The sequence below is a fragment of the Capra hircus genome, chromosome 14 (assembly GCF_001704415.2).
Source record: "Capra hircus breed San Clemente chromosome 14, ASM170441v1, whole genome shotgun sequence".
NCBI classification, from domain to species: Eukaryota; Metazoa; Chordata; class Mammalia; order Artiodactyla; family Bovidae; genus Capra; species Capra hircus.
The window spans coordinates 58,694,786-58,825,787 of record NC_030821.1 but is presented as its reverse complement, the minus strand read 5'-3'; the positions used below and the strand labels follow the sequence as shown (position 1 = coordinate 58,825,787).

General features: G+C 42.4%; 4 protein-coding genes across 12 annotated transcripts; 1 reads left to right on the top strand and 3 right to left on the bottom strand.

Annotated features, from left to right (window-relative positions):
- On the bottom strand, positions 22,021-23,587 carry RPS20 (ribosomal protein S20). The gene is made up of 4 exons (XM_013969227.2): positions 23,409-23,587; positions 23,125-23,224; positions 22,794-22,867; positions 22,021-22,241 (listed from the first exon to the last, which is right to left on the bottom strand). Exons 1-4 carry the CDS (start codon positions 23,409-23,411, stop codon positions 22,059-22,061), a joined length of 360 nt encoding a protein of 119 aa, XP_013824681.1. The 5' UTR covers positions 23,412-23,587; the 3' UTR covers positions 22,021-22,058.
- MOS (v-mos Moloney murine sarcoma viral oncogene homolog) lies at positions 43,549-44,596 on the bottom strand. Its single transcript, XM_005689083.2, has one exon. It carries the CDS (start codon positions 44,594-44,596, stop codon positions 43,574-43,576), a length of 1,023 nt encoding a protein of 340 aa, XP_005689140.2. The 3' UTR covers positions 43,549-43,573.
- Positions 68,535-120,115, bottom strand: PLAG1 (PLAG1 zinc finger). Of its 4 annotated transcripts, XM_013969222.2 has the most exons (4): positions 119,927-120,115; positions 80,385-80,483; positions 77,085-77,443; positions 68,535-76,577 (listed from the first exon to the last, which is right to left on the bottom strand). In XM_013969222.2, the coding sequence occupies exons 3-4, from the start codon at positions 77,324-77,326 to the stop codon at positions 75,320-75,322; spliced, it is 1,500 nt and encodes a 499-aa protein (XP_013824676.1). In that variant the 5' UTR covers positions 77,327-77,443; positions 80,385-80,483; positions 119,927-120,115; the 3' UTR covers positions 68,535-75,319. The 4 variants fall into 4 exon arrangements, with proteins under 4 accessions (XP_013824676.1, XP_005689048.1, XP_017913986.1 ...); XM_005688991.3 differs by lacking the exon at positions 77,085-77,443; XM_018058497.1 differs by lacking the exon at positions 119,927-120,115 and having other exon boundaries at positions 80,385-80,589.
- On the top strand, positions 120,555-130,129 carry CHCHD7 (coiled-coil-helix-coiled-coil-helix domain containing 7). Of its 6 annotated transcripts, none has more exons than XM_018058492.1 (6): positions 120,601-120,654; positions 121,637-121,762; positions 121,995-122,047; positions 123,742-123,811; positions 125,375-125,473; positions 126,429-130,129. In XM_018058492.1, the coding sequence occupies exons 4-6, from the start codon at positions 123,758-123,760 to the stop codon at positions 126,531-126,533; spliced, it is 258 nt and encodes an 85-aa protein (XP_017913981.1). In that variant the 5' UTR covers positions 120,601-120,654; positions 121,637-121,762; positions 121,995-122,047; positions 123,742-123,757; the 3' UTR covers positions 126,534-130,129. The 6 variants fall into 6 exon arrangements, with proteins under 6 accessions (XP_017913985.1, XP_017913982.1, XP_017913981.1 ...); XM_018058494.1 differs by having other exon boundaries at positions 123,729-123,811; XM_018058496.1 differs by lacking the exon at positions 121,637-121,762 and having other exon boundaries at positions 120,555-120,654.

The window sequence follows — 131,002 nt, the reverse complement described above, 5'->3', positions numbered from 1 at the left end:
ATAAATTTCATGCCAATCTTGAGTCCCTGGAATTAATAAAAACACATAAAGATATATTGGGCTGTGAGTTCTGGAACATTGTGGAGAATGGAAGGGACGTTCTCCAGGAAGCAGGGTTGGGAGGGAGGGCAGAGAGGGTCCTGAGGGCTGGTTTAAAACTTTCTGCCAGTTTGGGATCCCCAGTTTCTGCTCCAGGGACTTTTCTGGTTGTGATAGACCCTCCAGATTCAGTGTGGGGTTCGGGGGGAGGGTGCCCTGTGGCTGCAGTTCTAAGATGAGTACAGGGAAATCCTCTGATTCTCCGTTGGTCAGCTTTTCTTATCACAGGAGGGAATGACGACTTCTGAGCTCTTTACCTGTCAGAGCAGAAACCGCATCAGCGTGTTGGATCGCTGGAAATATGCTCTTAATAACCCCGCAGCTAGGAAATGAAAAAGAAAGAGAAGAACCCACTCTTCTGGCTGCAATTGATTTTCATAAAGCCCATCTGAAGCCACTTGAGAACCAGATGAAGAATATCTTTGAAGTGGGTTTGGAATTAAGCAAAGTAGAAAAGAATCTACTAACAGTAGGGTGCCCTTCCATCTCAGTATCCAAACTGGGATATTTTGAGGGGGTAAAAGGGAGAGGTTTCATTAACTACATGGGGAAAGTTTGTGCATCTCCTGGGATTTTCAGTACTGCATACATTTATTTAGGGCTTCCCACATGGCAACATGGTAAAGAATCTGCCCGCCAATGCAGGAGACAGGAGACATGGGCTCGGTCCCTGGGTTGGAAGATCCCCTGGAGTAAGAGATGAAACCCACTCTAGTATTCTTGCCTGAAGAATTCCATGGACAGAGGAGCCTGGTGGGCTACAGTCCATGGGATCTCACAGAACTGGGCACAATTGAAGCAACTTAGCACCCGATTATGTACATTTATTTAAAGATGAAAAATAAGTTAGCGTCTCTTATTTACTAAAACTCCGTTCTAACAACAACAACCACAACAAAAACTTGTTTTATTGAATGTTACTAGATTCTTTGCTGTAGCCACTTTAAAACAAAAATCCTGGCACTTCTCCAAGCACATCAATGCCAGTATTCTCAGATCTTTAGTCAGAATTACAGCAATAGAAAGTCCTCTTGTAATTAGCCATGGGAGGAAGTTCTCATCACATTTGTTTACGATCAGGAAAAAACTATTTCTCTTTAATATAATCATAGAATTGTAGAGTTCAAAGCTGAGATCTCACTTAGCCTCAACTTTTATATACTTGGCATCCGAGTCCCAGAGAGGTCAAACCACTTGCTCAAGGACAAGCAAGAAGGAAGAACAGGAGTGAGGCCCATCCCTCCCAGTACTAAGCCCTGTGCTCTTTCAGCTCTGCCGTTTGTGCAGGCTTGCACGTAGGCACGGTCACAGCTCACCTGCTGCTGTGAGAGGCTCATCATGCGCTCTGGCTTCCTTTCACGCTGACTGGACGTAACAATCAGAATCCTTTTCTGTTGCACATCCTCCCTTTCGTTTGTAGATTTCTTGGTCTATCACATGGTAATATTAATTATAGTAAAAAAAGACCCTACGTGAGATCTACCCTCTTAACAGGTTTTAAAGTGTCCACTGCAGTATTATTATCTATAGGTGAAAAAGAACGTATATAAATGAATCACTTTGCTGTAGAGCAGAAATTATGGATGTAAATCAACTATACTTCAATTAAAAAAAAAAAAAAACAGCCAGAGAGCTATTTTCCTTGCTCAGCAGAGAGGTTAGCTTTCCATTTTAAACTGTGGTATCTTTAGGTGTTATTTCCTTTGCCACCTCTATAAATATAAAAGCCCATTTATTCTTCTAACAGAATTTGTCAATAACTATTACTTCCTCACACAGATGTTTGTGGCTGGATATATATCTTTTTCTGTATAAAGACAAGGCATATGGTGTATGAAGGCAGGATTCTATTTTTATTTATTTATTTTTGTTCTCCATTGCTGAGCAAGCGATCTCTAGTTGGCAAGGCAAGCAGGGGGTACTCTCTAGTTGCACTGCACAGGTTTCTCACTGTGGTGGCTCCCGGGCTCTAGAGCACAGGCTCAGCAGTTGTGGGACTTAGCTGCCTCGAGGCACTTGGAATCTTCCTGGATTAGGGATTGAACCAGGATATGTTGGAGATGGGAATACCAGACCACCTAACCTGCCTCTTGAGAAATCTGTATGCAGGTCAGGAAGCAACAGTTAGAACTAGACATGGAACAACAGACTGGTTCCAAATAGGAAAAGGAGTACGTCAAGGCTGTTTATTGTCACCCTGCTTATTTAACTTCTATGCAGAGTACATCATGAGAAACGCTGGGCTGGAAGAAACACAAGCTAGAATCAAGATTGCCAGGAGAAATATCAATAACCTCAGATATGCAGATGACACCACCCTTATGGCAGAAAGTGAAGAGGAACTAAAAAGCCTCTTGATGAAAGTGAAAGGGGAGAGCGAAAAAGTTGGCTTAAAGCTCAACATTCAGAAAACGAAGATCATGGCATCCGGTCCCATCCCTTCATGGGTAATAGTTGGGGAAACAGTGGAAACAGTGTCAGACTTTAATTTTTTGCCTCCAAAATCACTGCAGATGGTGACTGCAGCCATGAAATTAAAAGACACTTACTCCTTGGAAGAAAAGTTATGACCAACCTAGATAGTATATTCAAAAGCAGAGACATTACTTTGCCGACTAAAGTCCGTCTAGTCAAGGCTATGGTTTTTCCTGTGGTCCTGTATGGATGTGAGAGTTGGACTGTGAAGAAGGTTGAGCACTGAAGAATTGATGCGTTTGAACTGTGGTGTTGGAGAAGACTCTTGAGAGTCCCTTGGACTGCAAGGAGATCCAAACAGTCCATTGACTGTTGAAGAAGGCTGAGCGCCAAAGAATTGATGTGTTTGAACTGTGGTGTTGGAGAAGGCTCTTGAGAGTCCCTTGGACTGTAAGGAGATCCAACCAGTCCATTCTGAAGGAGATCAACCCTGGGATTTCTTTGGAAGGAATGATGCTAAAGCTGAAACTCCAGTACTTTGGCCACCTCATGAGAAGAGTTGACTCATTGGAAGAGACTTTGATGCTAGGAGGGATTGGGGGCAGGAGGAGAAGGGGACATCCGAGGATGAGATGGCTGGATGGCATCACGGACTCGATGGATGTGAGTCTTAGTGAACTCCAGGAGATGGTGATGAACAGGGAGGCCTGGCGTGCTGCGATTCATGGGGTCGAAAAGAGTTGGACACGACTGAGCAACTGAACTGAACTGATGTTGGTAGATTCTTAATCATTGGACCACTAGGGAAGCCCTGAAGGCAGGATTTTAAAGTCTTTCTGTTGATGAAATGCAAAGCTTAATTGAAATTGCTGATCTTTTTCCAAAAGTATTTTTATTGAGATATACTTAACATAGAACTTTGTATTAGTTTCCACCATCTCCCCCGCCCCCGCCGTGATGATGTCACCATCATTGCCTCGTCCTGTGTGTTCAGCTCTCACCTCTCTACTGCTTCCTTCCCAGAAACCTTTAAACATCCTTTAAGTTCATCTGAGAAACACAAAGGTCCACTCTCGACTACACGCTGCTGCACTCTTGCTGTTTGTCTATTTTATCTCCTTTAGAGCCTAACTTTTCAGATTTGTCTGTGCTCGAGGGTCTCCATTCTCTCACTCTCCTCTGTAATCTACCTCACATTCCCATCACCTTTGTGAAACTGTCCTTTATCAATTTTTGCTAAATCTAATGGACTCACTTGACTTGTGTCTAATCAGAACCAATCAACACCTCCCTCATTCTTGAAATATTGTTTTCGCGTCCCCCTCAGTCTGGTCTGCTGGTTTTCTTGATCCCACTTATGGGTTCCCTTCCTCTCAGGATCTGTCTGCTCAGGGCTCCGTCCAGCTCAGCTCACCAGTCTCACACTCCCTGGGCCATCTCACCTATGACTATGGTTGTGATTATCATCTTTATGCTGAAGTTCCCAGGTCCACTTCCCCACCCAAGATTCCTCTCCTAATCTTTAGATCCACATTGTCCAGCTATTTATCAGTTTCTACACATGGAAGGCACACGGCCATTTCAAACATGTCAGATCCAGCCCTACAAACCCTTCTTCAGAATTCTCTGTAAACGCTCTGTCAGCCGTTCACCACTCAAGATCCTGCCTCGCTCTTTCTTTACCCTTCCTCCTATTCGGCCTACTCACAACTGCAGTAGCATTTTCCTCTGAAACCTCTCATAGTGATAGAGCTTCCTCTATCCTCAGTCCCTCTATTTTAGTTCAAGCTGCATTCGTGCCTCAACTGGACCCTTTCAATCACCAGTCAGTCTCCAGGCTTCCCCCTCCCTACAGTCCACTCTTAATAGCAGGTCCCCTCATCTTATGCATCTGACCAAACACTCCGATGTTCTCCCCTTTGCTGGAAAATAAATGCTACATTCCTTAGCACAGGGTAAAGTATGACCCAACCCTCCTTACATCACCAGTCCTGTGTCTCTCCTCACATGAACCCAGCCTAGGTATTTCATCCACACCTGACTTCTCTCAGCCCCTTTACCATGCCATGCTCTTTCTCAGCTGCGAGCTGGTCCTTGTTCCTGGAATGTCCCTTCACCTGTTCTCATCCTCTTTAGTACTTCCCTGACCCCCTCTACCTCTGGCACCCATCCACAATCTAGTTTATTCTGACCTTTATTCCCAAAATCTGAGTTAGGTGAAACATCTAGCTTTGCAGATAATAAAACAAATATGTATTGAGTTGAAACCGTGATTTTATCATAACCATGTTGAAATTTACAGACAAACATATGATTTACCAAGGCTTGCCTTCAACACAGAGCTCAGCCCTTCACCTCTTATGGAGCCAAATTCCTAATAAGCTCATAAAGGATCAAGCATACATTAAAAGAAATAGACTAACTTCCAAAAACCTGCAGGGAGATTATTCAAGGAATAAAACTCAAAGTTTGCATTTAAAAATCACAACCCGCTTGAAGTTTTATAATAGTTTTCACTATAGGACATTAAATTATTTTTCTATAGATAATAATGAGATCTATGGTTACAACAAAGCATTCTTTACTTAAAAAAAAAACTATGATGATTGCTATGAGCACTTCCTTAAGTAGGTTCATAGTCAACTTAAGTTGGGGTCATGTTATAGAAGTTTTGACCTCTTAATCTGCTCTGTTCCTATTATTTCCTGGAATATCACTTAGGGTATTAATAAATCTTTAGTCAGTGCATCAGGGCAATGTTAGTCTTCTGGCAGTTAACTTTTCTATCAGATTTCCAGCTGACCTTAACAGATCCAGCAAAAAATCATTGCAAAGAGAGAACAGAGACATGGACAATTTGTCCTGGAGCAGGGTCAAATCACACATCCATTGGTGAAATGGAAGCTGTGCCTCTAGCACTCTGGCTTCTCACTTGTAACACTTCATACTCTAGAAAGATTGTATTTATGGGGCAAATGTGAACATACCTTTCATGGAAGAAGAAACACAGATAATCCATAAGTAAATGAACACCTTCCAGAGAATAAATACCAAGTAAAAGACATAGGTTTCACCTTTCATTCAGGAAAATGTCCAAAAGATAATCACAATATCCTGTGCTGGAAGGGAATGAGCAAAAAGATACTGTTATATGTTGTGCAAAATCATATGTACAAAGATCTGCAGGGTAGCACTGTCTATGACCAAAAATAACTAGAATAAAAATCATAAATATCTATCCATGAGGTGCTAGATAAATAAATTGCAGTATAGCCATACAGTGGAATCCTACGTAATTATTTTTAAAATATTAGATCAGATCTATAAACAAAAATAAAATGATGTCTATGATATGTAAGTGAAGGAAACCAGGACCTTGTATAGACAGCTCTGTAATTTGAGTTCCATGTGCACACCTGGGTGCCTTGGGGCCTCAATCCACAAAGGTTACTCTGGCAATTTACTCATCAGTTTGCTTATACCTGCTCAGCTCAGACCAAACATGTTCAGAAGACTAATGACCTCGCTTCATCACTTCCTCTTCTTAGGAGTAAGATCCCAGCCCATCTTAGGAGTAATATCTCAGCCCATCTCATTCCTTCTGAGAATCTGATGACACTGTTGGATCTTCTTTCCAGAAGGGTCAGGCATAAGCCCAAGCAAAATTCTGTCTGTAATTTCAAAGTGGACTCACTGAAGTCCATCCACAGATGTCCAGCAATCTGAAGCTCCTAAGAAAAGAGCAGAGCTCTTTCTTAAAGAGCTCACCATAGGATAACACAGAATTTGAGAAAGGCATTATAGCCAGACCTGGATGGGGGCTAGGGGCACTCTCTCTGGAGTTCAGCGGGTGTGTATCACCTTATACTGGGCTTCCTAGGTGGCTCAGCAGTAAAGAATCAGCCTGCCAATGCAGGAGACTCAAGTTCGATTCCTGGGTCAGGAGGATCCCCTGTAATAGGAAATGGCAACCCACTCCAGTACTCTTGCCTGGTGAATACCATGGACAGAGGAGCCTGGCAAGCCATAGTCCACGGGGTCACAAAGAGTCAGACACGTCTTAGTGACTGAACGACAAACAACAAGCACCTCACACAGGCTCCTGGAGCCTCAGAAGGGCAAGTGATGCAATCACGTGGCTACAGGACCAAGCAGGGACCTAGCTGTGTTCCAGTCCATTTCCACTCAGCCTTCTGGCACCTTGCTCACTCTTTCCAAAAGATAACTTTTCTAGTAAGCATGATGCCACTGGGAAAGAGAGCCTTGAGAAGCTTTCCTGGAAGAGGAGAACAGCTAGAGCAGCAGCTCCTTAAGTGAACTCAAGAGCCCCTCATGGTGCCACGGCCCTTGAGGACAGACAGTTTTCTAGCACCTGAGGTTCAGATGGCCCTCTAGCAGATAAAGCCTAGATAATCGGTACACCCTATGTAATACCGCAGGGAACAGCATAGCGCATATTAGAAGAATTCCCCTGAGAGTGAATAATAAAAAAGCTTTGGAAATTAGAGGATTAAATTTCTGTTGTTGTTTATTCACTAAGTCATGTCTGACTCTTTGCAACCCCATGGACTGTAGCCCACCAGGCCCCTCTGTCCATGGGATTCTCCAGGTAAGAATAGTGGAGTGAGTAGCCATACACTTCCCCAGGGGATCTTCCCAACCCAGGGATTGAACCCAGGTCTCCTGCATTGCGGCCACATTCTTTACCATCTGAGCCGCCAGGAAAGCCCCTATGGATGTGGGCAGACCTACAGGACAAGGCAACAAGGCAACAAGGAGCACTGATGGTTTAGGTCTAGACTGAGTGCAAAGGCCTAGGAACCAGGGAAATTTATGGAATAACTTTAGTCTGAAGGCCAACAGGCTAGAGACCAGGAAGAGCCAGTGTTTCAGCTCAAGGCTGAAGGCAGAATAAAGCCATGTTCAGGCTCAGGCGTTCAGCTGATTGGCTGAAGCCTGCTCATGTTAGGGAGGGCAACTTGCTTTACTGTCTGCAGATTTAAATATTAATCTCATCCAAAAACACTTCACAGAAACCCCCAGAAAAATGTTTGGTCAAATACCTGGGTATCTCATGCCCTAGTCAAGCTGACATATAAAATTAATCATCACAGACGTCAAAGAGTTGTTTGGGGTTGCAAAAAGTCAGACATGATTGTGCGACTAACACTTCACTTTCATAATCATGTGAGATGACTTATAATAAATTTCATACATTTCAATAAATTTCATACAACATATATACATATATATTATTGATTCTATTTCTCTGGAGAATTCTAACATATCACTGCAGAACATAAACCCACATTTCATAATAACCTCTAACTACTTTAAATGTTTTAGATAATAATTTACTGATTTCATTTTTCAGTGTGGGCAAAATAGATTGAATATCATTCTGGGGTACATACATAAATGTTTAAGACCACGTGAATTCTCTGTATGCATTTTTTAAATAATCATAGTTAAGTATGACCACTTCCTAACCCCTCAAAATATTCCTCTGAGATTCATGACATAAATGGAAAGGCATTTTGTTTAAAATCTGTGATTCTGCTTAAGATGACTTCAGATCATCGACTGGATCAAAGTTTTACCTGCTACAGTTCACGGTTAGACCAACATGAAAACGTATTTCTCTAGACTGTTAGAGGCCTCTTCCTTTTCTTTTATTTCCCGTTTATCCTTTATCCCTCTCTCCCTGAGCATCTCAGCATGAGTGTGATCACCCCCAGAGGGAGTGGGAGGGCAGTGGCCTCATTGCAGGGTGTCAGCACCCAGCGGGGGGAGGTGGTGGGACCAGCCGCTCAGCCCAGCCCAGGACATTGCCCGAGAGGGAAGGGCTCAGCGGAGAAGGGCAAGATTGCAGGAGCGAGCCCTGAGTGGGGCTGCAGCCTGAGCAGTTAAGGCAGGTATCCAAATTGCAATGCCTGTAACCCTCCAAAGTGCCAAGGTCATGAAGATCAAAGGAAGACTGAGGAATGGGTGGGCTTAATCAGGCAAAACAGAACTTTAATGCAGTGCGATGCCTGACTCAGCCTGATACTGAGTTAGGACTGCTGACAGAACTTGAATGAGTCATGAGGATTAGACCAAGGTGAGCATCCTTGGTCTAATTTTGGTGGCCGCACTATGGTTGTCAGGGGGCAGGGCTGAAATACACATAGGGAAATATTTGAATGATGGTGTCATGTTATCATCTTTATCCAAATGGGTGACAAAATATTCTTTGTACTGTTCTTACAGCTTTTATGTAAGTTTGCGGTTACAAAGGAAAAATAAAAGAATCTTTAAGGAACATATGTTTGTCAACATTATTTTCTGACATGGCAGCAACAAGTTTTGGGATCAACAAGTTTTGGGATCCCAACAAGAATTGGGATCAATGAGGCTTCCTGTTCATAGTATAACTTGTTTATTTCTCCTTCCTATTTTAAAGAGACAATTTACTTTTTTTTTTTTTGAGACAATTTACTTCTTGTTCTTGTGGGTTTTCCATCATTTTCTTTAAACCAAAGTTTAATGGGATTCGTATTTGGAAAAGATTCCAGCTCAGTGTTGACGCTTTTAGAAATGAAAACATCTGAGACTTGATAATGTACAAATGTGCTCAATCATAAGTGAACAAATGATAAATGATTGAAAACACCTGTTGAATGCTCATAGGAAAACAATGTCCACAGTCTTTTTTTTTTTTTTTTAATTGCAGTTTTGTTAGAACTTGATCTTTTGCTGAATATTTCATTGTGGTCTTTTTGTTGGGCTTTCAATAGGTAGTGTTTTTGCTTTCCTCGAGCTTTGGCTGAAGTATTGTGAGGATGCAATGATTACCAAAAATAGAAGCAAACAGATGTTTGGAATCCTGTCTTTGAGCTTCCTTTGTCAGGCTGTGTCTCCTCCCTGTTAGTTGCTTGTATGGTGACTTCATTTCAGTTGCTACTCTGACGCCTGTGTGTCCTGTCAGGGATACACTTAGTCCTTCAGACTTACACATTCACTTCTTACGAACTGCCTACTGCTGCTGCTGCTGCTAAGTCACTTCAGTCGTGTCCGACTCTGTGTGACCCCATAGACAGCAGCCCACCAGGCTTCCCTGTCCCTACTTAACTGCAAAAGCAGTCACCACTGAACCTAAGTGATTTTTAAGCAGGAAGAAAAATTTTTCTTAAGCCTCCTTGTATTCAGGGAACTCTGTTATAGATGTGGAGACAAGAAATTAAAGGGGCCACATTTTCAGATTCATTTTTCATTTCTTGAAAGTCAAAGCTATTCATTTTCAAATACTTAAATAGTTCTTATTCTGTGCTAACCACTGTCCTAAGTACATTAAAAATATTAACTCACTTCATTTTCAAACAATTCCATGAGGCATTTTCTTATTTTATTGAGGAGAAAGTGAAAGTGTTAGTTGTTCAGTCATGTCTGTCTCTTTGTGACCCCATGGAATGGAGCCTGCCAGGCTTCTCTGTCCACAGGGATTCTCCAGGCAAGAATACTGGAGTGGGGTGCCATCCCCTTCTCCAGGGGATCTTCCTGATCCAAAGATTGAACCTGGGTCTCCTGCATTGCAGGCAGATTTATTTTTACCATCTGAGCCACCAGGGAAATCCTGGATGAGAAAAGCAAGATACAAGAGGATAAATAACTCAAACTTACAGCTAGAAAAGAGCAGAGTTGAATTGCGAGCACAGACAGCCTGGCTAGGAGTGCCTACTCTCCTTAGTACACTACTCCACTGTTCTTCCTAAGGAGATGTGTCCCGGACGGGTAAGAATCAGCTAGACATCAGCTCAGGAGTGCAGACTGAGCCAAGGAAGTTGCCTCACCTCTGTTTAGAGACCTCAATTAAACTATCGTAGAGGAAAACAAAGGATTAAATAGGTAACAAGAAAGAGAATGGGACAGACTTTTGAGTTCAACAGCTTTCTAGGATTCAGAATGTATGAGAAGAGACAGAATGGAGGAGGCACGCCCTAGAATATGTTCCTGGTACGGCTGGTGGTGGGAACTGCCCTTCCTAGGGCTCTGGCTAGGGAGCAGTTGGTGCACCCCTGGGTGCAGGATTTGAAGAAGGCTACCAACAGGGGGCTTAATTTTTAACTGAGAGTGTGTTGTTGAAACACCTATACCTGTAAGCCTGCCCCACAAGCTTCTGCCTCACTAAGGATAAGAGGGAGATTGTACCTGTCTATAACCTGAATAACCCCTGGGAAGAGATAAAAGCACCAAACGTGACCGAGTGTTGCTCTTCATTTAAGTGGTGTCTGTTGTGAGGGTCCCCAGTCTAGCAGCTGGCTGCCTATACGTGTACCTTACAGGGACTTCCAGGCCTTGAAAATCCTTCAAATGGTAAAGAAGAGCCTATTAGAGAAACAGGTCTCCCCCCGCAAGTACCAGAAAGAAAAGCTTAATTACGATTCTTAACTACAAATAAAAGAAACCAAAGATTCCCCATAGCTTCAAAGGAAAAAATCAAAATAAATAGACAATTGCCCCTGAGAAATCAGAGATAATTCCAAGACAAATGTGGGTGGTCTTTGCTTTGCCAGGTTCTGATAAGCACGAGCTTTATCACAGTTATCACAGTAGAGGCCTGCACCACTAGGCCCCCACTGATGTAGTTCCTGTATCAGTTACTACAGTACATCAATTGTGAGAGAAGCTGCAGAGAAGATAAACTCTGTGGCAAGCACTTCAGTCTACAAATCATCAACACACACATAACAACATCACGTCTCTCCAAGTCTGGTGATGGCTCATGTTATTCAGTCCTCACAGAGGCAGCAGAGACAACAAAGCATGGAGCCATAAACCCACGTGCTGTTTTACAAAAATGGAGACTTAAGAACAGGAAATTGGCGCATAAAGACAGAAGAACAGCGAAGAAGCAATATGAGAACGCTGGATGTGAAGTCTGAATCAAACGTAAACAGGGTTGTGGAGCGAACAGTGGACCCTGGGCCTGTTGACAGGGCAATGTTGAGAGACTCAGAGGCACAGCCAAAGGGATTCAGTGAAGACAGACTTACTGAGGTGAAGGACGAGTGTGGCTGTGATGAAAAGGGTGATGATGTCCTAGAGGGGGGATACCATTAAAAAGCTATACGTTAAAAAGAAACTAGAAATACTTCATGACCAAAGTCAGAAATATGACAGCTCACCAAGGCATAGGAAAAAAAAATGCCTTAAGTTATGGAATGAGAAAGCAAGCACTGTTCATACTACTATTGATGAGCTTGGGTTTTTGGTTTTTGTTCTTTTTTTTTTTTTTTAACAAAGGCATAGAATTTTTTCTTAATATTACTAATGTTTTAGGTGATAGTACACTAAATATCAGGCTTCCCAGGTGGCACTAGTAGTAGTAAAGCACTGGACTGCCAACGCAGGAGATATGAGACATGGGTTTGATCACTGGGTCAGGACGATCCCCTGGAGGAGGGCATGGCAACCCACTCCAGCATTCCTGCCTGGAAAATCCCATGGACAGGGGAGCCTGGTGGGCGTCAGTCCACAGGGTTGCAAACAGTCAGACACAACTGAAGCGACTTAGCACAGCGCACACAAACTGAATATCAGTTCCGCCATTTTACATTTTCCTTTACATTTGTAACTGAAAGCAAAGACTGAATTTTTGGTAAAACTTTATAGGTAACAGAACAACCATAATTTTTCCTGTTGATTATTAAGACCATTTTGCAAGTTTTCAGCTTGCATGTTTACTTTCTCTGGTCCCATGCTACTGCTCAAAACGAGGCTTGTCTGTACCTAAACAGTTTCTTAGATGGAAGAGGAACCACTAGATTAAAAGAAATTTGAGAGACATCAATCAGATCCTTATTCAAATAAATAAACAATAAAAATACTTAAAGAAACTTGAATACTACTGGATATTTATGGATATTAAGAGGTTATTTTTACTTATATTTGATTATATTTCAAAAAGATTCATTAGAGTGATGTCAGCGAGACAGAGGAATAGGAAGCCCCAGACCTTCTCCTAACACAGACACCAACCTAACAGTGATACACAGACCACAGCATCTTTGTGACACCTCCAGGAACCAGGCAACAGGCTGCAGCAGGAGGAGAGCACAAAGCCAAGAAGGGTCACAGTAGGTAAGGAAGCTCCTTGTGCTTTGCCTGCCCTGGTCCCACCCACACCCCCGTCCAGGACAGAGACCAGAAGAAAGCTCCCAGCTTCTCTCTTGGAAGGGAAAATAGAGTGGAACATGAGTCCAAAGTCCTGGCTTTTGAGGGGTCTGCCTAAGGGACTAATTTCAGTCTCTGGAACTCAGGGCACTGATGGGAAAGCAGTATATTGTGTGTGGTTGCCAGACTCGAGGCCATTGAGAACAAAGGCATGTTCAGTTGGAGTTATACTTTGGCCACCTGATGCGAAGAACTGACTCATTTGAAAAGACCCTGATGCTGGGAAAGACTGAAGGTGGGAGGAGAAAGGGACGACAGAGGATGAGACGGCTGGATGGCATCACCGACTCGATGGACATGAGTTTGAGTAAGCTGCCAGAGTTGGTGATGGACAGGGAAGCCTGGCGTGCGGCAGTTCATAGGGTCGCAAAGAGTCTGACACGAATGAGCGACTGAACTGAACTGAACTGAAACCACAGAGAACGCAGTACCACAGACAGACACCAGAGGGAGTAAGAGATTACAGGCTCCTGAGAAGGAAACAGGCAAGTCTCTGTCTCTAGTAATTCATACACACAAGCCCAGAGAGACGTACCCCCAGAAAAGGTATGAGAGGTTCCCAAATCTCCAGCCAAGATGACTTCCCCTACAGACTAGACTTCCCCTACAGACTGGGCTTCCCTAGTGGCTCATTGGTAAAGAATCTGCCTACCGACTTGGGAGACGCGAGTTCAACCCCTGAGTCAGGAAGATCCCCTGGAGACGGAAATGGCTACCCACTCTGGTATTCTTGCCTGAAGAATTCCATGGACAGAGGAGCCTGAAGCTACAGTCCAGCCCATGGGGTCGCAAGAGTCAGGCACAAATTGGTGAATAAACAACAACAGACTGGGAGGGATGGCCATTTTTCACATGCCCAAATTTTAACAAAGGATCACATGGCTTACAAGAAAAAAAAGCGGGGTCGGGGGCGGGGGGGCGTGGGGTCGGGAGAGGGGGGGAACAAACACAGCTCAATCAACTGATCAAAATAAATTTCCAGAAACTAACCCTAAAGAAACAAGAGGTCTATGAATTACCAGACACAGAATCCAAATAACTACTTTAAAGGTGCTCAATGTGCTAAAAGAGAGCACAGATAGACAACTAAAGAAAATCAGGAAAATAGTGGATGAACAAAATGAGAATATCAACAAAGAGAGAAATTATATTAAAAAAAAATCTGGAGGTGAAGAACACAATAACTGAATTAACAAATTCAATAGGAGGATTTAGTGGTAGACTTAATCAAGCAGAAGGAAGAATCAGCAAATGACCTGAAGACGATCATTTGAAATTATTAAGTCAGAGGAGCAGAAAGGATAAAGAATGGAAAAGTGAAACAGTTTGGGGGTTCTGGGACACCATCAGGCAGATCAATGTAATAATTATAGGCACTCCAGAAGGAGAAGCGGTGGGGTATGCAGAGAGCTTACTTGAAGAAATAATAGCAAAAAAAAAAATTTTTTTTTTTCTAAATTTGAGGAAAGAAATGAACATACCAAATGACTGCAATGGAATGAAACTAGGGCTCAATAGCAAAGGAAAAATTGGAATATTCACAAATATGTGGAAATTAAACAATACACTCTTGAAAAATAAATAATCTAATTTTACATCTCAAAGAACTAAAAAAAGAACAAACTAAACTCAAAGTTAGCAGAAGGAAGAAAATAATAAAGATTAGAGCAAAGATAAAACAGAGAATAGGGAAACAACAGAGAAATTCATAAAACTAAGAGCTGAATTTTTGAAAAGATAAAAATGACAAATTCTTAGCTAGATTAACTAGGAAAAAACTAAAATCAGAATTGAAATATAAGACATTACAACTAATGCCGAGAATACTATAAATGCTTATATGTTAACAAATGGGATAACTGAGAAGAAATAGATAAATTCCTAGCAATACAGAACCTCTTAACACTGAATCATGAACAAATAAAAAATTTTAACTAGTAAGGACACTGAAGTATCTTTAACAAAGAACAACAAAGAAAAGTCCATGATCAGACAGCTTCACTGGGGAATTCTACCAAACATTTGAAGAAAAGCTAACAACAATCTTCTTCAGACTCTTACAAAAAACTGAAGAGGTGGGAATAATTCAAAATTCATTCTGTGAGGGCAGCATTATTCCAATACTAAAACCAAACTCTACAAGAAAACTACTGATTATATACAAATATCAAATCATTACATGGTACACCTGAAACTAATATAATGCTATATGTCAATTATGGTGGTTTGGTTTAGTCACTAAGTCGTGTCCAACTCTGGGGACCCCGTGGACTGTAGCCCGCCAGGCTCCTGTGTCCATGGGATTTCCCAGACAAGAATACTGGAGTGGGTTCCCATGCTCTCCTCCAGGGAATCTTTCCCAGCCAGAACCTACGTCTCCTACATTTCAGGCAGCCTCCTGCATTGCAGGTGGATTCTTTCCTCCTGAGCCACCAAGGAAGCCCTCAGTTAAAAAAAACTCACACCGTTATCTCTGATGAATACACTGAGGCAATCCTCAACAAAATACTAGCAAGTCAAATTCAACAGCATGATAAAAGGATTATATACCATGACCAAGTGGGATTTATTCCTGCAACACAAGGATGCCAACTGATGCTTTTGAATTGTGGTACTGAAGAAGACTCCTGAGAGTCCCTTGAACTGCAAGGAGATCAAGCCAGTCAATCCTAAAGGAAATCAATCCTGAATATTCATTGGAAAGGCTGATGCTGAAACTGAAGCTCCAATAGTTTGGCCACCTGATGCAAAAAGCCAACTCATTGGAAAAAACCCTGAAGCTGGGAAATATTGAGGGCAGGAGAAGGGGATGAGACAATTGGATGGCATCACCAACTCAATAGAAAAGAGTTTAAAAACGCAAACTCTGGGAGATAGTGAAGGACAGGGAAACCCTATGGACAAGAAGTGCTGTAGTCCATAGGGTCAAAAAGATTTGGACAACTTAGACTGAACAACAAAGATGCAAGACCAAGCAACTGGGGAAAAGAAGTCTCTTCCAGCCAATGGTGTTGGGAGAAATACAGAGATATACTGCAAAAGAATGAGTTCAGTTCAGTCACTCAGTCGTGTCCAACTCTTTGCGACCTCATGAATCGCAGCATGCCAGGCCTCCCTGTCCTGAACTCCCGGAGTTCACCCAAACTCATGTCCATCGAGTCGGTGATGCCATCCAGCCATCTCATCCTCTGTCGTCCTCTTCTCCTGCCCCCAATCCCTACCAGCATCACAGTCTTTTCCAATGAGTCAACTCTCTGCATGAGGTGGCCAAAGTATTGGAGTTTCAGCTTTAGCATCATTCCTTCCAATGAACACTCAGGGCTGATCTCCTTTAGAATGGACTGGTTGGATCTCCTTGCAGTCCAGTGGACTCTCAGGAGTCTTCTCCAACACCACAGTTCAAAAGCATCAATTCTTCAGCGCTCAACTTTCTTCACAGTCCAACTCTCACATCCATAAATGACTACTGGAAAAATCATAGCCTTAACTAAATGAACCTTTGTTGGCAAAGTAACCTCTCTGCTTTTCAATATGCTATCTAGGTTGGTCATAACTTTTCTTCCAAGGAGTAAGCGTCTTTTAATTTCATGGCTGCAGTCACCATCTGCAGTGATTTTGGAGCCCCAAAAAATAAAGTCTGACACTGTTTCCACTGTTTCCCCATCTATTTCCCATGAAGTGATGGGACCAGATGCTATGATCTTAGTTTTCTGAATGTTGAGCTTTAAGCCAACTTTTTCACTCTCCTCTTTCACTTTCATCAAGAGGCTTTTGAGTTCCTCTTCACTTTCTGCCATAAGGGTGGTGTCATCTGCATATCTGAGGTTACTGATATTTCTTCTGGCAATCTTGATTCAAGGTTGTGCTTCTTCCAGCCCAGTGTTTCTCATGATGTTCTCTGGATATAAATTAAATAAGCAGGGTGACAATATGCAGCCTTGACGTACTCCTTTTCCTATTTGGAACCAGTCTGTTGTTCCATGTCCAGTTCTAACTGTTGCTTCCTGACCTGCATACAGATTTCTCAAGAGGCAGGTCAGGTGGTCTGGTATTTCCATCTCTTGAAGAATTTTCCGCAGTTTATTGTGATCCACACAGTCAAAGGCTTTGGCATAGTCAATAAAGCAGAAATAGATGTTTTTCTGGAACTCTCTTTGCTTTTTCCACGATCCAGAGGATGTTGGCAATTTGATCTCTGGTTCCTCTGCCTTTTCTAAAACCAGCTTGAACATCTGGAAGTTCACGGTTCACGTATTGCTGAAGCCTGGCTTGGAGAATTTTGAGCATTACTTTACTAGCATGTGAGATGAGTGCAGTTGTGCAGTAGTTTGAGCATTCTTTGGCATTGTCTTTCTTTGGGATTGAAATGAAAACTGACCTTTTTCAGTCCTGTGGCCACTGCTGAGTTTTCCAAATTTGCTGGCATATTGAGTGCAGCACTTTCACAGCACCATCTTTCAGGATTTGAAAGAGCTCAACTGGAATTCCGTCACCTCCACTAGCTTTGTTCGTAGTGATGATTTCTAAGGCCCACTTGACTTCACATTTCAGGATGTCTGGCTCTAGGTGAGTCATTATACCATCGTGATCATCTTGGTCATGAAGATCTTTTCTGTACAGTTCTTCTGTGTATTCTTGCCACCTCTTCTTAATATCTTCTGCTTCTGTTAGATCCATAACATTTCTGTCCTTTATCGAGCCCATCTTTGCATGAAATGTTCCCTTGGTATCTCTAAATTTTCTTGAAGACATCTCTAGTCTTCCCCATTCTGTTGTTTTCCTCTATTTCTTTGCATTGATCGCTGAGGAAGGCTTTCTTATCTCTTTTTGCTATTCTTTGGAACTCTGCATTCAGATGCTTATATATCTTTCCTTTTCTCCTTTGCTTTTCACAGCTATTTGTAAGGCCTCCCCAGCCAGCCATTTGGCTTTTTTGCATTTCTTTTCCATGGGGCAAAAGAATGAAGCCATCTACAAAAATCACCTTATACCATATACAAAAATTTACTCAAAATGAATTGACATGAAGAGGCAACCTACAGAATGGGAGAATTTGCCAATTACATGTCAGATAATCAGTTAATATCAGAATATACAGACAGCAATGTTTAGTATTCTCAAACACGTATTTTTTAAAGAGATAAATTTTATATGGCTAAAGAAAAAATACTGACTAGCTTAAAATCACATATACTTGTATTTATAAGAAAAGTTCTGAAGATTTCAATATTAACAATACCTTTTGGTGTGGGTGGATTTTAGGTAAAAAAAAAAAAAAAAAAAGCACTTTATAGGACAAAACATACAAAAAGATCAAGTTCCCTTGTTCTAGAAGTCTAGAACTTATGAAAGTGAAAGTAGTATACCTCGAATGAGAATTAGTTCTTCTTAGTTTCTAAAGGTTAAACTTCGGCTTTGCCACGTTCTGCTTGGACCTGTGTACTCACTAGTTTGGTGAAGGAGGAAGCAGTTAGGAAAGCCAGGTGCTGGGCTCAAATGCCCCTGTAAGTAATCTCACCTAACACCATTGGTCAGCAGTGCACCACACCCTGTGGGAATCGAGGTTGCTGTGGGAGAAATCTATGCACTTAGCAAACCCATCTTGATTTTGTTAGAAAATGTCTCCCAGAGAGACAAAGGAACCCCCAGTATGACCTTGAGACAGACACAAGTACCTTCATTTTGCACATGAAAATTGAGACTCCAAGAAGTATTTTATTAAGCCTGCATATCCAGGTAATTAAGTTTGAAACAGATTTGACAGCACAGCCGAGAATTTCTCCTCTCTTGCCCGTTTACCTTACATCCCAGATCCTGAACCTATTTAATACATACTTTAGGAGCATCAGGTAGAAAAATCTGACCTAGCAATGCATAGCTGTTGTCTCTGGTTTAGCTGCATGTTTAAAACAAAGTAGCTGTGAATCTAATGGGAATGTGGTAAGGACTGGAGAGCCTCCCATTTTCAACCTTCCTCTGACTTGGGCTTAATTTGTGGCTCAAATGGTAAATAATCTGCTTACAATGTGGGAGACTCAAGTTTGATCCTTGGGTGGGAAAGATCCCCTGGAGAAAGGGAATGGCTACCCTAGTATTCTTGCCTGGAGAATTCCATGAACAGAGGAGCCTAGCAGGCTGCAGTCCATATCCCAAAGAGCTGGACATGACCGAGGGACTAACACTCTGCCTCCCTAATCCATACAAGCTGGCCTACAACCCAGACTCATTGATATCAATACCACTATGTAAACTATTGTTATTTTGTTACTAATATTTGAAGGCCCAGTAGGGATTTTACTTTTAAGTAGCCATTTTTGAATGTTTAAGAGTGTATTAAAAAGTAGAGACATCACTTTGCCAACAAAGGTCCATATAGTCAAAGCTATGGTTTTTCCAGTAGTCCTGTACAGATATGCAAGTGAAGTGAAGTCGCTCAGTTGTGTCTGACTCTTTGCGACCCCATGGACTGTAGCCTACCAGGCTCCTCTGTCCATGGGATTTTCCAGGCAATAGTCCTGGAGTGGATTGCCATTTTCTTCTCCAGGGGATCTTCCCAACCCAGGGATCGAACTCGGGTCTCCCGCATTGTAGACAGACGCTTTACCGTTGAGTGCGCGAGGTGGACCATAAAGAAGGCTGAGCGTCAAAGAACTGATGCTTTTGAACTGTGGTGTTGAAGACTTGAGAGTCCCTTGGACAGCAAGGAGATCAAACCAGCCCATCCTAAAGGAAATCAGTCCTGAATATTCACCAGAAGGACTGATGCTGAAGCTCCAATAATTTGGCCACCTGATGTGAAGAACTGACTTATTGGAAAAGACCCTGATGCTGGGAAAGATTGAAGGCAGGAGAAGGGAAAGACAGGATGAGATGGTTGGATGGCATCACTGACTTAATAGACATGAATTTGAGCAAGCTCTGGGAGTTGGTGATGGACAGGGAAGCCTGGCATGCTATAGTCCATGGGGTCACAGAGATGGACATGACAGAGTAACTCAACAACAAATGCATTTTTATGTGTATTTTCTCATTTGTCCTTTTAAAGTCCTCTGAGGTAGTGGGCAGATGTTTATTACACTTTAGTTCATTTATGTTGTCAATTTCTGAAGGTCTCAGAATTTCTCTATTTTTAGGGGGAAAACGTCAATGTTTCCTTTGGGGAAGAGGGAAAAATATCTTACCTGGAAGTTTACATTTAAAGTCATTCAGTCGTGTCCAACTCTGTGACCCCGTGAACTATACTGTCCATGAAATTCTCCAGGCCAGAACACTGGAGTGGGTAGCCTTTCCTCTCTTGCAGATGAGAATTAATGACCAAAGAACTTAAGCAAGCATGTTTAAGGTCACCTAACCAACCAGCTGTGGAACTTAAGACTAAAACCCAGTTAGTTCACTGCTATCTCCCCTGTGCTACATTATCTACAGTTAGTCAGGATAGGGAAGCCTGGTGTGTTGCAGTCCATGGGGCAAGAGCCCCACAAAACTTAGTGACTTAACAAAGGAATTGAAGATAATAGCAGTTCCTGAATTTTAAGTGCCAGGTTTTAGCTGTATTTCAGGCCCTATGAATTGCTTATGGCTTAAATGCAATTATCCTTGTGTCATGACAATTGCTGAACCATCGGTCACCCTGGCATGTGTTGGTTAAATTTCAGAACTGTATGCAAGCATATTTTTTGATTTAGGAAGGCACATTTTGCTTAACAATCTACTCTAGCCATTAATGATCTTAACTGCCCCTGTAGTTTTAGAACTTCCTAGTGCAGAGAATGCTGGAAATTGGGCTAGAGGGCAAGTCAGTAGCTCACTGCTAGGCTGATTTCCTACCAACTTCTTCAGTTGAACTGAGAACACCAGCTCCTCTAGGAAAAGGTTAAATCACTGCTGGCCTCAGGAACAGAACTATAAGACTCTTCTTATGCAGTGAAATTTTGTTTTCCCAAGCTAATTAGTTGATCTGGCACAATGTTGTTATAAATGGGTTAACATAGGTTACCTTAGCATAGCATCTTTGCTAAACCTTAGCATTAACACCTTTCCAGGTTCTGCTCCACTGAAATCCCTTTTCAACATCTAGTGTTTTGGAGACCTACTAGGAGGAAAACAGAATCAAAAGGACTTGGATGTTGCAGAAATGTTTAGGGATGAGAATTCCAATATCAGAACAACTGTGTGGCATGTGCTGGACATGGGTTAAAACCAGGTGTGAGGGGCTTGTCAACTTACAGTGAGGTTTTGGCATCTGGCACGTAATTGGACATAGAGAAACCTTAATAGTTCATACCTGCTAACTGAAGCCACTGGACAAGGTAATCCAAAGTGGGCTGGGTTCCTGGGAGGAAAGGCAGGAATTTCATTACTGCAATCCTAAGAGTGGCAAATTTTATCATTTGTAAAATGCTTACACACCTGTCTTATACTTCTGTAGAATAGACATACATGTTTAGATAGCCACCCAATTAAAAACAGCTAAGACTACAACCCTTCAATGGGACATCAAGATGGATCCTCAACCCATGGACACACTAAAATTTCAGCTGTGCAATTACAGCTCAGGACACTGGGCAAATTAAAACACAAAAACCAATGTCTATGTCTACACAATGGGAATACATGTATAAGCAGGGTCTTGGAGCTAGGCAGTGTTATCCAATAGAGGTTTGGATAAATGGAATTTGACCTAAGATGTACTTTTCCGCTCTAAACATAAATGCTTAACTTAGCTTCATACTGAATGACCTATATACATTGTGAAAAGTGATTCCAAGGTATATAAAACATGTATCTATAGATATAACCTAAATCTAAGTACTACGATTGTTTTATATTTTACTGTATTATATTATCTCATCTAAAATATAATTAAGGCACCAGTATCTGTAAGTTTCCACAACTTACTGAAATTTGCCAAGTTTAAAAGGAGTTATGACAAATGGCAGGATCAGGGTCAGATATTAAGATCTAGCTTCTGAGTTCCTTGCCTTTCATCACTCTAGGTTTCTAACCACAACTGGTCACATTAAAATCATCCCAGAAACCACTGACAGTTCCAAAGTTAAACCCACACACATGTTCAAAAACCCCAATATTCATCAACAGCAAGATCTCATGTGGCAGTTAACACAATTCCATTTTCAAATGCTGTCACGTGTAAACTAGCTTACAATGGAAACAGGGTCAACCACCACAGGCTATCCACCTAATTCTAATTATTCTACCTAAAAAGTGGAATCAATTTTATAACACAACTCTATTCCCAAGACTTGTCAGTATTATGAATAAAAGTCAACAAGATTTAACAACTGATTATAGATTTATTAAAAAGGTTGATTTTAGGCATCGGCAATGGTGACTTCCACCTCGACTCCCGGCTCAATACTGATGGAAGTGATCTGCTTGACAATTTCAGAAGGGCTGTGCAGGTCAATGAGTCGCTTGTGGATCCTCATTTGGAATCGATCCCAAGTCTTAGAACCTTCACCACAAGGAGTTTTCCTCGTAGTTATTCTCAGAGTCTGCAACAAGAAAAAATGGAAACCAAGCGTTTATGATCTGTTGTGCTTCCCTAGGACACTTACAGAATCGTTACAGATTCCATTTGAAAACTTCCCAGGGCCTCAGCCTGCACATACCAAACACCAGCAGCAAAAGCCTTCAACCGGTTTACCTCCAGAAATTACATATTTAACAGGAACCAGATTTTACCAACATTTGACCCTGGGTGTGTACTGTTAGCATAAGTACATAAAAGTCTTTTAGCAGCCAAATCCCCCACCCTAAAAGGCAAAAATGCATTCTGATATCCAAATGCACATCAGAATTATCTTGGAGTTTTTTGAAAAATACAAATGCCCAGGTATTGCTTTTTTTCACCAAAGCTCCAGATGTTTCTAACGAGCAGCCATGTTTAAAAGCAACTGGACTGTAACACATCCTTTTACCTAGTTTGCTTCACTTTTTCTATTTCATATTCAGTGCTCCTATTTCACTTAGTTTATGTTTTCTAATTTCTCTATCTTCTCTCCAACTACCATCTTCCACCTCCTGCCCAGGACACTCTCTCTCACCTTGGTAGGCATCCGAACTGGTCCTTTCACTTTGAGATTCTTTTCCTTCGCGCCTCTGATCAGGTCAGCACACACTGCAGGGAAGTGAAAGCATCCTTCAGTTGGCTCCCTTAACGCACAAGAGCCGGCTCAAAGTCGAACCGCCGCGGGCTCAGAATAGCGTATAAGACGATCACCTTAAGTCAACACAGCAATTCTCTCCTCACCGCCAACACGGCATACCCCGAGTGTAGACCACTCTTAACTCTGTCTTTTGAAAGAGGACGCTGGCCCCCCGAGAGCCGACCTCGCTCGGAACAAGCCCCGAGACCCCCGAATTCGCCGCACTGACCCTTCTCCAGAGACTTCACGTTGCGGCTGGTGAGGGTGATCCTAATCCGGTGAATGGCCACCTCTGGCTCCACGGGAGTCTTGCCGGTGTCTTTAAAGGCCTGTTACCACACAAGTGAGAATAAAAAACTCTTTAAGAAGCTTGTCAAATCCTGGGACCAGCGCGCTCGGAGCTTCACAGTTCCTGGCGGCGTCTCGTAAGCCCATTCCCTGGAGAAACGAGTCCCGTTCCCTGCCTCCCGCCCAATCTACCTCCAAGACGCGACCCGGAAGCCCCCGACTCACCATGGCTGCGGTGTGGCTTCCTGACCGACTTGTTCCTCGGCGAGAGCGAACAGCGGTGAGTCAGGAGCAGGAGCGGGCGGCACACACAGCCGCTGCAACGGCGACCGCGTCTTCCTCAAAGAGGAAGGCGTGAGGCCTGTGGGGCGCTTATATAGCCGCGCTCGCGTTTGCATCCGGGTCCCGCGCGCCTCTCTGCGCTGCCCCGGAAGAGGAATCGTCCGGCGGGCTCTAAGGCGGCTGCGTGAGCCGGGGATGGGGGTTCCCGCGAAGGGGCAGGCTAGGCGTGGTTGCGCGCGCCCCCTGTCGGCCAGGCGGAGTCCGAGCGCCGGGAGGTGGAGTGTTGGCGGCGCCGTCCTCGGGGGCACCTGGCGGAGGTGATGGGGACACTACAGTTCAGTTCAGTCGCTCAGTCGTGTCCGACTCTGTGACCCCACGAATTGCAGCACGCCAGGCCTCCCTGTCCATCACCAACTTCCGTAGTTCACCCAAACTCATGTCCATCGGTGATGCCATCCAGCCATCTCATCCTCTGTCGTCCCCTTTTCCTCCTCTGTCGTCCCCTTCTACTCCTGCCCCCAATCCCTCCCAGCATCAGTCTTTTCCAATGAGTCAACTCTTCGCATGAGTTGGCCAAAGTACTGGAGATTCAGCTTTAGCATCAGTCCTTCCAATGAACACCCAGGACTGATCTTTAGAATGGACTAGTTGGATCTCCTTGCAGTCCAAGGAAATTCTCAAGAGTCTTCTCCAACACCACAGTTCAAAAGCATCAATTCTTCGGTGCTTTGCCTTCTTCACAGTCCAACTCTCACATCCATACATGACCGCAGGAAAAACCATAGCCTTGACAAGACGGACCTTAGTCGGCAAAGTAATGTCTCAGCTTTTCAATATGCTATCTAGGTTGGTCATAACTTTTCTTCCAAGGAGTAAGCGTCTTTTAATTTCATGGCTGCAATCACCATCTGCAGTGATTTTGGAGCCCCCCAAAATAAAGTCTGACACTGTTTCCCCATCTATTTCCCATGAAGTGATGGGACCAGATGCCATCATCTTCGTTTTCTGAATGTTGAGCTTTAAGCCAACGTTTTCACTCTCCTCTTTCACTTTCATCAAGAGGCTTTTGAGTTCCTCTTCACTTTCTGCCATAAGGGTGGTGTCATCTGCATATCTGAGGTTATTGATATTTCTTCTGGCAATCTTGATTCCAGCTTATGCTTCCAGCCCAGCATTTCTCATGATGTTCTCTGGATATAAATTAAATAAGCAGGGTGACAATATGCAGCCTTGACGTACTCCTTTTCCTATTTGGAACCAGTCTGTTGTTCCATGTCCAGTTCTAACTGTTGCTTCCTGACCTGCATATAGGTTTCTCAAGAGGCAGGTCAGGTGGTCTGGTATTCCCATCTCTTTCACAATTTTCCACACTTTATTGTGATCCACACAGTCAAAGGCTTTGGCATAGTCAATAAAGCAGAAATAGATGTTTTTCTGGAACTCTCTTGCTTTTTCCACGATCCAGAGGATGTTGGCAATTTGATCCCTGGTTCCTCTGCCTTTTCTAAAACCAGCTTGAACATCTGGAAGTTCACGGTTCATGTATTGCTGAAGCCTGGCTTGGAGAATTTTAAGCATCACTTTATTAGCGTGTGAGATGAGTGCAATTGTGCGGTAGTTTGAGCATTCTTTGGGATTGGAATGAAAACTGACCTTTTCCAGTCCTGTGGCCACTGCTGAGTTTTCCAAATTTGCTGGCATATTGAGTGCAGCACTTTCACAGCATCATCTTCCAAGACCTGACCTAAAACCCCAGAAACTCCCCCACTTGGTGGGCTAACCGCCGGCCTCCGTGCTTGTGGCTTCTACCCTGCAAAGTCTACTGCCCGTAGTAACCGAATCACTCGTGCTCTGTGAACCGGTATCTTTCCTGAGCACAACTCACGTGGATATTGGGGAAAATCACTGGTCATATTATTTTTTTTTAATTAGTGGTTATTTTTCATAGCCTGGAACATCCTTTTGTGGTATTTCATCCTCTGACTTCCCAGGCCAGCAGAAGCATCTGCAGTCTGTTTCTAGAAAGTACCTGAGCAAAGTTCTACTCTCTGGACCTAAGGGCAAATGCTCCCCTTGCTGCCTGCTTATCTGGGGGCGTGTCTTGCATCCGAGGCCCCCGCCTGGACACCCAGGCCCTCCACCTGATTCAGTTCAAAAGCGTGTTATCTCCTCTGTCGGGATAAAGTGAGGTTGGCCGAGATCCCTGAGGACTTCCCCAATACTGAGCGTCTGTCTGTTCATAGTCAGATATGGGACAGAGAACAGTGGACACCCCGAGAGTGGTCGGCTGACCTGGTGGCCAGGAGGACACACGTGCTTACAGATGATGGAGTGGTTATGCGGGACGAAATGGGTGAGCTGGGTTTAGATACAGGGCAGAAGTGAGGGTCAATAACCTCCTATTATTTTGCAGGTGAACCTGAGTGCATTAAGAGTGATTTGCTGTGACTCAAATCTGATCCTTCCAGTTTGGGGCCTTTCTTGAGCCTTTCTCTTCTGTTCCTTGGAGGGAAATTATACTTGAAACAGATTGAATTATCTCATTGAATTCTTTCCTGGATAATGGGGCACAGCTAATACCTGGCTATCTTTGGCTCACAAAGAATATGTTCTAGATTTTGCTTCCATTTAACAAGTAATTTGAGTGTTAAAATTTGGGACATTTTTCAGTTCAGTTATTTTAAAATGTCATCCATTGGCTGTAAATACTTTATTAATAGAATTTGCAGCAGAAAATCCAAAAAGCTGCTTTCTTGGTTTACTAGTTGTAACCTAAATGAGGCTTCATAACTTTGGGCTTTCATGTCTTGGTGTGGCTCATGCTCGGTCACTCAATCGTGTCTGACTCTTTGTGACCCTGTGAGCTGTAGCCCACCAAGGTCCTCTGTCCATGGGATTCTCCAGGCAAGAACACTGGAATTCTCCAGGCTTGCCATTTTCTCCTCCAGGGGATCTTCCTAATCCAGGGATTGAACCAAAGTCACCGGTGTCTCCTGCATTGGCAGGTGGGTTCTTTACCACTAGCACCACCTGGGCATGGCTAACAGCCATAAATAGACAAAAATACAATTGCCTAAACTCCCCTTGTAGTGATCAACCACAAATGCATTAGTACTGAGTATGCATCTGCAGAGAAAGCTTACAGCTGCATTCAGGTTTTCCTAGTGCTCAAAAGGGACATGAGTTTGAGAAAATGCCAGGAGATGGTGAAGGACAGGGAAGCCTGGCGTGCTGCAGTCCGTGGGGTCGTGAAGAGTTGGACACGACAGGAAGATTGAACGAACAACAAGTGCTTAAAAGACGGCCAGAAATTCAGTTGTGGAATGCTTAAGAAGTACATTTGTGATTGTGGTACATCTATTCTTAGACTTCCTGACTATAGGAAAAGAATTTCAGTATAAGAAAAGGCAAAATATGGCCCAGCATTTATGGGGAAAATTATTTGATGTGACTGGTACTAAGGAAATAGCTAGTTGAAATATTAGATGAATGCAATGAAAAAAATCAGTGTTTTGAAGTTTATAAGGTTTAGTTTCAAACATTTTGTTATATTTTTCTCTTGAAAGTTGTCAACTGCTGTGGTACCCAAATTTGTGTTAAAATTGTAATATTCTAATATTAGTAAGATGTTCATTGGAGAAAAAGTAAAGATTAATGATAAGCACAAAGAAGAATAAAATACAGAATGCTACTTTCAGAGATAAACCACCTATTTACACCCTCAGCTGTGTATGTAGCCCTTTAAAATGTGGGCTCGTACTGCATATACAGTTCAGTAAGCTTTATCCACAGAATATTTTGTCACAATAATTATACTTCTGCAAGATTCCTTTTAACAACTGTCTTGTATGAATGGGTCATTCGTCATTTTTTCAGCTAGTCCTCTGTTTTGGACATGTTTTCACTGCTTCACTCTTACAAAAACAGTACACGACGCACATGCTTCTTCTAGTCCAGAGTGTCTCAGTCTCAGCACAGTTGACATTTGGGGCCATAGGAGTCTCTGTTGAGGGGGGCTGTCGTGTATGTTGTAGGATGTCTAGGGTTACCCTGGCCTCTGCCCACTGGATGCCTGTCCCAGCCCCTCCCCTCCAGTTGTGACAAACATATCCCTAGATATCGTCAAATGTCCCCCCAAGGGACAAAACCACCCGAAAATGAGAACCACTGCTGTAGACAGATTCTTTAGCTCAGGCTTAATATCTTAGATCAATGACTAGGTATATTTATTTTTTGATGGCTTCATTAAAAAAAAAAACATTTTAAATACTTTGGCATTAAGTAAATTTCCCCTGGGAAGGTTATACCCCAATAGATACTTCTGGCAGTGTGACAAAGACTTTTGTGTGAAGAATAGAATTAAATTTTTGTCTCAAATGTAAAGATATTCTTTAAAAATTTTTTCCTAAGAGTCGGACACGACTGAGCGACTTCACTTTCACTTTTCACTGTCATGCATTGGAGAAGGAAATGGCAACCCACTCCAGTGTTCTTGCCTGGAGAATCCTATGGACGGCAGAGCCTCGTGGGCTGCCGTCTATGGAGTCGCACAGAGTCGGACACGGCTGAAGCGATGCAGCAGCAGCAGCAGCAGCACTGGAATATAGCTGATTTAGAATGTGGTGTTAATTTCTGTTGTATAGCAAAGTGATTCAGTTGTATACATATATATCCTTTTTCATATTCTTTTCCATTATGGTTTATCATAGGATATTGATTGTAATTCACTGTGCTATGTAATGGTACCTTGTTTATTCATCTACATATCATAGTTTGCTAATCCCAAACTCCCAGTCCATCCCTCCCCACCCCCTTCTCCCTTGGCAATCAAGTCTGTTAAAAAGTACTCTTAAGACCGTTACAAAGTCTGTGTTTTCAATATTGACATCCATAGCTTTCTTGCACTAATTTTTGCAGTTCTTTGGAAACTATCTTGTAAAGCCTTTTACTGCAGGTATTTGTGTGTTTTTGTGGACAGCCATCTGCTGGTCTTTCGCTGCAATGACAGTGTCATCAAACTACTTCCAAAAGGAAATTAACAACGGTTCAAAATGACTCAGTTCATGGTACCCGAGTGTACATGTGGAAAGAAAATAATAAAAATAGATTGTCGAATGTGGATGACTCTGCTTAGACACTATTTTATTTAATTTTTGATCTAAATAAAATTTCTGTGAAAACTCCTCACTCTGAAACTTCAGAATAGAAACCAGAAAGAGAAAGAATAAACACTTGGTCTCGTGTCCACCTATGTTGTGTGGAAAGGAGGCTTCTGCTTTACTGGAATTGCAGGTGAGGATCAGAGCACCTAATGTGTACCGTCACCTACATGATAGTAGCCAACACTGCTGGAAATGGACTACCTGTGTGAACATCCATTTGTTTGATCCTCACGTCAACCTTGGATTCATATTCTATATATATGAGAAAGCTGAGCTTAGGTGACCTGCCCAAGGTCACAGGGAAAGCCATTGTCTGAACCCACGCTGTCTAGCTTGAACTCAGAGGCTGCATCTTGGCCACTATCCTGCGCTATTTCTCTCTCTGCATGTGTGCCAGGTAGCTTCAGTTGTGTTCAACTCTGTGTGACCGCGTGGACTGTAGCCCACCAGGCTCCTCTGTCCATGGGATTTCCCAGGCAGGAATACTGGAGGGGGTTGCCTTGCTCTCCTCCAGGGGACCTTCCCGACCCAGGGATCAAACCGGTGTTGTTATGTGTAACCTGCCTTGGCGGGCACCTGGGAAGCCCTGTTTCCCAGTGTATGTTAGTCTAATCTTCATCGCTAGTAGCATTAGAGTGTCTGAGAGGTTAAAATCCTCTTGTGTTAAAGAAAGTGACATAGAAGGGCTTTATAGATTTCACTCTAGTTGAGGTCAGAAATTTCATTGAGCTACTAATATGCATCCATTTTAAGATCAGTTCAGTTCAGTCACTCAGTTGTGACCGACTCTGCGACCCCATGGACTGCAGCACGCCAGGCTTCCCTGTCCTTCACCAACTCCCAGAGCTTGCTCAAACTCACGTCCATTGAGCTGGTGATCCTTGGTGATGCCATCCAGCCATCTCATCCTTTGCCGTCTCCTTCTCCTCCTGCCTTCAATCTTTCCCAGCATGGGTCTTTTCCAGTGAGTCAGTTCTTCACATCAGGTGGCCTGGTATTGCAGCTTCAGTTTCAGCATCAATCCTTCCATTGAATATTCAGGACTGATTTCCTTTAGGAAAATTGACTGGTCTGATCTCCTTGTAGAGATCCATTTTAAGGTAGAATCTACATGAAAAAATTTTTTGTGTTGTCGTAGAGTTGATTTACAATGTTAGTTTCCACTGTATAGCAAAGTGAATAAAATATACATTTACATATATCTACTCTCTTAGACCCTTTTCCCGTGTAGGTCATTACAGATCATTGGGTGGAGTTCTCTGTCCTGAACAGTAGGTCCTTATTATTTCTGTAGTTTACATATAGTAGTGGGTCTATGTCAGAATCTCCTAATTCATCCCTCCCACCTACTTTGTTTTCTGCATCTGTGAGTCTATTTCTGTTTTATAAATAGATTCATTTGTACCTTTTTTAAGATTACACATGTAAGAAATAATATATGGTAAGTGTCTCTGTCTGACTTACTTCACTCAGTATGACAATCTCTAGGTCCATCCATGTTGCTGCAAATGGCATTATTTCATTCCTTTTCATGGCCAAGTGATACTCCATTGTATGATGTACCACATCTTCTTTATCCAAGAATCCTCATTTTTTAAAAAGCTTTCAATTTTTAGTTTGAAATTCCATTGACAGTAAGTTAACTCTATTTGCTCATTAACATTGGTTCGCAAAGTGAGCAGTGGAAAAGAACCAAGGACACAGGAAAGTCTTTTCACTGACAACTATTCATATGCAGCCTGCTTCAGGGTTGGTAATTTTCAATCACATTGAACTGCTGAACTCAGGGAATTCTCTGTAGGGGTGGGGCTGAATGCCAGGCCCCTGAGCCTCAGTACGCCCCTCCCTTTAATCCTCCTGTTCCTAGGCCTTCAGGCCTAGAGATGCTACTGTCCCTTGTTTCAACCTGAAGAATTACTCAGCGCCATTTTCTAGCTTTCACAGGTAACCTGCAGAGGATATCCACAGCCAGATCTTGTGATTCCGATGTCCTGCAGGGGAGCCAGGGATGTGTTTCTCTTATCAGTTACTTTTTCCCGGGCTTGTGCGTTTCATGTTATATAGAATTCGTACACTTTTTTCTTTGGCTTTGCCAGGTCTTGGTTGCAGCATGTGGAATCTAGTTCCTTGACCAGGGATCTAATCTTGGCTCCCCTCCATTGGGCCCCCAGAGTCTCTGCCACTGGACCACCAGGGAAGTCCCCACAAGTTTTAGAAAAGATTTCTACAGCTTGCCTTCCTTTGTGAGAAGATTGGAGCCCCTGGCTGTCACCATGGGTGAATTCTGCCCCATCGCTCCTGTATGGGGATGCCCTCTGATAAGACCCCCATGCTGGCCCTCCCACTTGCAATTCCTATCCTTGTGATCATGCCCTCCTCTTCAGGAAAAGTGCTGGGCTGTCACCCTCCACGAATAGGTTAACTAAGGTGCTGATCCCTGGCCTGCTGGCCCCCAGTCGCTAACTTTGGTAGAGCAGCTGTCCCCACAGGAAACACTGGATGGAGAGGCGCGTGTGCAGGGAATGAAGGCATCCTGTGGCCAGCAAGGAACTGAGGCTCCCAGTGCAACAGCCCCGAAGCACTGAGATGCTGCCAGTAACCCTGGGTACTGGGAGTCATATTCTCCCTGCAGGAGCCTACAGCTTGAGTGCAGCCTTCACAAGGGACCCTGAGCCTGAGCCTGCCTGGATTCCCGATCCACAGGAAGTGAGATCACAACGGTATGCTATTTTCATCTGCCCACTGTGTGGCAACTTTTCTGTTCAGCGACAGATAACATTGTGAATATACAGATTTGTTCACTGCTATATTTTAAAATCTGTTACCATTTTTAAATAAGTAAATGTTTTAAAATTTCTCAATTTTTAGTCTCTATTATAACAAATATTGGCTTCCCTGATAGCTCAGTTGATATAGAATCTGCCTGCAATGCAGGAGACCTGGGTTTGATCCCTAGGTTGGGAAGATTCCCTGCAGAAGGGAAAGGCTACCCACTCCAGTATTCTGGCTGGGAGAATTCCCTATAGTTCATGGGGTCGCAAAGAGATGGACACACCTGAGCGACTTTCACTTTCACTTTTCATAGCCAGTATCTGTAGATATAAACCACATAAACAAAAGCTCTTGGGATTTAAGCATATAAAGAGTTCCTAAGACCAAAAAGTTTGAGAATCACTGTTCTAGAACATTTAAATTGCCAAAACTGACCCAAGAAAAGAGAGACTGAGACAAATCAACTACCATAGAAAGAAAGTATATAGTTAAAAAGTTAAAGTTTATAGTTACCTCTCAAAACAGCATGCATTCTGCCAAATCTTTAAGGCACCCATTACCACAGTACTCCATCAACTTTTCTAGGGCATGCAGGAAAAACTTCCAGAGTTGCTTCTTTGGCATCACATATTTTTATGGAAAATAAGTATATTTTCCATAACAAAAAAGTTTAGTGAGAAGAGTGGCACTGTTTTTACATTTTTGCAAATCTCTTTAATGTCTGGTATAATAGAGGAAGAAATATCATATCTGCTTTCTGCATCCAGTCTGTCATAATACTCTGTTTTTGTAGAGGCACAGATATGTAGCTGGTAAAAGGAGGATAACTTTAATTATCTTTTCAGATATTCATGGACAGTCTTTGATATACCAAAGCTGGATGAGTGGTAGTTTCTTCCATTTTTTTAAGTTTTATTTTATTTCTGTCTTCTGATTCACTGATTTCTGCTTTTATCTCAATTTTTATTTCAGTCCCTCAGTTTTTTAATTTTGATCTTTTTGGTCACACCTCGCGCATGTGGGACCTTTGTTCCCTGACCAGGGATTGATCCCACACCCCCTGCATTGGAAGAGCAGAGTCCTAACCACTGGACTGCCAGGGAAGTCCCAGTGATATTTTCTTAAAGATTAGTTACAGTCGGAATCTGAAACCATATCCCTGACCTTTTTGTACTCTCTTACATTAAAAAAACATCAGTCTCTAGTACCTTGCTGGAGAAGGAAATGGCAACCCACTCCAGTATTCTTGCCTGGAGAATTCCACGGACCGAGGAACCTGGCAGACTACAGTCCATGGGGTGGCCAAGAGTCAGACACGACTGAGCAACTCACACACACACACACACTAGTTCCTTGAATGGATCTTTTACATTTACTCATGTATAATTTTGCAACATTGTGCATTGGTCCTTTGGAAAATATTGATTCACTGGCTTATGCAGCTCTTCTAAATGTTTTGATTATATAATATTAAAATGTCACATCTGTTAACATCACTACAGTAAAATTGTTCTGTATTAGGATGCTGTGAAGTTCATGGTGGCAGCTACAAGTTTTCCAAAGTTCGAATTTTTGCTTGAAGCCCAGATTTTTATTATTGATAATTGACTACTGATTGTCTTCCTTGTTGATGGGCTCACTTCATTCATTCCCCAGGAAATGTCTGCCAAATGCTCCAATCTGAATAACAAGTTTGTCTTTCAATTTTTTTAATATATATTAGAAGTGGGACTGCTGGATCACATGGTAGTTCCTTTTTACATTTTTTTTAGGAACCTCAATACTGTTTCAGTAATCAATAGAGGGGACTTCTCTGGTGGTCCAGTAATTAGGAATCTGCCTTGCAATGCAGGGGATGCAAGTTCAATCCCTTGTCGGGGAACTAAGATCCCACATGCTATGAGGCAGTTAAGTCCATGCATAACAGCTAAAGAATCTGCACCTCAGTGAAGATCCTGAGTGTCCTGAGTGCTGCAACTAAGACCCGAAGCAGTCAAATAAATAAATATTGAAAAGAATACTCAGTAGAGACCGCTGCACAGCTTTACAGTCCCACCCATAGTGCACAAGCATTTCAATTTCTCCACATCCTCAGCACTTCGTATTTTGGAATATTTTGCTAGTAGTCATCCAAATGGATGTTAGGTGATACTTTGTTTTGGTTTGATTTGCATTTCTATGACGATTAGTGATAATGAGCATCCTTTCATAAGCTTTGTATATCTCCTCGGGGGTGTCTGAACTCCTTTGCCCATTTGAAATTCAAGTTATTTTAGTTGTTGCATTGTAGGAGTTTGTCATATATCCTGAATATAACCCGTTATCAGATACACGGCTTGCAAATAATTCCTTGCATTCCCTAGGTTGCCTTTTTGCTTTGTTTCCTTTCACGTGCACGTGTTTTGCTTTTGTTGCCTATTCCTTTAGTGTCGTATCCAAGAAATTACTGCCAAGTCCAATATCGCGAAGGTTTCTTCCTATGTTTTCTTCTGGGAATTTTATAGTTTTAGGGTTTATGTTTAGATTTTAATCCATTTTGAGTTAATTTTTACATAAAGTATAAGGGTCCCCTGTCATTCTTTTGCATGAGGATATTCAGTTCCCAGAATCATTTGGTCAAGAGACAGTCCTTTCCCAACTAAGTGGTCTCAGCACCCTTATCAAAAATCATTTGATGATGTAAGTGAGGGTTATTTCTGGACTCTTTTATTGTATTCCATTGGTCTATTTCTCTGTCTTTATGCTAGCACCATGAAACTCCAGTACTTTGGCCACCTTATGCGAAGAGTTGACTCATTGGAAAAGACTGATGCTGGGAGGGATTGGGGGCAGGAGGAGAAGGGGACGACCGAGGATGAGATGGCTGGATGGCATCACTGACTCGATGGACATGAGTCTGAGTGGACTCCGGGAGTTGGTGATGGACAGGGAGGCCTGGCGTGCTGCGATTCATGGCGTCGCAAAGAGTCGGACACGACTGAACTGAACTGAACTGATGCTCTCTTGCTTACTGGGTCTTTGTAGTGTTTTGAAACAGGAAGTGTGAGGCTTTCACATCTGTTCTTCAAAATTGATTTGGTTATCAGAGGTCCCTTGAAATGCCCTATGAATTTAAGGATGAATTTTTCTATTTCTGAAAAATTCCCATCAAGGTTTTGATAGGGATTATGTTGAATATGTAGATCACTTTGAGTAGTATAGGCATTTTTAACAATAAAGTCTTCCAATCAATGAACATGAGATGTCTTCTATTTATCTATATCTTCTTTAATTTCTTTCAGCAATGTAGTTTTGTAGGTATCAGCGTATAAGTCTTCTATGTTGTTGGTTAGATTTATTCCTAAGTATTTTATTCTTTTTGATGTATTACAAATGGAGTTGTTCTCTTGATTTTCTTTTCAGATTGTTCATTGTTAATGTATAGAAATGCAAGTGATTTTTGTGACTTTTCATTTTTAAATGAATGTTTATGTTGTAAAGAATTTTTAGAAATTTGAAAATAGAGAAAAGTTTTAAAAAAAGAAGAAAAGAAACATTCATAGTTCCCCAGACAACCAGCCCCAAACAAACAAAACTTCTTTCAGTCTTTTTGCCTGTATATTTTATGAAAAATGTGTTGATTTTTAAAAGGTAATAATCAAACCAATACAAAGTTTTAGACTTTTCCTCATTCACTTAACGATGTAGTACAAGTATTTTCATATTATCACCACCATCATAACATTTTGAATCAACTGTGTATTGTAATTTATTTAATCATTTTGGATATTTACCTTGTTTTGAGTTTTTCTCCAGAATAAATGGCCCTGAGTAAACATTTTCATGAAGATGCTTATTTCATGTTTTAATTAATATTTGGTAAGATGGATTTCCAGAGACATAATTATTGAATCAGTGAATATAAATGCTTTGGAGAATCTTGATATACATTGCCAAACTGCAAGTACTTTCCAAATTATTGTATCCTATACTGTCACCAGCAATGCATGGAAGATCCTGTTTTACCACAGTTTCATTAGCAGTAAAGATTTTGTACATGTATGTATTTTTAAGACACTGTATTTTTAATTTGCAGTTCTTCAGTGCTTGTGAGATATTTTCCTTTTTTAATATTTGTGTCCTAAATGTATTTTCTTTATTATGAATTGACTTTTCAAGATTTTTTTCTGTTTCCCTATTAGGGCATGATAATTTTTCAGTTTTATTTTTGTGTGTTCTTTATAGAAAAAAAAATTAACCTTTTTTTCCCAGTCACATTTTGGCTAAATATTTTTCTCAGTCCCTTGTTAATATTTTATTTACTCACATTTTAATATCCAGAAGTTATAATTTTTAGATAATTAAACAATCTCCTTTATACATTTTTTTTCACTGCTTTTATAAAAACTTGGAAATCTCCTCCTGCAAATTTGTATTAACTATTAGATTCTATTTTCCTCCAGTTTTACAGATGCTCTCTAATCCATCTGGAAATGATTTTGGTATGTGGTATGTAAAGTATTTATTAAAAAAAATATATATATATGTATAATTTTAGTAAAACTGTTGGTGGAAGGCTAAAAGCTCCTTGAAAACAAGAAGCATGATTGATTCACTCTTTGGTTTCCTCGACTTTCCCAGACGGTACAATCACCAAACATGGCTGCAGTCAGGAGAGATGGGTACCCCCTTCCCTCTGCTGGGGACACTGCCTGCCTATCCTGTGAGTGTCCTGACATCTCCACAGGCTGCTGCCCTCTGTCCTTTGAGGACTTTCCACTTTGCAGGCAGGGAGAAGCGCACCCCAGCAGTGAGCCAGCAGCGCCCCCTGGCGCCTCCTTCCTTCCAGTATTCTCATCTTGACTCCACATAACGCCTCCACGGGCTTCAGGGGCAAATTCCTGGAAGGAGCCTCAAAACAGCTTTCTCCTTCCTTCTCTAGAGCAACGCTGATATCCTCTTCAGGGTAAATTTATTTTCCATTTGAACAGTTCCTCCCCAATTAAAGAGAAGTCATTTTTTTTCCTGGTTGCAGTTGTGTCCTTTTGACTGGGCGGGGGGGGGAGTCAGAGGGATTGTGGGGTGGGGGCCAACTATTAATAACAGCCCCAACTTCTTAGTGGTCTCTTCCATGAGGCCTTTGAGCCTCTGTATGGGCTTCCCTGGTGGCTCAGCTGGTAAAGAATCTGCCTGCAATGTGGGAGACTTGGATTCGATCCCTGGGTTGGAGAATTCCATGGACTGTATAGTCCACTGGGTCGCAGAGAGTCTGATATGACTGAGTGACTTTCACTTTCAGTTTCACAAATAAAACACCAGTCATGGGGGTCCCTCTACTCATCAGGTACCTGCTGGGTTGTGAGTTCCAAATAAAGATCTGACTCTGGGACCCTCTTCAGAGAATTAGGAGGAAAAAAAACTTCTTTAAAATTAGATTTTTGTTGCCTAAAGAGAAATCTGAAAAATATGGAGAGTGGGAAGAATGCTGATAAATGTAATCTAAAAGTTGTCCTCAAATCTAATTAAAACCAACACTGGATAGTAGACGTGTTGTTGTTGTTTGGATGCTGAGTCATGTCCGACTCTTTGTGACCCCCATGGACTGTAGCCTGCCAGGCTCTTCTGTCCATGGGATTACCCAGGTAAAAATGCAGGAGTGGGTTGCCATTGCCTTCTCCAGGGGATCTTCCCGACCCAGGGATGAAACCCACATCTCCTGCACTGACAAGCAGATTCTTTACCACTGAGCCACCAGAGAAATCCACGATAGCAGGAAATTCAGAAATAATTGTGGAAAGAAACATTCCAGGAGACAGTGAGTGATGGTCACATGATCTACCCAGAGTAGACGAGCGTGACCCTTGTCATGACATTCGCTTGAGAAATAGGGGAGAAAACAGGTTATTTTTTCTGTCTTTAAAAAAGATTCTTATTCTCCATCTTGTGGCAGAATTGAAATTTCTTAAGGACTTCACAATTACTCACTGTTTGACAAATATTCGGTCAGACGGACAGTACAGTGTGTTCTAATATGATTTACCGTTCCGAAAAGGGGCAAGGTCTACTTCCAGTTCTGAAGCCAGGGAGACTCTGTAACTCGACTCCTCTGTAAGAGGACTGGCTTCTGGCATTGGTTGCCATTATTCTGTCAAGATTTTTTTCTTTCTCCTTTCCCTTTAAATTTCTTCTGGCTGCACTCTATTATTCCATAGACCTTTAGGTTTTCCCTTTTTGTAATCTGATGCCCTATCCAGCAGTGTTCAGGAAGCTGTCTTGCTTTAGTTCAGTCCTTCTCGGCTGCTTCTGCTTTCCTTAGCTGAATGGGTGGCTTGTGTTTTTCTTTTAGTCTTTTGGGGATGACTGTCCTGTTTTATTACTCTATTATAAAGAAAGTATGTGAGTTGATACACATATATCAGCATAATCAAAAAATATTTAGTTCAATCACTTGGATATTGTTTGTTTCTTAAAATTCTTTTCATAGAAAAACCACATTAAAATATGTCCCTATCATACTTACCTGGCAGGAGAGAGAACCATGATCAGGAAGGTGGTTTTCCCAGGGTGAGGCTGACCCATTGCACTCCTGATGTGCTGACCTCTGTGACTTTCCCAAATGTGGGAATCTCAACCACATAATTTGTGGTAGTAGGGGACTGTGTTCACACTATCCCCTAAAAAAAAAATACGTCCCTATCGTCCATATTTTTTTTCATTTTTGAATTTCGTCTTGATTTTCATCAGTTATACATGCATATCAAAGAGTCAAATAGTTGCACTAGAGTTATCACCACCACCCACCCCACCCCCAAATCCCTCTAGGATGTCACACAAACTCTTAGCCTCTCCCAACCACTTTTAACTTTTTGCTATCAGTTTTGTTGTCTAAGTCAGCACCTCTAAATAGTGTGCTTATGTAGACTCTTCTTGATTTGTTTAGTTTCAGTTATTGTTTAGTGACTTCTCTCTTTGGAAACTTAGGATCACTCCTGTTCCTGTTCTCTATAGTCGTAATTCTTTCTCCATTCTTCATTTCATCATTTTTATGTTATAGCTCTGATTAGATCAACATACCGTATTACATCATTAGAACTCTACAAGGCTATTTTGAACTGAATCATTTCTTATGAAAACTGGCTTTTCTTGTGTTGCCCAATATTTCATGCCCCCTAAAGGCTAATAAACTTTCTGTTTTATTTGCTTTGTTTTCTCTGTACTCATCATTAAGTTAAATCCAGACTCTCTTCAAATTATGGAAGTATTCTTTCAGTCCATTCAAACACGGATATTCATTTACTTTATCGTCTTTGAGTCTTCAGACCTGCTCCAGGCTGCTTGTGATCTTTACTCACCATCAGCTTTGCCCTTTGTCTCTGTATTGTACTGATTTCCTGGATCCTATGTTTTCTTTTTCTTATTCTTTGGTTTATATACTCACTTTTGGTGGAGTAAACCCTCAAGTAGTTTCCTGAGAAAAGGTGCACAGAAGTCAAATTGTGAGATCTTGCGTGTGTGGAGAGGCCTTTGGTCAGCTTGTCCATTCAGTTGATTGCTTGGCTGGGTATAGAATGCTACGTTGGAAATGATTTTCCCTCAGAATTTTGTAAGTAGTAGCCTCCATTATCTTTCAGGATTCTTATCTTTGGTATGTGATCTGGATTTTAAATAAAATTCCTGGAGGTTTTCAGGACTTTCTCATTGCCCCTACTGTTCCAAAATTTTATGGTGATGTGCCTTCTTGTAGTGTGTTTTCATTCATTGTCTGGGAAATCATCTTTTCAATCTGGATGGTTTTATTTTCTAAATTGTTGATACTTTTATCCTATTTTCTATGTTTGTCTCTTCCTAGAACTTCTAAAATTTGGATATTAGTCTTCCCAGACTGAGCCTCCCATTGCCTTGTCTTGCTATTTTCAATGTATTTTGCTTTTCTCCTGGTTTCTGAGAAATTCATTTATCTTTATATATCAATTTTCCTAATTAATTTATTACCATAGCTTTAACTTCAAAGCTCTCTATACTAGGTTAAAAAATTTTTTTCTAGTTTAAAAAAAATAAACCTTGTTTTTTTCAAGTAACCAATAGTGCCTTTTATATAGGTCTCTAAAGATAAATTTTTTTCCTCTTTCATATTAAAGGGTTTTTTATAAAAGAAATAAACTGAGCTGTCTGCTCCCATTTAATGCATGCATGCTCAGTTGCTAAGTTGTGTTCAACTCTTTGCAACCCCATGAACTGTAGCCCACCAGGCTCCTCTAACTGTGGAATTTTCCAGGCAAGAATACTGGAGTGGGTTGCCATTTCCTTCTCCAGGGGATCTTCCCAACCCAGGGAGTGAACCTGCATCTGCTGCACTGACAGGTGGATTCTTCACCACTGAGCCACCAGGGAGGCCCCAAGTATACTCTATATCTGCCTCCTCTGTCAGCACTGGGCACCCTACTATTTTTCTCAGATACCTGTTTCCCTTTAAAAACCATCCCCAATGATGCTGTCCTAATGTTGTAGCAAGTAATGCCTCCAACAGCAATTTTCTTGGTTGACTTTTGTGAATTAGATAAAATACATTTAAACGTTTGAAATCATGAAGTTAAGAGCAGGGTATTCCCTGAGTGAAGTAGAATGGTTAAGGACATGGGTTCTGGCCCATCACTTAGCTGTGTGACCCTGGGAAAGTTTTTCATTTCTCTGTGTTTATCAGGGGGCTTAGTGCCTGTCTTGTGTTTCCTGACCCCATACCCAGTGACCCTCTCAGTTAACTGCTTTCTGAGCTCAGCAGTGGGTAGACCCTCCTCAACACTCTCTGTTCTCTTTTGCTCTCTCATAACTCTTGTAAGCTTAGCTCTGTATGATCTCACCCCTATTATCAGGAGTTTCATCCTCAACTTGTGCCCTCTACATGGCCACCTGCTCTTCAGAGCATGTATTTTTGCAAAGTCTTTCTGGTGTCTACCACGACAAGGTCCTCCCCTGAGCCACCCGCCATGGCTCCCTGCTTTCTTTCCTGGCAAGCTCTTCCAGTCATTAGGCATCACTGCTGACATTTGGAGTCTGTACATTTTCTCTGTCTTTTAGTGTTCCTGACCGTGCGGTTTACAAGGTCCCTCATGTATGGCTGTGAGAGTTGGACTGTGAAGAAGGCTGAGCGCCGAAGAATTGATGCTTTTGAACTGTGGTGTTGGAGAAGACTCTTGCGAGTTACTTGGACTACAAGGAGATCCAACCAGTCCATTCTGAAGGAGATCAGCCCTGGGATTTCTTTGGAAGGAATGATGCTAAAGCTGAAACTCCAGTACTTTGGCCACCTCATGCGAAGAGTTGACTCATTGGAAAAGACTCTGATGCTGCGACGGATTGGGGGCAGGAGGAGAAAGGGACGACAGAGGATGAGATGGCTGGATGGCATCACTGACTCGATGGACGTGAGTCTGAGTGAACTCCGGTAGTTAGTGATGGACAGGGAGGCCTGGTGTGCTGCGATTCATGGGGTTGCAAAGAGTCAGACATGACTGAGCGCCCCTTTTCTCTGTGTCACTCTATGTGGTTCCCAGGAGCAGGGAAGATGTTTGGATCTGAGCTGTGGCCATGTTCATTTGGGGAACTGAATTCCAGAATTTATTTAAAAATGCTTTTAACAGGTATCTTTCCATGGCTTGTCTGAAATAAGGTATTTCAGCATAGTTCAAATCTTGTTTTAACACATCTGGCATAACAAACTGATCCTCTGTAATTTCTTCAATCCACTGTATTTTAAACATGCCAAGCATGAACTCCTGTTGCTACCATGCACAGAGGGAAGTTTTTGTTGGTATGGGTCTGTGGCTGGTTTGTCCCCAGCTTTGTAGACAGAGCCCACAGCACTGGACCAATACCATGCAGTTGTAGACAGCTTCTTTTTGCTTCCCTGGAGAATAGTTCTAACCCATCACCTCACTCTGTGGACCCCCTACTCTCAATCTCTCTTAACAGAAGAAAGTGGAAGTCCACGGATGTGAACCTCCCCAGTCCCTCTTCCTCCTGCTTAAAGTCTCATCTGTGGTGGCAGTTGTCCTGCCCTCTGCCCACATCCAGAAAGAGACATTCTTCCTCTCCAAGGCCACAGTCTCTTTCCTCTGGCGTTCCTTTTCATTTCTTCCACAAGTTCTTAAAATCTCACTGGTCATCACTATCTCCTCTTGCTTCTTTCACAGATAAACTCACTTCTTTTATCCTAAAAGTAAACTCAACCAAACCAGCAATCACAAAACATTTCTGTGCATCTCACCCTCTCTAAAGGTTTCTGCTTCTCCTTTCTGCCTCAACAATCCAAGCATAGCTTCTATATCAAGCTGTTGCTCAAAGTGGTGTTGTTAAAGGCAAGTCAACTTTGTCCTAATGACCTGATCCAGTCACTTCATTCTTTAAAGACCAAGCGCAGCTCCTACATCATAGGGACATCACTTTGCTGACAAAGGTTCATATAGTCACAGCTATGGTTTTCCCATTAGTCATGTATGGATGTAAAAGTTGGACCATAAAGAAGACTGAGCACCAAAGAATTGATGCTTTTGAACTGTGGTGTTGGGGAAGACTCTTGAGAGTCCTTTGGACTGCAAGGAGATCAAACCAGGCAATCCTAAAGGAAATCAACTCTGAATATTCATTAGAAGGACTGATGCTGAAGCTCCAATATGTTGGCCATCTGATGCAAAGAGCCAACTCATTGGAAAAGACCCTGATGCTGGGAAAGACTGAGGGCAAGAGGAGAAGGAGGTGGCAGAGGATGAGATAGTTGGATAGCATCACTGACTCAATGGACATGAGTTTGAGTGAATTCTGGGAGATAGTGAAGGACAGGGAAGCCTGGCATGCTGCAGTCCATGGGATCGCAAAGTGCTGAACCCAACTTAACTACTGAACAGCAGTAGCTCCTACCTAAAGCCCTTGCTGAAAGTGTTATCGCTGAACAGAAGTCAACTTTGTCCTAAAAACTGGGTTCACTCACCTCATTGTTCTAAATCCATCTACCAGCAACCATGCCCTTGATTTCTAGGATGGGAATCTCGTTCTCCTTGTCTGCTTTCCTCCATCCCAATGTTAAATTTTACTATTCCTCAAGGTTATTATTTCTTCTCACATCGTGTAATCTTTCCTTGTTGTCTCATGCAGATAACTGGAAAAGGGACCCAGTTCAGAAATATTTTAGCAAAATTATACAAGTTCAAAATATCATAAGAAATCATTTAACATATTATTCCTACAAAACTGAATTTATCTCAGTTCGAGAGTTTTATGTGTGAAGGTCATTAGAAACAAGTAGGTTTTTGAGGAGGAAGGAAAAATTAATCTTTTTTTTAAATGTTTCACTTATTTAATATGGGAACAAAATTAACTGTTGGTAGTTTAAATTTAGGTGGTGGGTATGGAGCATGTTTTTTGAGTATCAAGAATTTTGGCATTTTCTAATTCAGTTCTGCTTTCCTGGTTTTACAAATAACAAATTTGAAAAAGTGCAGTACCATGGAACTGTTAAAGTAAGCATAGTAACACTGTAAGGAGATAAGGTAGGTCCTGAAACCACCAGGGGGCTTCTCTGGTGGCTCAGTGGTAAAGAATCTAGCTGCCAATGCAGGAGACCCTGATTCCATCCCTGGGTCCGGAAGATCAGGAAGATCCCCTGGAGGAGGAAATGACTACCCACTCCAGTATTCTTGCCTGGGAAATCCCATGGATAGGGGAGCCTGGTGGCCTACAGTCCATGGGGTCAGCAAAGAGTCAGACACTAGTTTGGGACTCAACAACAGCAACAAATACAAACAATAGCCATTTTAACGAAAACAACAAGAGTAATGAGCTGCTGTCCTCTTTGTTGGGGTTGCAGACAACTACTTTTTTTTTTTTTTTTTTTACAATTTATTCAGGAATACCTGTTACTGCCTGGAGGAGGGAATGGCAACCCACTCTCGTATTGCCTGGAGAAGCCCATGGACAGAGGAGCCTGGCTGGCTGTAGTTCGTGAGGTAGCAAGAGTCGGACAAGACTAGCGACTAAATAACGACAAAGAGCACCACGACCGCTCTGCGGTTTGTCTTAGAAAAAGCATTCGAGATAAAGGGAGTTTTAAGGGACTTTATTTTCTAAAAATCCATCCTACCTATATGATTTTTTCCCCCGCTAAATCTTCACTTTGTTAAAAACGATCAGAAACAAAGACGCTTATTTGGATCCAGTCTCGAGTCCTCCCAGCTCCTCTTTCAAAGCGTGGAGGTCCCCCAAGAGAAGTTCTGCGCTCGGCCTCTCGGGAGCAAGGGCCGCCCAGCAACGCTGGACGATGCCCGCCAGCGTCTTCCTGGGGACCGAGTCGGTGAAGACGGGTGCCCGGAGGGCGGGCCGGAGGTGGTAGGCCACCACGGCATAGAGCACGTGCTGCCGCTCCCCCGAGAAGGGCGCCTCCCGCGTGCTCATCTGCCAAAGGGTGATGGCGAAGGAATAGATGTCGGCCTTGGGTGTAACAGGCTCTCCTTTGAGGAGCTCCGGGGCTCGGTGAGTATAGGTGCCGCCCAGGTGGTGAGGCGTCCACGGGCTCCGCAGGTCTTCCAGCCTCACGGAGCAGCCGAAGTCCCCGATCTTGCAGACATCCTGCTCACTGATGAGGATGTTGGCCGGTTTGAGGTCCAAGTGCACAATGCTTTGCCCGTGGAGGAAAAGCAGGCCGCTGACCACGTCTAGGGAGTACTTTAGACACCTCTCCAAGCCCAGCTGCGCGCCAGCGTCCCCGGGGCAGCCGGTGGGGCCGTAGATGACCTGGTGCAAGGTGATGTTGCCCCCGAACTCCATGATGACGGTCCCCAGGCTGTCGAAACCCGGTGGCGGGCGCGTGCTGGCCGCCAGTACGCGCACGATGTTAGCATGGCGCAGCCGGGCCGCGTTGAGCTCGGCCCAGAAGCTGCGCCTTGACGCCCGCGTGTTCTTGGAGCACCGGCTCACCTGCTTGACGGCTACGCGCACACCGTGGTACGTGGCCTCGTACACTGAGCCGAAGCCCCCCGCGCCCAGCCTCCGTAGTAGACACACCTGCTCCCAGTCGATGGAGCACCAGGCCAGCCGGCGCCGGAGGCGCGGGGCCCGCGGCAAGATGCCCCCCAAGAGCTCGCAGGGGCTGCTGCAGGGCCGCGAGTCCCCCGACGACGGCGAGAGGTCGCCGGGCAGGTGAGGGCGCCGCGGGAGGGGCGAGGGCATCTCTTCTGCAGCGCAGGTGAGCCGGCCTGGAAGAGGGGACCCCGTCGGTCTGCAGGCATCACTGGCTGCTGCCCCTCCGCTCCGCCCCGTTGTTTGTCTCCTCTGCCTTCATCTTCCCCAAAGGAGCCACATCTGTGAGGTTCCGTAGCGAGGACTTTTATCAGCTGAGGAAACCATCTGAGCGCAGGCAACACCGAAACCCCATTCAGATGAAGGCATTTCCCTTGTGCACTTACAGTGAATTCTTATAAAACAAGCCCTGGAAGAGGATTCACCGGATAAACAGTTGAACTTGCCCCAGGAATCACCCTCTTCTACAAGTGCTTTAATTATTATAAAGCAGGCTTCCCCCCTACCCCTCCACCCCCACTCCAAGTCTCATCCGCTGGGCGTCATCGGTCCTCAGATCACAATAGTGCAATGAAATTTTTTTCACACTTTGCAGGCTATAATGATTGTCAGTTTATTCTCCAGCTGCATTAAATCACTTCCAGCAGTTATTGGCAGAAAGAGTTGAAACATGAACAGCTGACAGTTGTTGAACCGATTACAGGGAAAATTAGGTGCAACGTTCACGGAGGGATGAAAAATGGTAAGCTGAAAGTGATCGATCCAAGCAGAATTGCTGATACAGGTCACAGCACAAACACTCTGAGTTCATAAAGGAAAAGAAAATTCTCTGACACCCCATTCAGCTGATAGAGCAAATTAGCAAGACTTCTTAGCAACATATGGAGTCCTTAGCAGTCTTTGGGGTCCATGGCTGTCTGGTGCACCCAGTAAGCTCACTTGCAGAAGAGATTCTAGTCTTCACAGCAAATAAGCTACAGAAGTTTTGAAGCAGAGTTAGAGGAGGAAAAAGAATGAAAATGATTCAGAGCTACAACCAGAGCGTCAAATAATAACAAATACGAGAGATCTTAGGAGAGGAAAAATCTGAAGAAATAAAAAAGAGTCACAGTCATATACTGTTCCTCCATATACTGTGGAAAATCAGGTGTTGAGATTAAATCCAGGATCTTGCTGTTCAGCCATGAGTTCTTCTGTTCTAATTTTTATTTAAAAAAAAGACAGTTTTCATTTCATACCTTTGGGGAAAAAACCAACAATAACACCCTGTTCATGAAAAAACACAGGAAGATGTTAGGATCTGTTTTGAAAAGTCCAATGGTAAAGTTCTATCTTGACTTTATTTCTGCACTTAGAGCATATAGGTGATGTGTAAACACATTTTTCTGAAGATAGGTCTATGCTTCTGAAGTATATTTGTTCCAAGAAGATATGTTAATAAACAGTCCATTTACATAAGCTATTGGAAGTCTTCTGAACCCTAGAATAAGATTTCTATTCTATATTACCTCTGTGACTTACCATGTGATATCATGTATAATATTTAACCTGTTTGAGCCTCAGTCTTTTTATTTAAGAAATCAGGATAATCATTAAAATAAACTTCTAAAATTTGGAACAAAATTTGGGGAGCCCTATCTGAAGTAATGGAGCTTCCCTGGTGGCTCAGACAATAAAGAATCTAACTACAATGCCAGAGACCTGGATTTGATCCCTGGGTAGGGAAGATCCCCTGGAGAAGGGAATGGCAACCCACTCCAGTATTCTTGCCTGGAGAATATATGGTCAGAGGAGCCTGGTGGGCTACAGTCTATGGGGTCACAAAGAGAAACGACTGAGCAACTAACAGTATCTGGAGTAATAACAACAGAAATCTAAAAAATGTAAACTATTAAATATTATAGTAAACATGCAGATATGTCAAACCTGAAATATAAAAAAGATAACAGTGAATAGAGTAAACTAAGAAAGTACAATTATATTCTGTAATAAGTCTATATTGCAGAATCTATTTCATTGCTGTCACATCATTGGAATTACACTCTAGGGCTCTGAAACTGTTATATGATATCAGAAATGCTGTGAAGACTGGCCAAGTGAGAGCAGTACAGTGCCTTAACTTGAGCATTACACATAATGCAAAATGATGTGACTTTCTATGATGTAATCTTTATTATTTTAAAGATAATAAATAGCATAAACTACTTATTCTTCACAATTTGACTTTATTATTTACATAAAATATAAGGTAATAATGAAAATATGGTACTCTACCCATTCACAAACCCTAAGTTCATTAGATCCATCATCTGCTGATCTGCCTAAGAATATCTATCTGGGTATTCAGTCTCTCAGGCCAGATAGCCTGGGTTTCTTGCCCCTAAGTTTCCTCATCTGCAAAGTGAAGAACATATGCCCATCTCAGGATCATATACCTATCTCTCATGTGAAGATTAAGAGAGTTCCAATTACCTAGATCAGGGCCTGCTAATTATTATTTGTGAAACTCATAAAAATGTATTATGGGATTACACCAATAAGATCTATTGCACAGTATTGGTTTGGGGTTTTTTTGTGTTTGTTTTTTAAAAAAATAATACCATAGTGTGGCTTTGATTTTTTTTTTTAGTATTTATTTACTCAGGTGCTCATGATCTTTTGTTGCGGCACACAGACTCTCTACTTGCCCCACGTGGGCTTACTTGCCCCACGTGGGCTTAGTTGCCCCACAGCATGTGGGATCTTAGTTTCCAAAGTAGGGATTGAACCCCTGCCCTCCCAATCCTCCAATCTGGAGGAGGACCCCAGTTGTTAGAAGGTCTTTAGGGCTTGTTGAGATGGGGAAGCTGGGGTACAGTCTCAATGGGCCATGTTCAGGCAGGAAATGGAGAAAGAACCTTCTGGAGGGCTTCCTCTCAATATTTCCCTCCCTGTGTTTACTGAGGTTTGGGCCACTTTCTCAGTAGCTCATATCAGAGCTTTCTCTCCCTTTTCCTAGCATCAAGATCTTTTCCCATGAGTCGGCTCTTCGCATCAGGTGGCCCAAGTATTGGATCTTCAGCTTCAGTATCAGTCCTTGCAATGAATATTCAGGATTGATTTCCCTTAGGATTGACTGGTTTGATCTCCTTGCAGTCCAAAGAACTCTCAAGAGTCTTCTCCAGCACCACAATTCGAAAATATCAATGGATATGTGGACTTTTTTCAGTACATACGTTCTACAATACTACACAAGTCACAGTTGGTTGAATCTGAGGATGTGAAACCTCAGTTATGGAGGGACAACTGTAAAGTTGTATATGGAGTTCGAACTGCTTGGGGGTCAGTGTCCCTGACCTCATGTCGTCCAAGGGTTAAATGTCTATGCTGTCTTATTCACAGAAATGCTTGATTTCGGGCTTTTGTATGTCTCAGATCACTATTGTGTAAGTTTAAAAAATTATTTATGTGTCTGTTTTTTATTTTTGGCTGCACTGGGTCTTAGTTGCTATGAGCAGGCTTTCTCTAGTTGCTGTGCGTGGGCTCATTGTGGTGGCCTCTCGTTTCAGTGCACAGGCTCCGGGGCAGACAGGCTTCAATAGTTGCGGCACCAGGCTAGTGGAGTAGTTGCTCCACAGTGGAACCTTCCCAAACCAGGGATTGAACCCACGTTCCCTGCATTGGCAGGTGGGTTCTCACTACTGTACCACCAGGGGAGTACAGTATTATATAAACTGTGTCAGTGGACCAATCGACTGGAGGCTGATTTGGGATTTCTATGTCCCAATTAACATCGCCACATTTCAAAGACCATTAATTTACAGATTACCAGAAAAGAATAGCATGGTCTCTTGCACTATTGAGTGTAATCCCATATGACCTCGCTCTCGCCTGCAGACGATAATGTCCAATTATATGACCAGATGTTACTAATAACCGGCCTTGGTATTGGTCCCCACATTCAGCCCAACCCAAGGAAGGAGGTAGCCACATAGTAATTTGCCCCAGATGACCCCACAGGAGATAGCAGGCATTCTGTAACTTGTGTCAATTTCCACCAAAAGGAATGGTGTTGAGTTGACACATTAGGAAGCTTGTTCGTCCAGATGAAGTGGAATTGTGGCTCCAACTTTGAACAACACGGCTAACGTCAGAAGAAGCAGGGTCCAGGAAGCATGGTAGAAGATATGAAATTACTATAAATCTTCATTTTGAATGGCTTTAGGTTTGAGGTAGCCCTCTGTTCAGTTCTATGTTTCCAGGACTTTTAACTTATACTTTCCTATTATTTGGTTTGTTTCTTGCATAATTAACCTACACTCTGTTTTCCATGTATGTACAGCCCCATGGTGGCGCTCGTGGTTGAGAATCCGCCTGCCAATGCAGGCGATGAGGATTCACTATCCCCTGGAGAAGGAAATGGCAACCCACTCCAGTATTCTTGCCTGGGGAATTCCATGGACAGAGGAGCCTGGCGGGCTCCAGTCCATGGGGTCACAAAAGAGTCGGACACACCTGAGCACAGATGAGCACGTCAATACATTATCACTGTGATGGCTCGTTACAATACTTGCATCTACTGTAGGACATAAGCTTAAATTCCATGGCACCATGTTTGACATAAACTAGGAAATGAATACATCAGATTATCATTGCTTTCAGTGGTGTTCAGGGAGAGAAGTCTGCATTGGCTGGATTCATAAAAGCTTATAAAAATTAGGGGGATTTAGGATAATCTTTCAATACAGAAACAAAATGAGGCATAGCATTGACACAGCAGGAACAGCCTCATTCAATTTACTATAATCCACGGTTAACCACTGTATTAGTTAGGCTTCTTAGGTTCCCTCAAAGGAGTGGAAACCAACTTAGGCAAGGAGAAGTTTATTGGAGAGATTTTGCAGGATCACAGACTTGGGAACCTGAAGAAATACACTCAGAAGTGGGCAAGACCTGAGCATGCATGCATGCTAAGTCACTTCAGTCATGTCCAACTCTTTGCGACCCCATGGACTACAACCCACCAGGCTCTTCTGTCCAGGGAATTTCCCAGGCAAGAATTCTGGAGTGGGATACCATTTATTCCTCCAGGGGATCTCCCCGAGCCAGGGATCAAACCCATGTCACTTCTGTCTCTTGCATTGGCAGGTGGATTCTTTACCACTAGCGCCACCTGGGAAGAACTGAGACCAGAGAACAGGAACCACTGAACCAATCTGGACAGAAAAGTATGGCCAGGTTGACAGTTGTTGGACTGAGTGTCCCACGGTCATTATTTTCATCTCAGATGGAGTGACTTGCAGGTCTATTTCATCCACCGTTCTCCCTTCCTGGTGGCACAGCATGGGGTAAGACAGTACGTGAAGCTTTGGTTCCCCTTGCGGAAAGTGGGCACCTGGATATACTATCTTAACCAGACCACGAAACATTGTAGGGAGAAGTAATTTCTGAAAAGAAAACCAAGGCATTGTTAGGAAGTGCTGGATATTATGCAGCCAGAGAGAGACTGTTGTCCTCTACACTCACCAGGGGACTGGCCTCTGGCAAAGCCAGGGCAGTAAGGGGGACTTGGAGTGTAAACTTTCCTAGCGTGTCTACATCCTGAGTCCAGCTGTGATGATGTCCTGTCTCCCGCACCCTCATGCTGTTTCATGTTTTTTGTTAGGGCTGTGGGCTTGTGCATGTGTGTTCAGTTATGTCCAACTCTTTGTGGCCCCATGAACTGTAGCCCGCCAGGCTCCTCTGTCTATGGGATTTCCCAGGCAAGGATACTGGAGTGGGTTGCCATTTCCTCCTCCAGGGGATCTTCCTGACCCAGGGATCGAACCCATGTCTCCTGCATTGTCAGGTGGATTCTTTACCACTGAGCCACCGAGGAAGACTTTGGGTTGTGGGAGAGTATTCTGAAGACCCTGCTCTGCCTGTCCTGAAAACAGTCCCTCCCAACTGTGCTCTGCACTCATTCAGACGTTCCCAGGGTACTTTCCTTCTTCTTCAGAACTGTGATGACTCGATTCTTGTGGCCTTCTTGGGAAGGGGAAAACCATCACAGGGTAATCACCAGGCATGTCTGAGACACTTGGAGACACAGTTTAATTATTTTGGACACTAACTTCTCCGTAAGTTCCAGTGGTTAAGGGGATATTTTTATTGATTAGGGTCTCCAGATCTATCTAATCATCATGTTTTCCTTCTCTTGGTCATAATGATTGATTCAATAAGCCTCAGTTTAGGGAATTTTCTAAGTCAGTGAAGAACCAGCACTTTTAGGAGACTGCTTACCTGAGAAAGAAGTGAATACAGAATAAAGCACAGCAAAGATCTGGTAAAAGAGAGATGGGGAACTGTTAACAATGTGTGGGGACTTCCCTGCTGGTCCAGTGGCTAAGACTTCGAGCTCTCACTGTAGGGGGCCCGGTTCAATCCCTGGTCAGGGAACTAGATCCCACATGCTCCAACTAAAGATCCCATCCAAGTGTAGCCAAATAAATAAAATAAACTTTTTTTTTTTTTTAAAGACACCAGTGTTTGGACTCTTAGGACTAATTCTGCATGAAGTAAGAACTTCTCATGAACTTTGACTTCCCTGGTGGCTCAGACGACAAAGAATCTGCCCACAGTGCAGGAGAGCCAGGTTCAATCCCTGGGTCAGGAATATCCCCTGGAGAAGGAAATGGCAACCCACTCCAGTACTCTTGCCTGGGAAATCCCATGGACAGAGGAGCCTGGTGGGCTACAGTCCATGGGGTTGCAAAGGATTCAGACACAACTGAGCATGCATGCCTGCATTCACAGTGGCTGCTGGTGACTCGATTGGAGGTAGTGGGGAAAACAGGAAATGTGAAACTCGGCGGTTACAGAGGGTGTTCTTAGGAGCCCAGCATTCATTTTGTAAGAAGCATCCCAGCATCTCTCATGATGGAGATTGGAAGTATTGGGTCTCAGTGGCGCTGGATTATGTACTTACATTGGAATTTCCCAAAGGGATCATGCAGACCACTGAGGAGCTGATGCCACAATTGCTCACCCAGTGGAAGAGGCATCCCAACAGTACTGGCACCCAGTGCAACAATTCTCAACCCTTGAAGACTGGTGACCCGGTAGTGGGGCCAGTGGACAGTGCTAGGGGTCTGGCTGTCCAGCAAATCCAGACAGCCAGTTCTGGAAGCAAATGCCCATGGGGCCTTAGAGGCTGAGCAGGAGTCCAGACCCAGGACTCTGACTTCAGAAAATCTCTGGTTCTGAGGAATGGAAGTAGATTAAAGGAAACGTTTTTCTTTATTTGTTGGCTGCACTGGGTCTCCCTTGCTGCATGCGGGGTTTCTCTAGTTGTGGTGAGCAGGTGCTACATTCTAGTTGCGGTGTGTGAGCTTCTCATCGTGGTGGCTTCTCTTCTTGCTGAGCACAGGCTCTAGGGCTTGCAGTCTTCACTAGCTGCAGCCTGTGGGCTCAGTAGCTGTGGCTCCCAGCCTCTAGAGCACAGGCTCAGTAGTTGTAGAATGAGCTTAGTTGCTTCACAGCATGTGGGATCTTCCCAGAGCCTGACTCTGGCAATGAGGAATTCATGATCTGAGCCACAGTCAGCTCCCAGTCTTGTTTTCACTGACTGTATAGAGCTTCTCCATCTTTGGCTGCAAAGAATATAATCAATCTAATTTCGGTGTTGACCATCTGGTGATGTCCACGTGTAGAGTCGTCTCTTGTGTTGTTGGAAAAGTGTGTTTGCTATGACCAGTGTGTTCTCTTGGCAAAAGTCTGTTAGCCTTTGCCCTGCTTCATTCTGTACTCCAAGGCCAAATTTGCCTGTTATTCCAGGTATCTCTTGATTTCCTACTTTTGCATTCCAATCCCCTGTGATGAATAGGACATAATTTTTTGGCTTTAGTTCTAGAAGATCTTGTAGGCCTTCATAGAACCATTCAACTTCAGCTTCTTCAGTATTAGTAGTTGGGGCATAGACTTGGAATACTGTGATACTGAATGATTTGCTTTGGAAATGAACAGAGATCATTCTGTTTTTGAGACTGCACCCAAGTACGGCATTTCAGACTCTTGTCGACTATGAGGGCTACTCCATTTCTTCTAAGGGATTCTTACCCACAGTAGTAGATATGATGGTCATCTGAATTAAAATCACCCATTCAAGTCCATTTTATTTCACTGATTCCTAAAATGTTGATGTTCACTCTTGCCATCTCCTGTTTGACCACTTGCAATTTACCTTGATTCATGGACCTAACATCCCAGGTTCCTATGCAATATTGTTCTTTACAGCATTGGACTTCCATCACCAGTCATATCCACGTTCTTTCTGGAGTTATTTCTCCACTCTTCTCCAGTATCATATTGGGCACCTACCAAGGAATGACTTTGCCAACAAAAGTCTGTCTAGTCAAGGCTATGGTTTTTCCAGTGGTCATTTATGGATGTGAGAGTTGGACTGTGAAGAAAGTTGAGTGCCAAAGAATTGATGCTTTTGAACTATGGTGTTGGAGAAGACTCTTGAGAGTCCCTTGGACTGCAAGGAGATCCAATCAGTCCATTCTGAAGGAGATCAGTCCTGGGTGTTCTTTGGAAGGAATGATGCTAAAGCTGAAACTCCAGTACTTTGGCCACCTCATGTGAAGAGTTGACTCATTGGAAAAGACTCTGATGCTGGGAGGGATTGGGGGCAGGAGGAGAAGGGGACGACAGAGGATGAGATGGCTGGATGGCATCACCGACTTGATGGATGCGAGTCTGAGTGAACTCTGGGATTTGGTGATGGACAGGGAGGCCTGGCGTGCTGCGATTAATGGGGTTGCAAAGAGTCAGACATGACTGAGCGACTGAACTGACTGACCAACCTGGGGAGTTCATCTTTCAGTGTCCTATCTTTTTGCCTTTTCATACTGTTCATGGGGTTCTCAAGGCAAGAATACTGAAATGGTTTGCCATTCCCTTCTCCAGTGGACCATGTTTTGTTGAACTCTCCACCATGACCCATCCGTCTTGGGTGGCCCTACATGGCACGGCTCATAGTTTCTTTGAGTTAGACAAGGCTGTGGTCTATGTGATCAGTTTGATTAGTTTTCTGTGATTGTGGTTTTCATTCTGTCTGCCATCTGACAGATAAGGATAAGAGGCTTATGGAAGCTTCCTGATGGGAGAGACTGACTGTGGGGGAAACTGGGTCTTGTTCTCATCTGACTAGTTCAATATAAATACTCTTTTCAATAGCCCTTTATCCCTGGATCCAAAAACAATGCAGTCAACTTCAAAATTTGGTCTTTTAAGTTATAATTTTAAAAAATAACACATTTTTTAAAACATTAAGTGAATGCAAATGAACCTTTAAATATCAATATATAAATCCATTTATCAAGTCTCCAGAACACAGAGAGAAGTACTCAGTGGTCAAAAGTTCCTCTATGATCAATGCAAAGAAATATGGAGAAACAATAGAATGGGAAAGATTGGAGATCTCTTCAAGAAAATTAGAGATACCAAGGGAAAAATTCATGCAAATATCGGTACAATAAAGGACAGAAATGGTATGGACCTAACAGAAGAGAATATATTAAGAAGAGGTGGCAAGAATACACAGAAAATCTATACAGAAAAAATCTTCATGACCTAGATAACCACGATAGTGTGATCACTCACTTAGAGCCAGACATCCTGGAATGTGAAGTCAAGTGGGCCTTAGGAAGCATCACTACGAACAAAGCTAGTGGAGGTGATGGAATTCCAGCTGACCTATTTCAAATCCTAATAGATGATGCTGTGATAGTGCTGCACTCAATATGCCAGCAAATTTTGAAAACTCAGTAGTGGCCATAGGACTGGAAAAGGTCAGTTTTCATTCTAATCCCAAAGAAGGGCAATGCCAAAGAATGTTCAAACTACCGCACAACTGCACTCATTTCACACCCTAGCAAAGTAATGCTCAAAATTCCCCAAGCCAGGCTTCAACAGTGCATGAACTTCCAGATGAGGAACCAGAGATCAAATTGCCAACATCTGTTGGATCATGGAAAAAACAAGAGAGTTCCAGAAAAACATCTACTTCTGCTTTACTGACTATGCCAAAGTCTTTGACTGTGTGGATCACAATAACCTGTGGAAAATTCTGAAAGAGATATGAATACTAGACCACTTTCCCTGCCTCCTGAGAAATCTGTATGCAGGTCAAGAAGCAAGAGTTAGAACTGGACATAGAACAGACTGGTTCCAAATTGGGAAAGAAGTACGTCAAGGCTGTGTATTGTCACCCTGCTTATTTAACTTATATGCAGAAGACATCCTGTGAAATGCCGGGGTGGATGAAGCACAAACTGGAATCAAGATTGCCGGGAGAAATATCAATAACCTCAGATATACAGATGACTCCACCCTTATGGCAGAAAGTGAGGAAGAACTAAACAACCTCTTGATGAAAGTGAAAGAGGAGAGTGAAAAACCTGGCTTAGAAACCAGCATTCAGAAAACTAAGATCATGGCATCTGGTCCCATCACTTCATGGCAAATAGATGGGGAAACAATGGAAACAGTGACAAACTTTGTTTTCTTGGGCTCCAAAATCACTGCAGATGGTGACTGCAGCCATTAAATTAAAAGATGCTTGCTCCTTGGAAGAAAAGCTATGACCAATCTAGACAGCATATTAAAAAGCAGAGACATTACTTTGCCAACAAAGATAATACTTTGCCTACTAGTCAAAACTATAGCTTTTCCAGGAGTCATGGATGGATGTGACAGTTGGACTGTAAAGAAAACTCAGTGCTGAAGAATTGATGCTTTTGAACTGTGGTGTTGGAGAAGACTCTTGAGAGTCCCTTGGACTGCAAGGAGATACAACCAGTCCATCCTAAAGGAAATCAGTCCTGAATATTCATTGGAAGGACTGATGCTGAAGCTGAACCTCCAATACTTTGGCCACCTGTTGCGAAGAGCTGACTCATTGGAAAAGACTCTGATGCTGGGGAAGATTGAAGGCAGGAGGAGAAGGGGATGACAGCATGAGACGGTTGGATGGCACCACTGACTTGATGGACATGAGTTTGAGCAAGCTCCAGGAGTTGGTGATGGACAGGGAAGCTTGGTGTGCTGCAGTTCATGGGGTCACGAAGAGTCGGACATGACTGAGCAACTGAACTGACTAAGGAAAGATGATTAAGTCTAGGACTGAAGAGATCTCATTAGAGAGTGACCAGTTGATGCTAGGAAGTGTTAAACTTAGAGACTTTATCCATCCCCCTCAACTTGCATGGTGGTGATGAGGAAGGATCAGAAAGGGACAAGTGAATAGGAGCCTAGTTAGTTAGTTAGTTCAGTCACTCAGTCATGTCCGACTCTGCAACCCTATGAACCGCAGCACACCAGGCCTCCCTGTCCATCACTAATTCCCGGAGTTCACCCAAACCCATGTCCATTGAGTCAGTGATGCCATCCAACCATCTCATCCTCTGTCATCCCTTTCTCCTCCTGTCCTCAATCTTTCCCAGCATCAGGGTCTTTTCAAATGAGTCAGCTCTTTGCATCAGGTGGCCAAGGTATTGGAGCTTCAGCTTCAACATCAGTTCCTCCAATGAACACCCAGGACTGATCTCCTTTAGGATGGACTGGTTGGATCTCCTTGCAGTCCAAGGGACTCTCAAGAGTCTTCTCCAACACCACAGTTCAAAAACATCAATTCTTCGGTGCTCAGCTTTCTTCACAGTCCAACTTTGACATCCATACATGACCACTGGAAAAACCATAGCCTTGACTAGACGGACCTTTGTTGACAAAGTAATGTCTCTGCTTTTTAATATGCTGTCTAGGTTGGTCATAACTTTCCTTCCAAGCAGTACAATAGGTGAATCCATTGTACCTTGTTGTTAGTCCTCTGTACTAGACTTGATGACTAGGTAGTAACTAACATGTAAGGCTGAGAAGGGCAAAGCCACGACTGCCTTCAGTGTCCTCTATGGTTTAGAAACATTTTTTTTAAGAAAAAAAGTTTATTTCTCATTTAGGGAAAGTCCAGGAGGCTCTCAAAGGTAGCTTTCCTCCTTCCAGGATGTTTCAATATTATGGCATTAAAAAAACTGAAGTAAGTTGATGTATAATATAATCATTTCAAGCAGACAGCAGTGTGATGCAGCATTTTTACTGCACATACTCCATTAAAAGTAATTAAGGGACAATGACTATAATTCCCTGTGCTGTACAGTGCATCCTTATTTCTTATCTATTTTATATATAATAGTTTATATGTCTTAATCCTATGCCCTTAAAGTGCCCCTCTCTGCTTCCCTCTCCCCTTTGGTAACCACTGGTTTGTTTTCTGTATCTGTGAGTCTATTTCTATTTTCCATATATATTTGTTTTCTTTTTTAGCTTCCATAAATAAGTGATATCACAGTTTTGTCTTTGTCTGTAATCTCTAAGCATAATATTTTCTAGGTCCATCCATGTTGTTACCAATGCAGAATTTCACTGTTCCTTTTTTTAATGTTAAGTAATATATTATATATATATATATATATTATATGGCTGAGTAATACTAGATACATAGGCATATATGAACAAGTTTATATTAATAGTAATACTCGATATGTACATGTTTATATTAGTATACATTATAGTAATACTATTATAAATATGTAGGTATGTAGTATAAACTATATATATATGTATCTAATATTACTCATACTCGGTGTGTGTATATATATATAAAACTATATATATATAGTTTTAATTTTGAATGAAGTCCCAAGGTATTTCTGGGGTATCTGCCAACATTTAGAAGTTAATGGAAAAGTAATTGGGGCTATCCATTATCTATAGCTGCCGTTTTAGCACAAGAAGCACAAAGATTGAGGAGCTAGGTTCCTGAGGGTGAGTGCAGCAGGTATGAGGTTCTCCCTGGACAAACACTGATTCTGTCAAACATCCATGTGATGCATGAGGTGTGAGTGCTACTCTACTGACTAACCCTGAAAAAACACCACCACCATTAACTGGTCCTTAGTCCTATTAATTACAGGAAAATTAATAGGACTTAATAGCAATTATAAGCGGTTTAAAAAGGGTTATTCCCCAACTTTTACACCACTCAGAACTTCACTGAGAGCCACCACAGGAAGGTGGTGGCATTACACACACAGCAGTGCAACTTCACATCTGCTCTTGGGCCCGGGGCCGGGGGACAGTGGGGGAGAACGCTACAGGACACTCAGGGCCCTGTTCTGTTGCATGCAAATCCTGCATTTAGCCTTCCTGACGCTGGAAGTCCTTATCACCCCCACGGCCATTGCTTTGAGGGGTCTTAAGATGAGGAGTATTGAAAAGCAGAGACATTACTTTGCCAACAAAGGTGCATCTAGTCAAGGCTATGGTTTTTCCAGTGGTCATGTATGGAAGTGAGAGTTGAACTGTGAAGAAAGCTGAGTGCTGAAGAATTGATGTTTGAACTGTGGTGTTGGAGAAGACCCTTGAGTGTCCCTTGGACTGCAAGGAGATCCAACCAGTCCATTCTGAAGGAGATCCTGGGTGTTCATTGGAAGGACTGATGCTAAAGCTGAATCTCCAGTACTTTGGCCACCTCATGCAAAGAGTTGACTCATTGGAAAAGACTCTGATGCTGGGAGGGATTGGGGGCAGGAGGAGAAGGGGATGACAGAGGATGAGAAGGCTGGATGGCATCACTGACTCAATGGACGTGAGTCTGAGTGAACTCCGGGAGTTGGTGATGGATAGGGAGGCCTGGCGTGCTGCGATTCATGGGGTTGAAAAGAGCTAGACACGACTGAGGGACTGAACTGAACTGAACTGAAGATGAGGAAGGAGAAGGAAGAGAAATGGAGTTCACCCATTCAGAACCGGGCAACTCCAACATTAGAACTCCTGTCCTTTGCAGAGAGAGGAATAACACGTGACAAAATAACGGTATCTCCGTAAAGGTTATATGGGTCTTCACTGTACTTGGAAACTTTCTGTAGGTCTGTAATTTTCAAAATAAAAGCTAAGAGAAATAAATTTAGATCTACCAAAAAACAAAATAATTCCTGTCCTTTGGAGGATTGTGACCTCCCTGTTCCCAAATATGTGAGGTCACGTATCAGTGTGGAATGGTTTCTATCACAGGTCACAGAATAGCTAATTAAGATCGGTTTAAGTGATGAAGGGTTATTCCACGTAACATGAAATATAGAAGGAAATGGTCGGAGCTGTCACAGCACTTAAGGTTGAGTTGGTGTGCCAGCTTCAGCATCATAGCTACATCGCGGGGAAGATGCTGGAAGAGCCAGCCATGTCTGTGCACTTTACTAGGGACTGAGGAGTTTTCCTAGAAGGAGCTCAGCCATTATCCTTGCATTCCTCTCAATGTGCCCCAACAGCAGTGCCTGACTACCGTTACCTGCAAGGAGACATCCTCCCCTCAAAAAAAAAAAAAAAATAACGCCCCCCCTCCCAACCACCATGGATCCATAGTTGGGTTTTTTTTTTTTTTGCCTCTACTCCAGGAATAGAGCTTTTATTTGTTTAATAAAAAACCAACTCTTTTGCAAAGAAAAGCAGTTTAGTGAGAAGAGTGACACTGTTTAACATTTTTGCAAGTACTTTTAACTATAGGTTGGGGCTTAATGGAAAGTAACCAGCTCCTCACACCTGTTTGAACATTCAGTCTGTTGTGATATGTTGTTGTGGATGAAATATCTGAAGGAAACTAGTGTCGCAGAGATAGGCACAGCTGCATTTTTTTAATGTTTTCAAATAATTGTGGCTATTCTACTTTGAAACTATATCCAAACTTGGCAAGTGGCAGTTTCTTAAATGTTAGTTGCCATGTAGAATTTGAAACTGTAACAATGTGCTTTTTGTACTGCATAATATTAAAATCCAATGGTCTCTCTTGAACACTGAATGGGTCTTTTACAGAGCTATGAATTTGTAACATTGGTCATTTGAAAAAAATAATAATTCCCTGAGTTATGCAAACCTTCCAGATGTTGACACGTTTCATTACACAATACCAAAAAATTACATTCGTTGATGTTACCACTCGTCTCATCAGAAAGTAATGAGAAGCCACCACATTAAGGTGTGGATAAAAGTTTCCAAAATTTCACTTTTCTCTTGAAAGCAGATTTTTATCAGAAGCTACAAATGCTGTCAGTGGTTTCTTTCTGGACGTGACAGGCTTGCTTCATTCAGCTTTTGAGACCAATGTCTGCCAAACACCCAGGATCCCACACAGGACAGACACATTGCATGTTGTTGCCACACGCTCTCAGGCTCTGCTTGCCTAGGGCAGATCCTCTGCCTGTCCTTATTTTTGATGACCTGGACAGTTCTGAGGAGTCCGGGTTGAGTATTTTATAAAGTGTCTCCCATTCGGCGTTTGTCTGGAGCTTTTCTCATACTTACCCAGGGACGATGGTTTTCTGGAAGGAAGACGGCGCGAGTCGACTGCCATTCATCACATCATGTGGCGGGTGTGTGACATCAGCACAGCTTACCCTCATTCATGCTGCACTTGCCCTCCTGGCTAAGGCTGTATTTGTCAGGTTTCTCTACTATAAAATCTCTATTTTTACTCCCTTTCCATACTGTCCTCATTAGAAAGAGGTCCTTATGTGCAGCCCTTACTTAAGGGGCAGGGAATTATGCAGTTGTGTGGATACACAGATTATTTGGATTTTTCTGCCCAGGAGATATGTCTATTCCTCCTCCATTTATTTATATCAATATGTAGTCGTGGATATTATACTTCGGGTTATACTTTATCTTCTTGCTAAAATTATACCCAGCTTTGGCCATGGAAACTCATTCAATTGGCTACTGTTTCCCTTTGACATACCTCATCATTATGGGGCTTTTATTTCTACTTTAAACACTTCTGTACTTTCTGACGCAAAAAGATGCTCTAGGCTCCTTTTATATATTTCCCGCTCCAGTCCTAGAATTGGCCATTTAGCCAGTGCAAAAAAATTTTTTAAATCTTTTTAACTTTAAAATATTCAAAACATAAATGTACAGCGGAGTGAATTATTGTAAGGAACACACCCTTCCAGTGTTGCCCTGGCGCCGGCTCACACAGCCCCTAAGAGCTGTTTGTGTAATCTCTTCCCAGCTCCACAATGACATCATGTTGGTAGACTGAAATTGGCCACGGTGGTAGTATTTACATGATGGAGATCAGGAACCTCTACAAGTCAGGGCTTTCTTTTCCCCTTGGAGAGTCAGCTGTTACACACCAGCCTACCGCTGCTTGTAACTGCCACCCAAGGAAAGAAAGAAAACCACAAGCTAATAAGTAAAACCTTGCCAGCCACCTCAGTAACCCCTCCATATTGTCCATCCCAGTCCTCTCTCTCCAGAAGTCACTGCTACTCTGACTTGACAGTAATCGCTTCCTTGTGTGTATTTTGGTGTTTTTTATCACCCATGTGTCCATCCCTGGACACTATGGTTAATATCATACATTATCTACGCTGGTGTATATTTTAAGCCTTTAATCTACAGGCTGACTTTCCATCCCTTCTTTGTCTTTACAATTTATCTATTGATGCATGTGGACCATTTTATCTGTAGACGTTCCCCCATCTGGATTTTTACTGACTGTATACTTCCAGGAATCCTAACGGAAATCAATCCTGAATATTCATTGGAAGGACTGATGCTAAAGCTGAAGCTCCAATACTTTACCTGATGCAAAGAGCTGACTCATTGGAAAAGACCCTGATGCTGTGAAAGATTGAGAGCAGGAGGAAAAGAGGGTGACAGAGGCATCACTGACTCTATGGATATGAGTTTAAGCAAACTCCAGGAGATAGTGAAGGACAGGGAAGGCTGGTGTGCATCAGTCCATGGGGTTGCAAAGAGTCGGACACGACTGAGCAACTGAACAACAACAAATACTTACGGGTGTATTTCAGCATGTTTCCCTGTTCTCCATTATTTACCATATCAAATTGACATTGGCAGAATATTCCACCTAACACATTCTCTTCAATTGTCCATGAAACGTATCAAGACAACCTGCATAAATTTCGACCCCATGAACTGTAGCCCACCAGGCTCCTCTGCCATGGAATTCTCCAGGCAAGAATACTGGAGTGAATAGGGATTCCCCTCTCCAGGGGATCTTCCCAACTCATGGATCGAAACTGGGTTTCCTACATTGTAAGCAGATTCTTTACTATCTAAGCTACCAGGGAAGCCCCTCCATTAAAACAACAACAACAACAACAACAAAAAACCAGCAAATGTAAAAGAACTGAAACCAAACAGAGTGTGTTCTCTGATCACAATGGGATTAAACTAGAAAGGAATAACAGAAAGATAACAGGAAAAATCTCCAAATACTTGGAAGCTAAATTACACTTTTCAAAATATTCCATGTGTCAAATAGGAAATCTCAAAGGAAATTAAAAACAACAACAACATAGAACTAATATGCAAATAGCATATGAAAATTTGTGAGACACAGCTAGTGCAGTGCTAAGAAGGCAAATTTTAACCCCAAATTGTCATGTTAGGAAAAAAGGAAAGTCTCAGATCAATAGTCTATACCCTCACCTCAAGAACTTAGAAAAAGAAGGGCAAATAAATTCAAAAGAAGCTTAAGGAAGGAAATAATAGAGATCAAAAACAATGTGATTGTAAACAAGGGAGAACATCAATGGAACAAAATCTAGGTCTTTGAAAAGATCAACAACATTGACAAACTTCCAGCAACATTGTCATTTATCAAGAGAAAAGACAAATTCCCAATATTAAGACTGAAATGAGTGTTATTACAGACTCTGCAAACATAAAAAAATATTACAAACAACTCTATTAATATATGTGTAAATTTGGGAAACTAGATGAAATAGATCAATTCCTCAAAAAATATGAATGACCATAATTCACTCAATAAAAAGTACATAATTTGAATTGCTCTTTAAGTATTAAGAAAATTGAATTTAAATTTAAAAACTCTCCCAAAAGAAATCTTGAAGCCCAGATAGTTTCACTGGAGAATTCTCCCAAAGGCTTAAAGAAAAATTAGCACACACACACACACACACACACACATAAAGATTCTACAAAATCTATTCCAGAAAATAGAAAACACCTTCCAACTCATTTTATGAAGTTAGTATTACTTTGATATGAAAACCAAAGACACTATAAGAAAAGCAAACTATAAGACCAACATTCCTCACAAGAGTTAATGCAAAAAAATCCTTCACAAAATATTAATAAATAGAATTCAGTTACATATCAAAAACCTGTACATTAAGACCAAAGTGATGTTGATTCAAAGCATGCAAATGTAGTTCAGTATTTGAAAATCTAACAATGTAATCCACCATACTGGTCTGAATAGCAAGTCACATCAGCATATCTAACTAAGGACCTTTAAGTTCTTTGGTGTTGTTTTACTCCCTAAGTCCTGTCCAACTCTTCGTGACCCTGTGGACTGTAGCCCACCAGGCTCCTCTGTCCAAGGGATTTCCCAGGCAAGAATCCTGGAGTGGGTTGCCATTTCCTCCTCCAGGGGATCTTCCCCACCCAGGGACTGAACCTGTGTCTCCTGCGCTGGCAGGCAGATTCTTTACCCCTGAGCCACCTGGGAAGCCCCAGAAGTCCTTACATGAGGGATAACTCTGCCTGCTGCCTGCTTCTGTAATAAAGTTTAGCTGCAGCACAACAATGCTGCTTGGTTTACATTTTGTCTGTGACTGCGTTTGAGTGGCAGTAGCCACAATGAGTAGTTTTGACAGCAATCAGTTGACCCACAAAACCTAAATTATTTCCTCTCTGACTTTTTTCAGAAAGTGTGACAGAGTTCTAAAGCAATGTCCTGTGTGCTTCTTTAAAACTGGGTCACTTCCCTGCCTTCATTCCAGCTGGTGCGGAGGGGATAGGAAATGTGACGTCAGTCCCCTGCAGCATGTAACACTGTCACTTATGTTTTATTGGTGACAGTGTAGCTCCACGGCCAATTGAGCTGCAAGGGGGTCTTTGGGGTGCAGTGTAATTGGCCCCAGCTAGACATGTCATGAGCCCGGCTACTGTTCGTTCACAATGGTAAAGGAGTGGATTTGGAGGCTAGCTACCAGTCTCCCCATAGCTAAAGAGAGCATTCTTTTATCTTCTTTCTCTTTCAATAATGAAGAATTTTCAAGTCCTAATATTTTCCCAGCATAACTTAAACATTGACTTTGGAGGTTTAATATGACACATTCTTCTTTCATGGCCTTTTTTCCCATGTAATTTCAGTTTGGAACTTTTTGTTCATCCAAGGAATATTTAGGATGATGTTTTAGTTTTCCAGTAGTTACCTATTTTTTAAAGTCATAGCCTTAAAAAAATATACATATATATAATTTTTTTGGCTGTGCCAGGTGGGTCTTAGTTGCGGGATCTTAGTTGTGGCACATGGGATCTAGTTCCCTGACCAGGGATCAAACCCACACCTCTTGCAGTAGAAGCCCAGTCTTAACCACTGGACCATCAGGGAAGTCCCTGGAGTTGGTGCTTTTGTAATATATATGTACGTATTTTATTTGCGTACTTATTTGGCTGCACTAGGTTTTAGTTTTGGCATTCAAAATCTTTAGTTGTGGCATGTAAGCTCTTAGTTGCAGCATGTGGGATCTACTTCCCTGACCAAGGACTGAACCTAGGTCCCCTGCATTGGGAGAGCGGAGTCTTAGCCACTGGACCACCAGGGAAGTTCCTGAAGTCATATAAGAATATGACTAATTTATTTCTAATTTTATTAATAAGACATGGTCTTAACACTTACCCTTTTGAAAATGTGTTTACCTTATTTATGATCACACACATAAAAGATTTTGTAATACCTGGACATACATATGAGTGTTGATGTATTCCTTCAAATGACCAAAGTTTTATTAACTATATGCATCGTTTGATTGTATTATTTAATTTTATGTCCTTTCTTATTTTTTTCCATCTCGATGTGAAAGGATTACCAACCTCTCTCATTTCCAGGTAGCCCAGGGGTAAGGAATCTGCCCGCCAATGCAGGAGACACAAGAGACACAGGTTCGATTTCTGGGTCAGGAAGATCCTCTGGAGAAGGCAATGGCAACTCACTCTAGTATTCTTGCCTGGAGAATCCCATGGACAGAGGAGCCTCATGGGCTATAGTCCACCGGGTAGCAAAAAGTAGGACACAACTGAGCACAAACTGACTCTCATTGTGTGTAGAATAAGCAAACAAAAAGGTTCTCCTTCTGTGGTTTTTTACTCACTGGCCTAACTGCTGAGGGTAAACGCAAACTAACATTTGAATAAGATCTAAGGAGATTTCCAAATGATAATTTCTGTTATGAGAACTTATCATAGTACTTGGTGAAATAACATCTTAAGAACCCTGCCTACTTATCTCTAGACAGTCACTCAACTTCCAGAAAGTTTAAACAGAGCTAACAATTTCACAGAGCTTTTGAAGTACAGTTACAAGAATTGGAATCATCAAAGGTTCTTCCCTAATTTTGGTTCATTGCAGTGAACGTGTTTAGAGTGGTTTATTTCTGAAGAATGGGTACACTATTATAGAATTAGCTTATTTCAATGCAGGAGGGCAGAACAAAATGTGAGGTTTAAGTATGATCACACAGTCTTCAGTGTATCAAATAAGCCTTTACAAAGATAACCCGAGCATTACGACTGTCATATAAAATTTTTTCTAGGGTCAACTTTTGAAAGAGTACTTCTGTTAAGCTATATGTCCTAATTATTAAGATGGTTGAGAAAGGTCAAAGCCATCATTGCCCTTGAGGCAACAAATATGTGTTCATTATCTGCAGTATGCAGGAAACTAAGTGGACAGAGCTTTGAGTTCAGGGGCTTAAAAGAATTTAAAAAAACAGACACAGCCCTGAGGAGATCTAACAAAAGTTCATAGGGAAAATAAGATACTTTTCGTGGGTGAAAGCTGAGAAAGTATTGTGAATGGAAGAGTGATCATCAGGAAACAGCTAGAGGGAAGGCTTCCCTGGTGGCCCAGTGGTTAAGACTGTGCTTTCAGTGCAGGGGATGTGGGTTTGATCTCTGGTCGAGGAACTAAGATCCCATATGCTGCATGGTGCTGTCAAAAAAAAAAAAGAAGAAAGGGCTCAGTTCAGTTCAGTTGAGATGCTCAGTCATGTCCGGCTCTTTGCGACTCCAGGGACTGCAACACACCAGGCTTCCCTGTCCATCACCAACTCTCCGAGCTTGCTCAAACTCATGTCCATTGAGTCGGTGATGCCATCCAACCATCTCATCCTCTGTCATCTCTTTCTCCTCCTTCCTTCAATCTTTCCAAGCATTAGAGTCTTTTCTAAGGAGTCAGTTCTTGGCATCAGGTGGCCAAAGTATTGGACCTTCAGCTTCAGCATCAGTCCTTCCAATGAATATTCCAGACTGATTTCCTTTAGGATGGACTGGTTGGGTCTCCTTGTAGCCCAAGGGACCCTCAAGAGTCTTCTTCAACACCACAGTTCAAAAGCATCTGTTCTTTGGTGCTCATTTTTTTTTATGGTCCAACTCTCACATCTGTACATAACTACTGGAAAAACCATAGCTTTGACTTTGTTGGCAAAGTAATGTCTCTGCTTTTCAATATGCTGTCTAGGTTTGTCATAGTTTTTCTTTGTCACAGCCAAGTGCTTTTCTTCCAAGGAGCAGGTATCTTTTAATTGCATGGCTGCAGTCCCCATCTGCAGAGGATGGTGAGATTTTGGCATGTGGAATTCACAGGCATGCTCATGCTCAGTCGTGTCCCATTCTTTGTGACCCCATGGATTGTAGCCCACCAGGCTCCTCTGTCTCTGGGATTCCCTGGACAAGAATATTGGAGTGGGTTGCTATTTCCTCCTCCAGGGGATCTTCCTGACCCAGGGAAGGAACCTGGATCTCCCGCATTGCAGGCAGATTCTTTACCAGCTGCGCCACCTGGGAAGCCCCGGAGTTCAGAGGCAGGAGCAGAGAAAGCAGGCATATGCCAGGGAGGGATAAGCACAAGAACAGTGAGTGACTTCACATGAAAATGACAGAAAAAGTAAGAGGAGATGGGCAGACTGCTGTCAAGAGTGGGAAAGAATTTTCAGGGTCCCTTAAAGCACTGACTGGCACTAACCTGAAGCTCTTTTAGTAAATGTTGAGGTTAGGAATAACTACAGAAATAGCATATGAAAGGATTCAGGACAGAAAATACAACAGTAGGTGCACTTCACTCCTGTGAAAGTTAATGTAACTTTGGGAACTGGGAATAGTTGAACTGGTCTGCCTGCATTCTGAAGCAAAATGGTCTTGAAGATGTTTCTAAGGGTGTGTATTTATTACAGCCACTGATCACCACTACGTAATTCTGGGGTGGGAAAAGCTGACGTAGCTTAAAATCTGAAATAGGGTATGGTTTAGTCTGTTAACCTACTTACATAATGCACATTCCTAGGACATGAAAATCTGGTTACAGGAGCGCTTAGAAATGTCACCAGGTGTGTGTAGATACAAACAGCAGATCAATTATGTGTTTTCAGAAACAGCATGAACAACACATTGAAAGGGGCTCCAAGAAAAAGATGAGAGTTCTCTAATTACAGACTAAACCAAACGTTAAACCTTTGCAAAAATGCTGCCACCTTAAAACAGGAAACTTCTGCAGCTTATGTGAGGCACCATTACATTTCCAACTCTCATCTCTCCCAGAATCTCAAGACCTTGACTGAGGTATTACTACAAATGGACCATGTTTTCAAAAGGATTTACTTTATGAATGTTTCCATGTGTGCGTTAGGATAAACACTGGTTTACATGTCAAGTATGCCTCTACAGGGTAAAGCAAGATTAGCCTGCTGACATGTTTTTTAAGAGAAAACTGGTTCATTCGGAGAAAACCATTTTCATCTGCAATAACTGCAGTTATTAATAAGGCAGTCCTACTGCAGAGCAAAGGGAACTGTACTCAGTATCCTGTGATAAGCCATAATGGAAAAGAATATGAAGAATGCATATATATACGTGTATCTGAGTCACTTTGCTGCACAGCAGAAATTAACACATTGTCAAATCAACTGTACTTCAATAAATATTTAAAAAAAGGAGAGCCCGAGGACTCCTTTATAGGTACCATCTCCATTAGGCACTGTGCTGTTTATCTCTTTTCTAAAGCAGTCAGAACTTGGGAACTTTCTTTTAACCAGTTTTTCTTTCTTTCTTCGTGTAATTGCTTTAGAATGTTGTGTTAGTCTCTGCTGTACAGCAAAGGGCATCAGCTGTAATTATACATCTATCCCCTCCCTCTTGGACCTCCTTCCATCCCACCCAGCCCCATCCCCCACACCCCTTCTAGCTCCATGTGGTATATAGCAGCTTCCCACTCACTGTTATACACGTGTATGTATGTCAATCCAATCTCTCAGTTCGTCCCACCCTCCGCTTCCCGCTGTGTCCGTGTCCCTTCTTTATGTCTGTGTCTCTGTCCCCACCTTGCAAATAGGCTCATCTGTGCCATTTTTCTAGATTCCACCTATATGCGTTAATATATGATACTTTTCTCTGAGAACCTGGGAATTTGCATTCTTTGCTATTACAGTGTATCAGAGAAAGATGTTGCCACTTCTTTTGAGTTAAAACCAGAACCTCTGAAGAACAGCAGTTGAATTAGCTGTGTTAGTGTTTTCCAGGGAAACTGAAGCCATAGGATACTGCATACAATAGAGATAGAGATTTACTACAAGAAATTGACTCACACAACTGTGGAGGCTGACAAGTCTGAAATCTGCAGGGCAAGCCAGCAGGTTGGTTGGGGACTCAGGGAGGCTGGGGACCCATGGAGAGCTGATGCTGCAGGTCGAATCTGAAGCCATCCGAAGGCAGACCTCCCTTTTCCTGGAGAATGGGTTTTTTCTCTTATGGCCTCCAACTGATGAGATGAGGCCCACCCACATTATGGAGGGCAGTCTGTTTTATTTAAAGTCAGCTGACTATAAATGTTAATCACATCTAACAAAGAACCTCCATAGCAACAGCTAGACCAGTGCTTGACTAGACCAGGCATCCAGTCTGGATACCACAGACAAGCCGAGTGGACACATAAAATTAACCATCATGCTAGTCAGGAGTCAACATCTTCAGTAGACAGATTTATTATTGACCTCTGTGTTGAATAGAAAGCAGGTGAAGTCGAGACATTCTGGGCTTGGTTGTTTTTAGTTCTGGCCTGAAACCGCCAATATTTGATCATTTTTGATCTACAAAAAAGGGTACCTGGGTACAACTCAATACCGCATTTACACTTTCCCACTGTTGTAACGATGGTGTCATCTTCATTCCAGTGGTTCATCAGGGAACCAGCCTCTTTCTATAAAGCTGACTCCTTGGGAACAGCCCAGGACTTTGCATGAAGACGTGCCTTCTGCTTAAGAAATGCTCATTTAAGGAAAAGTGGCAGCAAAAACTCAAGCTGTCTATAGTCAGACTGAAGTTTTCCTCCCCTTAATGATAAATCATCAGTACGACCTTTTCACCTAACAAAAACCTGAAGGAAGAAGTCTTTCAGCCCCACTGGATCTATGGTGCAATGCTTATGCTGAATGGTTTGCTTAAACTACACTTCTAATTGCTTTTCCATAAGGGAGAATACACCTTAAGTGAATTAACCCCAAACATCCTTTTTCAGAGTATTCTGACTATAAAAAGCAATAGCATTTTCCCTTCTATAAATAGTCCTTGAAACATTTCATATGCAGGAATTTAAATAAAAATGTATGTAGTGTTAATGCTAAGAATTAACAAAGAAATGCTTTTAGATTTGCTGGAATTAAGTATGTGAAAAGAGGAACTGCCAAATGGGGCGTCACTGTGCGTTTTCTTTACCTCTCTGAAGGTAGAGAACCTCAGGACAGGAAAGTCAAAGGTGAAGAAGCAATTTCTCCTATCATAATTAAAGAGGTGCTATGAGAAATCAAAAACAAAATTTTTTTTCCTGCCACTGGTTCCTGGTCAGATTATTAACTGGATTTTCAGAATTAATCTCTTTCTTTCAAACATGCATCACTGTTTAACTGATGAATTTGAGACAAAATGACATCTGTGAGCTCATCACTCTAGTCCAGGTGAATGGTCAAGGGAGGGTTTTCAGCAAAGTTTTAGACAAGTAGCCCAAAGAGAACGTCTAAAATGATAATTTACAGGACTAACAGACAGTAAATGCCAAAGGAATGCTTAATGCCAATTTTATCTCATATGAATAAAAAACATGATTGATCTATACATTCTAACAGCCTTTGGGAGATTCTTTGAATTCTCGCCTGGATTAAAGTTTTGATGCACAACATTTTGACTTTTTTATTTACAATTTCTATCCTTCCTTTCAAGGTACAAAAGTTTTAAGACAAAACAAAAGAAACCCTAGAACTTTACATTTCAACAACCAAGTATTGTCATAGAGGCAGCTATTAGAATCTTATATTTATCAAATGAGAAAATATTTCAAATTCAAAGGGAAAAAATTTTATACCAAATAGAAATTTATCATCTGTTATAATTTCAGGAAGATCTACATTATCTAAAGCCATTCTATAATTTTTATTCATATATTTTTGTGGAGTTCACATATCTTTTTCTTACAGCAAACATAACACTGTAGGCCATGAGAAGCTGCAGTACTATTGTTTAATTAGCAGCAAATGAATATTTTATAACTGGGTAACTGGACAATAAATAGCCTGCTTCTTTGGATGTGTATGTTTAAAATGTAGTCTCGCTGCAGCTTCATAATGTGATTGCTATTTTACAGAGCTTATACACACACAGAAAATATGATCTTTGTCTATATTTTATACAAACACAACAGTAGTTTGTGAATACATTTTAAGTACATGATATACAGGATAAGCCACTTGATTTCCCGGTATCACAGAAGAGCGAATTTTAAATGCAATAAAAATATACAAAATGCAGCCTGGAATGCAGTTTCTCTTTTCTATTTTGACTCAAAACTTTATCATCAGAACATTTTTCGAGTACTAGTCCAAACACTTTTTCGTCAGCTAAAAATACAATTTCAGCAGTCCAGCTTATGTTCAGGCATGATGCAATCCATTTCCGAATGGATGCCCAGTTTTTGTTAAATTCAAAGGGCTGTTAGTAACGTACAGCACATTCTTCACTCCACACCATATTATAAAGCCCATGTTTCTTTCCGAGTCACGGTCACCTTTGTGGACAAAGCTGGGTTTGTTCTGGTATAACATTTGCACGTCCAAGGTTTCCTTTCGCAAGTGCACATGAATACATTGTGGTGGGTGGTGTAAAAGTCTTGTTAAAGACAAATGAAGTCACAGTATAAAAATATATTGTACACCTTTACACCTAATGTAGTCCTTTTTTTTTCCTATGGATAAAAAAAAATACGACTGAACGAGACAGAGAAGTCTGTAGCACCATGAAGAGTTGTATCCCAAGTTACATTAGCAGCATGATCCAACAGAATATTGAAGGAGTGTTTCTGAGAAGATACACATTCATTCTGGGTCATCTGTACCACTGAAGCTTATACAATGAAGTGTTTTACACATTAGCAATAGTTCTGTCCTTTCTAAGCTTGGTAACTTATCAAAAGACACTGCCTTCCATCCTTAGAGGTTGACAATATTGCAGAAGGGCCGGGGGTGATAGGAACGTGCCTTGCCCGTTGTGGGTCGTATCATTTGGATGTATATAGGATCAGAAAGGAGCTCTGCATGGGTTCTCAGCACAGAGCTACACAACACAGCTTAACATGGATCTATGGGATCACCACAGATTATCTGTGTGATTGACATGGCTGCTGACACAGTGTGAGAGAAGTAAGACAAGGTCTCAACGTAGGCACTCATTTCTCAGAGGTTAACAGTCTGCCATTGCTAATGAAGAATACGTGACGTCTAAAAGATCTCCTCCAATGTCACCTGGATCTCAGTAGGCTGGAAGCAACTTGGGTGAATATGTTTTTTTTGTATTTTAACTTACATACTGGGAAGACAGTGTGTTTTGAGACACGTAAACCTTGTAAAAAAATAAACCATTGTAAAACCTTATGAAAAGACACACACTGATTCTGTGCAATATAGCAAATTGATAAGAAAACACTGTAAAACTGTACCTGTTTAAAATACCGTCTACCATTCTTGAACACAAAGCATTATACATCAAAGGCCTATATATCTATCCTCTAATGGCACTTGAAACAAATTATAATAAGTCTTAAAATAAAAGGCATAACCTATAAGAAAGTTTTTCTGTAAAAGTTTAGATTCGTTTTGAAAGTGCTATATCTTGTAATATGTGTAGTATAGAGGTTGACCAAGCTCTATTTTTTAAAAAAATATTGGCCTATATATGTGTATTGCTTACTAGATGAATAATCCTGAAATATGTACTCTTTAACATTCATTATTAGCTTAATAAAGCAGTCAGCTCTGGCTCATGTTTTCAGTCAGTATATGGTTTTTAAAAACCGCTACTGTCCAAATTAACACAATATATCACTATGTTGCACAAGACTAAGAATCAAACACAAGCAACACATCGGCAAAAATACATAGTTTGGAAGAAACACCTACATGAAATTAACAGGTTGCACAAAGAGTAGCACGTGATCAGTCAGGACATGAACAACGGAACTTGGTAACAGGGTTTTAAGATGCACATTGTAGCAGTGACCAGTAGCTATCAAGGTGATGTTCGGGTCCATCCGTGGAGAATATTGCTTATAGTGTCAGTATCCTTCCATGCCGTGCTTCGGTATCTGGTGACCTTAATGTGTACAAACACGTGGAAAGTCAAACTGAATGAGGTTCAATGTCTTGTCTGAGGTCCAAATTCTAAACTGAAATATTTTTACTCAATAACAATCCCTTTAAAAAAAAAAAGAAAAAAACAAACCCAAGCAAAGGCACTACTAGAAATTTTGAGGATGATGATTCTGGCCACTGGAGAATGAAAACAGAATTGGCAATCATTATTTTTAATCACAGCCAGTTGACATCAAAAGTGTCAATTTTCTTTTTAAGGAAAAAAAAAAAAAAAAAAAGAGCCAGTTCGGTGTTACAGCCTTGTCAGACCATTGTGCAATTAAAATAAAATGAGTCTACCTCATGTTAATAGAGATTCTCTCAAAGGGGGTTTAGTGACCACTATAGTCAGTTTAAAAAATGAATGAGCAGAATTCCCTCTTACTTGGAAGTGTGATTTTCAAGTCTGTGGGAAAGCAACAGGCAAAGGGGTGTGTACACGTGAAAACAGAGTCCACAATTTCAGCCCTGGTGCCCTGGAAGGTATGCTGGGCGAGAATTAGGCTAAGTGTATATATATATGTACACCTACATGGCGCCATTCCCCATTTCCAAAATGCTTTACTTAATAAATCCTGGTACTCCCTTTTTACTTTTTTATTAGCAGTGAAATACAGCCCACTAAAAGGCCAACATCTCAGTTCATTCATCTGACTTCTCTTTAAGCAAATTTTAGTCAAAAAATAAAGTAGTGCTTCCACACTTGTGATTCGTGATTTCTATTTAAAAACAGGTTTTCTATTTATTTGTGCTCTGTCACCAAAATTTTTTTTCTTTTCTTTTTTTTTTCCTCTCGACGGTGATTAAAGCAATATTGAACACTAATCATTCAACTAATGATTTAAGTAAGCAATCTGTTTCATAGAAACTAGAGCGGGCAGCAACACAGCAGAGCTAAAAGCCTACTTTGAGAGCAAACAGTCTCCTAGGCAAACGCTCAGGAGCAGTTTGAAAAAATTTTAAATGTATTTCCTTATTAACATATATAATTTTAATGCCTTTGGAACACACTTTAATAAAATGTAACTTTTAATAATAAAATTTAAATACATACGTATAAAAACTACTGCTCCTGGGATTTTAAAAAAACAAAAACAAATAGGAGCATGATAAAAATACTGGAGCCAAAGCTCCATACGAGAGCAACTCTGATTCTATGAAGTGCGATACACGTGTGTGTACATACATATAATATATAGTGAAACCCCCATTTACATTATTACAATTTACATCTCTCCACAAATTATACTACTCCCCAATAGTTTAAATAAGGTATTATATTCAGTAATCTGCACTCATCTTTAGAACTTCTTGGTAAACATGGAAATCCGCAGTGATAGCTGGCCCTGTCAAAGGGAAGAGAAGCTTCCACACAGGGCTCATGAGTGCTCAGAAATATTTTTTTTTTTAAAGAGATATATACTCTTCTATATAAACCCTCCCTCCTCAAACCCACCCCGACAGACAGGGTCCCCAAATAAGGTGTTAACAAGTGCTTAATAAGATATGTTTCTTAGGTTGACGCCCCAACCAATTATTAGAAAAATAGAATAGTTTGACCTTTGAGAAAATGTGCTGGTTGTCTAAGGTGAGGAAAGCCTGTAATAACTACTGTATTCACTGAACACCATGCACTTGTTATTGTTCACATCACCTAAGACAGTGCTTGTTTTACTGTGCTCTTCTCCCTCCCTCTGCAAATTCAGCTTCTTTGTGACCTTCCTCCCACTTTCCCAGTGACTTGTAAAAGTGGGGTTTACTGTATATACTTTTAGTCACTTAAATTTTGTAATCATTCCTCAAATGGTTTTCGAACGCATTTAACTTTAAAGTCTCTGTCCAAAAACAGCAGGGAAAAATGAATTAACACTGAATGAGAAAGATACCACAGTGCGGCGGGTGGGGGTGGTTGGCGAAGAGGGTTGTTCTGTTTTCTGCTTTTGGTTCTCAGGGAGAGAAAACTGAATCAAAGGGAGCAAGAAGTAATGTAAGTGTTAAGCTATGACTTGACCCCTCATTTCCACCCTGGCAACAGGGGACGTGGTTCCCAGACAAGTCCCTAGCAGAGTGGCAGGCCTCGCACTGGTCGCCCTGCCTGGGGGGTCACACCCTAGAAGATGGGACAACCCCCCATCCCGGGATAAGCACACCTGTGTTCCCCAACAGCTCTGGACTCTGGACCAATTGTGCAGTGAGAAGCCAAGGGAAATGGCTGGCTGTCCTCGACCTACCCTCTGGCCATGAAAGGTGGAGAAGATGAAAGAGACGCACCTAAAGACTGACGCTGAAGACTCTTGACACCATAGACTATTTGCATGAATGCAGGAAAGGCAGCAACAAGGATTAAACATGGCAAACATCCTGTGTACTAATTTAAGGCCAACTCTTAAGTAACATGGACTGCCATGTCACCTTCCTCGGGGGTCTCTGTTTGCTACAAATACTGGTGCGCTTTGTGTCTAGGATTTTTCTTATATGTGCATAAAAAAGACAGCAAACATCTGAGCCAGATAATAGCAAGTCTTCAAAATATACTGACCTGAAATTATGTTTATATCTAAGAAACATATGCTATGTCCCCAGACTGGATTCTAAATTCATTTGAAGCATTTCCTTATTAATCCATTTAGAGGCTAGTAAAATTTTTTAAACTCTCAGGTCATTCACGTACGTTTTAGAAAACTTACATTCTGTAGCAAAATATTTTTAAGGAGCCAAATGTCAAAAGGTAGAGCCATTGATCTCAGACAAAAATGCAAAGTTTAAGATCTAACAGTAAGTCAGAACATGGGATCTGTAAGACTTGACTGCTAATAATGGCTTTCCTATGTGAGAAATTGTCTTAAAATATGACAGTTGGCAGTGAATCAGGACAAAATACCCAGGTAAACATAGCTGAACACAAATGGTTCTGAAGCTCATTTAAAAAACTAGTTTCTATTTTATACTGGCTTAATGAAAATTGGTACTATACAGAAGCAGAAACTGTGATACTGTCTTAAAGTAGGCACTAAAACCAGAATGGTCAGCTAAGGCAGGGCTGCGCGTACGTTTCAGCCATCGATGCGCACGTGGGGCTCTACTGGAAAGCCTGGTGGAAACGGGGCAGGGTTGTGCTCGTGCTCAGACTACTGGTGAAGGCTGCGGACAGCGAGTGCAGAGAGCCCAGCCCTATGGTGCTGGCAGGATCCGGCAGGTCCTGGCTCTGCGGGGGGAGCTGAGACACGGAAGAGTGTGCCTCCTCCTGGGAGTAGCTCATCCCCAGGCTCCCCACCGAGATCGGGTTATAGGGAGGGCCATTTAATGGTATGAAATTGAACAGCTGAGAGAAATCCAATGCTGGTGTGTTTAGGGGGTCACTGATGGAGATGGAGCTTTTGGACAGGGAGAGGTCCCCCGTGCTGTCCTCCAGGGACCCAAGCTGCGGCTCCAACCCCAGTTTGGACGAGGACGCTGGAGAGTCCTGGGAGGAGGAGGGCATGCCGCCCTGCAGCTCCATCAGGTAGCTCTCAATCTCCCCCTTCAAGGGCTGTTCTTTTTCGGGAATAGAGATGGCGTATGAGGTAGAACTGAACGGGTACTTGAAGGAAAGGTGGTGGGAGGGGTGGACAGCATCCATGTCTATGGGGCACGTCATGCCCAAAGGCAGGGTGGTGATCATCTGGTGGGCAGAGCCCGAGCTCTGCACGGACTGGAACGGAGTGTTGTAGAGGTTTAGCTGCAGCGTGCTGGGGAACGGCTTGGACAGCAGCTCGCTGGAGGGCAGCGACATCACCGGGAGGAGCTCGTCCTTGATGGGCACCGACACGTTGCAGGTGAAGGGATCCAGGAAGTCCACGGGCTCCGTCTTGACCTTCAGGAGCTCCTGGTTGTGGCTCTTCTTCATGTGCCGCGTCAGGTGGTCCTTGCGCCCGAACCTCTGAGCGCAGTACTGGCAGAGGAAGTCCTTCCTTCCCGTGTGCACCACCATGTGTCGGCGGACGTCCTTGCGCGTGTAGAAGCGGCGGTCGCAGTGCTCGCACGGGTGCTTCTTCTCCTTCACGCCGCCCGCCGACTTGCCCGCGTGCGACTTCAGGTGCTCCAGCAGCACACCGGTGCTCTCGAACGTCTGCAGGCACACCTTGCAGGTGAGGTCGCCACTCGTGGCCGCGTGCAGGGCCAGGTGCCGCTTGAAGCCCAGCTTGGTGTTGTAGCTCTTGCCGCACTCTTCGCACTTGAACGTCTCTTTGTTGGGGTCGTGCGTGTGCAGGTGGTTCTTCAGGTGGTCCTTCCGGTGAAACATTTTCTCACAATAGTTACACTTGTGGGTTTTCTCAGGAGAGTGCGTAGCCATGTGCCTTGAACACAGACATATTCTGTCAGCATCATGGTAAGAATGGCCTGGCCTCCCTGTTCAAACGGAAGCTAAGCTGCTAGGCTAACACAGACCTGCCCTACTCACCGACACTCTCTAACTCACTACGCGTCTGCTACAAAGGGTACACACCTAAACACCACAGACCTGGAATCATCTAAGTCGCCACTTTAGTTCTCGCTGGTTTTTAGTGATTGCAAATGCAACTGAGCAAGACAGAATATACTCACGTTAACGTCCATACCCTTTCTCTTGCAATTTCTTTGTACAAATGGACATTCTACTCTCGCTTAAGCATTGCATTAAAAAAGATCCAAAAGCACTAACACATAAAAGTCTGTGACTTAGAATGCTAAAATGTCTAATCTACTTACACATTTCTCTCTGCAAGTCAGCGGAAAGAGGTGGATACAAATATATACGTTAACAATGGCTTCAAATAGCCAACATAATAGAAAATAGAATCTGAAAGACAAATAGAGTTTAATACCTTTGTAATTTGTACTTAGAAACAAAGGCTTTCGTGCAGTCTTGTTGTATGCACTTGTAGGGCCTCTCTCCTGTGTGAGAGTAGGAGTGCACCTTTAATTTCTCAACACTGTTAAAGGCCTTGTCACACAGTTGGCAAGGGAAGTTTTTTCTTGGTTTGGTTTCACCACGCTTACGTTTCCCTGAAGGGACTTTCTGGGTATCTCTTACTTCTGACAAATCACCAGGAATGACAGTGGCCATCGCAGCCTAAAGCAGGCCTTCTTGTTGGACACTTGGGAACTGCCCAACTCCACTAAATGATTTAGCTTTAGGTGGCTTCTCAAGTTTCATGTGGTCGTAAAAGAAAGCAAAAAGGGACTGGAAAAAAAAATAAGAAACAACTAGTTTGTAACTAGATTTAATTTTTAGAAGTTTTACTTGCTATGTGATGCTTTCGAATTAAAAAAGAAAGAAGAAACCATAAAATGGATTCAGCTGGTCTAATGTAATATCTGTAGGCTTCTTTTATATTTGTCAAAATACATATTAAGGCATTGCTCAGAATGAACAGTTCACAGATCCCCTGAGATCCCACCTGACAAACGTCGTACTCAGGGAGGGCGGCAGGGAACCCTCAGGAATCATCAAGACGTGACACGGAAAGTAGCATCATTAAAGCTTCACTTTTTACAAGGACCCAGAGAACATAAATCTCGCTGAGAACATAAAAATGTTTCCGCGTATGTTTTAATGTCTAAAAATCCTCTTAATTTGTGCGAGGCAGCTCTAGTCACAATTTGTGTCATAGAAAAATATAGATAATCAGCCAAAAACTCTTTTAGGCACCTTGTGAACCATTCAGTCCAGGGAAGGAGTTCTTAAGACAGAGATACCAGAGGCCTGAAAAGAGTTGGAACTCATTGCCCAAGGTGAAAATCAATTCTTTCCCTCAGTGTCATCACACGAAGAGGGGTTTCTGACTCAAGAGTAGAAATGACTTGTCTTCAGGACAAATATGCATTCTTGAGGTGGTGAAACGTTTTGGTGTTATGTTAGGTGAGGGTCATGGCTCCCTGTCTCTTGGGTGGAAGCAATGATTTGGTTGAAGTAATTTTCCCCACCGTCTTTCACGTCACAGAGGAAGATGCTGTTCATGGGGCACCCAGGGAGAGCAGATGAGCCAGATACAGGGGGCTAGTCTCTGACACACCTGTGACCTGTGAGAGTGGTAAGTACAATACTTGTGCAGGGGTACATCAGTGTGGAGGTGTCAGTTTGAAAAAGGTGGGTCAGAGTTTCAACTCATTATCAGGGCTTTGAGAAAGAAAGAATGAAATGTATATCGTGTATGGCAAAGACCATGTCTACGTAAAAACTTAGATTGACTGAAACATTTGAAAACTTGTGGACAAGAGATAGTAAATATTATCAACTGTATTTCTCAGAGGAAGAAACCAGCTCCTCAAAGATCCATTTGATATTAAAAAGGTAAACGATTCCTCAAGTTCATGAATGCTAGTTTTTAGCAGGGTACTATATTTCTAAGAGACACAGAACTGATAACACCGGCAACCTCTTTCGAAAAGATCTGATTTTAAATTGAAAATTGGCAGGTGGCTAAATGTTATCAACTACTGATCAATTGGATTTCTCATCCTATTATATATTCAAAAAGCAATGAAAACCAGTTTCTTTCTATCACTTGTGTTTTGGCATCAGACTGACCCTTGCCCTCACGAAAAGTGGATGGACTTAACCTGTATTTTTGTAAAATTAAGTGTACACTGCAACTGATCCTATTGTATTTTTAATATAAAGGCTGTCCCTAAACAGGCAAAATACAGCAGTCATCTGCTCATGTGACTAAAGTGTAAAGCATGGACATGAGTTAATCGGTGTCTGATTCACATAGCCTTTCTTCTTCAGTAGGTAGACACATCAAGGCTTTCCTTCACGCCTAAGTTTCCTCTGCAGTTTAAAAGTGACATTAACACTTTTTTCACACAACAGCAGGGTGCAAATTCAAGTTCCCACATACTGTGGAATTATGTGAGAAATAAATATCAAAAGACATTGGAAAATAACCCACATATTTTCAAGTACAATGTGACCGTCACCAAGAAAGACCTTAGACTTGGTCATCAAAAGCCTCAAGAAGGTAAAAAGACTGAAAAAACACAGAGGGTTATTGCAGAGAAGAAAGCATCTGCACCCAGCTATTATGTGAAAACTGGATAAATCTTAATTACATTGAACTAGTGCACAGTGCTTTTTGGGTAGACTATATCCTTCCACTTCTCTATCTATTCATTCTATTAATTTTTAAGAGTTTGCTATTTTGAGAAACTCTAACTAAAAACTATCTTATCCACTTAAAAATTGTAGTATGTATTAGAACTATATGTAACTCTGTTCTGTATTTTCCAGGTCCCCTGTATATGTGTGATCATACTTTTCATAATTTAAAAAATAAAAAAAATTTTTTTTAAAGTGACATTAACACAATTAATGCAACTGACATCACTACTGCTAACACAATGTGTTCCCTCTGGTTTTTGATTTTTCTGAATCTCAAGGGCCTGTTCCTGTTATACTTTCATTTAAGACACAGCTTCTCTGCCTCTCTCAGAAATATTTAAACAGCTATTCTGCTGTAACCAATAAAGACAATGGAAGTTGGTATAAAGCATTCTGCCAAAGCAGGAAAAGAGAGTTAATGTTAACTATCAGATTTCCTAACATGATGCTTTTGTGCATCTATTTAGAATGGTGTGGGAAACAAGCTGTTAAATTTTGCAACTGTTAAGTCAACATGGAATACAAAGTATCTAAATCCCCATGTATAAGTAATATCTGAAAATATTTCAAAGACTGGTCATATTTTGCCATTATCATCTTAGAAGAACCCAACTATAATTGGGCAGAGAATTCCAGTTGAGAAAAACAGTTTTTAAGTTACTGAAAAAAATGTACTAAAACTGCACCAAGATGCAGCAAACACTGATCCTATGAAAACTGGTGACACTCAATGTGGAGTAACACAAGAATTCTGTTATCTTTGGATGTACAGACTGAGCAATGAAGAATTGCATATTTCAAATATTACACTTTTCTAAGACCAGCTGAAATTTTTTCATGGCTAACAATATCATTTAACTCAATATATTGCAAATTTTAAATTACTTACAGTGCATTTAAAAACTATAGGATAAAGTTGTGACTCAACATTGTATAAAAATCCAAATTCATAATATGCATATTAACCAAATACTTCAAAGATACATGCATAGAACTGTAGTGATTTTTGTTCAATGCATACCTGATGATGGATGGACGAAGCCTCAGACCTTGATCTTAGCCAGTCCCATTGACTCTTCGTGGAAGAGAGCGGAATCCAGTCCTTCCCATTTTGGCCAACCTATGAAACAAAAAATAAGCATGGACTACACTCTAAACGGAACCAGTCCGTAAGTGATGGAAAATACGGGATCAGAGAATGGCGATTTCATGACACATGCTTTCATTCAGTATTTGGCTGTAGAGTCATGCATTAATTTTTACCAGTTGCAAATCTTTATTAGTTCTGAGCACATTTACATGACCAAATTAAGGCAGAAACGAAAAGTAAGACAGTATTACCTAGATAAATGGCATCTTGTGATGCTGAATGACCCCACACTTTCCCCCAAATTCAATTTTTTAATCCTCACTCGCCTATTCAGAGAAATGCCTGTTAGGGTGACTAAACCAAATGGATCAAATTTTCATGAAGCTAAACACTACTCAACAACAGACAAGCTCGGTTCTCTCCTGGGGACAGTGCACCAGCAGCCTGCGCTCAGAACAACAGCGGGCTCCCTGAGGAGAGCACCTCCCAAGCTCACACTGCCCATGCTTGCGCAACATGGCCTTCTCTAAGCTGCAAGTGTGTTACCTGCAATAGCCCCCACTGTATTTCCCAGGATGCTGCAAGCGCTGCTGACATGTGGCAATAACCTTGCACTCCTTAGATTTCAAAAGCATGCAAGGGAAGTTAAATATAGGTTTCCTACAGGAGAAGGGGTGTTTTAAGAGATTGATGTTGAAAAATCTTAAAATATCTTAAAAATGCCTATTAGTAGCAAGATCCTTAGTAGACTAAGAACATGCATTAAAAAAAAAATCTGCTAATAATTCCTGATTGTACAAGTAAATGTGAAAAGAACAAATAGCAGAAATGGTCAAAGAGAAGGGAAAAAAAAAGTAGAGAGTACAGGGCACAGAGAAGTAAGTAAATCCTAAATGGTTCAAAGATAACAATTCAAAAATCATGATTATGAGAATCTGAGGAGAATATAAATCAAATACTTGAAACAAAATAAGCTTCTCCAATGACAGGTTAAATGACAATAATTTTCTAAGTGAAGTGAAGTGTAGTGAAAGTCACTCAGTTGTGTCCAACTCTTGCGACCCCACTGACTGTAGCCCGCCAGGTTCCTCTGTCCAAGGGATTCTCCAGGCAAGAATACTGGAGTGGGTTGCCATTTCCTTCTCCAGGGGATCTTCCCAACCCAGGAATTGAACCTGAGTCTCCTGCATTGCAGGTAGATTCTTTACCGACTGAGCTATGAGGGAAGCCCTAACATTCTAAACACACATCTAATTAATTTCCCCTGAAATCAAATTTTCACATACTTTTAAGAATTTGATGATCTGCAGATACAATATTTAATAGAGGGCATTCAAGCATCAATACAAAAATACTATAGGTATATGTGAAAGCAGTATTCTCATAGTTGAAAAGACAAGAGAAAACAAAAATTTAGACTAATAAAGGATGCTCAACAAAGTTAAAGCAAAGGCTCCATTTTTTGGTAAAGCACAGAACATGCATAAATAGAAGAACTGAATTCTGCACCTCAAAATTGCAAAATGATAAAATAAACTTGGTGAATACTTACTTGCCCTGGGCACATACGGGGTTTTTGGTAGGGTAATTAAGAGTATGAAAGCCTGTGTTGCACGTTATGCTAATTCAATAATATAAATGTCTTACATAGTGGAGGGTGTTTTCATCTCTATGACCTCCCTGGAACTCAATGGGTCTGAGAGGCAGATGCTTTTATCACTATGTCCATTTAAAAGTGAGAGGCCCAGAGAAGCTGAACATCTTGACAGCATAAATGTGGTCAAGAAGGGGCCAGTGTCCTATGTCGGTCTTATTCTACTGCTTTGTAGAAGGGCAAGCTGGCAAACCAATGTGCAAGTGGATAAATCCTGTCATTACACTTAAAAGGCATGAAGGAATAGGGGATGGTCCTCTTTTCTCTATCAGAACTGCCAATATGACCCCCAAACAGACACACCTTTAAGATTTAAAATGTTTGTTTTAAATAATGACAGTTTGTAAAGTAAATTTATGGTAATTTAAATAGCAGTTAAAGTAACAAGTAGCATATCTGTCTCAGTGGATAGTGACTTATAGGTAGAAACAAAAATCTAAAACCAAAGTAGACTAGTGAACAACAAATTTAATTTTTTTCCTTTTTCCCCCAACCAATATAAATTTTACTGCATCTCAAATACATCCATAAAATTTTTATTTATGCTTACTGTTCAATGGCATTTCTAATAAAGAAAAAATCCTTTAGAATCAAAATAATTCAGTACAGGTTAAAATTACATCTATTTTGATTTGAAATGTTACAACAGTCTACAAATTACTCCACTTACATATTTTACAGCCTGAAATAAAATAACAGACATCATTTTCATTCATTTTATCACAAAACATAATTCCAAAGTCATGGTTAATTTCCCTGAATTCAGCCTAATTATTTTGAGTTCTTATGAGTGACTAATTATTTCCTCAAACAAAGGAAACCAGAAGCTGTTTATAGTTTATAACTATTTGGCTTGGCATAATAAACATATAGTTTCCATTCATGGATTCCTAACTAAAATGTCAACTAAAATTACCTGTGTATTCTCTTTTATATTGTTAACAAAGTCTTAAAGAAGCATTGTGATTCCTCTGGAAAGTCTGCAATGAAATTTGCACTCCAGTTTTTCTTTTTTACACATCAAAGATGGGTTACCATGCTTTTCCAAATAATTACAAAGTTCTTTGTCTTGATCTAAAGAATCATGGAGCAAGGTAGAAAACATACATATACCTATTTTAAATTACCCTAAGATGAAGTAACACTCTTCAGAATACCTTCCCAGTTTTTGCTGGTACCAGACGTTATTTTTCCTAGGGCGACTTTGCATACACAAAAACAATAATTAAAGGGAATATAGTGTGTGCGTGCACACACACAGGTTTATTATCTCCCTGCGTTTTATATTGTGAAATGGTGACTCATGCAGAAAAATAACAAGCGAAATGAATCATACATCAGAGGATCTACTAAAATGAATTCCTATGAGGATACTGACAAAAGAAAAAGCTTGAATTAAAACTATTTCTGTACTTTGTACTTTAAGTTTCACAGTTCTGATAGTCGTTTCTCTGAGAGCTGTCAATTTTGACAACACTTACCTGCATCGATAACTCTTTCATATTTAAGCTAGAAGTCAAGCATATACTTTGCTAATTAAGGGCAAAAGGCATCGTAATCGAAGTTTCAGTCTCCTTTATGCTAGTCATAAAACACCATTAGTAAACAATTAAGAAAATGTCAACATTTGCTTAAAACATGTTTTTCATGTATTAGTAAACAGGTGGGTTGGAAAAGGAAATTTACTAGTAATACTTCATATGTATAAAACACGATAAAGCTTTGAATAATGTGGAAGAAATTACTAATGTGATAACATAATTGAAGTCAATTCTGAGGGGCAACAGCATACTTAGAACACTTCTTTGATATGGTATGATAATGTGCAAACTTTTACAGCATTTGGTTTTTGCAGGTCTGTAAAATCCCTTATTAAGAATAATAACTTATCTTCTAAGTATAAAAACCTAAAAAACAGAAGTAAAAATAGACTGTAGGCAGCATTGGGGCAGGAGCTGTATTAGTTATATTCACTGTTGTTTCCCATAAAAGGAAGTAAAATTTTTGTTGAGTGAATGAAAATAATTAAAGCAAGACAAGTGCTTTCCAGCAAGGAAGTGAACTTACAGGCTCAATCCCCAGAGTAGACACAGGACAGAATGCATGTATCTAAGATCAAGTAAAAAATAATACAGTGTGGATATAATTTGGTCCAATAAACTAAACTTAAGCCACTAGAAAGGGACTTTCTAAACAGCTATTTGTAAGGCCTTAGATTAAAACAACAGTGAAGAGAAGTGAAAGTTGCTCAGTTGTGTCCGACTCTTTGCAACCCCATGGACTACATAGTCCACGGAATTCTCCAAGCCAGAATACTGGCGTGGGTAGCCTTTCCCTTCTCCAGGGGATCTTCCCAACCCAGGGATTGAACCCAGTAACTGCAGTTAAAACCTGTCTGAAATACTCACTTTGTTTCATAGAACAAGCATTCTCTGACTGACTTTACTGTTAAGGAAGGAGTCAATCAGTATGACTGTATAAAATCAGTTTGGCCCCCATTCATTCCTAAAGCAAATTTTTAAAGTGAAGACATGCCTGGAGCCTGCGTCCGTGCCTGGCATGGAGCAGGAAGGATGGCTAGATGGTTAGGTGGTTAGAGAATCTGCGATGCCACAGGACAGGATGGAGCAGGGCACATGCCCAGAAGCAGGAGACACAGCAGCGAGCAGGGCTGCGCCTGACCTGGCCCGCCAAGTTGTAACCAGGTACCCAAATGTCTCATTTTACACCTGGAATACTGATAATCACAGAACTAATCTTCCTATCTTTGATATCATTAATGAAAATCAGTCAACTATGAGGACGCCTTTTTGGAATTGCTTTATGTGGTATTTTCAACTTTTGAGCAATTCATTAAAAAGCAGTTCTAGGACAGCCCTTCTGAAATTTACCACGTGACGTAGCCCTACAGTATTTTGAAAGACTTTAACATTTAATAGACAAATACTGAAAGCCAACAGAGAAGTGAAAGGAATTGCAGACCTATTTGTGTTTAAGAACCAAGAGGAAAAAGTAAACGAATTCCAAAGTGGCATCAACAAACTCGATGTCAGTTCTCTCATCTGCACAGTGAGGATGTTCCTTTTGGGGCCACCTTGAACTTGGGTGTGGGCTATTTCATTTTCTAGAGTCCCCAGAAGAAAGAATAGATAGCTGGATGAATAAAACAAACTTATCCAAATAAATTTTATCTTTCAATTCAGAAATGTCTTCCTTGGTTAATTTATTTGTATGTGTGTATGTGTGCTTAGTTGCTCAGTCGTGTGTGACTCTTTGCGACCACTATGGACTGTAGCCCACCAGGCTCCTCTATCCATTGGATTTCCCAGGCAAGAATACTGGAGTGGGTGGTCATTCCCTCCTCCAGGGGAATCTTCCCCACTCAGGGATTGAACTTGGGTCTCCTGCACTGCAGGCAGACTCTTTACCATTTGGCCACCAGGGAAGCCCTTTTTTTAAATGGTGTATATTCATATCAAAATTAAAAAAAAAACAACTAAAAACTACAGATGGGTGCTATATTAGAGCGTTTTCACTTTCTTCACCTAGACAATTAGTATTTGCAAACAGGAAATGAGCACAGAATGATGCAAAAGAGAAGCAAAGATGCCAGAGAAAGAGTCAGAGAGAGAGCAAAAGATCTCAAGTACACCTGAATACAAAGTTAAGATTGCTTAATCACAATTTTATTTCTAAAGGTTTTCTTTCTTTTTTTGCATAAAGCATTCCCAAAATACTGGTGCTCAGGCTAGGATTATAAAGCAGGCGTCACAGGTCAGCCCAATCTGAAAACTGCACGTGTCTCAAATTGGGATGACTTGTTTCTTTGTTTTTCTTACCACTGACCCCTTAAATTCCTAGGGCAACAAGAAAAATGCTGGACATTAACTATAAAAATATTCACACTGAAGGACCCCGAACATTTGGAGGGCTGCCTCTGTGCACAGATGGTTAACAGCCTAGTGCTATTAAAATGACAAATACAGCATCACCCAGGCTTCGAGTCTGACCTCCCCAAGCACGCACACTGAATCTGTCTATCTGTTCAGCAAGAGTACACATTAAAACAAAAGGGGTAAGGAAAGAGAGTTTCACTAAGTTACAAAAGCTCATGCAGAGAATTAGTCGTAAGCCATCTCAAAGTCGGGTGCACTGCGGATGTCGGCTTATGCTGCGGTACACGGTAAGGCACAGATGTTGTGAAGTGTGACCACACAGCGAAAACACAAAGGAACCCACACCTGGGAAGCTTCCACCTGTGCCCTCCCCCTGTCCTCCCTGTGTCCGTGTGGCTGTCTGGGGGCAAAACCACTTCGAATGATTCCTACCAAGTTGAAGGTGAATGGGATTTGTTCCAGGCAAGCCTGTTAAGCCAGGGGCGGCTGCTGTCCCCGCCACCAGAGGACCCTGGCCCTCCCCTAGCTGTCACGATTAGAAGAGACCTGATAATTCGATTCCTTGACCAGTTTTACTTGAGATGGGGTGAACTTTTTTCAGAATGAAGCTTTTCAGAACTCTATGTCTCTGAGATTCTTATGTCTAACATGGAGGGTCAAGTCCTTGCTCAAGTGACCTGTCTCTCCCCTGGGAATATAAATTCATCTGCAGGGAGAGACCACAGGTCACCCCCTTCACGTCCTGGCACAATGCCAGATGCTGGATGAACATGCATGGACCACACTTGAGTCCCTTTAAGGAATTTCAGGAATCAAAGCAAGCAGGTGAACATGTTGTGGGGCTCCTGAAATTTCAAGTGAGTTTCAAAGCAAGCTGAGAAGACAAGCCCCACAGGAGGAAGATGTTAGTTCCGGCGCTGGGGTGGAGACCTAGTGAGCATTGCAGCCGCTGCAAAGCCGTGGGTGTGGAAAGCTGTGGAGATGTGGGCACATCCCCTCGAGGCCGGCAGGTGACCCAACGGGCAGGAAGGTGCCCCTGGGCAGCACTTGGCCTGGAGCTCTGGAACATTTCTGCTGCTGAATGTTCAGCTCCATAGCTCTGTGAGCACATGCAACCAGTCTCCACTGTGATTTACTGTTGGGAAATGAATGTTTTATGGGAAAGAAAGAGGAACCAAGTAAAATTCAAAACCCTTAACAGAGGATGTTCTTCATGTGATCTTCAGTGAGGGGATGACGCTGAAAATGTCAGAGGTAATTTTTGACTAGTTACAGATTAAAAGAAATAAGAAGGGAGAGAATCTGTGTGAACCGAGTTGGCTAAGTAAAAGAAATGAAAAAATTTTTCTTGTTCTAACTGCTCCCAAACAGCTTCATTCAAAGCAAGTGTAAAAGTTACAATGAAATAGAAAGAGGGAAAAAAAAAAAATCATAACCCGTAACACTAGAAAACCAATAACATCTTTACATATAACTAAAAATATTTACAACATAGGAACAACTGTAAGTTTATTCTGACTTGATTTTTGTGCTGAGATTGGGGCATTTCAGCCAGATCAGTTTGCGGGCCTTTCATCTGATCAGAGCTCCTTCCCCGTGAACTGTGAGACCCTGCCTGGCCCTCGGCCTCTGGCAGTGTCCCCCTTTCCCAGGCATGGCCCGCCTGCTGTTGGTGGAGTTCAGGTGACGCGAGCCCATCCTCTGGCACTCGGCATGGCCATCTGTGTCCTTCCCATCCCAGGGCTGAGGGTCCAGGCCCCTAAACCTCCATCCTGTATTCAAGTCTTGCTGACAGACTTACCTGGTACCAAATCCACATGTGCCTGGATTTCCAAGTATGGCTATACTGTGATCTGAGCCACTGAGCTGCCCCTACAGGCTGCAGACTAGCAGCCTGACTGTGTCCTCGTTCCAAGGTCAGCGAACTGCTGCTGTTCCACTGGGATCCTTATTCTAGCATCTGCCGCATCCCATCTGACAGGGTCAGCCCTCTCCCCACCTGCTCGGAGGTACCCAGACCCTTCCCAGTGGACAGAAAGAGATACAGTGGAAACTCTGGGCAAGACTTGGAGGAGGAAGAGTTTATCTGCGGGCTATTTGGGGAATGTGGACAAATAAGCTTTTACAGCAGCTTTGCGTTTCGTGCACGAGACAGGGGAAAAATTGCTCGTTGCCAGGATTCCGATCCTTCTGTGAGACCGTTAACTATTAACGAGGTCCTGATGAGCACGATACATTCTGATGGACCTTAGAATAATAAGTGGCATGCTTATTATGTGGCAGGCTTTCCAAAGCTTTTAATGTTGTATCTTCTATTATGAAGAAACTGGAATAAGTGATCACTTGGAAAGCCGTGCCATATAATGATAAAAGCCACCTACCGGGGGCTCTGCTCCCAAGTCTAGCAAGGCAACCTTATTAATAGACCGCCACAGAGTGAGGCATTCTGGGTGCCAGATACGGCCAACACACCACCAAGAGGCGACCTAAAAAGAAAAGAAGAGTTAGTCTCAAGTTCCAAAAGTCACACCAGCTTGGCTAACAGCACATGAACCACAGTGCTGTTCTTATTCATTACCACTTATTCATATCTTGATGCTTTAGTGGGAAATCTAGCTCAGAATCTGTTAGGAACAAATGTGAACAAAGAAAAATATTTACAGTACATGGAAAAATGAAAAGCAAACCAATCAATATGCCTAGACTCATGCACTTTCCCCTTGAACCACCATGAAATTATCTAGGTTGTTCATGTTTTTAATTCAGTAAAAGAGTCCAAGTGTACTGCTGTTTCTCAGAATTGCTGCTTATTTTCTTCATTGACATTCTAAACACATGCACTATTTTTGCTGTAACATGGTTTTGAGAAAAACCTTTAGGGGTGTGTATTTTGTTCCGAACAACAGGTGAGGGAGAAATCCTGATGGATGAGTGTTTCCTCGTGGGCTGTGTGTTCTCAGGGGGTGTGTGTTGAGGACGGTGTGCAAACCTAGGGCACCCCTGAAGTGGAGGTGGAACAAGGACAACTGGCACCCAGCCCCTGAGCTGGTCTTCAGATAAGGCTGTCACTGGTTTTAAGGTGAATTCGCAGGTGGTGAGTTCATTGTTAACAAAAAGAAAACCCCAGATGAACTCTGAAGCCTCTACTGTGAATCTTGTCCTCAGCTTCGTTATACCGCACAGGTGATGGAGACCTACGTCTGTGGTGCTGACTACCAGGGAAAGAGGCACCACGAGCTCCATGCAGAAACCATCTGCTTCACTCCACTGGACCAGGGGTCAGTGCGCAACCATACGTAAGGCGGTATTAGCATGAGAGATCGACAGCAGAGACATTATATTGTGTAAACTAGGAACACAGAGGGTCAGAAAAGGAGAAGACTACTACAGGCTTATGCTTGAAGAATGTACAATAAAGAAGAAGAAAACGGGTATGGGGAGCACGCTGGTAAGCCAGGACTCAGGTCACCAGTGCAGGTTACGTGCAGGCCAAGGTGACCCCTGGCTGGAGTGGGGTGTAGTCATGGACATAAGGGTTCAGATGAGAAAAGTGCAGTGACGTCCGAGGCTGGGGGCTCTTACACCCATGTACTGTGATGAGAATCAAGTGTGAGACAGGTAAGGGGTTCACAGCCCTGAGAACAAGTACTGGGGAGATGGGCTGGATGCGGGGAGCAAAGGCGGTGGGGGGAGGACAAGGGGCAGGGAGTGCTTGTCCCATGGGCTGCGGAGGACTGAGCTGGATGGGCACAGAGCTGAAAACCAGCAAGAAGAAGCCTTTCCAGAGAGAAGCCATCCCTGTGCCCGACAGCATCAACACAGGAGGTGAATGGACGGTGGACAGAAAACCTCCTGACACAATGATAGGATGACACCAGGCCATCTGTGGTGGGTGGGGGCGATCAGGCAGAGCTTTGAGAAGGAAAAGGTGGCTAAACCCACAAAAAGACAGGACTGCTAAGAGTTCCAGAACCACCCTGCACTCCTGTGCAGAGTTCACCACTTAGGAATGACAGCATCAAGCTTCAGCAAGAAAGAAGGTGAGCCAGGGAGTGAGGAGACTGGGGCCAGGAACGGGCTCCCCTCAATCTGGGTGCCAGCGGAGGGACAGGAAGTGACCTCCGGAGAAGAGAGACTTCCTTTCAGAGCTTTGTACTGGAAGAGGAGAAAAATGGTAGGGCGGTGGCTGGTGGCAGTCAGGTGCCTGGCAGGAGAGACAGGAGCGGGCTGAGGTGCTGAGGATAGGGAGGTGGGAGGGCAGGGACAGAAGACAAGGCAAAACCATGCCCGAGAAAACAGAGAGGCTTTCATCTAAGGTGATTACAGATGTGGGAGGGACTTACACTCGTCCTGCAGGTTGTTTGGTAAAAGGGGTAAGGGGTGTGAGAAGCTGCCTTAACTTGGTTAGTGTCAGCAGAGCCAAGCAGGAGGGTGGTGTGGGTGGTTAGGATGGGGGAGGAGTAGGGTGCCCGGCCTGGGGACAGTGGCCAAGGTTAGAGTGATGCGGTGGTAGACAAGAAGGGGGTGTCTAGAGGCATCCCTGAGGCTTTTATATAAACAAACAAAACCTGCCATAAAAATTAAAAATTTCTTAAATAAGACACAAGGACGTGACGGACAGCACAGGGAATATAACCAATATTTTATAATAATCTGAAATGGATTATAATCTGTAAAAATATTGAATCATAAATTGTATTCCTTAACAACATTTTAAATCAACTATACTTCAAAAAAGAATTTAAAGATCTATTTAAAAAATTAAGTTTCTTAGCTATTGCTGTTGGGAGTGTAAATTATTGAAGCTTTTCTGGAATATGTTGTAGAAATAGGTACTCAAAGCCTTTTAAGTATGCTGATCTGATAAATAATTTCTAAAAATGTAAGGAGAAAAATCAAGAAACAAAGATTTACGTATAAGCACGTTCGAAGCATATTTTAAGAAAGTTTAAAAAAAGAATAAATTGATAATGTCTAATAAAAGGGGTGAAGTAGGATATGTCTATGCAATAAAACAGTCAGCCATTAAAAACCTGGCATTTAAAAACAACGAATCACATGATTAAGCACCAATATAATGTTAAGAATTTTTAAAAGCAGGACACAGAATACACTATGATTCCTATTTTCTAAAGTACACACTTAGAACTACTCCTCCCCACTCACCTCACAATACCCTTAAATGTCCCTTGCTAAGTTATTTTTAAAAATTAGCAAAGATAGACTTTATATTCTTCTGTATTTTACAAATGTCTTACTTTTACAATTATAAAAAAATCATTTTACCTCCCCACCAAAAAAAGCTTTTTCAAATAATGATGCTGGGAAAAAAAAGAACTTGTATCGTTACCTCATTCCATATACAAGTAGATCATGGACACAAACGTAAAACCTAAACCTATAAAAATTCTGTGAGGAAACAGGATAAAGATTTTGTGACATTCAGTAAGTCAAAAATTCTTTGGCTACAACACTAAAAGCACAACCCATTAAACAACAAATTTATCAATTACACTCCATCAAACTTTAAAACTGCTCTTCCAAAAGACAATGTGAAGAGAATGTGAAAAGACAAGCCACGGGAAGACTGGAAGAACTCTGCAAAGAAGGTATGCGATAAAGAACCTGTACTCAGGATATACAGAGAACTTCTGAAACTCAACAATAACAAAACCCAATCAAAAAACGGGCAATGTCTGAACGGGCATTTCAGCAATGAAGATACATGGATGACAAATAAGCACATTAGAACATGCACACCACCACTGGATCAGGAGGGAAATGCAAATCACACCACAAGGACGCACTGCTGTCTACATACTGGGATGACTACAATTAGAAAAAACAACCGACCTCCTGACTGCATCAAGTGCCGGTGGGACTCACACCACTGGCCGGAAGGTAGAAATGTATAATCACTTTTAACAAGTTTGGCAGTTTCTTGAAAAGTTAAATATGTGCCCAGCATGTGACACAGCCATTTCATACCTATCTGTGTACCCAAGAGATAAAAAAACACACGTCTGTATGAAAATTTGAAAGTGGATATTCAGAGCAGTCCTGTTTGTCAAACTGAAAAACTAGATAAAACCCAAATGCCCATCAGTGTGTGAAGGGATAAACAAGCTGTAGTAGGTTCAAGTAGTGAACTAATCACCAGCAATGAGAAGGAACAGAGTACTGATACACACAATAACAGGATGAACCACAACATAATCAGGCTGAGTCAAAGAAGTCAGGCAGAAAAATGGGGGCATGTTACATGATTCCATTTATACACCATTCTGGGCAATGCAAGCCCATCTACAGTGAGAGGAAACAGCTCGGTGGTTACTGGGGACAGGGTGGATGGGGCAGCGTTCACAAAAGGACATGAGCAAACCCTTGGGAATGGCGGTCATTCTCACTATGTTGTCTGCGCTGCTGGCTTCACGGCTACATCCCTGATGTCACCACCTGGCAAACTGAGCACCTTAAACGCGTGCCGTTTACTAGATACCGATTATACTTCAGAGCTGCTGCTATGGCTCAGCTGCTCAGTCGTGACCGACTTTGCAACCCCATGGACTGTAGCCCGCCAGGCTCCTCTGTCCATGGGATTCTCCAGGCAAGAATACTGGAATGGGTTGCCATTTCCTCCTCCAAGGGATCTTCCTGACCCAGGGATGGAACCTATGTCTCTTGTATCTCCTGTATTAGCAGGTAGATTCTTTACCACTACTGCCACCTAAAGCTAATAAAAGAAGGTAAGTTTTCATACTGAGAGAAACTTAAAATTGATGAATCTCAGAAACAAATCATGGTATGAATTTGCTGGAGTCTGCACAAAAAAAACCCTCTACTTTTCTGTGAAATGACAAACTCATCAACTAAATTCTTCATAATGGTTATGACTCAAAATGACTAAAAACCTTCCTTCCCATTCAGAGAGGGTGAAAGAAAAAAACAAAAAAAGATGAACGGGATCCTGGGTTAACTGTTAGAGTCACATTCAGTCCTTACTAGAAAGGATAAGATGTCCGGGCCGTTCTCAGAGCAACATTCTCAGCTGTCGCCCTTGGAGGAAGCCAGCGAGGTTCACCTGTTTCTTGCATGCTGGCTGGCACATCATACTCGGTGATTTAGAGGCTCCGGGAATACACTCTGCCTGGAACTGAGACCTACACACAATAAATAGTCTGGGGCAGGTTCCATTTATCAAATACCAAAGGAAGCACTCAGTGGAGAGCTGCAATTCAGCCTGGGGACAGATCGTCTAAATATATTAATTAGCAGTACCCTTAAAAAGAAAGAAGTGTCATGCTGACTGGGAGGCCTGCCTTTGATTAATTAAAAAAATAATAAAGTAACAGTTGAGCCAAGACAAAGAATGAGTAGGTTATCAGTCAAACACGGGCAGGTAGGGGGTCAGGAACTGCATGGTGGGTCTGGGTGAATTCACGCAATTTGTTTTTTGTAGCCAAGAGAGAAAGACAGGAGGAAGCTGGAGATTGTGGAGGAGTCCTGTACGGGAGCTGGACATCTTAAATTATTCTCCTAATTTAAAATTATCCTAAATGTGGGTGTCTGTATACCATGTTCTCTCCCATCCCACTCCCATCCCCAGACACAGTTTTAAATCATTCAACGAACAGCCAACCTCTGTGTGCTCGTGTGGCTTTCTGAAACAGAATTCAGTGGTGATTTTCCTATCAGTTGTTTCAGGTTAGCATGTTTTCTTTTAAAGAAATGCGATCTTCCTTACTTAGAAACTCAGGCCATTGCAGTGTTTGCTGATAGGTATCAATAATTAACAAAAAGGGGTTTACACCCATCAGTATGAAGCCTGAGGATCCTCTCCCCTGAAGCCCTAGTCAGGACCTGGGGGGCTCCTTCCGCACAGGTGGGAGAGTGCCACCCGGCCCCCCACACTCTGATAAGGACTGAGCGACCAGGTCTGTGTGTTTCCGTCACCATGACCAGTACAGTCTGACGATCCATTGTCTTCACGATGCTCCTATGGAACTCTGACTTGGAGAGGGCCTCAAAACACAGACTATTACCTGGGTTCAGGGCCAAGAGAGTGGGGACCAGAGGCACAGGCACGAATTTCTGAGAGTCAGAACCCAGTCTGATCCGGCTGAACCCTTTCCTAAGGGCAGGATGGGACCATGCAGGCCTGTGAGCATTACTGTGGGGACATACCTAGATCTCTAGTGGGGTTTCTCAAGGCTCAAGGTCCCAAAGTCCCCTATTCAGTGAGTGACTCAGGAATAAGTGCTGACCCCAAACGGCTGGATGTGTGCTTAAAAAAAAGCGTTCATTTTTTCCCTCCCTCTTTACTGGCACAGGCTCCTATATAGAATCAGAGCTAACAGAATCTCTGAAGGACAGGGAGGGCAGGACTATGTGTGAAGAACTGTTCCGTCACATGTGATGTGAGATGCATATGAAAACTGATACCTGCTGAAACAGCTTACTTTTGATCGTCTCTTCTAACTGTGGGAAAAGATCATAACACACCTGTGAAAACAGTAAGATTACTACAAACCAGAGACAACATCTACTTTATCCAGGTACACACTAAACCCAAATTCCTCACTGTGAATGCTGTGACATGGAAATGCCTTGGTCACACAGCATCTTGAATTTGCGCCCTCCCCACATCCTCCTGAAACTGAAGTGGGCTTGGCAAGGGTTTGTGAACTGAATGCCATCTTGCAGAGCCAGGCTGGTGGAGGGATTAGGGACAGAGGGAAGGAGACAGCATTCCTATATGTCCTCGGCTAAGTCTGACACAATGAAGATGGCTGCACTCTTGGACAGTAACTTCCCACGGTCTCAAACAAACAACGTGTGTTTCCTGAGGTTTCTAAATGATCATATTTGCATTATTCTCACGCTCCTGCTCACCCTTTGCAGAGGAAATGTTTCTAAACATCTTTGCAACTCCACCAGCCTCTTCTGTTTATGGGATTCTCTGGGCTAGAATATTGGAGTGGGTTGCCATTCCCTTCTCCAGGGGATCTTCCCCACCCGGGGATTGAACCCAGGTCTCCTGCATTGCAGGCAGATTCTTTACTGTCTGAGTCACCAGGGAAGCCCTGGTATTTAGATGTAATTTTAACTAAATGCATTTACATTGGGCTGACCTTGTCAAACAGCTCTCTCCAACAAATGCAGTGTTTGCCAAATTTATCTACAGGCACCTGCCACAATCCTGGACTTGCTTGTTGTTGTTGTTTTTTTTTTTTTTTTCAAAAACTTCACTGGTATTGATGAATTGGGAGTTTGGGACTAGCAGATACAAACTATTATATATAGGATGGACAAACAACCAGGCCCTACTGCAGAGCACAGAGAACTCAACACTTTATGATAAGACATAATGGAAAAGAACGTGAAAAAGAATATATAGATACATATATAACAAAATCACTTTGCTGTACAGCAGAAACTAACACAACACTGTGTATCAATTATACCTCAATAAAATACATTTTAAAAATAAGTTATAAAAAACTTTACTGGCACTGATTCTATCATTAATGGACTGATGACCCAGAGACCTGAGCATGGATTTCTCTGTGTATTGACCTACGCCATATTAACATGCCTCAAGGCCTTTCTGGATCTACATATCCTTAACTGTAAAGACAGCACAGTCAGTTCCAGATTAAGTGGGCTAACCAGGACGTAAGGTCAAAGTGGCCACAGAAAATCATGGCGAAGACAAAACGTGTCACAGCAGTGCATTGATGGGTGACTCTTCTGCTTTCTAAACTGAAGCCCACTTAAGACAACAAAAAAGTCAATCCATGCTGGGGGCGAGGGGGAAAGGAGCCTTCGGGGGTGACAAAAGACATCAGAGAGACTCTTGGATCTGCCTCCAGTGGGGTCCCTGGCGAGGCCGCAAAGAAAGTGCCCTCAGAGCCGAGATCCTGCCTTTCCTCGTCTGTTTCCACATCCCCGCTACCTAGGATGGGGGGTGCACCAAGGAGATGCTCACATATGTGCTGAAGGCATAGGAGGAGAAAGAGAAGGGGGGCGGGGGGAAGCTGTCCTGTTGGCCATGTGGACCTGTGGAGGGGTACAGCTGCCCACCCTACTTGATTTCCCTTTGTGAGCAATGAGGAACTGGCTGAGCATTTAAATGAAACTCCCTTGGGTTCCCTTGGGGCCCAGCAGTCAGGAGCACCTTGCCGGGGTTCCTGGCTGGGCCCACCCTCACCAGACACCGGGACGCTGCAGTCACTGTGCCACCTGGTGGCCATGCCGAGAACGTTCGTTCTCCTCAACAGAGGAGAGTGGCCCCCGCCTGCACAGGACCTGGAAGGTGCTGTCCAAACACACTTCCGGATAAACACACCCGACTACATCTACAACAGATCACTAGTAAGGACCCCCTGGATGGCACAGGGAACTCCACTCAGTACTCTGCAGTGACCTTTATGGGGAAAGAATCTAAAAAAGAGTGGATCCATGTGTATGTGTAACTGAGTCCCTTTGCTGTATAGCAGAAACTAACATGGGGCTTCCCAGGTGCTGGTGGTAAAGAATCCGTCTGCCAAGGCAGGGGACATAAGAGACGTGGGCTTGATCCCTGGGTCGGGAAGATCCCCTGGAGGAGGAAATGGCAACCCACTCTAGTATTCTTGCCTGGATAATTTCATGGACAAGAGGAGCCTGGAGGGCTACAGTCCACTGGGTCGCAAAGGGTCACAGGCAACTGAGTCCGCGTGCACACATGTAGCTTATTTTATACATGACAATTTGTACCTCTTGATCGCCTACCCCTGAATGGCCCCTCCTGCTTCCCTTTCCCTATGGGTACCCCGGAGCAGAGAGGCCAGCACAGGTTGTGAGGAGGGCCGGACAATGGTCACAGGGGCAGAGGAGGGGAGAATATCCCCGAGGAGGACGCAGCATCTCACATCATTCCAGCACAGGTTTTGTTAAATGCTGTGGTTATGCCTGGCCCTCCGTCTTCCCTGTGTAGTTCTGCCTCAGGGTGGAAGGACCTCTCTCCACTGATCAAGTCTTCTCCCAGGGAAGCTGTTGTTGTTGTTCACTCGCTAAGTCGTGTCCAACTCTTAGTGAGCCCAGGGACTGCAGCACGCCAGGCTCCCCTGTCCTTCATGATCTCCCGGAGTTTGCTCAGATTCATGTCCAGAAGAACTCCACATAACTCGCATCAGCCTCAACCTGACCGATTCCTTTAGGGCAGTGAGAAAAACTTGCCAACGTGAGAATGGGCACAGGAGACCAGACTGCTGTGCCTGGGGAATTTCAGCAGTTTGGGGCTGTGAGGGTACCCAGGAGGGAGGAACATGACCAAGGCAGGGCCAGGAGTGGCCACACCATGTCACCAAGTCGTGGTGGGTACAGGCCTGGGGCTCAGCTGTTACTTCAACACTACACATGAGGCCGTGGAGTCACCTGGTCGCAGAGGTGAGCAATTCAAGGAATGATGACACACGGCAAAGCATTATGCAAATAGGAGGTATTTTCAGGATGTATTGTGATTTCAGAGTATCCTGATTATGATGTTTCAATATTTCTAATACTTGAGATTTCTGACATCCCTTCCATAGTTAATAATCCAAGACACCAAAAGAGGTGCCCATCTGAATCCTTAGTTTTTTAAAAAAGGAATTTGGGGTAATGTGAGTAATTACTCCCTTAATTTATGTGCTTTGCAAATTCTAATTCAGAATTTGGCAGGTGAGTTTCTTCCACCTCATCCTACCATGAACTTGAAGTATTAATACACAGTCATCTTTCATTTAAACCAAAATATCAAAGATCTAAAACAAAGGAAGAGGACAGAAAGGAGGAACCCAAGTCCTGAGCAGCCCAAGACGGTGGCCCATACCCACGCACATCACACACCACACTGTGGAGGTGGGTGCTGTGCCTTCCCACACTCAGGGCCAACCTCTCAGGCAAAACCCCAACAGGTTGGGTTGCTGAGATTTTTGGTGCAGAGAAGATTAGAAGCCTTGGGTGTCAAAGACATATTAATGACGGCTGCAGTGGGGGGACTGCTAAGCAGGGGCAAGATATGAAACATAAATATACACGACAGAAATAAAAAAGCATAGACTGTGATCATGGCCACACTGGGCAGAGCTAAGGAAATGACCACTCCCAGGTACTACAGGCAACTTTCAGAAGTCAAACTGGCCACACAATGGCCAAGTAAAAGAAGGCATTTACCACTTTCTCCACTCGTTTCACACCTGAGAGTTTACCTGAAGAAAACAACATGAGACGCACATAACGACTTAAGCATAAGACCGCCCCTCACTGCATCAAGTGAAGACGAGATTGAGCTACCTGGCCGAGCACAGGGAAGGCTAAGTACACGTGGTGCTCATTCGAAGGACGCTCTGAATTCAAAGATGCTCCTTCAAAGGAGCCTAGCTTCTGAGGTGTATGTAGAAGTAACACAAAAGTATGCAGGAAATAACCTTTAAACGGTGTTAGCACACACGATGAAGGCCCCAATTTACAAAAGTATTGCACAAGTTCAAAGAAAAATTATACTAGAAGGAAATACCTGTTAGTGTTGAACATCATTTTTGATGATGTGAATAGCAACATTCCACCAGAAATAAGATATCACATATCTAGATTTACTATACGTTTATCAACATCATTCTTACTGCTTATAGCACTTCATTCAAAATTTACTTCTTCCACATTCCACCTTCTCCACTTTTCTTTCTGGGAGACTTTAAGATGTTTGGAGGCAGAAAGCAGAACCTGATTCTCACATAAAATGAGGAATGTTAAGTAATATCCAACAGGGATGCAATTAACAAAATACAGACTTGTGGGAAACTCTACAGGACAAAATCAAACAAAACCAAAAAAAACCCAAAAAATCAGTTCAAAAAAGGAAGAGGTAACATATAGATCAAAATAGACTTGAGAGAGATGTCAACTGACTATATAAACAGGTCTTATTGGATTTGAATCATGCAAATTGTTTTTTTAAAGAAACGATGAGAACTGGGAAGAATGGAACACTGTATTTGATGACATTAAGGCATTATTGTTCTTTTGGGGTGTGACAGTTGTATTGTGATTATATCTTTAAAAAGAGTGTATGTTTTGGAAATACTTACCAAAACTATACAAGTGATGGGAAATGATTCTGTATTAAATTAGTGGGCAGGAGAAAGGGTGGGCATGGGTAGGAGGACCACCCCGTTCCCTACAGAGGTGGTAACTGCTGAAACTGGTCATGGATAGATAAGGATGCATTCTACTGTTCTCTCCACTTTTGATTTTTCAGCATTTTTGACATACTCTAAAATAAGTTTCACAACACATCTCTAGAAGCAGCGCTAAACTTAACCTCCACAATAAATCTGTATGAGATGTACTACAAATTCCACGTGCTGTGAGTGTGTACCCAGTCGTTTCAGTCGTGTCCGACTCTTTGTAATCCCATGGGCTGTAGCCCACCAGGCTCCTCTGTCCATGGGATTCTCCAGGCAAGAACACTGGAGTGGGTTGCCACGTCCTTCTCCAGGGGATCTTCGTGACCCAGGGATCAAACCAGCGTCTCTTGCGTACAAATTCCCATGGATGCTCAATAAAACCCAGCTGACGATGATGAAGTCAGAAAAGATAATATACACGTGCAGCTTCTGACTCACAGCTTCTGTGAAGGGATTCACAGGATCGTATCTGAAACCCTGACCCAGGGTCACAGGCCAACCAGCCACTCTACATGCTCTGCTGAAGCCAGGCAATTACCGCTTGAAGCGTGAAAGGATGTAAAAGTAATAGAAACAAGCACCTTTATTAGTCACGGCCTGTGAACTGTGTACATTATTTTCCACAGATAAACATTCTGAGGGAGGGTTTTCATGAGTCAGGCTTTCAAACAATCATTTAGCATACAATGGCTGGGTCGTTTTTTTAACTGTAATAAGACTGAAGGCTGTATCAGTCTAGCAAGATCAGAGAACTGTGTCTGATTGGGAAGGGGCTGAACACAGAGGGATGGAGGTGGTGGGCACCCCACAGGGGATGGGGCCCGAGTCGTGGAGAGAGTCGATGGACCGGCACCCAGGGGAGCGTCACACAGGAGAGGGGGATGGTGAGCACCTGCCAAGCTTGGCAGTGGGGTGGGCCTGTGTGCGGGGAGTGTGCACGCACTTGCTCACACACATGGGAGCCCGAAGGGGCGAGGTTTGAGAAAGCAGGTGAGGCCTGGAAGGTCTGAAGGAAAAGAGGACAGTTGGTTGGAGGGAAGTGGCAGAGTCCAGCTTCCAACAGCCTGGCCTGGAGAGTGCTGAACATCTCTACTGGCAGAGAAACAGAACCAGTGGGGTAAACATATATCTATCTTCAGTGGGGCAGGAAAAGAGATGGTGAGCCTTGGGAAGGAGAGCAGAGCTGCCCAGCAGCCAAGAGAAGAAGGGATTTGGGGGCAGATAATGTTGGGGGATTCTTTATCACTAGCGCCACCTGGGAAGCCCATACCATAAGGTTGCATGCTAAGTTGCTTCAGTTGTGTCTGACTCCTTGCGACTACAGTCTATGGCCCACCTATGGACTGCAGCCCACCAGGTTCCTCTGTCCACGGGATTCTCCAGGCAAGAATACTGCAGAGGGTGGCTGTGCCCTCCTTCAGGGAATCTTCCCAACCCAGGGATCGAACCCAAGGCTCTTACGTCCCCTGCTTTGGGAGGCGGGTTCTTTACCACTAGTATCACCTGAAAAGCCCCGTACTATAAGGTTGGTGGTAGGGGAACAGGCTGTTGACAAGCAAGCCTGACAGACCAGTCTTCTCAGTGATCTTAGCGTAAAGTTACCTAATGTCTACTATAAATTCTAACAGGAATCTCTATTAGAGTATGAGCTACTAATAGATTAGTATTAATTAGAACATAAAATAGATATTCCTACTTATCAAATATTGAGTATAAATAAAAGGAAAATATTAATCACTTAATAAAGTAGCATCAGTCTATTAACAGACTACTAGACTCTTAGGCAGTAAAGAACCTGCCTGCCAATTTAGGAAACGTAAGAGACACAGCTTCAATCCCTGGGTCAGGAAGATCCTCTGAAGGAGGAAATGGCAAGCCACTCCAGTAGTCTTGCCTGGAAAATCCCATGGACAGAGGAGCCTGGCAGGCTAGAGTCCATGGGGTCGCAAAGAGCTGGACAAAACTGAAGCAACTTAGCAGCAGCAGACTCTCAGAGGTCCTGGTTCTATGACAGAACTATTAACACAGTCACCACTGCTAGTGAGAATTCCACAGACCAGAGTCACAGAGCTGACAGACAATGGGAGCCCCTGGAGCACGTGTGTGAACTAGGTGCCACGTGGAGACTTTTTCAGGCACTGTCTCATTTAGTCCTTGGTTACTTCTCTCAGCCTCCTCCTCCTTTCCCACTTGGAATTCAGATGAGCTCAGAAACCATCTACAGGGCTGTGATGAGGCTTAAAGGAGTTGCCAGGTGGGAGCGTGCCAGCAGGGAGAGTGCAGTGAGCGCTTGGTAAAGGTAACAGCAGGTGATGTGCTCCCCACGGAACCTTCCCACCCCCAGACCACGTGGTGAGGAGGGAGCAGTGCAGGCAGGTGCTCTGGGTGTAGGAGGCCCCTCGACCTGACACTAGGCAGGCATCCGGCTGGGAGGGGAGACCCCGGAGGAGTACTGGATGGGTGGGAAGCTGGACTGAGACCCAGCTTTGATGGTTTCAGCTCAGGAGTGGACATCTTCCGAGAGCTATGCTAGGCAAGGGTGAGGGTAGATTTCATGACAAATAAGACCCGGGTCCACGAATGGGCGACATGGACACCCCCACTCAAGTCCAAGCTCACTGTGTGCTGGGGCCAGGTGGAGAGGCTGAGACTCATGGGTTAGAGTCTGGGCACACCCAAGATTCTGAATTCTACTCTCAGGACCCAGGAGATGGGTGTGATGACATGGACATTATGCTCGGAGAAAAACAATTTTGATGGGGCTATACGGCGGTTTGGTCCTTTAATGAGAGTAAAAGGACTGAGGTCTGGCCTTCTGCGTGGAGCTGTGACCTGAGGGTGGCCTGGAGGGTCAGGTCCCCTGAGCAGTCGAGATAACTTCCAATTCTCTCTGGACAAACGCATGGGGCATCAGGACACATCACCCCAACCCTGGAGGGGGGCACAGAGAGAGAAGGTGCAGGTGAGCTCTGTGTCCATGGTTCGGGGGCCTGTGTGTGCGCCCCTGCTCCTGTCTGCCTTCTGGTGTGCGCACACCTCTCCCCACCCCACCTCCACATGTGCACGCAGTGTATGGACACGTGTGTCCTGTGCCAACTCCCTTCTCTGCTGCTTGTCTTCCTCTCCCAATCGGGGGTGCAGCCACCTGTCTCCCACTCCTGGTGTGTGTGTGTCCCTCTCCCCTCTGGGCGTCCGTCTCCTGCAGTGCACATCTCTCCCTGGCTCTGGAGGCCTGGGCGGGTGTCCAGCTTCTCCTGGGTGCAGAGGGGCCTCTCTGTCACCATGCCCCAATGTGGGTGTCTCCCGTCACACCCTGCTGCAGGCGTGACTCCCCCACCTCCGGTGTGGGCCTCCTTCTGTCCCCACCAGTGAGTGGCCCATGCCACCCTGGTCTGTACCCCACCATTTCTGGGTGTCTGTCTCTCCCCACACACCTGCCTTCTGGACATGTATCACTATGTCACTCACACCCCTCACCGTGGGACTGTGTACCCCTCCCCACCGTGTGTCTGTCCGCCCCCTGGCCTGAGCCGGGGGCGCTCTCATCCCTCCGCCTCTCCCCTGCTCTCTCTCTGCAGAACTATAGACGACAGGCATAGACACAGAGACACATACCTAGGGTACGTGTCTCCCCTGGACCGCGGTGGGGGTGTGTCTCCCTGGGACTCTGGGTTCCCCCAGTTCCGGGTGTATGCGTACATCCTCCCCAAGCCTGTCATCTACGTCAGTCCTTCTCTGGGGTGCGTGTGCTTGTCTCTGCAGCCTGGCTACAAAGCTGGCCTGCTGGTGGCGGGCAGCCGTCTGTTTGCACACAATAGGAGGGCCCAGGCATGGGGTGGGGGGCCCACAGGTGAGATGGCTGCTTACCGTCTCCTGCCTCCCACCTGGCTGAGTCTGGCAGAATCCCTGGCTTATGGCGGGCCCTCTGTCAATCTGCGAACTGAACAGGAGACAGAACAGATTGTCCTGTACAAGGACATGGACGTGGAGATGGCCTAGGCCTGGAGTCCTGGGTGGGCAGGAGACTTGAGGCCATCTCCATCCGGCTGCCAGGCAGGGCCTGGGCAAGGAGCTTCTCTGTGACCTGAGGAGGGGATGGAGGAAGGGGGCTCGGAGCAGGCCAGATGCTGGGGGTTCACAATGAGAGGATGGAGCAGAGGGGTGAGAAGGAAACCCAGGGAAGAGGGGGCATCACGCCACTGCAGCCGCAGCTCTGAACCATGGGGTCGCTCCATAACGGAGAGGACCGGTCCACCCTGACCCCAGTCTTCCCTCCCAGCCTCACCGACCAGTGTTCCGTGCACTCACCATGCCCTAGGCCCCAGTTCCCGGACAGCATCCAGTGGGCGCTGCAGGCCAAGGCCCTCAACATTCCCTTGTTCTTGGCTGGACGCACCCCACCCCACCCCACCCCCCAAACTCCCTGCTCCAGGACCACTTGGATCCTCCTACTCTTCCCTTACGCTTCCACTTGGTTTGGTATCTCTACAACAGAAGTACTAAAAGTTACAACAGAAGTTCCAACTCAACGCAGAAAAGACAGTTTCCTGACCAGGGGCATGAAAGAACAGTGGGGCCGTAAATAAGATGACTGAGGTCTGAGTTGCTAGTTGTACAGATGCTGAGTCTGAGATGCCTGGTGGCTACATCCAAGCGGCCCTGAGAATGAAGGTTTGGAACTTGCTAGTGAGAATGGGCTTGGTGATGGAGATCTGAGTAGCAGTGGATCACCACTCCAAATCTGGGTCATATTAACATTTTTGTGACTCCAGTCTCACACCTGTAGGCTCAGTTCATTCTGGATTCTGAATGAACTTCGTTTTCCAAATACCCTCCCTGTTGCTCAAGAACCTGCAGTGCCATCTACAGCGCAGACTGCAGGTTCCTCAGGCTGCGGGTGAAGTGGTTCACAGCAGGCCCCAGCACCCCGCTGCAGTTCCACCTGGCCCTGCTCCCAACCACGGCACCCCCTCCAGGCGGACCGGTCCTCTTGGAGACTGCTGACAACAAGCACACTTCTGCCTCTCCCTCAAGCCTGCTGAAACCATCTGCTGCACGGGAATGTCCTCCCTCCTTCTGTCTAGTCCCAGATCACACCTTGTGCAAAGCCCACCTCCAGGGCCACCTCTCCCCTCCCTTGAAGATCTAGCTTTTACTGTCCATCATTCACTTTGCATTTTAAAATATACTGCTTGGTAGCATCTCTTTCATATATCAACCTATAATCTGAAAGGTACTTTAAAAAAAAAAAGACGAGGAAAAAGGAAAGGCCAACATCAGTAACCTAAGACGGGCAGGAGCTATTCTCCCCACTTCTGGCTCTCATTTGGAGAAAGAATAAAGAAACTCAAAAAAAAAAAAAAAAAAAAAAAAAAGATAGTCTGAGATGGGACTTAACATTAGGACAGCTAAGAGGTAGACAGGTATATGTGAAAAGCATTGTTGCATGGAGACTGGACAAAGTCAAGAAATGGCCAACATCAAAGTTGGCATGTGTCTCTAATTCCCTAAACTTGCAGAGATAAGCACATGCTAACAAGATCTGGAATTTCGAATTAACAGACATAAACTACCATATATAAAATGGGTAAATAACAAGGACTGAGTGTACAGCACAGGGAACTATATTCAGTATCCTGTAATAACCTATAATGAACAAGAATCTGGAAGAGAATATATATAAATAAATCACTTTGCTGCATACCTGAATCACTGTTAACCAACTAAATTTCAACTGTTTTTGTGACCCCATGGATTGCAGCACGCCAGGCTTCCCTGTCCTTCACTATCTCCTGGAGTAAGCTCAAAATCATGTCCACTGAGTCAGTGATGCCATCCAACCAACTCGTCCTCTGTCACCCCCTTCTCTCTTTGCCCTCAATCTTTCCCAGAAAAAATTTTAAAAAGAGATTTTGAACTTGACTTGGAATTTTGCAGTAGTTGGAATGACACCACATATTGCATAATGTTCTTTCAATTCTCCTGAGTGGTAAAATCTGAAATTAACCAAACTAAACAGTATGTTCAATTATGATATATGATTACATCATTTACTGAACTAAAACTAGACAAATATTAAAAAGAGATGTTCATTATTCTGATATCAGAAGGCTTTGCTATAAATGTGTTTTAAAGCAAAGATTAGTAAAACTGTACTAATTTAAGGTCATTAAAAAACAAAGTTTAGGTGTACATCTTTGAAAATCTCCTTTAACTTAGTAAACTCATAAAAAAATTTCCCCCTTATCTATAACTTTAAAAAATATCTAGACAAGTAGTACTTTCTAACTGGAGTTACTCAGTATCAACTTCACGACTGAAAATTTTAGCTTTAAGACAAATTGAGTTTAAAAATAAATCCTCAATATGGAGATAATTCAGGTTTACTCTCTAGCAAATTAATGTATTGAGCTTCTATGACCTGTACAGTCTAGAGACTTGCTCATAAAAAGTAACACAATTTCAGTTTCTGAAGTCATTACTGTTCCTTGCATACACATTACACGTGCACTTCCTATCTCACAAGATTGCAGTAAAAATTAAATGAGATAATACAGGTGAAAACAGAGATTGCTATCCAGGCGAACTACTTTATCGCTGATGCAAAGTATCAATACTCAAAATATTTGGGGTGATATAATTTAAAAGTCATGTTGGCTAATGATTCAGGGAATAATTTAACCAATCAAATTTAGTTTCTTTTTCTTTTAAACAGAAACAGTCTCTTTTGTGCTCATTTTTGGTTTTGCTTTTGCTACGAAGAATTTTTAACTAAAACTTGGCTAAAACAAAACATCTTATAATATTTCTCAACTTTATAAAGGATCAAACCCTCTGCTTTCATATTTCACTAATTTCAAGCTATTCTGACATTACTAGTACAATCCACCTTATTTTAGTGAAGTGACGGATGAAACAGATAAACGTATCTGTCTTTTAAAAAATTCCCCAAATTTCATTTTTGGCAACTGAATACCATACTTCTGAATTGTGTAACCTTTAGAAGTCTAGATTTAGTACAGCACTAAACACAGGGCAGAGTATACAAAAATATCTTTAAAATTTATTGTGATATGCATGTTCACTCTCCCGAAGTAGTTTTGGACACTATTGCTTCATAAAACACACACACACACACACACACACACACACAGAATTCGTGCAGAAAGGACAGAGGCAGTGCCATACACAGGGTGGCAGCACTGAGAGCAAATACGTGCAAACAGCAGAACACTTGGAAGGGCCAGCGCAGGCACACAAGTGTGCCTGAAACCTGATTATGAAAACACTTCTTAGACACACGGGCATTATGGTTTTAATTAAGAAATTCCTTTTAATTCTGGCAGAGGTATCATGCCTTTTAGAAAAGCTCTTATGAGTCAGCCCCTGAATATGATCAACTGCCCTTCTCTCAAACAAATTGCTTTCTCTTCCTCTTCCTGCACTGGCTGATAATAGGTGAAATGAGTATGATGAAACTGAAGCACCACGTCAGATCCAATGCTTGAGCACACCAACTGGATCTCTAGTATAGATTTTTTGCTGTTTTTGCTTCCCATTTAAACTGAAAATCAAAACCAAAAACAGTTCATCCATTTCTCCCATCTGCCACTCCTTGCCTCTGGTAACCACCAACTCGCTCTATGTATCTGTGAGCGTGGGTATTTAAAAAGTTAGTTTATTTATTAGACCCCACATAGGAGAGATCATACGGTGTGCACCTATCTCTGGCTTGTTTCACACAGACCTCTGAGGTCCATCCATTTTGTCATCAATGGCAAGATTTCATTCTCTTTCATGGATGAATTAATATATATCTCACACACGCACATGCATGCCACATCTTCCCTACCCCTTCATTCACTGATGGGCGCTTCAATTGTTTCCATATCCTACCAATCATGAATAAGGCTGCAATGAACACGGGGGTGCATATACCTTTTCAAGTCACTATTTTTGTTTCCTTTGGATAAATACCCAGAAGTAGAATTGTTGGATCATACAATATTTCTATTTTCAATCTTTTGAGGAAACTCTATACTGTTTTTTCTATAGTGGCTGCAGCAGTTTACACCACCAACAGTTCACAAGGGTTCCCTTTTCTCCATATCCTCACCAGCACTTGTTATTTCTAGCCTTTTTTTTTTTTTAAACAGCCATCCTAACAGCTGTGAGGTATTATCTCACTGTGGTTTTGATTTGCATTTCCCTAACGATTAATTATGTTGAGCGTCTTTTCATGAACCTGTTTGCCATCTGCATGTTTTCTTGGGAAAAATGTTTACTCAGATCTGTCTATTTTTAATTGGACTCTTTTTTTTTTTTTACTTTTGAGTCATATTACTTCCTTATATACTTTGAATATTAGTCCCTAATCAGATATATGATGTGCAAATATTTTTTCCCATTCAGTAGGTTGTCTGTTAATTTTGTCAAAGATTTCCTTTGCCATGGAGAAAGTTTTAGTTTGATGTAATGTCACTTTTCGATTTTTGCCTTTATTGCTTTCTCTTTTGATGTCAGATTAAAAATAATCATTGCCAAGACCTGTGTCAAGGAGCTTACTGCCTATGTTTGCTTCTAGGAGTTTTATGTTTTCAGGTCTTATGTTCAAGTCTTTGGTCCATTTTGAGTTAGTTTTGTGTATAGTTAAGTTACTTTTGTGTATAGTTTAAGATTGTGGTCCAGTTCCATTCTCTTGCATATGGCTTCCAGTTTTCTCAACATGGTTTATTGAAGAGTCTGTCCTTTCCCCACTGTACACTCTTGGCTCCTTCGTCGTGTATTAATTGACCGAAAATGCATGGGTTTATTTCTGAATTCTCCATTCTGGTCCATTGATCTATGTGTCTGTTTTTATTCTGATACCATACTATTCTCTTACTGTAGCTTTGTATAGTTTGAAACTAAGGAAGTGTGAAGCCTCCAGCTTGGTTTTCTTTCACAAGATTCCTTTGGGTACTCCAAGTCTTTTATGGTTTCATATAAATTTTAAGATTGTTTGTTCTATTTCTCTGAGAAATGCCTTTGGAATTTTGATAGTGATTGCAATGAATCTGTAGATTGCTTTGGAAAATATGGACATTAAACAATGTTAACTCTTTTAATCCATGAGCACAGGATATCTTTCAATTTATTTGTGACTTCTTTAATTTCTTTCATGAATGTCTTAACAGTTTTCAGAATATGGTCTTTCACAACTTTAAGTGGGATGGTTTCCTTCATTTCTCTTTTGGATAGTTCATTATTAACATATAGAAATGCAATGTATAGATTTTTTTATACTTACTTTGTATCTTGCAACTTTACTGAATTCATTTACTAGTTCTAACTTTTTTTTTTTGGTCAGGGGAGAGTCTTTAGGGTTTTCTATATAAAGTATCATGCCATCTGCAAATGGTGACAATTTTATTTCTTCCTTTCCTGTTTGGATGTCTTCTATTTCTTTTTCTTGCCTAACTGGGCTGGCCAGGACTTCCAATACTATGTTGACTAAAAGTGGTCAAAGTAGGTATCCTTCTTTCCTCCTGATTATCAAGGAAAAGGTTCTCACCTTTGAATGAGAAAAGGTTCTCATGATGTTAGCTCTGAGCTTCCCCTATACGGTTATAACTATGTTCAGGTACATTCCCTCTATACTTGATTTGTTGAAAGTTGTTTTTTTTTTTTTATCACAAATAAATATTAAATCTTGTTAAATGCCTATTCTATATCTATTGAAATGATTATGTAGTTTTTATCCTTCAATCTGTTAACGTGACATACCACACTGATTTGTGGATGTTGAACCATCCTTGCATCCCTGGAATAAATACCATTTAATCATGGTGTAAGGTCCTTTTAACATATTATTGAATTTGGTTTGCTAATGCTTTTTTGAGCATTTTTGCATCTATGTTCATGAAAGATGTGTGCCTGCTTATTCAGTTGCTCAGCTGTGTCTGACTCTTTTGTGACCCCACAAGACTGTAGCCCACCAGGCTCCTCTGTCCATGGAATTTTCCAGGCAAGAATACTGGAGTGGGTTCCTGTTTCCTACTCCAGGGGATCTTCCCAACCCAGGGATCAAACACATGTCTCCTGAGTCTCCCACATCGGCAGGTGGATTCTTTACTGCTGAGCCACCTGGGAAGCCCATTCATCAAAGATACTGGCCTATGAGGTTCTTTACTTGCGGCATCCTTTCTGGTTTTCGTATCAGGGTAATGCTGGCCTTGTAAAATAAGTCTGGAAGCGTTCCCTCCTCTTCTATTTTTTGGAAGAGTTTGAGAAGGATTGAAATTGCAAGCATACCTCAAAGATATTGCAGGATTGGTTCCAGACCACTGCAATATAGCAAATATTGAAAAAAGCAAGTCACATGATTTTTGTTTTCCTAGTACATTTAAAATTTATGTTTACATTATCCTGTAGTCTATTAAGTGTGCAACAGAATGTCTTAAAAAACAAGGTAATTAAAAAATACTTTATTCCTAAACAATACTAATCATTATCTAAGCCTTCAATGAGTTGTAATTTTTTTTTTTTGCAATAGTAACATCAAAGATCACTGATGACAGATCACCATAACAAATATAGTAATGATGGAAAACTTTGAAATATTATGAGAACTACCAAAATGTGCACAGAAGTGAACACATGCTGTTGGAAAAAATGGCAACAACAGACTTGCCTGATTCAGGATTGTCACAAACCTTTGTGAGGAACACAATACCTACAGAGCACAATAAGATGAGGTATGCCTGTAAGTCTTTAATGTTGGCACCCCACTCCAGCACTCTTGCCTGGAAAATCCCATGGACGGAGGAGCCTGGTGGGCCACAGTCCATAGGGTCGCTAAGAGTGGGACACGACTGAGTGACTTCACTTTCACTTTTCACTTTCATGCATTGGAGAAGGAAATGGCAACCCACTCCAGTGTTCTTGCCTGGAGAATCCCAGGGACGGGGGAGCCTGGTGGGCTGCCGTCTCTGGGGTCGCACAGAGTTGGACACGACTGAAGTGACTTAGCAGCAGCAGCAGCAGCATTCACCAGCAGAGAAGGCAATGGCACCCCACTCCAGTACTCTTGCCTGGAAAACTCCATGGACGGAGGAGCCTGGTGGGCTGCCGTCTATGGGGTCGCACAGAGTCGGACACGACTGACCCGACTTAGCAACATTCACCAGTGAATGCATTTGGTTGATCCCAGACTTCTGATTGTTGGGAAGTCTTGATTACTGATTCAATCTCCTTACCAGTAACTCATTTGTTCTGATCTTCTATCTTGTCATGATTCGGTCTTGGTAGGTTGTTCTGTTTCTAGAAATTTGTCCATTTTTAGGTTGCCAATTTGTTGGCGTATAGCTGCTCATAGCAGTCTCTTAGGATGTTTTGTATTTTTGTGGTATTACTTAAACTATCTCTTTCATTTCTTATTTTAGTCCTCTTTTTTGGAGGGATGAGTCTAGCTTAAGGTTGTCAATTTATTTACCTTTTCAAAGAACCAGCTCTTAGCTTCACTGATTTTTTCTATGATCTCTTTAGTCTCTATTTCATTTTTTTCTCTAATCTTTCATGTTTCCTTCCTTTCTTTTTCTAGCTCCTTGAGCTCTTTTTCTAGTTTCTAAAATATCTCTAAAATTTAGGTTGTTTCTTTGAACAAGAAGATATAACATCTGTGACTATTCATGTACCCAACACAGGAGCCCCTAAATATATAAAGCAAACATAGGAAGAAACACACAGCAATACAATAATAGAACAGAACTTTAAAACCCAACTTACACCAATGGTTAGATCATCCAGAAAGAAAATAAGGAAATATCAGCCCTAAATGACACGTTAGATCAGGTAGACTTAATGCATATTTGCAGAACATTCTATCCAAAAGCAACAGAATACACATTCTTCTCAAGTGCGCATGAAGCATTTTTTCAAGACAGACCATATGTTAGGTCACAAAACAAGTCCCAATAAATTTGAGAGTTGAAATCACATCAAATATCTTTTCTGAACCACAATGGTATGAAATGTGGACAATTACATGAAGAAAACCAGAAAATTTCCAAATATGTGGAGATAAAACAAAATGCTACTGAACAACCAAAGGGTCAAAGAAGACATCCAAAGAGAAATTAAAAAACAAAAACCCTTGAGATAAATGAAAATGAAAATGGAATATACCAAAATTGATGGGATGCAGCAAAAGCAGTCATGAGAGGTAAGTTCATAGTGATAAATGTCTAACTCCAGAAAGAAGAAAAGCTTCTAGTATATATTTAAAAAGATAACCTTTAGCTATGATTAAGAGTATTTCAAGATAGGAACTTCTTTTAAGAATAACATGATCTAGGGAACAGAAATTCTTTTATTAAATAAAAGCAGTTAAAGTTTTAAAATAACTATTTAAATAGATTATAATGTTCAAAAAGAAACGGTTTTAAGGAAAACACTGTTACACTATTAAAAAAAATTAAAAAGCCTAAAATATCCCTAAAGTATCAAATGCTTTAATGATTAAAATTTCAAATGCAATGAATATGCAACTGATAAGAGATATAAGCAACAATAAACCATTCATCTCCACTTTTCTTTGAAAAATAAGTATAATAATTGAATGTTATAATTGTTGAAATAATTTTGCCCACATATTTAAAAAATACATTTTCACTAACTGTCAAAGGATAGATGTTTAGGAACGTCTGTAAACTACCAGACTGTCACATGTGTTCACTTTTATTCACAAACTTTTGAGGCATACAAAATAGATTTGGGTACAATAACAACTTTCAACTAAAATTCCCTATATTTCAGCAGTACATCAAGTTACCGAGTTAAATATTTAAAACCATCATTCTATGTCTAATTAAAACAATTACTTAGTAGTTTATTTTCATTTTGATTTGGGTAAGTGATTATGATAATATATTTTTCCCGTAATATCTTTTAAGATGTGATGTGATGTCCACCAAATTATAACTATGGGATATCTGTCTTATTCAGTTTTCTTATAAGAAAGCTAAAGCAACTTATATTAAAAGCTAAACCTGATATGTGTACTTTACACAGGGCATAGTTAAATCAGTTATTTATTGCATGACAGTAGCTCTGAGAATGCTCAAACTTTATGAAGCAGAAAAAGAAAACTATAAAATATCACTAGCTGCTGTTAGAGGTATGCCTTATACCCATGGGCAGTTTGTTTGAGCCATTTTAAACTATTCCAAATAAGAACTACTAAGACTGCTTCCACCACTCATAGTATAATTAACTATTTTATTATATATCTAGTTCTATTTTACTGCTGAGACACTATGTATTTGAATAGTAATTTTAGGTAAAATTCTATTAATATTAGAAGAGGAATATAATTGACATTGAAAACTTACCCAATTAAATTACTTTAGACAATAACAATAACATGAAAAATATTTTCTCAGTTTTATTCAGAAAACAATTTTAGAAGAAGGGGAGCAAATTCATGTTTGAGATACAGTTTATAATCAGATATGATAATCATATTAACATTTACATTTAAGGTTATAATAGATCTTATCTAAACATATAAAGTGACAACTCTCCCATAAACTGCAAATTTAGAGCTAATTTAGTTTTAAAGTAAAGCAGCTAGTTTCTCTTCCTTGGAATGGAACAGTTAAAGAAATTAAATTTAGGAAATGCACAAAATAGTTTTAAAAAGGTAATGTACCCTTATATAAAATAGTATTTTCATTTCATTGTTTAAAGTTGATGAAAATAAAACCTATTAGTGTAACTGTTTTAGAATATGATGAAAAGTGACGCGGGCTCTATGTAATTCCAGCATTAAGGCAATACAAGGAAATAAAATCAAGTTATTGAGAAAATCTACTAGTCTAAAATTCAACTGGTGCTATTTTGAACCTGCACATTTGAACTACCTCAAACTTTCAGGTTCAATTTCGTAAAATTCTTCTGATTAAGAACAATTCAGTCAACTTTTTACTAAAATATCTTCAAGTAGAAAAAAATTGATTGAAACATTTTTCTAGTTCTGCCTATTAGTCAAAGGGACTAAATTCCTCGTTCTCTGACTTCTAGCTTAACAGTCTTCAAAAATGCATCTCAAAACTCAAGGCTCTAATGTCAAACTATTGATTTAAAAGATAAAATTTTTCAAAAAATCAGATGGCAGCCTTGTAGTTGTAGCATTTCATGACAATTAACATTTCCATGTTCAGAAACTAAAAGATAGGATACCATAAATAATCAATAAACAATGTGCAATTCCAACATTGGTTTGAGACAATAATTTAAATATTTAATATCTGAAAGCCTAAGATGAGTCTCTGACTCTCAAAAAAAGGTAGGGCTCAAGGCTCTGCAATGACAGATAACCACAGTCTGCTGAGACCCTTGAAGAAAAGATGCCTCCTTTACCCTCAAAATATTTTCTAATATTAAAAGAAAATTCCACTCTTGAACACAATACTGTAATAGATCTAGATTCTCCTTCAGAAAATCAATTGCTAATTAATAAATGGGGAAAAAAATTTCTTTAACTGTCAGCCTACCCCTAAAAACACTTCAGAAATCAAAAAGTTTGTGAGTGTTCTTATCTTTACCTTGTGAAAAGCTTTTAAACTGTTACTGAGTCTGGAAGAAATGACTTAAATTGCCCTAAAAAACAGTCCACAAAGTACTCTGTTCTTAAACTAAGGTTTTAAAATTTATTTCATTAACTTAATGGGAAGTTTTAAAGTTTCTGATAAAGAATTAAGAAAATAATTTTCAACAGTTTCTAAGATTTTTCAGAACACTTCACTTAGGTACACATTTGAAATAATCTTTACTCTTAAAAAAATAACAAAAAATCATTTTTCCTTATTTAAAAATAAAGTATTCCAAATAATCACTACACATTATTCTTAGAGTTTAATTTAGTTTACTACAAGTCTAAAGATATGGAGGAAAAATTGGGGAGGAATCTGTTTTTAAAAGGTTACCATAAACCAGCAATTTGTATTAAAAATACTCTCTTACAGAGTCCCCCAATTATCACTCTCATTTTGGGGGAGTAAATTTACTATTATTTGCTTTATAGTTAGTTATTCTTTATTCACAGAAGTCAAATTTTAAATTTTCCACGATTAAATCTGATATTCTCATATACCTAGTTCTTTCCCCATTAATTTTGGACATTTCCCCATTAAATTTGGACACTTAGGTTCTTATAATACACTTTTCCTTACAATTTTTTTTAAGAAAAAAAATACATCAAAAAGAACATTTTTGCTTTCTAACACATTCATATTTCTAGGTTTTCTATGTATTTAGATTAGGAAAAAGTTTTCACTTAAAGAAAAACACAGGGAAACACTTTAAGCAAATTGTTCCTCCTATTAACCTAGGATACAACTGCCTAAATTCATTCCTTCTACATAGGCATACCCATTTCTTGGGTTGCCATCTCAAATTCCCCCCACACACTGTGGTTAGTTTTAATGCCATGTCTCTGCAGTAACTCTGTTTACAAGACATCCAAGGACTTTTCAATACTAACAATTTTAATGCAGTATCACACCACTTCACTTTTTAAAAATGAGATATTGTTTCCTAAAATTGGGATTTTGTTCTCTGATAAGCATTAAAAAAAAAAGAACAAAAACCTTAACACTTGAACAACACACACCAGTGCATACACAAAATCAGAAAGCAAAAATACCAAAGCACCCTTGGTGGTTCCTCATCACCATACCCTTGTCAATACCACCCTGGAGGGAGGAGGGAGAGACAGGTGGACACCCAGGGTAGAATGTAAGCTACTGGGCACTAGGCCAAGTGACTCAAAACTAAAAATCAAATTATGCCTCTGCAATAACGGCTACTAGGCTTTCATACATGTGTATTTCTCACAACTCCAAATGTTAACAACTACACATCAATACTTTCAGAAAATGTTACAATGTAAAATTTTGCATTTAATTTCTCAAATTAAATTTGTTAATGAGATATAAAAGTTGCCCTGTTATAAAGGAAATGTAGTAACACAGTAGATGTCAGGCTCAGGCTTTTTCAAAAAAAGAAAAAAATTAGGTACTGAAATACACACAAAAGTAAAAATTAGTTACCTCCAAGTGGTCTTATTGTAAAATGGCAAAGACTTCACCTGCATGAATTCTAAAATCATAGTGACCTTTCAGTTCATCAATTCACTGTACCCTGCCCTCACATTTAACTTATTTGTAAATACTTTTCCAAGGCTACCTAAATACTTACTAATTGGTTAAATATGCTGCCTACATTAATTCCTGTTACAATTAAAGAAATTAAGGGTACACTTTTGCTCCTCTGCAGTGTCTGATATGTTTTCAAAGTATTTGATGTTTCACATAAGGTGTTTATCGGGTTCTTAAAACAGTTAAAAAATGGCTCAAGGGACAATTTTTAGCCTTTTTACCTTGAACATATTCACTATCCTGGATTTTGTTGAACACATTCAGTTGTTCCTGCCTTCTTCTGAAACTCTTCCTTTACTCAAATAACTTAACTAAAGAATCTAAGATGTTATCAATATAAAGAGGAAAATTTCTATTTATTTCCTATACATTTGGAAACACATCAAAAAGAACAAGTATTCCAGACTGTGTAAGTAAAGTTACTCAGTTAAACTTTTTTCTTGGGTGTGTGTCTGTGTGTATATATGTGTAACAGGTAACTTTTCAGACATATTAATTTTCCAAAGAACAAGATTCTAAATAAAAAACATTAAAACATTCCTGGAAGGAACCAATATTTTGATTACACAGCTTAAGGGGCAAATGATTATCAAAACAAAACTTCAAAGACAGCTATAGATACATGTTTTAGTTCTCAAGTTTTTCAAATCTCAAAGATAGCAGCATTATATTTCATTCAGCAAATAACAATTTAATCCTCAGAAAGGAAAATTTCCACAATACCAAACCAAAATGTATATAGTGACAACCAGGATTATATTAAAAACAAAGGAAAAAAAAGAACACCTTTGTATGATTTTAAAACACCAAGAGTACACTTACAACTTCGAAAATATACTGATAAAAACATTCACTAATTTATTTACCTATGTCTGTTTATTAAAATATTTAGATTGTAATAAATATGCAAATGTTGAATTTTATCAGAATTAGCCCACATTTATAAATCATCTTCCACAGCAGCTAAATTCCTTATAGAATGTCCAATAGCAAAATTAGGCATATAAATTTCAAATAAACATCTCCAGCTATGAGGCTTCTCTAATTCTACCTGAAATAAAGATTATGAATATACAACAGCCTTACCTTATTTCTGTTAATTGGTACAATTTAATAGTAGCTTCAGAAAAAGGATGTTTAACAGGTAGTATTTCATAGGCATTACAAAAGCTCAGTACCATCAATTCAAATGAGTAATTATGCTATGTCCCAGCTAAATAAGACTCTCTAAGGAATTACAGGTTTTATACTTGTGTGCTCTGAGTGTATTTTCTGATTCAGACAAGTAGCGAGGTGTGTAAAACCCAAACATGAAGGTTTCATACCACCTTTTGTGATATAGAAAAAAAAAAATCACAATACCAGCACTTTTATTTAGGATGACAATAAACTAATTATAATGTGAAGTGTCCAAGCAAACTGAATAACTCCATGGTCACATGTAACTGGAAGAAATACTTCTTCACATTTACAGAAACTGAATTTATTGATATTAGTAACGGGTTTGTCAAAGTGGCAACTATTCAAGATCTAAAAGTCTAACTTATTTTAAATCTATACTGAATTTGATTACTTATAGTCAATGTAACTGTCTCCAGCCAAACTACAATGAACATGTAAGATAAATTTCAAAGGTTTTATAAGTATTAATGGCACCATGAAATCTCTGCAAAGATATTTGGGGGGGGTGGGGGGAGTTTCCCTTCTCCACTGACAGTTTAATCACTTTCCAATCAATTTTGATTTAACAGTGGTTCATGGGATTAATTTTTTAAATGAGTTCTTAGAAAGTTGCAATTGCTTCCAAAATCAGAAACCACACTACACTGATGTAACTGCTACTATGGAGGTATTTACAGAAAGGTGCAGGTAAGAGTTCAGATGTGAACACAGGTTAATGTACACCAGACTTCAAAATAATAATTTGTACAGTATGGCCAGGAAAAGTATTCTATATAAGAAGTCTAAAAATCCAGTCCTTACTTTAATCCATTTCTATAAATCATAAAAACAAAGGAAAATAGGCATCTATTCCAGAAACTTCATATACCTGTGGAAAACGGAACACAAACAAATTCTATTCAAGGTGAACCTTAATGTCCAATAGAGCACAGCACACAACTTACATATTTTCAATTTTGAAAATATTGTGAAAATCTAAGCCATCAGAGTCAATAGTAGTTTATGATCAGTAAACATTTCCTGTTAAATAACACAAATAAATTCAACTTAAAAGATGCAAACCAGTAGGTCACAGGACTTTAAAACCTTTTCATTTCAGAGGCACAGAGTTACTGCACATGTATAGGATGGGGCTTTAAAATGGGTATGCGTAAACTTTTCCATGGTGTTGGTGTATGTGCTTTTTTTTTCCCCTTAAAGAAATGCCTACTGCTTACAGAGTAAGAATCTCCACCACTCTGTCTACAGTTTTCAACCAGAAGTCCTCAGTGTACCTTAAGCCAAATTGAATATTAGGTATTTTACAGCTTTTACAAAATGGCTGTAAAATCATATTATGGGCATACACAGCTCTTTGATCTCACTGCACAAAATTCATAACTGTTCAATAATGCTATACCATTACACCACACACCTTAAACTATTTCCATTTTTCCACAATTCCTTCCAAAATCAGCTTCCAGAGCACAGCAATGTAACATGCAAAGTTCCTGGGAGGGCTGGTTACACAAAAGAACAGCTTGGAAACAAACTGATCTACACAATATCCATCTTCTGTTGAGCCTGCTTTAGCCCTCCTTTCCCTCCATCACTGCTAAAGGTGGGTGCGTTTGAGTCATGGAAAGAGGAGGCTCTTCCATCACCACACCCTTCCAGCACCTCTACTGCTGGTCCTCACGCAGGGCTTCTGTGTAGGTGATGAAAAATCATAAGAAAAGAGAAGCTGTCCCTTTAAAACGCCCTGCTCTGTCCCACATCCCACGTGGAAACCAACATCAGCAGCACTTTCCCATTAACTTCACTGTGATGTAAGAGGCACCATCCTTTTCTATACATAAAACCAGAAAACCTCGGCTGGACATTCTATCCTGAGGATGAGCAGGTGAAGCAAACGTGTCAGGAGGCGAGCAGCTTAGTAACTCCCCACCCCACCCCAAAAGGTGCTCCACTCTTGCACACCAGCCTCTGTGTGCACCACCTCTCTCTACCCCTCCTCTGTAGAGCCTAGTTTAAAGAAAGGAGGGAGCCACCAACAAAACCTGAAGCATAAATGCGACGAAAATGCAATTCAAAGCCGAAAGGGTTTATTCTTCCAATCACACATATTAACTCTATTAAGAAAATGGCATCACTTTTTTTTTCCACCGAGGGGGGGGGAGAAAAAAAAACCCGCAACGATCATTAAAACAGAGTTATAAAATAGCAAATATAGTGTTTATCTTATGTCAGATCAGCCCACATTACCAATAAGTTTAGCAGTTTCTGCACTACCACCTCCCCCCCCCTCCCCCTCCTTCTCGAGCATCGGATTTTCACGTTTTCTCATTGTCGGTTGAGTTATAAAAGGCTTTTGCCCTTCGAAAGTTTTGAAAAAATAAATAAATATTAACTCCTTGGTCCCTGCAAAGTCAAAATGGACTTCAGGGGAAAGGCGGTTCATCCTTTTACCTTGAGCGAGAAAAGGGGGAGCATCCCGGATTTTTTGGGATTTTTTTGCGATTTTTAAAAAATTTTTATTTGGTTATATGCCTGAGTTCTCCCTCCATTTTGGTTGTTTATGATACTGACAACAAGCTGTCCCTGGTCTGTGCAGATCTCCTGCTTTCATTTAGCACCCCCCTCCCCCCCCGCAGCCACACACCCGGGGCTCACACCTCCTCGCAGACCCCGCACCCCGACCCCGACTCGCCCACCTGAGGAAAGGGCGAAAACAAATGCATTTCTCCAAAAAAGAAAAACCTCTTTTGAAAAAAGGGGCAAAGTTCCCCCCAAGTCACTCCAAGTGCCCCCCAAATATTGCCGACTGCGGGTTTCCGCCAGGCCCTTTGGGGACCCACCTTCCCCCGGGATGTTTTGGTAGAAAATGCGGAGAGTTTACTCTCAAAACCGAATTTATATTAATTTTTCCCTTATTTTTCGGGTCTCTAATGTCTTCCGCTCTCGCTGCTGCCGCTGCCGCTGTCACAATATTCGCAGCACCAGAGAGGAGGCGGAGGAGGAGGAAAACTTTTCAAACTTTCCAGACCCTGAATAAAGGGTTTTTTTTTTTTCCCACCGACCTCACCTTCGGGTCTCCAGCCGCATCGCCCCCTGCCCTGTCAGAAGCGACTTCGGGAGTCCCCGCACCCCCGCCCGATTATTTTTATTTTATTTTTTATTATTATTTTTCTCTCTGGGGTCCTGAGCAGGGGCTGAGAGCAGCACAAACTTTTTCCTCCTCCTTTCGCCGCCGCGGCTCCTCTGCCCCCTCAGCGAGTCCCATAATTTAAATAACCCTGATATTTCTCCCGCTAAACGCCTCTCCGCCGCCCCGGACCCCGGGAGAACTCACCGCGGGGCTTTAACATCCTCCCTCCGGCCCGTCCGCCGCCTTTACACCGCCCGCGGAATTTCTAATAATTTTTTTCTCATATTTCGGGCTGGACGCGGCGGGCCTGGAAATTGTTTCCTTACGCCTCTTTCCAGCAGCCATTGTAGTGTATGCGCTGCCCCTGCAGCCCAACTTGCAGCTGCCGCCGCCGCCGCCGCCGCCGCCGCCGCCGACGTCGCGCCCACCGCCGCCTCCCCCGGCCCGCTCGGCCGCCGCCCCCGCCTCCCGCCGACCCGCCCCCTACCCCCGCCCGCCGCTGCGCCCGCCCTGCCCGCCCTTCCCCGCGCGCTCCTCCCCGGGGCCGGCCACTGGGTGCCGCCGCCGCAGCAGCTGCGCGCTCCGATTGGCCCGCCGCGCCGCCCGTCAAGCCGAAGTGTTAAGAGGCGGGCCGCGGCGCGGGGGGCGCGGCGGGGCGGGGGCGGAGGCGGGGTCGCGAGCGCCGCCCCGCCCACTCCTCCTGTCTCGTCCCTCCTCCCTCAGACTGGGGGCGGGGCAAGGCCCGCCCGCCCCCGCCGCGCAGGGCCGCGCTCGGCTGTCAGTCAGGCGGCGGGGCCCGCTCATTGGGTCGGCGGCCGCCGCGGAGCGGGGGCAGCACGTTGGGATGCGCGCTACTTAAGGCCCAGCTGCGTGAGCCATTGACGTGTTTGGAGCTGGAGACGGCCTGGGCGCTGGCGGAGCGGCCGCCCGAGGTGAGTGGTTTCCCCGCCCCCCCCCACTCTCCCCCCTCGCCTTGCCCTCCGCCGCGGCTGCAGGGCTGCGGGAAGAGACTGGCGCGCCCGGGCCGCCGTGGGACCCGCAGTCGCGTCTCCAGCGTGAAGCCGCCTCCACCAGGCCTCGCCTAAGCGCGGGCCTCTTGCCGTTGCGCTTCCTCGTGGCAACGCGGGTCTCCTCGGGCCGGGGGCGAGGGAGGTGCCCCCTGCCTGGGCACCCCCAGCCCTTTCTTCACCCTTACTTCTCAGCCTTTGGAGGGTAATCGCCCTCCCACCACCCCGCCCGCGCCCCCAGTTCCCTGCGTTTTTTTCACCCCCTGCCTTCTTGGGTGCCGTCGAAAGTGAGAGCAAGGTGTGTTCACCTGCGTCCACCGCTCACGAGGTTGGACGGGCAGCTGTCGGGAGGCCGCGGGCCTAGGGCTCGCCTCGATCTGGGATCTCCTCTCGCCTTCCCCGCCCCCTCCGCAAGGCCACCCCGACTTCCTGATCCGCCGCCTGCTCCCAGACATATGTTGGAGGCTCGAATGCCTCGCGGGACGCGTTGCGGGTTCCCGACGGCTGCTCCTGCGGTGGGGAGGCCCGCAGCCCTGCCTGGGCTCGGACAGCCTGGGAACGCGGGCGGTGTTGGCGGCACGGGGCCTTGGACGGGTCAGGAGCGTTCCCTTCCCTTGCAAAGCTGCTCCGAGTGGGGACGTGGAATCACCGGATGGAAAGTCAAGAAATACTTTTTAAAGCAGTTTGCCCTTTGCAAAAAGAGTTGAGCGCTCTTCCTCAAACGTGCTGTGCTTTTTTGCGCCCCCTCCCTCAAATTGTTGGTTTCTCTCCGGCTGTCCTCTGCGGACAGAGCTTAGGCACGTTTGTTTGTTACCTTCAGAGAGCAAGTAGACAAGGCCTCCTTAGCGGAACACCCGCTTTCAGCCCCGATCCTCACTATGAACTGACATTTCCTCTTCATTTACAGTTATTACACGTGGATTCGTGCAGAGCAGGTGACAGTCGGAAATCCAAACTTAGATTGATTGGTATTTAGAACCCGGAAGGGAAAGGAAACGAACGGTGAATAAACTCCTACAGCAAACCTGATTCGGTATATATGATGTTACCTAGGTGGTATGGTTTTTAAAGAATTTCTAACCGACGATGGTGATAAAAAGTAGAACGCTTTCACGGAAGGGGGGCAACCTGAGTTCAGTCTGTCTGATCATTGTTGAGATTACATTCAAGGAGTGTGAACAGTGGAGCAGAGCTCTGTGCTCAGAACACAGGACACATGTAGACCAGAAAGCCGTGAGTTCACTTTGTGCCCTCACCTGTCTTAGGAAGAAGTCAAGCCTGCGAAGGAATTCTGTGCGGGAGAGGAAGAAGCTTCTAGGTACAGTTGAACAGCATCTTGAATTTTCTTCCTGCCAAGAAATTTTTGTTAGCTAGGTGTACTTATGTATTGGTCAATGAAGATCATAAAATAGAAGGATTACTTACTGAAAGGACCCAGAATGGTTAGACTTTTTTCCATCCTTCTTTGCAAAGGTTATCCCCTTTAGCTTGGACATACTGATCTTTCTTGTAAAGGAGAAAGGGAACTAGTTGACTCATGATCCTAGAATACCTCCACTTTTTAGGGGCTCATGGGGGTTTGATTGTTTTTCCTGAATGTACTTTATTTCTTTTAACATGGCTCATATTTTTTGATGGTCCCATCTTGCGGAAGGAAAGTAGAAACCATTTTGTACAAAAGTTCAGAGCTCTGTCTAGTTATACTGATGCAGTTTTTTATTCATTGGTGTTTTGGGTAGGTCATCCTACATTATTTGCTGTCGTCTTTGATCTTTAAGTAAAAGACAGTTAAGCTAGAGCAGGATTCAGGAGTAAGTTCCATAAAGTTAGTGCAGAGCATTAAAAAATATCTGTGGCTGGCTCATTGATAATATGCCAATATGTTGAAATAAAGAATTGCGTTTAAAAGTAGCTGAGTTTTTTAAAAAAATTCTTTCAGTTCATTTCTATGATGTGTCTTTGAAGATAACAGGCATACCAATTTCAGTTAGATTCATTAGAGAGGGCATTTGTCCTGGGATATAGGTGACGTACTTGTTATAAGAGTATATGATTTGACTTGGAATCCCTAATTGGCTCTTAGAGAACTGTGATCATCTTTAATTGATAAAGGCTCCTTCAAGCTGTATGCCTATAGGGCTTTAGCCGGAAGATTAATGTGCTGCAGTGGTGTTCCCTCACTTCCTTTATCCCTGGAGGTATCAGTTAAATAGAAGATGCCTTTGGGAAGTTAAATTTCAGATTTCTTTTTTTTTTAACTTTTCAAAATGTCCACTGAGCAATAACTTTGGTGTGTGTGGTTTGTTTTTTTTTTTTTCTTGGTACATTGGCCAACACAGGACAGGCCACAGAGTAGACATTCAGGTACTTTAGTTGACAAACACTTTTGCTAAAGTTGGGTTATACTAAATTATTCCACCCTTATTTTGTGTGCTAGTCAGTGTATAATAAGGAAGTAATCATTAGAGTGCATGCTGTATTTTTGTTTTGTTAATACATTTAATTGCTTAGTCTATAGATACTGTTGTCTTTTAGTCCCTGAAAGTCAGTCTGACTCTGCGACCTCATAGACTGTAGCCTGCCAGGCTCCTCTGTCCATGGCAAGAATGCTGGAGTGGGTTGTCAGTACCACCTCCAGGGGATCTTCCCAACCCAGGGATAGAACTCTTGTCTCCTGCATTGGCAGGCGGTTTCACCACTGAGCCACCTTTAGAAACAGGAATAAACTAAAACTGAATTTTAGCAGAACTATCTTTTTCTCTGAACATTGTAGTCAGATTTCAGTAGAGGCACTTAAACAGTTTAGACAGGCGTTTGTGCTGAGGCATGAGTCAGTGTAGAGGAGAATCACATCCAAGTCTTCATTCTGAAAATACAGAGAGTGGGTGAGTTCCTCACTAGAAAATCTTTATGCCAAAGTCAGCTTTTCAGGTACTGTACTTGCAGAGTTGATGAGGCTTAACTGACTTGTGTGTCATCCCCTGTGTAACCCTTCCCAACCTCTGCCTGCAGGGAGAAGACACTTAGGATGCCCATGGTGACACGGAGGCTGAGGGATCCTGACGTAAACCCTTGCTTGTCGGTAAGCTGGTTGGCTTTGAATTGTCACAAGTATTAAGTTGGAAAAATAAGCATCTTCTGATTTTGTGGACGTCAGTTTTCTTCAATTATTGAATAAAGTTATTCCTGTACAAGAAATATTCATGGCCTGCGTATCCTTATTTCACAAGAGTATTTTTAGATATTCATCATTTAGCTGACAAAGACTCATCTCTTTTAAGTTTCCCTAATTTGTAGAGCATGCAAGCTTTTAGTTGTCACTCTTAACATTAGACAAGCTTGTGCAACACCGAGGAAATTCTTGAGTCCAAACATGCAAAGTTGGAAAGTAGGTATTTTTAAATGGTTACTGGAATTTGTTTTGATAGCAATGATTTCATCATGTCCCTGAGACCACCTCGCTGAGAGTGAAGGGCTGATAACTGAGTTAGAGTTATTTAAAGCCTGAAGGTACTCATGAGGGTATCATGTAAACAAAACGTTTTGTTGTTATAATAAGCTTTTATTGTCATTTATTTGCTACAATTAGCAGTTCTTGTGGCATTGTCATCCTTGAATAAGGCAGCCATCGGACCGGTGCTATGAAAATTGTATTTCCTGACTCACGAATTTTCCAAATGTACGCATTTGTTAAATATTTGGCATGGAGTATTGGCTTTATTCTACTTGAAATCTGTTTTCAGCAGCTTTCCTAAGTTGCTTTAGATAAACCATGTTTCTCAGATCTGTGAAGCAAATTACTTGCCCTTAATTTAAAGTTTTCCTTTAGATGACTTCTCAGAATCATGCCTTTCACTTTGAAGTTTGTTATCCAATCTACTTCCAGTTCAGACAGCTAAACTTTAATTCCCAAATGGCAGCTACCCTCCTTTGAACTTGTAGCCCTGTGTGGCTCACTTCAGTTTTGAAGTGATATTAATGATACCTATTAAAATTACGGACATAATAGTGTATTTACTTGCGTAATGGAGTGAATGATAGCCAAACAGATGTTGAAATGAATGTCATTGATTTACCTTGTTGTAGACCAGTCATTAGCTATTTACTTAGGGTCTTGAAACCACCTTAACATCAAACGTTCAAGTCCGGGTGAGAACTTGGAGGAGTGGAGAGGTGCCCTCTGAGTCAGGAGATGGGGTTTGGCTTCTGCTGTGCAGTAGTGAATTTTTTTTTCTTTTGGCCCTGCTCTGCAGTCTTAGTTCCCCAACCAGGGTTAAATCCAGGCCCCTGGGAGTGAAAGTGTTGAGCCCTAACCCTGGACCCGCAGAAAAGCTCCCTGCAGTCATGACTGAGCACATCCAAGTGGAACCTTGCCTCAGCCGCCTTGATAAAATGGTTACTGACTGATCTCATTCAGTGCTTCGACTTAAATTCCTGTGAATCAGATACAGAGAATACTGACCCCAACTATGAAGAGGAAGGTGTTGGCCTCGAGCATAACGGATGCTGGGATGGTTGGAAAGCTAATTCCCTTTTGAAACTATCTCCAGTTATCTGCTTGGGGAGGTGCAGCTTCAGAAGTGTGTGTATCTGTTTTTTAGATGCCACTCTGCCTCCTAAATGCTGCCTGTCTTACATGTTTAAGGAATCGGACGCGTCTACCAGATGCATGGCTGAAAACAACTATGACAAGGAGAGCTGTTCCTCTCACTTCTTGAAGTACAAGAACTGCCGGAAGTTCTGGGTAAGCTTGGCTCAGTCACCTCTGTCAGAACTCATCTGTTATGCATGAGTCTGAAGCCTGAGGTTTGTCAGAACCCACCACCCTTCCTTAGTGATGGCTGTGGAAAGCCCACCTTTCTGACCACAACCCCTGTGTGCCCTCAGGACCCTCGGGCACACTCGTTGGGTGCCTCACCCCCTCCCACATGTGACAACTCAGCTCCAGCTGAGGTGGGTCTTCCTACGTGGATCAGTGTCTTGCCATCGTGTTAGTTTCCTAGAGGTGGATGGAATGGCAGGCTTGCCCCGTCACCACGTGTATCTGCCTCCTCTTCCCCCACTGCTGCCCATGGTCCCCACTTTTTCACATATATTGTAATTTCTGCTTCTCGGAGCACTGGCTCCAATGGCTTCCTTTCCCTCTGCTCACTCACTTGTGGTCACTTGTTGGCTCTTTTGGGCAGTTGTTCCTGAACTCTTGGTGGGCTGTGCTCCTGGGCTGGTAGTTCAACACTGTATCCCCATCCTAGTAACAGGGGACATATTATTCCTGTGGGAATAATGGGGCTTCCCTGGAGGTGCAGTAGTATAGAGAACCTACCTGCAATGCAGGAGATGCAGGTTTGATCCCTGGGTCAGGAACATCCCCTGGAGAAGGAAATGACAACCCACTCCAATATTCTTGCCTAGGAAATTCCATGGACAGAGGAGCCTGGAGGGCTACAGCCCATGGGGTTGCAAAGCAGTCAGACAGGACTTGGCAACTAAACTACCACCACCACCAAGGGAATAATCACTTCTGTTTAATGGATAATAATCTGAAAACATCATCTAGAGTCCTAGAATTCATTATTATTATTTTTTTAACCTGCCCTTTTATGTTTCCTTTTAGAAGACGCAATACCTGATTACTGGCAGTTGATTGGCATTTAGTATATGACTGATTCTGGTTTCTTCTCTTTTGTACATACTTGCAGAACTCTGTCATGATCCAGAGAAGACAAAACGGAGTGAAGCCGCCCATGCCCACGGCAGCAGAGAGAGACGAGATCTTAGAAGCACTGGGGAAGATGCCCTATTGAGCGTTTGCATTAAAATTATTTATTTAACTTAGGAACAGATAAATATTTTTAATAAGTGGTTACTGTGTCTTCATAAGACTTTTCAGGCCTTACCCAGATAGATCTCGGATTCCTTGGGGGAAGCCCCGTGTCCTCCTCCATTTCTGCTCTCAGTGCCGCGATGAGAGCGGGCCACCCCAGCTCTGCCACGTCCTCGGCTTCACAAGACTTGCTGAAGGCAAGGGGGCCTTAGGAACAGCTCAGTGGAGAGTTGAGCTTTTCTGCCGGGTCTCGAGAGAAAGAAGTAAGATGTGAACAAGGGAGGGATTAAGGGGGTGAAAGGGAGGCAGTGTCTCCAAGGAAGGGAAGTGATGTACGTGACAGCACGACAGGAGGGCAGGCTGGAGCCGTGTGTGGAGAGCAGTGTGTGGACTGGCCCCCTGGAGGGGAGGTGGGCACTGAGTGGTAGGGAGAAGACTGGACAGCAAGTCCAGGGTGGATACCCGATGGGCCTCAGTCCCAGGCACATTACTAAGGTCTCTGCCCTGATGACCTCACTCGTGTACCTTGATTTAAAAAGCCTTGGGGAGGCACAGGTGTCTTTAAATGACATACAGAGAACTGGTTTTCTTTATGTTTCCTTAAGGATGGGCTTAGTCAAGGGACTCTGAGACTGAAGTCTGTGGTTACTGAACAGCCTTCTAAAGAAAAGATGGTGCTTTCAGAGGTGGGGTTTCACCTGCAGGATGAGATGGGACAGGGAGGGGCTGGGGTTCGTCAGGTGATCGCAACACAGAATGAGGCTGGAGCCGAGCTTCGTTTTATGATATAAAAGCGAGAATATTCAGTATCATGACTGGGGTGGGGTTGTAAAGCAGATCTCAATTCCGCCTTTTAAAATCCAGGGTCTTTCGTTTACAGGATTGCTTTGTAAAAGACACATTATTTGATCAAATTTCATGTGTACAGAAAGTGAAAACAGATAGTTTGAGTCCCTTCTCTTCGTCTGGTTCTGGTGCAGGAGTATTACAACAGCTGCTGACACAAACTGTCCAGCTCGTTGGTCCTAGTCCAAAATCCAGGTCAGAGGTTTTTAAACTATGGAACCTTTATTTTCAAATGTGATTCTATTTGAATAAAAGGTAGAATTGTTTCAGAAATTCTTTGATTTGTATTGATTGCTGTAAAAATGATGGATTTAGATAGGAGCTGACAAGGAATGAATACTTACTGTGTAAGAAACAGTTCAGTACTTCTAGGCTTATTTAAAAGTGGAATTTTAATGTCACCTTTTAAAATGTACATACCAATATCCACATTTATTTGTCCTGGCCTAGCTCTTTTTATTTTTAAATAGCAGGTTCATCAACGTGCAGTTTGTATACCATGTAAATCATTTGTTTAAAGTGTACAAAGCAATGGTTTTTATTAGTAGTATATTGACAAAATTGTCATCCATCCCCACAATTGATTTTAGGAGCCATCACCCCAGAAAGAAAGCCTGTACCTGTAGCACTCTTGATCTGCTCCTGACACACACCGCCCTCCATCCCCACTTCACATCCCCAACACTCAGGCACCTGCTCACCTTCTTTCTGTCTCTAGAATTGCCTGCTCTGGACATCTCCGTCAATGGAGTCACGCACCTTGTGACCCTCGGTGACTGGTTCCTCTCACTCACCCTCACGTTCTCAAGGTTCAGTCCCGTTGCTTGCATCAGTGCTTCATTCCTTTTGCTGCTGACAAAGCTTCCACTGTGTGGATACACCGCATTTTATTTGTGCATTCATCAGTTGACAGGTGTTTGGGTTGTTTGTGTTGTTGGCTATTTTATGAGGTGTGTTGCTTCTTAAAACATGTGTGTACAAGTTTTTGCATAGACAGTGTGTTTTTGGATATATGCCCAGCAGTTGAACTGGTGTGACCATACTGGGTCATATGGTAAGTACATTTAGTCTTTTGAGGAACCAACATGTTTTCCAGAGTAGCAGCATCACTTCACAGTATTTGAGAGTTCCAATTTGTTCACATGCTCATTAACGTTTATTGTAATACCTGCCTTTGATGACAGTCATCCTAGAGGGCCTGAGCTGCTATCTCATTGTGGTTTTGATTTGCATTTCCCTGATGGCTGATGATCCTGAGCATCTTTTCACATGCATATTGGCCACTTAGAGATCTTTGAAGAAATATTTGCTCAGATCCTTTGCCTATTTTTAAATCGGGTTGTGTATCTTTATCACTGCCAGAGTCCTTTACACACACTAGATACACATCCCTGATAAAATACATGGTTTGTAAATTTTATCTCCCATTCTGAATATGTTGTGTTTGCATTTCATGGTGTCTTTTGAAACAGAAGCTTTTCATTTTGAAGTAGTCCAATTTGTGGTGGTGGTTGTAGCTTTTGGTGTCATGTCTACAAAAAAGTCTGAAGGTTAACATCTGTGTTTCTTCTAAGAGCTGCATATTTGTAGTTATCCAGAAGCTCTTGAAGGATGGAAACAGTGTCATCCACTATAATGGGACGTAGCGATGTCAACTACTCCAAGAAGCAGCTCTGTCCGTAACACCTCCCTAGGAAGCTTGTAGTATATAATAAATGATCAACAGCTGTGTATGTGTTTGGGGAGAGCAGGAGAGCAGGCTTTTAAAACTGAACACATTGGAAAATGCGGCTGATTCACAGGATGTGAACAGGTACACAGTGTAGATAAATCTGACCAGAAGCAGCCAATGTTACGGGGTTTCAAGGTCTCGCATGCAAGTACAGGCACATCCGGTGCTTCTCAGGTGACTCAGTGGCGCAGGTTCAATCCCTGGGTCAGGAAGATCCCCTGGAGAAGGAAATGGCAACCCACTCCAGTATTTTTGCCCGGGAAATCCCAGGACAGAGGAGCCTGGCAGGCCTACAGTCTGTGGGGTCGCAAAGAGTTGGACACAAGGACTAAACAGCAGGTGTAGCTGTATATTTATTTGGTTTGCAAAAAAGGAACGTGGTAGTGTGTAAGTGGAGGCTCTTGGCCTTTTCCACTGAGCAGTGTGGTTTGGAATAGTTCTGCACAGCCGGTTATAGGCCCACTGTAGGTCTTTCCTTGTGAGATACTAGGCTATGGACCCATTTCCCACAGATGGATTCCTTCCCTTTTGGAAATAATGTCAGCTGTGGTGCTTTGCTTGTTCTGTCTTTATCTATGTGCTGCATTTCTAAGAGTGAAATTTCTAGGCTGAAGGTTTCAGTAGTTTGATTTATGTAGTTACTCCTTTCCCCAGGAAGCACACCTTCACAGTCCTGGATGAAAAGCCTGTGAGTCCCTCCTTGTTCCTCAGGCCCTGGTTCCCGCTGGGCCCTTTAAAACTTCCATCCATTGATGAGTGAAAAATGGAATGGGCGTATTTACTTCCTTTGCCCTCCACCCCCCCTTTTTCTTTCCTTCTTAGATTGTTGCTGTGAACCAGTTGGGGAATGCTTGGTTTGGTAAGAAAATTTATTAATACCTCTTCGTCATATGTATTCTATGTATTTTTCCCAGTTTGTCTTTTAACTTTGTATTTTCATTTCGGAGCAGTATTTTATATTTTAAGGTAATTAAATGGATCAGTCTTTTTGCTTATGATTTCTGCTGCTCAGTATTAAATGAATTCAGCTGCAAGCCCTACAGTTTGATTCTACTCCACAAGCCTTAGCAAAGTGCCCACACTATGCCGAGTGCTGGGGTAACCATCGGGAGGAGCAAGGCATCACTGGCCTCAGCCGACTTTGAGGTGCTCCCTGGAGGATGGGCTCCTGGGAGGGGTAGAAGCAAACTTCCCAGAGGGTGAATGGCCTTGACAGACACATCCTCTTATTGGCTGAAAGAATAGATGAAGGCAGTGCCAGGGGCTGTGGACAGGTGGCTTAGGATCACATTGTGTGTGGCCTCGAAGGCTGTTACAAGGACTTAAACTTGACTCCATACAGAAAGGGAAGCTCTGCAGGCTTCTGAGATAAAAAAAGGTCAAGTCAACACACTTGATGTGTGTTGAGAAGGGTAATTGTGGAGATGCTGAGTCAGAGGTTATGGTGATGGTCCAGAATCCCTTCTACCATGTACACTGTCTCCTGCAGAAATCCTGGTCCGCTTCAGGCCCTCCTTGGTACTGCAGCCCAGAGAACCTTCCCCAATGGAAACCCAGCAACCCCCCTCCTTGAACTTCCCGAGACCTGCCGTCACCTTAGGATAAACATCTGCCTTCCCTCCTTTTGTTTACACGGTCCTGGCCATCCAGGGCCATGTGTAAAGGGCACAGGCTTGAGCAGGGTGGGGAGGGTGTGTTTTTGGACACACAAGACCCAGGCTCTGTCCTCAAGGGCCCTAGTCTTCAGGGAGGGAGACAGACAGGTACACAGCTGCCTCTTTCCAGACACGGGGTCTCCTGCACGCTGAGTGACCTAGTCCTCCCAGCTGAGCGCCCTGGCCTCCTGGGCTGCACTCAGATCTCCCCTGACT

What these genes read in the sequence shown, in the direction of transcription:
- RPS20 (XM_013969227.2), bottom strand. An exon ending in CGTGAAGTCTCTGGAGAAGG is followed by an intron (nt 22,868 to 23,124) that starts GTCAGTGCGGCG and finishes ACTTCCCTGCAG; the next exon opens with TGTGTGCTGACCTGATCAGA. An exon ending in CAGTTCGGATGCCTACCAAG is followed by an intron (nt 22,242 to 22,793) that starts GTGAGAGAGAGT and finishes TTCTTGTTGCAG; the next exon opens with ACTCTGAGAATAACTACGAG.
- MOS (XM_005689083.2), bottom strand. Translation starts at nt 44,596, where the DNA reads ATGCCCTCGCCCCTCCCGCGGCGCCCTCACCTGCCCGGCGACCTCTCG.
- PLAG1 (XM_013969222.2), bottom strand. Translation starts at nt 77,326, where the DNA reads ATGGCCACTGTCATTCCTGGTGATTTGTCAGAAGTAAGAGATACCCAG. An exon ending in TCTAAGTACAAATTACAAAG is followed by an intron (nt 76,578 to 77,084) that starts GTATTAAACTCT and finishes TCTGTGTTCAAG; the next exon opens with GCACATGGCTACGCACTCTC.
- CHCHD7 (XM_018058491.1), top strand. Translation starts at nt 121,816, where the DNA reads ATGGTGATAAAAAGTAGAACGCTTTCACGGAAGGGGGGCAACCTGAGT. An exon ending in GGAGAGGAAGAAGCTTCTAG is followed by an intron (nt 122,048 to 123,728) that starts GTACAGTTGAAC and finishes AACCCTTCCCAA; the next exon opens with CCTCTGCCTGCAGGGAGAAG. An exon ending in ACGTAAACCCTTGCTTGTCG is followed by an intron (nt 123,812 to 125,374) that starts GTAAGCTGGTTG and finishes TACATGTTTAAG; the next exon opens with GAATCGGACGCGTCTACCAG.